The sequence below is a fragment of the Oncorhynchus clarkii genome, chromosome 22, assembly GCF_045791955.1.
Source record: "Oncorhynchus clarkii lewisi isolate Uvic-CL-2024 chromosome 22, UVic_Ocla_1.0, whole genome shotgun sequence".
Lineage (NCBI taxonomy): Eukaryota > Metazoa > Chordata > Actinopteri > Salmoniformes > Salmonidae > Oncorhynchus > Oncorhynchus clarkii.
Genome location: NC_092168.1, coordinates 39,667,142 through 39,796,049, shown reverse-complemented (window position 1 = coordinate 39,796,049; position 128,908 = coordinate 39,667,142). Strand labels below are relative to the sequence as shown.

Genomic DNA, 128,908 nt, shown 5'->3' with positions numbered 1-128,908 from the left:
ACTGATAAATGTTAGCTTTTACGTAAAATATAGCCTAACTTAGAATGACACATGATTCACCTCAGGTTTAGATTCACAGGCAATGATCAACTGCAGTACTATCCATGGTGCTGAATCGCCACAACAGCTTATCTGTATGATTAGCAGAGAATCAGATATGTTCAGATATGTTCTCTCTGACAGAATCACCACAATAAGCGGGTTAAAAACCACCACAACATTCTGAAATTCTCCCGATAGCCATGTGCAAGGGGAGAGAAAAGGACCAAGCTGCATCTTTCAGTCAAAGGTAGGCTAAAACTAAAGTCATTTTCACTAGACTGCAATAACCTCATAATATTTTGAGTCGGCCAACAGGCCAATAAGGCTACGTCAACAAAATAGTTTGGTGACTTTGAGAGAACTTTCAGTTGAGTAAATTGCAACAAATACAGCAAGAAACTGTTAAGATTCATGTGCATATTGTGGCAGATGGCAGGGAGTGGTGATTGAAGGAAGATATCTTGCAGCCTGCTGGCTCCATCCCCAAGCCTTATATGGACTTCCTGACCCAATGAGGCAAGGCGGTGGATCATTAAGCCATTGAGTGCTTGGGGATAAAAGAGGAAGCGGACTGCACAGAGGGGGAAAGGACCAAGAGGGAAACGCGCGTTATGGAGTGAGTGCGGAAAAGGAGAATGATCTGTATGATTACCTGTTGTGAACTGGTTGCTGGAATCCCCCCCTTTCCCACCGTGTGCAAATATCCCTAATAAATTCCCCATTTGCATTCTAGTTGTGCTCCCTGTGCGTGATTGGTTGTTGAACTTGGTGATGTGGAAACCCCACACCCTTGAGCCTGCTACATATGGTGGAGAATGCGGGCACCCCAAACCAAGCTCAATAACTAAACAGAAACGGAGCACAATGGAAGCATTTGTGAAACAGCTGGTGGAGGCGAACATAGCGCAGCAGGCTATGCATCTGGAGCCACTGGAGGAACAGCGTCAGCAGCTGCGAGCTCAACTCAACCAGGCGCAGCAGTTTCTCGTCCCTAACTCAGTATGTTTATACGGAAACTGACAGAGGCTGACGACATCGAGGATTACCTCCAAGCCTTCGGGAGGACGGCAGCTAGGGAGAAATGGCCCCATGACCAGTTAGCCAGCCTGCTAGCACCCTTCCTGCCAGGCATAGAAGACCTATCAGAATCTGACGGATGACCAGGCGATGCATCCTGCGCCGGGATGGTTACACCCTGATTAGCAGAGCGCAAAGATTCCATTATTGGGCGTATGACACCACAGCGTCCCCCAGATCGCAAATGCATGATCTGATTAGGCTGGCTAACTGCTGAACCGCTGACGATCACGGCCATCGAGAAAGTGGTCATAGATACATTTCTACGCTCTCTCCAGTTCGAAGCTAAAAAAGTTAGCAAACCAAGCAAACACGCAGAGCGCGGATCAGCTGGTGGAACTGGTGGAAGGTCAACAGGGGGTTTTGGAGGTCCTGCGCAGGGGACAACCACGGAAGGCTGAACCCTCCACTTGCCCAAAAGAGCAAAAAAGGACGGAGGACCCCGGACAAGGATGGGGGGACACAAACAGCCAGCTCCCCTGAACCCGGACAGCAGGAAGTGCAACGAGTGTGGCGAGCCGGGACACATTGCCTGGAACTGTCCAAACCGTGATGTCCCAATGCCTTCGGCTTCAGCCAGTGAGGTAGCCACTGGGCGTCCCTGCGGCTTGCTGATGACAGGCTGGGCTAAGAAGAGTGGTCCTTCCCGTTACCCCAGTAAGAGCCAATGGAAAGGACACCACAACAGCTTTCGCCCAATCCCAGAAACTGACTGACACCGTGGCCATCACGTGCATACACGGTGAGATCAAGGACTACCCTACCACACTCCTCCACCTACAGACCACAAAGAGACAACACAAGTAGCTAGTGGGAGTCATTCCGAACCTGCCAGTGCCGGTCCTTATCGGGAGGGATTTCCCAATGTTCCGCCAACTGTGGACCTGTATTTTCGGAGACAAGGGAACCAGAAGGGAGGAGGAGGCCGGAGAGGCGGGCGGGACCCCAGAAGGAGGGATTCTCGGATGTGTGGATTCCAGGAAGTGGACCCACAGGCATCAACAGAACCCCTCTCTGAGGGTGACTCAGTTGAAGCAAGACTGGAGGAAGGTGAGGCGAGTCTGGGCGACATGTTCCCGATGGACCATGAGGTGGAGCCAGAGCCCGCCTCTCTTGCGGGCCGGTCCAGCACGGCCCAATTGAAGGATCTCAACCTGGCCAGCGCTCTCCAGCAGGTGACCGTGGTAGATGGAAAGCCCATGGAGGGGGTAAGTCAGATCTCCTACCCCCATTTTTTATATAGAAGAAATTGATGTATCAGGTCGTGAAGAAGAATGACGAATGTATGGATTTGTTGTTGGTGCCCCGTCCCGTTGTACAATCTGTCCTGCAGTTGGTGTGCTCCCACCTTCTTGGGGCTCACCTAGGGTTGGAGAAGACCTTTAACAGGATCAAGGCTATTAACTGACCAAGGAACCCCATTCATGTTGCGAATAATGAATGATCTCTGCAAACTAATGAAAATAACCCAGTTGCGCACCTCAGTGTATCACACACACACCGATGGATTGGTGGAAAGATTCAATAGAAACCTGAAGCAGATGCTAAAGAAGGTGATGGAGGTGGACTGAGAAGTACCAAAAGCTTCAACAGGGTTCTCTCCCTTTGAATTCCTGTATGGGAGACGACCCCGAGGACTTCTGGATGTGGCTAAAGAAGCCTGGGAACAGCAGCCGTTGCCCCATCGAACAATGGTGGAACACATGAGAGACCGGATGGCAACCCTGTGGCCCCTGGTACGGGAACACATGTTGGAGCCCAGGATGCCCAAGCGCAGGTGTACAACAGAGGGGCCCAACAAAGAAACTTCTAGCCAGGAGACAAAGTGTTGGTGTTTTTATAAACAAGTTTTTTATTTTATTTCACTTCACTAATTTAGTGAAGTGTATGTCCATTACATGAAATCCAAATCTAAATAAATTTAAATTACAGGCTGTAATGCAAAATAATAGGAAAAACAGCAACGAGGATGAAACATTTTGGAAGGCACTGTAAGTAGGAGCAGGGAGACAGAAGGAAGAGTAATATAATGTTAGACATGGAAAGTCAGAGGAGTTTTCTCGAGACCACAGCGGAATCAACCTTTATAACTAATCTTGATCCTTTAGGCCAGAAGCGTCCATCAACCTCTGTTCTCTGTCAGTACAAAGCATACATAAACTCAGCTAAAAAAAATAAACGTCCTCTCACTGTCAACTGCATGTATTTTCAGCAAACTTAACATGTATAAATATTTGTATGAACATAACAAGATTCAACAACTTAGACAAACTAACATGTGACTAACAGAAATTAAATAATGTGTTCCTGAACAAAGGGGGTAACAAAAGTAACAGTCAGTATCTGATGTGGCCACCAGCTGCATTAAGTACTGCAGTGCATCTACTTCTCATGGACTGCACCAGATTTGCCAGTTCTTGCTGTGAGATATTACCCCACTCTTCCACCAAGGCACCTGCAAGTTCCCGGACATTTCTGGGGGGAATGGCCCTAGCCCTCACCCTCCGATCCAACAGGTCCCAGACGTGCTCAATGGGATTGAGATCCGGGCTCTTCCTGTCTTGCAGGAAACCATGCACAGAATGAGAAGTATAGCTGGTGGCATTGTCATGCTGCAGGGTCATGTCAGGATGAGCTTGCAGGAATGGTACCACATGAGGGAGGAGGATGTCTTCCCTGTAACGCACAGTGTTGAGATTGCCTGCAATGATAACAAGCTCAGACGATGACGGACCCTCCACCTCCAAATCGATCCCGCTCCAGAGTACAGGCCGCGGTGTAACGCTCATTCCTTCGACGATAAACGCAAATCCGACCATCACCCCTGGTGAGACAACCGCGACTCGTCAGTGAAGAGCACTTTTTGCCAGTCCTGTCTGGTCTAGCGAGGATGGGTTTGTGCCCATAGGCGATGTTGTTGCTGGTGATTTCTGGTGAGGACCTTCCTTACAACAGGCCTACAAGTCCTCAGTCCAGCCTCTCTCAGCCTATTGCGGACAGTCTGAGCACTGATGGAGAGATTGTGCGTTCCTGGTGTAACCCGGCAGTTGATGTTGCCATCCTGTACCTGTCCCGCAGGTGTGATGTTTGGATGTACTGATCCTGTGCAGGTGTTGTTACACGTGGTCTACCACTGAGAGGACGATCAGCTGTCCGTCCTGTCTCCCTCTAGTGCTGTCTTAGGCGTCTCATAATACGGACATTGCGATTTATTGCCCTGGCCACATCTGCAGTCCTCATACCTCCTTGTAGCGTGCCTAAGGCACGTTCACGCAGATGAGCAGGGACCCTGGGCATCTTTCTTTTGGTGTTTTTCAGAGTTAGTAGAAAGGCCTCTTTAGTGTCCTAAGTTTTCATAACTGTGACCTTAATTGCCTACCTTCTGTAAGCTGTTAGTGTCTTAACGACAGTTCCACAGGTGCATGTTCATTAATTGTTTTTTTACCAAGTAGGGCTATCTTCTGTATACCCCCCACCTTGTCCCAACACAACTGATTGGCTCAAACGCAAATGAACTTTTAACAAGGCATTCCAGGTGACTACCTCATGAATCTGGTTGAAAGAATGTGAAGAGTGCAAAGCTGTTTTCATGATAAAGGGTGGGTATTTGATGAATCTCAAATACAAAATATATTTTGATTTGTTTTACACTTTTTTGGTTACTACACGATTTCATATGTGTTATTTCATCATTTTGATGTCTTCACTATTATTCTACAATGTAGAAAATAGTACAAATAAAGAAAAACCCTTGAATGAGTAGCTGTTCTAAAACTTTTGACTGGTAGTGTAGTTCTAGTGACACATTCAAAATGCTCTTGTAGACTGTGGTATCCACACTTCAACACCTCCTCTCACAATGATAAATTCAAACTGTGTTGGGTCAGGCAGGGCTTTCTCCTATAGAGCTCAATTTTTATGGAATGGTCTGCCTACCCATGTAAGAGACGCAAACTCGGTCTCAACCTTTAGGTCTTTACTGAAGACTCATCTCTTCAGTGGGTCATATGATTGAGTGTAGTCTGGCCCAGGAGTGGGAAGGTGAACGGAAAGGCTCTGGAGAAACGAACCGCCCTTGCTGTCTCTGCCTGGCCGGTTCCTCTCTTTCCACTGGGATTCTCTGCCTCTAACCCTATTACAGGGGCTGAGTCACTGGCTTACTGGGGCTCTTTCATACCGTCCCTAGGAGGGGTGCGTCACTTGAGTGGGTTGAGTCACTGATGTGATCTTCCTGTCTGGGTTGGCGCCCCCCCTTGGGTTGTGCCGTGGCGGAGATTTTTGTGGGCTATACTCGGCCTTGTCTCAGGATGGTAAGTTGGTGGTTGAAGATATCCCTCTAGTGGTGTGGGGGCTGTGCTTTGGCAAAGTGGGTGGGGTTATATCCTTCCTGTTTGGCCCTGTCCGGGGGTGTCCTCGGATGGGGCCACAGTGTCTCCTGACCCCTCCTGTCTCAGCCTCCAGTATTTATGCTGCAGTAGTTTATGTGTTGGGGGGCTAGGGTCAGTTTGTTATATCTGGAGTACTTCTCCTGTCCTATTCGGTGTCCTGTGTGAATTTAAGTGTTCTCTCTCTAATTCTCTCTTTCTCTCTTTCTTTCTCTGTCTCGGAGGACCTGAGCCCTAGGACCATGCCTCAGGACTACCTGACATGATGACTCCTTGCTGTCCCCAGTCCACCTGGCCGTACTGCTGCTCCTGTTTCAACTGTTCTGCTTTATTATTATTGGACCATGCTGGTCATTTATGAACATTTGAACATCTTGGCCATGTTCGTTATAATCTCCACCCGGCACAGCCAGAAGAGGACTGGCCACCCCACATAGCCTGGTTCCTCTCTAGCTTTCTTCCTAGGTTCTGGCCTTTCTAGGGAGTTTTTCCTAGCCACCGTGCTTCTACACCTGCATTGCTTGCTGTTTGGGGTTTTAGGCTGGGTTTCTGTACAGCACTTTGAGATATCAGCTGATGTACAAAGGGCTATATAAATAAATTGGATTTGATTTGAAACTCAAAGTCTCTTTTCTTATCTCACTGGTATCCATGCAGCTAGCGTCATTGGTAGCTAACCTTGGGGCCTAGCCAGTGGTGGAAAAGTACCCAGTCTTCATACTTGAGTAAAAGTAAAAGACACCTTAATAGAAAATGACTCAAGTGAAAGTGAGTCACCCAGTAAAATACTACTTGAGAAAAAGTCTAAAAGTACTCGAATTTTAAATATACTTAAGTATCAAAAGTATCTCCTGGTCGAGGATCCAAGGCCTCAGATCAGCCTGGCAAATGGCTGACGATAGCCAGACCCCCCTCTCTCCCATAGAAGCGAGGGGGGGCTGGGCCAGTTTAATGAAACCTCGCGGCAATCGTACATCATATGCAGCCCTCTTATACTCTTCAGAACCCTCTTCTGCTCTTCAGTATCAACCAAAGGAATGCCTTTGTCTCCAGAAGACTGTTGCCAGCCAAAAAACTCTAACATCCAAAAAGTGGATAATGGAACAATAATTCTAACATAAAGAATTTGGGAAATGGTCAGTGGGGATCTAAAGAATAATAATGTCATATTGCTTTTCATTTTGTGATGTTATTAAAACTGTACGAACCAAATACTGTAACTTAGGAAGGAAACGCCCTTCGGCTGTTAAGTATGACAATATGACGTTAATTCAGTATGAAAAATAACGAACCTATTTTGTTAAGATAGGAATGTGATTTTAGTTCTCTAACGAGATCATTGTTTTCATGTCCTTTGCAAATTAACCATGCCACGCCCCGAATGAGTTCAGAAGAGCGTGTCAGTGTGATGTAACCGCCCTTTCGACCAGAGTGCTTAAAAGGACTCGCCATGAATGAACATACCAGACCAGCAGACGTGAAGCGTGAGCTAAACTTTACAAATGGTTGAAACTCCCAGAAAGCGTGCAGCTGTGGCTACACGTTGAAATGGTTGGAGACTCTGAAACTCATCATGAGGTGAAGAAGATAAACACACTAGACCAGAACATTTGACAGTCTGCAGCTGTGCATGTAGAGAGATCTAGAACTTTGACTAGCTACCTGAAAAAGAGGCAAGAAGCTCACCTCAAACAATCACGGGTGCATCTATGTAGCTGCGCTGGAGAAACACGCCACTCCAAGCCAGGGCAACCAGAGTCTTACACCCAACGAGCCCTTCCCATAGAAGGATTGTTTGGTTTCAACAGAGAGACGATGAACAAAGACATCTACACGTAAATACATGACATTTCTTACCAAACGGGTGGTGGTCCGTGAGCAAAGTATTATTATTACTTTGAGGGTAGTTTCCAAATGTACGATTGTCTCTCCCCCTCTTTATCTACCTCTCCCTCTCCATATGTGTAACAAGCCGTCATATCGTGTCAGTCCACTAGGGACTTTTGTCTCATGTAAGTGTGTATGTGTATTCTGTGTTATTATTTAGTTAGTAAATAAATAAATAAAATACATTTGTGTAGTACTGAATAATCAGAAAAGGCTGGGGTTCTTGCGGATTCATGAAGTCTGCGACATTCAGAATTGAGACTGAAATGACGTAATGATTAATAAGTGACTTTTATCGATATATAACATATATGCATGTATATCTTTTAGAGTTGAATTCGGGAGATGATAACTCTATAAAAAACTTATGTTGTGCCTCAAATTCCTAATGAGTTAATTGTTACATGATTCATTTAAATCAGGTAACAATTAAACATAGTTAGTTGATTAGATAAATAACAGTCATCAGATTAATGAAAGTCCCGACAGTATCAAGCAAGCCAGATGGCACAATTTAGTTTTTTTAAAATTTACTAACAGCCAGCAGCACACTCCGACATAGTTTACAAACAAATAATTTGTGTTTAGTGAGTCTGCCAGGCAGTAGGGATGACCAGGGATGTTATGTTGATAAGTGCAAGAATTAGACCATTTTACTGTCCTTCAAAATGTAACAAGTACTTTTGGGTGTCAGGGGAAATGTAGTAAAAAATACATTATGTTCAAAAATATAAATAGTAAAGTACCCCCAAAAACTACTTAAGTACTACTTTAAATAATTTTTACTTGAGTGCTTTAAACCACATGGCCATTGTAACCCACAGCTCTACTTTACTTCCTTGCTACAGGGAGAAAGATTCCATTCAAGTGTCTCGGTGCCCATTTAACCTCCACATTGTTTCCTCTACCCAAATCCCCACTATATTTCCTCTGTTTAAATTGACTTCGCCAATAGCTGTTTGTTTGAAGGAAGTCTAATCTCTCCACAATGCCTCCCACATGTGGAATAAATGTGTGGGTTTATTTTCCCTCACTGTCTCATTACATGTGGGTGACTTTGATGAGATGAAGAGAAAGAACCCGAGTAACTGGAGATTGGGTGAAGGGAAGCGTCCAGGTTGGTCGCTGCATGAGCTGACAAATCACAAAGACAACTTTCTCCATGAGGAACATAACCCCTGCATCATTGGTCATCTATTAGCCATATTGCCCAGTCAATACTTATACTTTCATGCACAGATTAACCATGAAATTAAAAAAAAATAACATTCACTGCTTCAGTGACCCTTTTCCAAAGACATTTAAGCATTGATGTCGAAGGGTAACGTAGCAGGAACTCATAGAGTTGGACCCAGTCCCAACAGCTCAGTATAAACTAGTAAAGTGGTTATTTTATCCTGGGGAGGCTGAAACGGCAGTCAGAACACAAATGGAAATAGCTAACCTTTTCTCGCTAATGCATTTCACGCATGCACACACCTCACTACATAATCCCCCAGTGATTTCTGGGCTGTTTCCTGACTGCTGTCGAACCGCTGGGGGCCAGGGGAGGTCACGGAGGGGCGTATCGATCTCTGCCCGGCTCATATTACACCTGCTCAGCACTTCCCATTGGTGGCGACCCCTAACCCTATCATATTACACCTGCTCAGCTCTTCCCTGTGGTGGCGAACCCGACGGTGGTGTGAGGAATACAGTGTCCCCTTTCCCTTGTGCTTAACTTTAAAGCAGAAAAGGCAAGCTTTAACATTTTTAAAGGCATGCCATATATTGGTGTTTCTTGGGATGGATACATGTGAGTGCTGTGGCAAAGGAGTCCCTTTAAATGGGGAATTTACCACTCAACCAACCACTGGACAGAAGACAAGAGAGGACAAAACCTTACACTCAGGTATGGTCACTGTGCATGCTGCTGGGGCTCCTGATCAACCTGTGACACTGGGAAGGAGAACCCTTACCTCCATTTGGTTCGGAAGGACGTCGACACTCAGGTGTGAAGTCCAACCCCTGGCCTGGGCCTTATTGCTACAGCATGTCTGTCAATGGCTATAAGAGGCTTTGATGAACATTAGGTGACATAAGGGTAGATGGATTACGGAAGCCTCTTGTTTGCCCTGGTATTGTCTCAGGCAGACAGCTTATAGCAAGATTTATAATGCATTATAAGTACACTGTATCACTAGGCCTTATAAATGCATTTATAAAAGGCATTTTATGTGTGACTTATTTTCCCTTTCCAAGGTATGGCACACGGTCTCCTCTCCTGACCTGAGTGCTCTCAGTAAGAAGAGTTTACACAGCTCGCTCCTGAAAGTCTGTGTCCTCTGTAAAAGCAGCTACTGCGTGACTAGGAATAATTCAGTGTTGTTTTTTTTACAGAGGCATAATGACCATGTCTTTAAATACATCAAGTTTTATTGGGGTATTTTCTGTCTGAAAGGTTAACCTGTGAATCAAGGACCACAGAGACGATGCTGCAGAAATGTAGTACAATAAAAAACACTGCCAACTTTAGGACTTGAACATTACCAGTGTCAATACCTTAAATGGGTAAATAGTTTGGTTCTAAAGCAATGCAGTTTAAACTTCAAACAGAACAGATTCATGATTGATGCAGACACCAGTGTTAAATGCAACATGTAAAGGGTTGAGCTTATGTTTCCTTAGTCTAAATAAAATATCCCAGAAATGTTCCATACACACAAAAAGCTTATTTCGCTCAAATTTGTTAGTGAGCATTTCTCCTTTGCCAAAATAATCTATCCACCTTACAGATTTGGCATATCAAGAAGCTGATTAAACAACATGATCATTACACAGGTGCACCTTGTGCTGGGTACAATAAAAGGCCACTAAATAAGTTTTGTCACACAACACAATGTCACAGATGCCTCAAGTTGAGGGAGTGTGTAATTTGCATGCTGACTTCAGAAATGTCCACCAGGGCTGTTGCCAGAAAATTGAGTGTGCACTTCTCCACCATAAACTGTGTCCAATGTTGTTTTAGAGAATTTGTCAGTACAGCCAACCGGCCTCACAACCATAGACCACGTGTAACCACGCCAGCCCAGGACCTCCACATCCATCTTCTCCACCTGCGGGATTGTCTGAGACCAGCCACCTGGACAGCTGATGAAACTGTGGGTTTGCACAAACAAAGAATTTCTGCACAAACTGTCAGAAAGCATCACATGGAAGCTGATCTGCGTGGTCGTCATCCTCACCAGGGTCTTGACCTGACTGCAGTTCGGCGTTGTAACCGACTTCAGTGGGCAAATGTTCACCTTCGATGGTCACTGGCACGCTGGAGAAGCGTGCTCTTCATGGATAAATCCCGGTTTCAACTGTACCGGGGAGATGGCAGACAGCGTGTATGGCGTTGTGTGGGCAAGCGGTTTGCTGATGTCAACATTGTGAACAGAGTGCCGCATGGTGGCTGTGGGGTTATGGTATGAGCAGGCATAAGCTACGGACAAAGAGCACAATTGCATTTTATCGATGGCAATTTGAATGGACAGAGATACTGTGATGAGATCCTGAGGCCCATTGTCGTGCCATTCATTCACTGCCATCATCTCGTGTTTCAGCATAATGAATGGTCCCATGTCTCAAGGATCTGTTCACAATTCCTGGAAGCTGAAAATGTTCCTTCCTGGCCTGCATTTATCACCAGACATGTCACACATTGAGCATGTTTGGGTTGTTCTGGATCAACATGTACAACAGCGTGTTCCAGTTCCCGCCAGTGTCCAGCAACTTCACACAACCAATGAAGAGGAGTGGGACAATATTACACAGGCCACAGTCAACAGCCTGATCAACTCCATGCGAAGGAGATGTGTCGCACTCCGCAAGGAAAATGATGTTCACACCAGATACGGACTGCTTTTCTGATCCACGCCCCTACTTTTTTTAAAGTACGTTATCTGTGACCAACAGATTCATATCTGTATTCCCAGTCATGTGAAATCCATAGATTGGAGCCTAATGAATGTATTTCAATTCACTGATTTCCTTAAACTGTAACTCAGTAAAATCTGTTAAATTATTGCATATTGTATTTATATATTTGTTCAGCGTACCATCACATCTGTACTAGAAAAGAGGAGGGAATCATTGTTCTGCTCCTGCTGTGAAAAAATGGCTACATCTGACATTCCTTTTTCTGGGTTAGTGTGTGTGGGTAGATTATCATCAAAGACGATTCTCCTATTTTTCTTGTGAAATGAGTGTACATGTCATGTTGAAAGCAGATAATGATGTAACAACACGCTGTGCACTACAGACAGGCTGTGGTTGGTCATTAGTGCTGGGTTTGGATGTGGTTGATGAGGATGATGGCTACCTACAGATTTGACTAATGACTCATCCTACCACAATCGTCATTGTACTGTTTTTAGAAAGGAGAGAGTGGGTGAGTGAGTGAGGGAGGGAGATGGGTTTGTACGGGTGTGGGCACAATGAAAAACACTTTCCGACAGGCTGACTGATGTAATCTGAGAAGTTTATTCCATTGCGCCAGATGTTATTCATTTCATTGGGGACCGTCCACAAAAGTGGCATCGCAGCGCGCCCTTGCTGTTGAAGGTTCCATCGGGAAACAGATACAGCATCATTTCAAATTTCAAGTGCAGCCAGATTCCGTCAACAGAACAGCAAGTTACCAAACCACAGAATAAGATGAAAATGTGTTTTTCGGCAGAATGGGATAGCTAGCAAGTAATATTTTATATAAATGTCAATACACATTGGCTGTTAAGCCAATTATATATGACTGTTGCTTTCCATTTTTATTTATTTTGATGGTAATGACGTTTGTAACGATAATGGCTCTCCTCCATCTTGTCTTGCGTTGTGAAACCCTCCCTATGCTCTCAATCCAGTAGCGGAAGGAGATGCATGACGTATGGTGTAGAAAAATACTTTGAGATGTAAACGAGGCATGACTGATCAGAGCCCATGATCTGCTATTTTAACACAACGTGGAGAATTGTCCTGCTTTGTTCGCGTAAGACCTTCACTTCTCATTATCAAAACTCTCACTGGAGCGAAGTGACAATCAAAAAACAACAACATAATGGTATTCATTGAGTACATGAGCACCTCTTTAATGCTAAGAGCCTGGATTTGAATCACAAGCGAAAATGGAAACTACACCGAGTGTACAAAATATTAAGATCACCTGCTCTTTCAATGACACTGACCAGGTGAATCCAGGTGAAAGCTATGATCCCTTATTGATGTGTTAATAACTTATTTGAGATAGGGGGCAGAATTTTCACTTTTGGATGAATAGCGTGCCCAGAGTGAACTGCCTCCTACTCAGTCCCAGATGCTAATATATGCATATTATTATTAGTATTGGATAGAAAACACTCTGAAGTTTCTAAAACTGTTTAAATGATGTCTGAGTATAACATAACTCATATGGCAGGCAAAAACCTGAGAAGAAAATCCAGGTTTGTAGTTTTTGAACTCCCCCCTATTGATTGGTTATGTTGCACTTCCTAAGACTTTCACTAGATGTCAACCGTCTTTAGAACGTTGTTTCAGGCTGCTACTGGGATGTGGGACCGGATGAGAGCTCTTTGAGTCACTGGTCTGCCAACAGCCTCGTTCTCAGCTTTCACTTGAGAGGTAGCTCTCGTTCCATTGCTTTTCTACAGACAATGGAATTCTCTGGTTGGAACATTGTTGAACTTTTATGATAAAAACATCCTAAAGATTGATTCTATACTTAGTTTGACAAGTTTCTTCGACCTGTAATATAACTTTTTGAACGTGTCGTCCGAATGGACCAGATCTGCCCATTTGGATTGGTTACAAAACACCCTAACAAAAGAAGCTATTGGACATAAATAGCCTCATCTACATTTATAATGAGCATTTCTGTGAATTCATGTGGCTCTCTGCAATATCACTGCATGTTTTGGAACTACTGAACGTAACACGCCAACGTAAAATAAGATTTTTGGATATAAATAGGAACTTTACCGAACAAAACATACATGTATTGTGTAACATGAAGTTCTATGAGTGTCATCGGATGAAGATCATCAAAGGTTAGTGATTAATTTTATATCTATTTGTGTTTTTTGTGACTCCTCTCTTTGGCTGGAAAAATGGCTGGGTTTTTCTGTGAGTTGGTGGTGACCTAACATAATAGTTTGTGGAGCTTTCGCTGTAAAGCATTTTTGAAATCAGACACTGTGGCTGGATTAACGAGAATTGTATCTTTAAAATGGTGCCTAATACTTGTATGTTTGAGAATTTTGATTTATGAGATTTCTGTTGATTTGTATTTGGCGCCCTGCAATTTCATTGGCTGTTGGCGAGGGGTTCCGCTAGCGGAACGGGGTTCAGGTTATTAGAAGGATTTTTAAGCCTTGAGGCATGGATTTTGTATGTGTGCCATTCAGAGGGTGAATGGGCCAGACAACATGTTTAAGTGCTTTTGGGGTATGGTAGTAGTTGCCAGGCGCACCGGTTTGTGTCCAGAACTGCAACGCTGCTGAGTTTTTCACACTCCACAATTTCCTGTCTATCAAGAATGGTCCACCACCCAAAGGACATCCAGTGAACTTGACACAACATTGGGAAGCATTGGAGTCAACATGGGCCAGTATCCCTGTGGAACACTTGACACCTTGTAGAGTGATGAATGAAGTGAGGCTGTTCGGAGGGTAAAAGGGGAGGGGTGCAACTCAATATTAGGAAGGTGTTCTTAATGTTTTGTGAACATTGTATTTATTATGTTTATTCTGATTCCCCTGATGAATACAATCTCTCCACTCTGCTTTGTTATGCTCCACTAGTGCTGATTCATACTATGGAAATCAACTAAATACTACATTTAGTTCATATCAGGGCTTTGCAAGGATCCAAATAGTCATATTTTGAATAAGGAGGATTACAGTTAGTGGGTTGATACATCTTCGAGAGACATCTTCCCGACTCTGGTCTCTTTAAGGACACTCTCTGTGTGCGAGTACCTAATCTACCGACCGTCTGATTACCCACTGTCAGCGGTCCAGAGGAACCTTCATTCAGCCACTCTACACATGGCAGGTAGGGAGACGCGCTGCCACTGTCATTGTGTGGACAGATAGTCAGCCAGCCAGCCAGTCAATAAATCAGCCAGAAAGCGTGGAAAGAGATTAGTACAACACTTAACAGATAAATAGGTACCATCTCCTTCAGATGGCCGTGGACAAAGGGGCCACAAAAGGTTGGGGGAATCAGCTCTTTTGGTCAATAAAAACCTTGTCCCCGAGGTTGCAGTGTTGTAAAGAAGTTAAGGTCTACGTGCAGAGGAAGAGAAGGTGTCTGGGTTTATAGTTCTGGGTGTACACCCCTAGTTAAGGAGGCAGTAGCAATGAGAGGAATCTTTCATGGGGAAAGGAAGAAGCTTTGACCCAATGATGGTAAAGTGGGTGTCTCAGGCTCAAGCAAGATGGCCGTAGTCCAACTGCTCCATCTGCCTGCCTCAGTACAGCAGTCTCCCCCTCGTTAGAAGAGAGCGTGGGGCGGTACAGCAGTCTCCCCCTCGTTAGAAGAGAGCATGGGGCGGTACAGCAGTCTCCCCCTCGTTAGAAGAGAGCGTGGGGCGGTACAGCAGTCTCCCCCTCGTTAGAAGAGAGCGTGGGGCGGTACAGCAGTCTCCCCCTCGTTAGAAGAGAGCGTGGGGCGGTACAGCGGTCTCCCCCTCGTTAGAAGAGAGCGTGGGGCGGTACAGCAGTCTCCCCCTCGTTAGAAGAGAGCGTGGGGCGGTACAGCGGTCTCCCCCTCGTTAGAAGAGAGCGTGGGGCGGTACAGCAGTCTCCCCCTCGTTAGAAGAGATCGTGGGGCGGTACAGCAGTCTCCCCCTCGTTAGAAGAGAGCGTGGGGCGGTACAGCAGTCTCCCCCACGTTAGAAGAGAGCGTGGGGCGGTACAGCAGTCTCCCCCTCGTTAGAAGAGAGCGTTGGGCGGTACAGCAGTCTCCCCCTCGTTAGAAGAGAGCGTGGGGCGGTACAGCAGTCTCCCCCTCGTTAAGAAGAGAGCGTGGGGCGGTACAGCAGTCTCCCCCTCGTTAGAAGAGAGCGTTGGGCGGTACAGCAGTCTCCCCCTCGTTAGAAGAGAGCGTGGGGCGGTACAGCAGTCTCCCCCTCGTTAGAAGAGAGCGTGGGGCGGTACAGCAGTCTCCCCCTCGTTAGAAGAGAGCGTGGGGCGGTACAGCAGTCTCCCCCTCGTTAGAAGAGAGCGTGGGGCGGTACAGCGGTCTCCCCCTCGTTAGAAGAGAGCTTGGGGCGGTACAGCAGTCTCCCCCTCGTTAGAAGAGAGCGTGGGGCGGTACAGCGGTCTCCCCCTCGTTAGAAGAGAGCGTGGGGCGGTACAGCAGTCTCCCCCTCGTTAGAAGAGAGCGTGGGGCGGTACAGCGGTCTCCCCCTCGTTAGAAGAGAGCGTGGGGCGGTACAGCAGTCTCCCCCTCGTTAGAAGAGATCGTGGGGCGGTACAGCAGTCTCCCCCTCGTTAGAAGAGAGCGTGGGGCGGTACAGCAGTCTCCCCCTCGTTAGAAGAGAGCGTTGGGCGGTACAGCAGTCTCCCCCTCGTTAGAAGAGAGCGTGGGGCGGTACAGCAGTCTCCCCCTCGTTAAGAAGAGAGCGTGGGGCGGTACAGCAGTCTCCCCCTCGTTAGAAGAGATCGTGGGGCGGTACAGCAGTCTCCCCCACGTTAGAAGAGAGCGTGGGGCGGTACAGCAGTCTCCCCCTCGTTAGAAGAGAGCGTGGGGCGGTACAGCAGTCTCCCCCACGTTAGAAGAGAGCGTGGGGCGGTACAGCAGTCTCCCCCTCGTTAGAAGAGAGCGTTGGGCGGTACAGCAGTCTCCCCCTCGTTAGAAGAGAGCGTGGGGCGGTACAGCAGTCTCCCCCTCGTTAAGAAGAGAGCGTGGGGCGGTACAGCAGTCTCCCCCTCGTTAGAAGAGAGCGTTGGGCGGTACAGCAGTCTCCCCCTCGTTAGAAGAGAGCGTGGGGCGGTACAGCAGTCTCCCCCTCGTTAGAAGAGAGCGTGGGGCGGTACAGCAGTCTCCCCCTCGTTAGAAGAGAGCGTGGGGCGGTACAGCAGTCTCCCCCTCGTTAGAAGAGAGCGTGGGGCGGTACAGCAGTCTCCCCCTCGTTAGAAGAGAGCGTGGGGCGGTACAGCGGTCTCCCCCTCGTTAGAAGAGAGCGTGGGGCGGTACAGCAGTCTCCCCCTCGTTAGAAGAGAGCGTGGGGCGGTACAGCAGTCTCCCCCTCGTTAGAAGAGAGCGTGGGGCGGTACAGCGGTCTCCCCCTCGTTAGAAGAGAGCGTGGGGCGGTACAGCAGTCTCCCCCTCGTTAGAAGAGAGCGTGGGGCGGTACAGCGGTCTCCCCCTCGTTAGAAGAGAGCGTGGGGCGGTACAGCAGTCTCCCCCTCGTTAGAAGAGATCGTGGGGCGGTACAGCAGTCTCCCCCTCGTTAGAAGAGAGCGTGGGGCGGTACAGCAGTCTCCCCCACGTTAGAAGAGAGCGTGGGGCGGTACAGCAGTCTCCCCCTCGTTAGAAGAGAGCGTTGGGCGGTACAGCAGTCTCCCCCTCGTTAGAAGAGAGCGTGGGGCGGTACAGCAGTCTCCCCCTCGTTAAGAAGAGAGCGTGGGGCGGTACAGCAGTCTCCCCCTCGTTAGAAGAGAGCGTTGGGCGGTACAGCAGTCTCCCCCTCGTTAGAAGAGAGCGTGGGGCGGTACAGCAGTCTCCCCCTCGTTAGAAGAGAGCGTGGGGCGGTACAGCAGTCTCCCCCTCGTTAGAAGAGAGCGTGGGGCGGTACAGCAGTCTCCCCCTCGTTAGAAGAGAGCGTGGGGCAGTACAGCAGTCTCCCCCTCGTTAGAAGAGAGCGTGGGGCGGTACAGCAGTCTCCCCCTTGTTAGAAGAGAGCGTGGGGCGGTACAGCAGTGAAGCGAGCGTGGGGCGGTACAGCAGTCTCCCCCTCGTTAGAAGAGAGCGTGGGGCGGTACAGCAGTCTACAGCGTCTCTGCCAGCCAGGCCAGCTCTCACAACAAGGCAGAGGTGTGTGTGTTTATGCTCCAGCCCAAGCCCAGAGACCCAGGAGAAGATGTGTGTGAGTGATTGAAGAAGTCGGCTGAAGAAGTGCGTGAGAGAGGGGAGGGGAGTTCTGACTGCCCTGTCTCTCAGGACACTGACTATCTGACAGCCTGTGTTAACATTCTGCTATGGTCGTCACTTTCTATAGCACAGACCTAGTGGACACTAACCAGAGCTAGTGGACACTAACCAGAGCTAGTGGACACTAACCAGAGCTAGTGGACACTAACCAGAGCTAGTGGACAATAACCAGAGCTAGTGGACACTAACCAGAGCTAGTGGACACTAACCAGTACTGTGTGAGACCTGAGGACTAGTGTACCATGATGAGTAATTAACTTAAAATGTCACATTGTTGTAAATACAGTAATAACATTGTAGTTGAATCAACATTGATGGCAGCAATCACAACCCATGAATATGACAGGGACACTGACTATAGAATAAAATACAGGTTCATTTTTCTTATTACATCCTCTTTAATATATCTTTAAAAAACGATATACAATCAGAAAGCAAAGGAGGATTTGAACTGAGGGACAGACCCTCCTGAGCCTCACAGGAAACTAGGCTAGCTGGGCCAGTAAAACAAGGAGTGTGGGGCTAGGAACCAGAGCATGCTAACAAGTCAAATCTGAACTTGTTCATTTGAAAGCACGCGCACACGCGCTCACACACACTAAAATACACCACCTCCTGATCACATACACTTTGCCTCATGGAAACGTAAATACAATGTTTAATACAGTGAATGTTATGTTCCAATGTGCACACAGGCACAAAGCCAGCCCAGGCAAAGCCACACACACACACACACACACACACACACACACACACACACACACACACACACACACACACACACACACACACACACACACACACACACACACACACACACACACACACACACACACACACACACACACACACACACACACGGAGGGACAGACACACAAGGACATAGAAGAGAGCGAGACCACAGGCCCTCCCTTCAGAAAACTAATCAGAGGACTCATACACAACCTAGGAGAGGGAGAGCGCCCTGGTATTCCCCTACCTTGGGGGCAGAGGAGAACACATGAGGTGGGTGGGGCCTAAGAGGTGTGGAGGGAAAAGCAGCAGGATAGAGAGATTAAAAACAGCAGGCTTCGGCCCACGTAGGGTCCGAGTTGAATAACTCTGCCCTATATAATGCACTCACTACTTTTGACCAGGGCCTATAGGGTTGGGATTATTGGGATTATTAGGGTGCCTTTTCAGACATATCCAGAGTGAAATGGAGAATATGGGGACTGACTGGAATGGGGACTGACTGGGTAAAACGGGGACTAACTTGAATGGGGACTGGGTTGAATGGGGACTGGGTTGAATGGGGACTGGGTTGGTGGCACTTGTCATTCACATGCTGTCTGGTGAGTTGGGGGTGGGCAGGAACGAGTGACATAACAGATATGTCCTTTTTCCAGCTGTGTGTTTGCATGCACAGCCAAGTGCTGTGTGTTGAGAGAAGCTAGTTGAGTATGTTCGTTTCTCAATGCGCATGAAGGGATTGTGTGCGTGTGCGTGTGAGCTCGCGTGCATTTTCTTTGCAACACAAACATGGCAGGCACTAGAACTGAGAAAAACTAACAGATCATCTTTCTCTTTGATTCGCCAATTCTTAAATAACAGATAACTGGATTGATTAAATCCCGGGTCCTCACTGCCACCGGCGCCCACTCTGATTGGCTCAGACACAACGAGAAGCCCAGTCATTGGACGATCCCTGTTGTGACGGATGATTACTCTGGTCCAATAAACAAGTCCCTCCTCAAACTTTAAAAAAACGTGTTTAATCTTTCATTCTTCCAGCGACGTCTTATTGCAGTCGGGGCGTGTCAGCGGTGCGCAGCGGTTAGTTGGTTGATGAGACATTAGGGACGGGGTTCAGATGCAGTCATCACCTGGCGTAGTGCTTGATGTAATCCTGAACCTTATTCCGGAAATCCTCCTAGAGCAAGACACACAAACAAAATCAGTGATCTTTTCTCTATCAATATCCTTGTTTCATTCATTTTTTACAAACATCTAACCCCCAATTGAACTGCTCTGAAAATCTTTAGGCCAATATACAGTGTGTTCATCAGTTGTACTACGTTTATGGAGATATTCAATTAAAAAAAATGCAGTAAGCACCATCAGAGGGTTGATGCCAGTGATACAGTGGGATGAAAACATTACCCATAAACCACGCACACTTCATGACAGCAAAACATGACATCCACTGCTCTGGCATCAGCCAGAACTATGAAAGAAATGGACCGCAGAGCGTCAGTCCAGCCGGCTAGGGAATACAGTCACCTAGACTGTGGAGATGGAGGTAGATATGGAGGCCACAAGAGCAGCTCTGGCTCCCTCCGAGTAAACAGCCTCCAGCAACAAGATGTCAGAGCCTGAATGGAACCCAGGAGGGCTCGGGATTCTTCACACAGCTCTGCTGGCCCGTTGCTCCATAACAAGTACCAGGCTGTAAATAACCCCAGTCTACATGGAGTCCTGAGGCACACAGTGAATGGCCCGCCTTTGCTCTGATCTGTCTGTGACCACCTCTTTTCCCCCAGCTGGCGCATCGGTCTGAATGGTGTCGGACACTTCAGTGAAGTACCTCCATTACAGGTCACGAATGGAGAGCTGAATGGAGAGCTGAATGGAGAGCTGGGGAGTTATAGCCTGGGTCCCAGTGAGTGTGTGTGCATGATATAGAGAGAATGTGTGTACTCTGTGTGTGTGCAGGGTTTAAATAAAATGAAGTCAAATCAATTCCCATGACCCCTCTGGGGACAGTGTTCCATGGCGCAGCTTGATGATGGATGGAGAGCAAAGGTGGAGCCAAGTTGGCATGGCAGTTTGATGATGGATGAAAGGGAGAGAGAGAAGTGGAGACAGGTTGGCATGGCAGTTTGATGATGGATGAAAGGGAGAGAGAGAAGTGGAGACAGGTTGGCATGGCAGTTTGATGATGGATGAAAGGGAGAGAGAGAAGTGGAGACAGGTTGGCATGGCAGTTTGATGATGGATGAAAGGCAGAGAGAGAAGTGGAGACAGGTTGGCATGGCAGTTTGATGATGGATGAAAGGCAGAGAGAGAAGTGGAGACAGGTTGGCATGGCAGTTTGATGATGGATGAAAGGGAGAGAGAGAAGTGGAGACAGGTTGGCATGGCAGTTTGATGATGGATGAAAGGGAGGGAGAGAAGTGGAGACAGGTTGGCATGGCAGTGTGATGATGGATGAAAGGGAGAGAGAGAGAAGTGGAGACAGGTTGGCATGGCAGTTTGATGATGGATGAAAGGGAGAGAGAGAAGTGGAGACAGGTTGGCATGGCAGTTTGATGATGGATGAAAGGGAGAGAGAGAAGTGGAGACAGGTTGGCATGGCAGTTTGATGATGGATGAAAGGGAGAGAGAGAGAAGTGGAGACAGGTTGGCATGGCAGTTTGATGATGGATGAAATGGAGAGAGAGAAGTGGAGACAGGTTGGCATGGCAGTTTGATGATGGATGGAAGGGCGAGAGAGAAGTGGAGACAGGTTGGCATGGCAGTTTGATGATGGATGAAAGGCAGAGAGAGAAGTGGAGACAGGTTGGCATGTCAGTTTGATGATGGATGAAAGGCAGAGAGAGAAGTGGAGACAGGTTGGCATGGCAGTTTGATGATGGATGAAAGGGAGAGAGAGAAGTGGAGACAGGTTGGCATGGCAACGTATGTAGCGGATGGCGGCGGGCAGTAACTCAAAGCGGTTGACATGTTGGTCCCTCCTGCGTCAGCTTGCCCCCTGCCACCTGCCCTTTCCCTTTACCATGGCCAGCTATACTAAACCACACCAGCACAGCAAAGCTCAGCACAGCAACAAACACATAAAACAAAAGCCTACTTCTTTTCTCACTGGTGGTCCAGGCTTTGAGTTCGATTGGACAGGGGTAGGAAGGGGGTGGAGCCCGTTAAAAGACTACACAGCCCTGGTATCAGGAGCCAAGGGAAGTGAAGGGAGCAGCAACAGTAAACCCTCCTCCAATCTGCACAGAAACCTCCTATTGACATCAATGCATTATTTACCCATTAAGCTTCAGTTTCACAGATGCATGTTTCCCAAGATGGGATTCAGTTCTTAAGAGAATATGCTCAGAAGGAGGCTTGGCCAGGGCTGGAAAAGGTCAGGTGACTCTCAGCCAAGAACAACAAAGATGCCAACCATGACGACAACTTGATGTAAAAAGGGCTTTATAAATACATTTGATAGATGTGATTTAACTTAAGGAGATAAGACCAAGACATACTGCTTTGAAATGGAGACTACTTTAGGACAAATGTGTGTGGCTGACTTAGTTCCTCGCATACCATATAAAGAGCCTGGGCCTGCTACTCTACAGCTTACTTTACCCTCATGGAAAGTCGATTAGCACTGCAGATCTCTTCTCTCTCTGTCCAACATGTTTTTTTTAAACTTTATTTAAATAGCAAGTTAGTTAAGAACAAATTCCTATTTACAATGACGGCCTACACCGGCCAAACTATCCTATGGGACTCCCAATTACGGCCAGTTGTGATACAGCCTGGAATCGAACCATGGTGTCTGTAGTGACGCCTCTAGCACTGCGATGTAGGGCCTTAGACCGCCCCTCCAAAGGGGAGCTATTGCACAAAAGCTAATACAGTGCCTACAGAAAGTATTCAAACCCCTTGACTTTATCCACATTTTGTTGTTACGGACTGATTTTAAATTTAGATTTTTGGTCACTGCCTACACACAATACCCCATGATGTCAAAGTGGAATTATGATTTTCGATTTTTTTGTAATACAAATTAATATAAAATTAAAAGCTGAAATATCTTGAGTCAATAAGTATACAACCCCTTTGTTATGGTAAGCCTAAATAAGTTCAGGAGTAAAAGGATAGTGTTAAACATGATTTTTGAATGACTACCTTATTCCTGTACCCCACACATACAATTATCTGAAAGGTCCCCTAGTCGAGCAGTGAATTTCAGACACAGATTCAACCACAAAGACCAGGGACAATTTCCAATGCTCGCAAAGGGCACCTATTGGTATATCGAAAATTAAAAATGACATTGAACATCCCGTTGAGCATGGTGAAGTTATTAATTACACTTTGGATGGTGTATCAATACACCCAGTCACTACAAAGATACAGGCGTCCTTCCTAACTCAGATGCCATAGAGCAGTGGTTCCCAAACTTTTTATAGTCCTGTACCCCTTCAAATATTCAACCTCCAGCTGCATACCCCCTCTAGCACAAAGGTCAGCGCACTCGCAAACATAAGAATGAGTGTGAGTTTTGGTCACAACCTGGCTCGTGGGAAGTGACAAAGAGCTCTTATAGGACCAGGGCACAATTAATAATCAATAATATTGCTCTTTATTTAGCCATCTTACATATAAAACCTTATTTGTTCATCAAAAATTGTGAATAACTCACCACAGGTTAATGAGAAGGGTGTGCTTGAAAGGACATCCATAACTGCAGTGTTGGGTTGTATTGGAAAGAGTCTCAGTCTTACATCGTTTTCCACACAGCCTGTGCCTGTATTTAGTTTTCATGCTAGTGAGGGCCGAGAATCCCCTCTCACAAAGGTAGGTGGTTGATAAGGGCACCAGTGTCTTAACAGTGCGATTTGTCAAGGCAAGAAACTCTGAGCGCAGCCCAATCCAGAAATCAGGCAGTGGCTTCTGATTAAATTACATTTTCACAGAACCGTTTGTTGCAATTTCGATGAGGATCTCTTGTTCAGATATCGGTAAGTGGACTGGAGGCAGGACATGAAAGGGATAACAAATCCAGTTGTTTGTGTCATCCGTTTCGGGAAAGTACCTGCGTAATTGCTCACCAACTCACTCAGCTTCGCTACATCACATTTGACATTGTCCGTTAGCTTGAGTTCATTTGAACACAAAAAATCCTACAATGATGGAAAGACCTGTGTGTTGTCCTTGTTAATGCAGACAGAGAAGAGCTCCAACTTCTTAATCATAGCCTCAATTATGTCCCACACATTATATATAGTTGGAGAGTCCCTGTAATCCTAGATTCAGATCATTCAGGCGAGAAAAAACCTCAGGCCCTGAAGCCAGGATATGCATATAATTAGTACCATTGGAAAGAAAACACTGAAGTTTGTAGAAATGTTAAAATAATGTAGGATAATATAACACAATAGATATGGTAGGAGAAAATCCAAAGACATTTTTTTCCTTATCTTTTTTGAGAGAGACTATCCTCTTAGAATGGCAAGTAAAGGTCATTTTGAGAATTTGCTCCCTGGATGCTATTCCTATGGCTTCCACAGGGTGTCAGCCGTCTATGTTCAAGGTTTCAGGCTTGTAACTTCAAAAACGAATAAGAAATATCAGTTTTAGTACAGGGACACAACAGTCTTGGATAATAGTGTTTGTGCGCGCCATGAAGACAGGATGCACATGCTAAAATCAGTTTCCTATTGAACATCCTTCTTTCTGTAAGAAATATTATAGTTTGATTACATTTTATGGTATGTGAGGAGTAAATAAACATATTTTGACTTGTTGAAACAAAGTTTAGGGGTAGATTTTCCGGATTCCTTTCTCTACATGTTGAATGAGTGGATTACTCAAATCGATGGAGCTAACTAAAACAGGGAAAGATTTCTACTAACAAAATGACACTACATGTTATAGCTGGGACCCAAAATTTTCCAAAAGTGAATATTTAAAATCGGTATTATGAAACCTGTGCCGGTGGAAAAATATTTTGATGTGGGGCTCCGTCCTCAAACAATCACATGGCATGTTTTAGCTGTAATAGCTACTGTAAATGGGACAGTGCAGTTAGATTAACAAGAATTTAAGCTTTCAGCCGATATAAGACACTTATATGTACCGACGTTTGTTGTTTCTCTAAAATCGAAATGTTTAATATACATAATTTTAATGATTATTTATTTGAATTGCGCGCCCTCCACTTTCACCGGAAGTTGCGGGACGCCTAGCCCTTTAACAAAGTTAACCATTTTCACTGTAGTGTCCAAAACATCTCACAAGCTGTCAGGTATTCCCTTGGCAGCAAGAGCCTCTCGCTGGATGCTGTAGTGTACCCAAGTGGCGTCGGGAGCAACTGCAAGCACTCCACTGTCTCCCTGTCATGGCTTTTGCGCTATCAGTACAGATACCAACACATTTTTTTTTTACATTCATTTTTTTTATTTAACCAGGCAAGTCAGTTAAGAACAAATTCTTATTTTCAATGACGGCCTAGGAACAGGGGGTTAACTGCCGTTCTGCCTGTTCAGGGGCAGAACGACAGATTTGTACCTTGTCAGCTCGGGGGTTTGAACTTGCAACCTTCCAGTTACTAGTCCAACGCTCTAACCACTAGGCTACCCTGCCGCCCCTTGACCACCAAAGTCCATTTGACGTCACCAAGCTGTCCAGTACTTAAAAAATATAATCTCATGTTGTTCTGGCTTCCAGTGGATTGCAGAAGAGGTCTTCCTTAATTGACCTCCCATAAACATAAATGGACATACACCAGGAGCTGTGCCAGGCCCGCCACATCTGTTGACTCATCCAGCTGTAACGCATAGCTTGTATGCAAAGCTGGAATTGTTTCAAAACATCTCATGCCAAGTCACTGATGCGTCGTGAAACAGTGTTGTTTGATGAAGTAACTGTCTAACTTTTTTTGGCCTTTTCCCCCAGCATTGTCCCAGCTATATCGGCGGCAGCAGGAATAATTAAGTCCTCCACAATAGTATGGGGCTTGCCTGTCCTGGACACCCGGGAGCTCACCATACTTATTTTTCTAATTGTTATGTTTAGTTTCTAAATGTCTGCGCAAGAGTGAAGGTTTCCTGCGAGAGAGTAACGGTTAATGTGATTGGATGTTAATTATTTGACAAGACTACCTGTATTTGACATTGTGTTGTTACTTCGCTGAACATTAGATGGTTAAAATGTATTTTTGGCAGTGAAACGAGGCTACTCAGGTGAGAAAAAAACCTCACCCAAATGTATCGCCCCGTTGGAAAATATAAATGTACTGCATGAATATTTTTATGTGAATCACATTTTTATTTGGCGTACCCCTGACGGCATTGCGCGTACCTGCCGTAGAGCAAGGAAACCGCTCAGGGATTTCACCATGAGGCCAACGGTGACTTTAAAACAGTTACAGAGTTTAATGGCTGTGATAGGAGAGAACTGAGGATGGATCAACAGCATTGTAGTTACTCCACAATTCTAACCTCATTGACAGAGTGAAAAGGAAGCCTGTACAGAATAATACTATTCCAAAACATGCATCCTGTTTGCAACAAGGCAATAAAGTAATACTGCAAAGAAATGTGGCAAAGCAGTTCACTTTTTGTCCTGAATACAAATTACATTTTATTGATCACATTCACATGGCTAGTAGATGTTAATGCGAGTGTAGCGAAATGCTTGTGCTTCTAGTTCTGACAATAATATCTAACAAGTAATCTAACAATTTCACAACAACTACCTAATACACACAAGTGTAAAGGGATGAATAAGAACATGTACATATAAATATAGGGATGAGCGATGGCTGTGCGGCACAGGCAAGATGCAGTAGATGGTATAGAGTACAGTATATACATATGAGATGAGTGATGAATGACATGTAACCATTATTAAAGTGCCGTTATTAAAGTGACTAATGATAAGCACAGGCAAGATGCAGTAGATGGTATAGAGTACAGTATATACATATCAGATGAGTAATGTAGGATATGTAAACATTATTAAAGCGGCATTGTTTAAAGTGGCTAGTGATACCTTTATTAAGTCTATTTATTAAAGTGGCCAGAGATTTGAGTCTGTATGTTGACAGCAGCCTCTCCATGTTAGTGATGGCTGTTTAACATTCTGATGGCCTTGAGATAGAAGCTGTTTTTCAGTCTCTCGGTCCCAGCTTTGATGCACCTGTACTGACCTCGCCTTCTGGATGATAGCGGGGTGAACAGGCAGTGGCTCTGGTGGTTGTTGTCCTTGATGATCTTTTTGGCCTTCCTGTGACATCGGGTGCTGAAGGTGTGCTGGAGGGCAGGTAGTTTGCACCCGGTGATGCTTTGTGCAGACTGCACTGCCCTCTGGAGAGTCTTGCGGTTGAGGGCAGTGCAGTTGCCGTACCAGGCGGTGATACAGCCCGACAGGATGCTCTCGATTGTGCATCTGTAAAAGTTTGTGATTGTTTTAGGTGACAAGCCAAATTTCTTCAGCCTCCTGAGGTTGAAGAGGCGCTGTTGCGCCTTCTTCACCACGCTGTCTGTGTGGGTGGACCATTTCAGTTTGTCCGTGATGTGTACGCCGAGGAACTTAAAACTTTCCACCTTCTCCACTACTGTCCTGTCGATGTGGATGGATGGGGGGGGGGGTGCTGCATCTGCTGTTTCCTGAAGTCCACGATCATCTCCTTTGTTTTGTTGAGTGAGAGGTTGTTTTCCTGACACCACACTCTGAGGGCCTTCACCTCCTCCCTGTAGGCCGTCTTGTCATTGTTGGTAATCAAGCCTACCACTGTAGTGTCGTCTGCAATCTTGATGATTGAGTTGGAAGCGTGCATGGCCACGTAGTCATGGGTGAACAGGGAGTACAGGAGAGGGCTAAGAACGCACCCTTGTGGGACCCCAATGTTGAGGATCAGCGGGGTGGAGATGTTGTTTCCGCCCTTCACCACCTGGGGACAGCCTGTCAGAAGGTCCAGGACCCATATGCACAGGGCGGGGTCAAGACCCAGGGTCTCAAGCTTAATGACAGGTTTGGAGGGTACAATGGTATTAAATGTTGAACTGTAGTCAATGAACAGCATTCAAACATAGGTATTCCTCTTGTCCAGGTGGGATAGGGCAGTGTGATGGTGATTGCATCTTCAGTGGACCTATTGGTGCGGTAAGCAAATTGGAGTGGGTCTAGGGTATCAGCAGGTCCTTGACTAGTCTCTCAAAGCACTTCATGATGACAGAAGTGAGTGCAACGGGGGCGATAGTCAGTTCAGTTACCTTAGCTTTCTTGGGAACAGGAACAATGGTGACCATCTTGAGGCATGTGGGGACAACAGACTGGGCTGGGGATTGACTGAATATGTGCGTAAACACACCAGCCAGCTGGTCTGCGCATGCTCTGAGGACGCGGCTCGGGATGCCGTCTAGGCCGGCAGCCTTGCGAGGGTTAACACGTTTACATGTTTTACTCACATTGGCCACGGAGAAGGCGATCCCACAGGCTTTGGTAGCGGGCTGTGTCAGTGGCACTGTATTGTCCTCAAAGCGAGCAAAGGAGTTGTTTAATTTGTCTAGGAGCAAGACTTTGATGTCCGCGACGGGGCTGGTTTTCTTTTTGTAATCCGTGATTGACTGTAGACTCTGCCACATACGTCTCGTGTTTGAGCCGTTGAATTGCAACTCTACTTTGTCTCCATACTGACGCTTTGCTTGTTTGCTTGCCTTGCGGAGGGAATAGCTGCACTGTTTGTATTCGGGCATGTTTCCAGTCGCCTTGCCATGATTAAAAGCGGTGTTTTGCGCTTTCAGTTTTGCACGAATGCTGCCATCAATCCACGGTTTCTGGTTAGGAAATGTTTTAATAGTCACAGTGGGTATGAAATCACCGATGCACTTGCTAATAAACTCGCTCACTGAGTCAGCGTATACATCAATGTTGTTGTCTGAGGCTATCCAGAACATATCCCAGCTGTGACAATAATCGAAGAGAATTCTCTTGGAAGATAATGCGGTTGCATTTGATTGTAAGAATTTCTAGGTCAGCTGAACAAAAGGACTTAAGTTCCTGTATGTTATTGTGATAAGGCATACACCCCTGCCCTTCTTCTTACCAGAGAGATGTTTGTATCTGTCGGCGCGATGCATGAAGAAACCGTATGGCTGTACCGACTCTGACAACATATCCCAAGTGAGCCATTTTTTCTGTGAAACAGAGAATGTTACAATCTCTGATGTCTCTCTGGAAGGCAACTTGTGCCCTAATTTCGTCCACCTTGTTATCTAGAGATTGGACATCGGCGAGTAATATGCTCGGGAGTGGTGGATGGTGTGCTCGCCGCCTGAGTCTGACCAGTAGGCCGCTCCGTCTGCCTCTCCTACGGCGACCTCATTGTTTTGGGTTGGCCTCTGGGATAAGATCCCATGTCCAAGGTGGAGGCCCGAACGGGAAAGACGTATCCCTGGTCGTAATGTTGGTAAGTTGTCATCACTTTTATATCCAATAGTTCTTCCCGGCTATATGTAATAACACTTGAGATTTCCTGGGCTAACAATGTAAGAAATAATACATAAAATAATACATTAAAAAATACAAATAATTGGACCTGAAGCGAGGCGACCATCTCTGTCGGCGCCAAAACAAGTGTTATGTTTAAGGGAAAACCAATACAACGCATTACTGAGTACCACTCTCCATATTTTCCAGCATAGTGGTGGCTAAATCATGTTATGGGTATGGTTGTAATGGTTAAGGACTGGGGAATTTTCAGAATAAATAAATAAATGGAATGGAGCTAAGCACAGGCAAAATCCTAGAGGATAAACTGGTTCAGCCTGCTTTTCACCAGACACTGGGAGATTAATTCACCTTTCAGCAAGACAATAACCTAAAACACAAGGCCAAATCTACACTAGTTGCTTACCAAGTGAATGCTCCTAAGTGGCTGAGTTACAGTTTTGACTTAAATCTAGGGTTGCACATTTTGGGGAATATTCAAAGGTGTAAACTTTCAGTGGGAATTAACGGGAATATATGAAAATTAATATTAACACAATTTAAATGTAGATGTTTTTTTGCATTGGATATATTTACCATATCATATGGAGACAGAAACAAATATTTAATCATAAGTAGACATAATTGCAAATGACTAAATCCTTCCAATATAAATAAAAAAACAATTTAGTTATTAATTGAACTTTAATTAAATGAGTTGACTCTTCACATGGGATGATTTCACTGAACAAAAAGGGAATATTAAATGATCCCCAATGATCCATCACATCTCCCAAAAAATGTTTTCAACATACATCTGTAAAATGATAGTCTAGAAACTAAAGCTTTGCTTGTCTTCCTCTCAGGCTTCCATGTCTTCTCCCTTGACCTCCTCAATGTCCACCTCTTGAACATCAGATTCTGAGGCCTCATCTTCACTGTCACTTACCAACTTTGTTGAGGATGGCTCGTTGTCAGGCTCAAAAAGCCTAAAATTTGCCCAGATGGCCACACATTTTTCAACCCTTGTATTGGTCAGCCTGTTGCGTACTTTGGTGTGTGTGTTCCCAAACAAGGACCAGTTGCGCTCTGAGGTGGCTGCTGAGGGTGGGATTTGGAGGATGATGATGGAGGCAACAGGGGAAAGAGCCCCAGGTCCACAAAGTCCCTTCAACCAGGTGTCGGATGAGATATGTTGGCACGACTGCCATATTGCATCTCCATCCCAAAGCCCTTGCTTGGAAGTGTACTTCGCCAGACTGCCAAGAACCTTGCCCTCATCCAGGCCAAGGTGGCGAGACACGGTAGTGATAACACCATAGGACTTGTTGATCTCTGCACCAGACAGGATGCTCTTGCCAGCATACTTGAGGTCCAACATGTACGCTGTAGCGTGTATGGGCTTTAGGAAGAAGGCTTCACGCTTTTTCATGTATTTCAGAACTGCAGTTTTCTCTGCTTGGAGCAACAATGAAGTGGGCAGGGCAGTATGGATTTCTTCTCTTACATCTACAAGCAGAGACTGAACATCAGACAGGTTGGCATTGTCTCCCTCAATCCGTGCAGTGGCTACTGCTATAGGTTTCAGGAGTTTCAGGCTGCTTACCACTCTCTCCCAAAATACGTAATCCAGGAGGATCCTCTTGATGGGGCTGGCCATATCGGCAGACTGTGATATGGCCATTTCTTGGAGAGACTCCTTTCCCTCCAGGAGACTGTCAAAGCATTGTCTGTCACCAGTGCAAATACCTTCCGTAGTTCAAGGTCATTGATGACTGCCTTCAGCTCATCTACAATGTAGAGACTGGTGTGTTTGTTGTCCCTTGTGTCTGTGCTCTTGTAGAATACTGGTTGAGGGGTGGAGATGATGTAGTTAATTATTCCTAGCCCACAAACATTCAACCACCCATCAGAGATGATTGCAATACAGTCTGCTTTCTCTATGATTTGCTTGACCTTCACTTGAGCTCTGTTGAACTCTACATCCAGCAAATTAGTAGATTAAGCATGTCTGGTTGGAGGGGTGTATGCTGGGCGAAGAACATTCAGAAATCTCTTCCATTACGCATTGCCTATGAGCATCAGAGGTGAAACAGTTGCATACACAGCTCTAGCAAGACATTCATCAGCATTTCTGACTACTTTCCTCCACGGAGTCAAAAAAACATCTGATTCCAGGAGGACCATGAGCTGTTGAACTCTATTGAACTCTGCATCCAGCAAATGAGTAGATCAAGCATGTCTGGTTGGGGGGCTGTCTGGTTGGAGGGCTGGACCATGAGCTGTTGCTATCGATAAGATGTCTGATTCATCATTTTCACCTCAAATAGAAGTAGAGGGACTTTTGTCAGAGGTTGCTTGTTGTGAGCGAGGAGGGAACTTTATGCACTTGGCCAGATGATTCTGCAGCTTTGTTGCATTCTTCACATATGATTTGGCACAGTATTTGCATATGTACACAGCTTTTCCTTCTACATTAGCTGGAGTGAAACGTCTCCACAGATCAGATAGTGTCCGTGGCATTTTCCTGTAAAGATTAGAAGAAAAAATGTTTAAAAAAAAACCCTAATACAATTCCATGTACAGATAAATAGTTAAGCAGTTATCTTACAAAGGAGTTGTTTAATCTAAATGTTTTAAAATGAAACATGTATGAAACAGGCGAATTAACACTCCTCAGTTAGCAGGCTCAAGCAAGCTAAAACCCACTTGGTAGCAAAAAATTAACTAGCAGAAATTGCTAAGTTAGAAATGATTTAAAACACACTTTGCTGCAGGCTACTATTTACTAGTTAACAAGAAATTACGTCATAAAATATATTCACCCCACCCAGTGCTGTAATCAAAACTTACCAGAAAGCATGTAGTCCTTGGCTCAGACAGTGTAGTAGTGTGGGTTCAATAGCATCTCATTAGTGTGCAAGATCTTGAGAATCAGCTGTACATGTGATGGAAGAATACACTGTGAATGCAGAGGGTTGCAATTCCATTGAACTGGGAATAGTTTAACCAAAATATGCTACAAGACCTAGAATTGCCTTGTGTATCCCACAAAAAAGGTTCACTGTTATAAACTACCCTTTTTTTAAAATTATTTAAGCAAAATTTCCGGCCTTAAAAATGACGTAAATTTACTGGAACGTTTCAGACTCTTTGCAACCCTACTTACAAATCTATGGCAATACCTTAAAATGGTTGTCTAGCAATGATCAACAACAACAACCAATTTAACAGAGCTTGAAGAATTTTGAAAATAATCATGGGCAAATGTTGTACAATCCAGATGTGAAAAGCTCTTAGAGACTTACCCAGACAGACTCACAGCTGGAATCACCCTTAGAGACTTACCCAAAAAGACTCACAGCTGGAATCACCCTTAGAGACTTGCCCAAAAAGACTCACAGCTGGAATCACCCTTAGAGACTTACCCAAAAAGACTCACAGCTGGAATCACCCTTAGAGACTCACCCAAAAAGACTCACAGCTGGAATCACCCTTAGAGACTTACCCAAAAAGACTCACAGCTGGAATCACCCTTAGAGACTTACCCAAAAAGACTCACAGTTGGAATTGCTGCCAAAGGTGCTTCTACAAAGTTGGGCTGTGAATGCTTACGGAAATTAGATATTTCTGCATTTAATTTTTAAGAAATGAACAAATATTTCTAAAAAAACATGTTTCCACTTGGTCATTATTGGGTAGTGTGTGCATATGGGTGAGAGAAAAAAAATGTTTTAATCAATTTTGAATTCAGATTGTAACACAACATGTGGAATAAGTCAAGAGGTATGAATACTTCCTGAAGGCTCTACTCCCTGTAAATCCACTCTAAACTGTGGATGAAAATCACTGTCAGGCGGCTGGTTGGAAACCTGCTATTTGAGTCATAATCTACTGCATCTCATCAGTCCTTAGTGAAAGCCATATAAATTCCCCTTTAAACAGTAATACCTCAAACAATGACTGGGGATCAGTTTTACAGAAGGGACTGTTTTACTGAGAGATTATGACGTCTGTCTGTTACGTGGTCATTCCTTAGTGAACTGAACCATGTCACCAATCCTACCCAATTAGCTCATCCTGCCAGCAGGCAGGTACACCAGTGTTCAAAACACCTCTTCAAGAGGTAAATTAATGAATGCAAATGGTTGTACTTCCCCTTGGGTGGAACGTGCTACAGCTTTCTAGTCCGACTAGAGCAGCAGAGCAAAGCAAACAGCATTAAGTTAAAGAGCCCTCAGCACAGCTAAGCAGACAGAACAGACTTAGAACTAACAGAACTGGAACCTCGGAACACACTGAGCTCTCCAAGCTGAGACCCCCGGGGATTCCTGTGCTGCACCCCCATCCTACCCCTGCCCCCTCCAACCCCCCTCTCCCCCTCTTGCATAACACTGCAGCCCGCAAATATTTTGGCAGTAACTCAGTGAGCCAAGTGCAGCACAGAGTATTAAATAGCCCCATGTAATTATGCTTAATAATATGACCCATTATAAATGTGAGGGGTGTCTGGTGGATTGTGGAGCTTTGGCTAAGCTGATTGGGCCATGCCTTTCTTCCCTGGCCAATTGCCTTTTGATACACCTCCATATGCAGTGTTATAAAGTGTTATAGTATTAGGCTTTACTACGACTGATCATCATCATCATCATCATCATCATGGAGATGAATGATGACATTCAGAACAGCTCAGATGTACACTCAGCAGACAGTTTATTAGGTACACCACTCCATTCACTAAAATGGTTCGCTCCTACAGACAGTGAAAGACTCTGCATGGTCAATCCGATGTCTGCAGTGTTCGTACAGGATTCACTGTGAAACGGCCTCTGTAAAAGTCAGGGCATTCATACTTCTTGCGCTTCGCAGAGCTGTTGTGAAGGAAGTTGTCAAGAAAGTGAGTGTGTGTTTATACAGGACCTCCTGCCCCCACCTACCGTCAACCAATCATGTCAGTGCGGAGCTACACAGAGCCCTCCGCATTGCTACAAAAATTGGGAGGCGCATGGCAGAAAAGGGCTCGATTTGGCCTCTGCAAGCCTCCAGAGGCTCCACAATTGCATCACATCCTCCATGCTGCGCCTCCGGACAACATTACCGGATGAAGCATAAATCAGCTGTGAGTCACGTCAGGCATTGAGGCATTCAGTTAGATTGAACGTAAGAATGGGCAACACAAGTGACCTACGTGACTTTGAACGTGGTTCTGTATGATAGTACCTCAGAAACAGCTGACCTCCTGGGCTTTTCACACACGACAGTGTCTAGGGTTTACAGAGAATGGTGCGGCAGACAAAAAACATCCAGTCATCGGCAGTCCTGTAGGCGAAAACAGCTCGCAGAATGAGAGGTCGAAGGAGAATGGCAAGAATCGTGCAAGCTAACAGGCGGGCCACAAACATATATAACGGCGCAGTACAACAGTGGTGTGCAGAACGGCATCTCAGAACGCACAAGTCGTCGGTCCTTGTCACATTAGGCTATTGCAGCAGATGACCACACCGGGTTCCACTCCGATCAGCTAAAAACAAGAAGAAGCAGCACTGGACAATTGAGGCGTGGAAAAACATTGCCTGGTTCGATGAATCAAGCTGATGGCAGTCAGGATTTGGCGTAAGAGGCCATGGACCCAACCTGCCTGGTGTCAACGGTACAGGCTGGTGGAGGTGGTGTACTGGTGTGGGGAATGTTTTCTTGGCACACGTTAGGTCATTTGATAACAATTTCCATACCATACTACTAGATTGGTGTACCTAATAAACTGTCCATTGAGAGTACAATGCAATGTCCTCAAACGACTTCAAAAGTAAAACTGGAGTGACTCAACATAATCATGCAGACCTGTAAACCATTCTCCTCAGGGAATAAGTAAAAATGACATACTGTCCCTCCCCTGGTAGAGAATACAGGGAAAAAGAGACAAGCAGAATTTCCTGTCAGATCTCATCAATGTCAGTGTCCAGACTCCCAGGCGATGATTGACTGAGCTGTCATTGATACGGCACGTTTGTTTATTAGACTCAGATGGGAGAGATGACATTATTTGGTTTGGCCATATAGAAGTTTTCAGACACAAAAATGACCAATCAATGGCATTCAGTGACCCTGTGACATAATTTCTTACACCAAACAAGGTAACGTCAGGACACAGGCCTGCATGGCTCCTCTTCTCTCCTCCCTAACCAGGCAGAGATAACAGGTGACTTGACCATTTTACTTAGTGAGGAGAACGTCGTTCAGAGATGTTCTATACTCCTCTCTATTTTGGGACAGTTTGAACCATCTGCAGAGTGAGAGACCCTCAAACACTCACTCCCCCTCCAGTCTAAATAGTCTGATAGCCCAAACTGGATGTGTACTGTCCAGATGGGACCAGACTGCCCAGCATTAATATGATTCTGCTGTAAACTGCTCGTCTCTCCTGACGCCACTGTGTGCACCACAGGCAGGAAGCAACATATATCATATCAGTGTTGCAACAGGGCTTCCTGGGTAGTGGAACACTACCGTGTCTGGTACACCCTATCAACTCAGAGGCCCAGGCATGCTGTACATGCTATTGCTGCAGGCAGGAGCAGCAGTATGGTTATGTAACGGTAATCACCTCACCTGAACACCATCTCAGTAGAGGCTGTCATGATAGGCAGCGGAAGGAATGGAGGGATGGATGGAGAGGTGGATGGGATGATGAAAAGGAGGGGGTGGCCGATAGAGAGATAGATCTGTGGTGAGAAAGGAGACCTCACAGCACTCATCTCTCACTTTTATCACTGTTAATCCCCTCTACCGCCACAGCATGGCTAGTGAGAAAACATTCTGGAGGCCAATGGCTCAGCTGGTAGATGGGATCGATTCAGGTCAGATTTGGTCAGGGTTGAAGGTGGCCTACAGCCACCAAGTTAAACACTAGACAGACAGTATGACATCACACAGGTCAGATAGTGATTTCACAGAATGAACGAAAATAACTACTTCTGCACCATCCAGATTTTCACTTCATGAAACAGACATACATGGCGTAAATGACCACTGTGTAGAACCATGTAGAACCAATACAATGCAGAACCATGTAATGTAGAACCATGAAGAACCAGATCGGACATGCAAACAAACAGTTGGCTAATTGGCTATTAATCCACAGTGAGACAAACTGGTCCTGTGTTGGATGGAGATCCATAGACTTGCATTAGGATGCAGTCAGAAGACCACAGGGTTCCTCATGGTTCCTCAGAAGAACCTTGTGGAAAGGCTTCTCTAAGCCATCGGACCGGGGCTCATTAATGGTGCAGAATGGCTGACCATGCTAGAGTGACTTATCACTGGAAATGTTGCTGTTAGTTTGCTGTGGCCAACTTTAAAATCAACCGTTTTCTGTGGCATTGCTACAGCTAGGTGAATACCACATTGACATGTCAACATATAGGTCCAATATTATTTTGTGTTTGTTAAAAAACATACAGTATGAAGGTCAAGACAGACATCTCGCCTGGCTAATCAACGGTTTCATTAGGCGCTATAGTTTTAAGGTCAACGATCAAATAGCAGTCTATTCCGTTATGGTATGTTCCATCTCTCACACAGAACTACTGTATGACCCCCATGGAGGGAGGGAGAGAGATGAGGGGAGAAAGGAAAGAGAGAGTGTGAAAGAGACAGAGAAAGTGAAAGAGCGCAAGAGAGAGCGAGAGAGTTTGAGTCCCAGCTGCCTGTGAAGAGACACCACAGGGGAGTCAGTAAGCAGGGTAACTGATGCATCAGTATGGTCGTTACATGGTCATTTAGCATTCGTGAGGCAGACGTGCTATGTGGCGGACGTGTGAGTTGTGGTTCCCCAGTTCCCTCCTGCACAGTGACTTGGTGTTGTCGGCATGCCACAGCTACAGAGTCAGGGGAGACCCAGAGATTGGACACTCCTCACGCCGAGAACCACAGACTGTGGACATCACACTCGGCAGGGGGTGGGAGAGGCAGCTGGGACAACTACTACAGAGCTGTGGTAGTGTGAGGAAGCGTGTACAATGTTCCCTCTAAGCTGCACGCGCACCCCGAGACTGTCACGCAGAACAAATACTCTATCAGCCCACAGAGAGAAGCATGATATTGAACTTCACACAACCTTCTAGAGTTTTCCCTGTTAGTTAACACTATCAATGTTTCCCTTTACTGTGGTAATTGTGATCGAATCCACACAATATTATCCACTTTGAATGCAACATACCGAAACAAAACAAGCTACGCAATAGATATTCCAGAACGCATCGGAGTAGGATTATATTGCATTAACACACATGACTCAGCCCGTACTCTACACAGACTGGTGTGGCATAACCAATCAGAGCTGCAGTAGGCCTATATGAAAATAGACCATTGCCAAATATGGATCTGTGCCATTTACTTTGAACTGGACTGTGTTTACAGCTGTGGTCCTGAGTAGATGTGCTTGTTTTGAGATCAAAGCCAGAGCTGCATGCAGCAACGTGTGCAAGTTTTGTTCATATCCTTTACTAGTTAGTGAGTTATCAGCACAGTTATAGATCATTTGTAGTCAGCAATAGGGGAGGGATTTCTTCCTACAAGAGCACAAACCATGTACATTTCTAGACATCTTTGAATAGTGAGTCAGGTAAATAACTTTTTTTGTCTTAAAGTAGCAGTGTTGTATTTCGAGACAGGTTTGAATAAGCTAAGTAGCCAATAGGGTAGCATAATGTGTCTGATTATCTGTAATAATGGTATGTGAATAGTAATGCATTTTATTTTGTAAAGTGGTTTCTTGCATCAAACAACATTTTCAGTCACCTCCTTGTCTAAAGGACAAGTGGATAAACAGGTTAATGTCAAGCTCTGCATGTTTCCCCCCCAAAGTCTCATGGAATGTAGGTCTACATTGAACACCACACATTGGCTGCTACTGTAGGCTGAATGATAGAACAGCTATTTCCATGTAAAAATATTATGGGATGCATTTTCTCCATTGTTTTTGATGGTAGGCCACTCTGGTGGGCCACTCTGGTGGGCCTTAGTTATGATCAAATTGCCACAATAGCCTACTCAGTCACTGTTAAAACTAACAGAGCGGGTACAGCCTCAGTGTTCACAGTAAAAGCACACTGGAAGTTGCACAGAATTTTCACAATGTTCAAGTCTTCGCTCAGCAGACCTGAAATGTACTGAGTGCTGAGAAACATTTGAGGGAATATTGCATGGGCCACTGTTCCTTTACTTAGCTTTGATTGTGGACCTGACTCACACCAACACCCGACCTGGCTTCACCAGCTGTTACTAGCGCCACTCAGCCATTTTCAACGCCACAGGGGAGCTGGCTTGAGAATCATTCTGACACAGCAGAAAACGTTTAGTTCAGTCAGTTTCGATAAACATTCCTGCTCATTTTCATTTTCCCATTTCCTGCAGAGTGGTGTAAATCAAATTGACCTTCAAATTCTGTCCCGAATCTCGCCGAAGATGGTGCCTCTTCCTGTTCGGGTGGCGCTCGGCGGTCGTCGTCGCCGGCCTATCAGCTGCCATCGATTCCCTTTCCGTTTGTTTCTGTTTATTGGGTTTAATTGGGTACACCTGTTTTGAGTTACTGTTTGTTTGTAGGCTATTTAAGGGCACTAGGCCCGCTGGGTATTTGTGCGGGCTTGTTTCCTGTTATCTGGTGTATGAGTGTAAAGAGTATCTTTTCCGGACAGTTTTAGTCCGTTGTATTTTGGGACGGGTTGTTTCATGCGCCCCTGTGTTTTGCATGTCGTGACTCCACAGTCTATGGAATAAAATATCCACGAACTGAATTACCTGCTCTCTGCGCTTGACTCCTCCACTCACCATTGTAGAAGCTGTAACAAATTCAGTAAATAGGGATGATGAGACTTCAGGCAAGTGAGTTTTTCCTGATATGAAAAACAAATAGGTGCAACGGTACTGTCCAGGGGAACCTGTCACAGTAGTGATCACCGGTACTGTCCAGGGGAACTCGTCACAGTAGTGATCACCGGTACTGTCCAGGGGAACTCGTCACAGTAGTGATCACCGGTACTGTCCAGGGGAACTCGTCACAGTAGTGATCAACGGTACTGTCCAGGGGAACTCGTCACAGTAGTGATCACCGGTACTGTCCAGAGGAACTCGTCACAGTAGTGATCACCGGTACTGTCCAGACGAACTCGTCACAGTAGTGATCACCGGTACTGTCCAGACGAACTCGTCACAGTAGTGATCACCGGTACTGTCCAGGGGAACTCGTCACAGTAGTGATCACCGGTACTGTCCAGACGAACTCGTCACAGTAGTGATCACCGGTACTGTCCAGGGGAACTCGTCACAGTAGTGATCAACGGTACTGTCCAGGGGAACTCGTCACAGTAGTGATCACCGGTACTGTCCAGAGGAACTCGTCACAGTAGTGATCACCGGTACTGTCCAGAGGAACTCGTCACAGTAGTGATCACCGGTACTGTCCAGGGGAACTCGTCACAGTAGTGATCACCGGTACTGTCCAGAGGAACTCGTCACAGTAGTGATCACCGGTACTGTCCAGAGGAACTCGTCACAGTAGTGATCACCGGTACTGTCCAGGGGAACTCATCACAGTAGTGATCACCGGTACTGTCCAGGGGAACTCGTCACAGTAGTGATCACCGGTACTGTCCAGGGGAACTCGTCACAGTAGTGATCACCGGTACTGTCCAGGGGAACTCGTCACAGTAGTGATCACCGGTACTGTCCAGGGGAACTCGTCACAGTAGTGATCACCGGTACTGTCCAGGGGAACTCGTCACAGTAGTGATCACCGGTACTGTCCAGGGGAACTCGTCACAGTAGTGATCACCGGTACTGTCCAGGGGAACTCGTCACAGTAGTGATCACCGGTACTGTCCAGGGGAACTCGTCACAGTAGTGATCACCGGTACTGTCCAGGGGAACTTGTCACAGTAGTGATCACCGGTACTGTCCAGGGGAACTCGTTACAGTAGTGATCACCGGTACTGTCCAGGGGAACTCGTCACAGTAGTGATCACCGGTATTGTCCAGGGGAACTCGTCACAGTAGTGATCACCGGTCCTATCCAGGGGAACCTGTCACAGTAGTGATCTCTGGTACTGTCCAGGGGAACCTGTCACAGTAGTGATCACCGGTACTGTCCAGGGGAACCTGTCACAGTAGTGATCTCTGGTACTGTCCAGGGGAACCTGTCACAGTAGTGATCACCGGTGCTGTTCTGACACAAGGGGGTTTCTCAGTTCACAGCATAGTTCACAGCGTAGTTCACAGCGTAGTTCACAGTGTAGTTCACAGCGTAGTTCACAGCGTATTCACAGCGTAGTTCACAGTGTAGTTCACAGCGTAGTTCACAGTGCAGTTCACAGTGTAGTTCACAGCGTAGTTCACAGTGCAGTTCACAGCGTAGTTCACAGCGTAGTTCACAGCGTAGTTCACAGCGTAGCACCTTGTTACCTGAGTGTTTTGGGGCCCACTGTGTAGGAAGCCCAATATGGCCTGTGGACACTAGTCTCTTTGTAACTCTCTGTAATTGGTCTGAATGGCTGCTCTGAACAACAACCTTACAGTTACAGTGGTGTGTGAGAGATGAGTCGTCTCCCCAACAGAGCCTTCTGCCTGCCCGGCCAGTTGAGCAGCATCATTCAGACAGACAGGATGGACAGACCATCACACAGAAGGATCCATACTCCTAATGTGACCAAATGGCTGCCACAGCAACACAGTTGGCCCCCAGCTCCAGCCCCCAGCTCCAGTCCCCAGCTCCAGCCCCCGGCTCCAGCCCCAGCCCCCAGCCCCAGCTCCAGCCCCCATCCCCAGCCCACATCCCCAGCTCCAGCCCACATCCCCAGCTCCAGCCCACATCCCCAGCTCCAGCTCCAGCCCCCAGCCCCAGCCCCCAGCCCCCAGCTCCAGCCCACATCCCCAGCTCCAGCCCAAATCCCCAGCTCCAGCTCCAGCCCCCAGCTCCAGCCCACATCCCCAGCCCCAAGCCCCAGCCCCAGCCCCCAGCCCGTTTGGTAGAAAGGCTGAAGTTCACAAAGCTGAGAAATATGAGGTCTGCAGAAGACAGTGTTTTTAAGTGAATATAACTAATTGTATGTAAATAATATGCAAATACATGTCTGAATGCACAGCTCCAGGCATTGTACTATAGAGACCATGCTAGAGGCTAACTGGAAAACACATAAGGAAATGTATGGATAAGTCATATGCAAATGATGTTGCATTCATTGAAGATATAAATAATTCTAAGAGCTTTAGGAGTTATTTGAATTAAACATTTTAATACTTAGTTGGCAACTCATCTAAGGATGTTAATAGCGAGGATGTTCATATTAAAGAATATATACTTTAAAGTGGATTAATAGCTTTCAAACAAACATCCGGCACATGTGCACATACTGCACTGGTTAATAACTACATGTCAACCACTACTCCTACTGTAAAAGGTGGAAGTTTTAGGTGTGTAATGTTGCAGAACACAGATTCACTGCACAGGCCTTGCGACGGTTAAACAGACAGAACTTTAGAGACGAAAGACAACACCGTATCCCTCAGGACTGTAGAGACCAGAGGACACCATCCATTGAAATAAATACTTCCTGTAGGTCCTGCCTCCTCTCCTGTCTCCTGCCTCCTCTCCTGTCTCCTGCCTCCTCTCCTGTCTCCCGCCTCCTCTCCTGTCTCCCGCCTCCTCTGCTGTCTCCCGCCTCCTCTGCCCTCTCCCGCCTCCTCTCCTGTCTCCCGCACTCCTCTGCCCTCTCCCGCCTCCTCTCCCGCCTCCTCTCCCGCCTCCTCTCATGTCTCCCGCCTCCTCTCCTGTCTCCCGCCACCTCTCTCGCCTCCTCTCCCGCCTCCTCTCCCGCCCCCTCTCCCGCCCCCTCTCCCGCCTCCTCTCCCGCCTCCTCTCCCGCCTCCTCTCAGAAATCAGTTTAGCATGTTCCTTCCTTCCCTCACATACTATCTCCGGTCTCTTTTCCTCTAGTTCGTGTTCCTCAAGCCCAATCTGACTTTTGAACAGGGCTTGAGGTGTTGGTGTGCGAAACCAACCGGTATGAACCGATCACCAAGCCAGGCAGTCAAAGCCTCCATTCTACACAGGAGGAGGCGGTGCCGATATTGACCTGCTGCAAGTGGCCAACAGACTGAAGGCCTGACCTTTCCTGTATTTTATTTTTATTTCACCTTTATTTAACCAGGTAGGCCAGTTGAGAACACCTTTATTTAACCAGGTAGGCTAGTTGAGAACACCTTTATTTAACCAGGTAGGCCAGTTGAGAACACCTTTATTTAACCAGGTAGGCCAGTTGAGAACACCTTTATTTAACCAGGTAGGCCAGTTGAGAACACCTTTATTTAACCAGGTAGGCCAGTTGAGAACACCTTTATTTAACCAGGTAGGCCAGTTGAGAACAAGTTCTCATTTACAACTGCAAGCTGGCCAAGATAAAGCAAAGCAGTGCGACAAAATCAAACAACACAGAGACAAACTCACAGCCAATAACACAATAAAAAAATATATGTACAGTGTGTGCAAATGTAGAAGAGTAGGAAGGTAGGCACTAAATATGTCTCCCTATGTTTCTAGGGAGTTTTTCCTAGCCACCGTGCTTCTACACCTGCATTGCTTGCTGTTTGGGGTTTTAGGCTGGGTTTCTGTACAGCACTTTGAGATATCAGCTGATGTACGAAGGGCTATATAAATCAATTTGATTTGATTTGATTTAAATAGGCCATAGAGGCAAAATAATTACAATTTAGCATTAACACTGGAGTGATAGATGTGCAGATGATGATGTGCAAGTAGAGATACCGGGGTGCAAAAGAGCAAGAGGGTAAGTAATAATATGGGGATGAGGTAGTTGGGTGTGCTGTTTACAGATTGGCTGTGTACAGGTACAGTAATCGGTAAGCTGCTCTGACAGCTGATACTTAACGTTAGAGGGAGATATAAAACTCCAGCTACTGTGATTTTTGCCAGTCGTTCCAGTCATTGGCAGCAGATAACTGGAAGGAAAGGCGGCCAAAGTAAGTTTTGGCTTTGGGGATGACCAGTGAGATATACCTGCTGGAGCACGTGCTACGGGTGGATGTTGCTATGGTGACCAGTGAGCTGAGATAAGGTGGGGCAATACCTAGCATAGACTTTCAGATGACCTGGAGCCAGTGGGTTTGGCGACGAACATGTAGTGAGGGCCAGCCAACGAGAGCGTACAAGTCACAGTGGTGGGTAGTATATGGGGCTTTAGTAACAAAACGGATGGCACTGTGATAGACTACATCCAGTTTGCTGAGTAGAGTGTTGGAAGCTATTTTGTAATGACATTGCTGAAGTCAAGGATCGGTAGGATAGTCAGTTTTACGAGGGTGTGTTTGGCAACATGAGTGGCTTTGTTGCGAAATAGGAAGCCGATTCTAGATTTAATTTTGGATTGGAGATGCTTAATGTGAGTCTGGAAGGAGAGTTTACAGTCTAACCAGACACATAGGTATTTGTAGTTGTCCACATATTCTAAGTCAGAACCGTCCAGAGAAGTGATGCTAGACGGGCGGGCGGGTGCGGGCAGCAATCGGTTGAAGAGCATGCACTTAGTTTACTTGTATTTAAAAGCAGTTGGAGGCCTCGGAAGGAGTGTTGTATGGCATTGAAGCTCGTTTGGAGGTTTGTTAGCACAGTGTCCAAAGAATGGCCAGATGTACACAGAATGGTGTCGGATCAGAGACTCACCAGCAACAAGAGCAACATCATTGATATATACAGATAACAAAGTCGGCCGAGAATTGAACCCTGTGGCACCCCCATAGAGACTGCCAGAGGTCCGGACAACAGGCCCTCTGATTTGACACACTGAACTATATCTGAGAAGTAGTTGGTGAACAAGGTGAGGCAGTCATTTGAGAAGCCAAGGCTATTGAGTCTGCTGATAAGAGTGTGGTGATTGACCGAGTCGAAAGCCTTGGCCAGGTCGATGAAGACGGGTGCACAGTACTGTCTTTTATCAATGGTGGTTATGATACCGTTTAGGACATTGAACGTGGCTGAGGTGCACCCATGACCAGCACGGAAACCAGATTGCATAGCGGAGAAGGTACGGTGGGATTCGAAATGGTCGGTGATCTGTTTGTTAATTTGACTTTTGAAGATTTTAGAAAGGCAGGGTAGGATGGATATAGGTCTGTAACAGTTTGGGTCTAGAGTGTCTCCCCTTTTGAAGAGGGGGATGACCGCGGCAGCTTTCAAATCTTTGGGGATCTCAGACGATACGAAAGAGAGATTGAACAGGCTAGTAATAGGGGTTGCATCAATTTCGGCAGATCATTTTAGAAAGAGACGGTCAAGATTGTCTAGCCCGGCTGATTTGTAGGGGTCCAGATTTTGCAGCTCTTTCAGAGTATCTGAATATGTCTGGATTTGGGTGAAGGAGAAGCGGGGGGGGGGGGGGGGGGGGATGGGCAAGTTGCTACAGGGGGTGCTGAGATGTTGGCCGGGGTAGGGGTAGCCAGGTGGAAAGCATGGCCAGCCGTAGAAAAATGCTTATTGAAATGATCAATTATCGTAGATTTAGCGGTGGTGACAATGTTTTCTATCCTCAGTGCAGTGGGCAGCTGGGAGGAGGTGCTTATTCTCCATGGACTTTACAGTGTCCTTTTTGGAATTAGTGCTACAGGATGCAAATTTCTCTTTGAAAAAGCTAGCCTTAGCTTTACCTATTGACTGAGTATATTGGTTCCTGACTTCCCTGAAAAGTTGCATATCGTGGGGGCTATTTGATGCGAATGCAGAACGCCACAGGATGTTTTTGTGTTGGTCAAGGGCAGTCAAGTCTGGGGTGAACCAAGGGCTATATCTGTTCTTAGTTCTACATTTTTTGAACGAGGCATGCTTATTTAAGATGGAGAGGAAAGCACTTTTAAAGGGCAACCAGGCATCCTCTACTGGCGGGATGAGGTCACTATCCTTCCAGGTCGATTTGAAAGGCCTGCTCACTGAAGTGTTTTAGGGAGCGTAGGCTGTAAACCACCTGTAATAAAGCATGAGTCCATGGAGACAGTACAGTAGTCTTGCCCTGCTGTTGAGATATTAAGCTGCTCTTTCCGTCTCTCTGCAGTGAAGCACATGCCTGGCTGGGGACTGGGGAGCACCTGGGGAGTACTGCAAACCCCAGCCGAGCACTATTTGGGAGCGAGTGCGAGTGGTCCCACCACAGTTTAATTATAGAGCGGTTGGAACAGCTGCTAGCTCTGTCTCTCTGCAATGGTGCTACTAGGCTAGGCCTGCAGTATGGTAGGAGATGCATCACAGTGAATCCAATCACTCATGTCAACAACAGTCTGATCCCAGACCAGCTCTTGGGGGAGCTGGCTGTTCCGGTAGTCAGTGTGTCAGGATGTAAGTTCCTCTGGGATCTGAGGTTCCCAGATCACCTCTTGGGGGGCTGACTTAGGGGCTCGCTGTTCCGGTAGTTAATGTGTCAGGATGTAAGTTCCTCTGGGAACATCTGATCCCAGACCAGCTCTTGGCAGCCTGGTTGGCTGGATGTTTCAGCAGCAGTGTGTACAACAGGATGTAAGTTAATCCACGTCGACACACTGGTCTGTCTCCTGCAGGGAGAATGAGACATAGGGTGCATCCCAAATGGCTCCCTATTTACTATATAGTGCCCTGCTTAGACACACAGAGAGAGACATACACTACAGCCTAGTCCCTAGTGGTTCTGAAACGTCCATTTGACCCACTCACAGTCCAGTGGTGGTGAGAGAGAGTTCTACAGAACTACTTCACATTCTACCTGTAGAGCTTTCTGACAACAATTCCAACTTCATGCTGTTCATGTAAGGCCATGTACAGGATAGAGGGAAGATGACCTCCCTCCAGGTGGACTGGTTGGTTTCGTTACCTTATCACGCAGATGATGCTCGGCCGCGTCAATGTTCAACGGGTCATCAAAGTTAAGTAGATCCTGAGGGAAATGAGAGAGAGACAGCGGAAGTTTACAAAAAAACGGTTTAAATAAACAACAACAACCTGCTAACCAAGATTAAAACAAAACAACCACTTGCCAGACTATTAGGTTTGTTGTTGTCTGATACTAACTGACAAAGTAGTGTAATAATCCTGTTGCCATAGAGACTGTGTGCGTGGCGAGCGAGGCGCATTGTGTTATTAGGGAGATAAAATGGCGGCTAGGCCTGTGTGGCGAGCTCCTCACTTCCTGATTAAAAGCTAAGCATCAGGCCATGACTGAGCATCAGGCTGCAGCACCACCAGAGTCCGTCCGATATATCGGTTCACCGATATTAGTGGCTGAAATTGGCCTTTTACCGATATATTGGTATCGGACGAAAATGTCACAGATAACAGATTTTCAATAAAAAGGATGAAAAAAGGAAATTTCAGGCTTATCTGATCATGTGCGACCATTCTCGTGATGTGTTATTATTTTACAATATAAGAAACACATTTTAAGCATATTTCTTGAACAATCTCTCTTTTAGATGGCAATTTGAGAACACGTGTGAAGATATTACACTTTTTCATTTTTGTGCTGTTAAATAAGAGATTTTAACATCCTCAGTCTACCTGTTCCTCATACATGGGCCTATGCAGAGCCTTCAGAAGGTATTCACACCCGTTGAGACTTTTTCCACATTTTGTTGTGTTACAGCCTGAACTTAAAATGCATTTAATTCAGTTTCTTTGTCACTAGACTACACACAAAGTGGAATTATGTTTTTAGTCATTTATAAAAATGTATAAACAAATGAAATGTCTTGAGTCAATAAGTACTCAACCACTTGGTAATTGCAAGCCTAAATAAGTTGATGAGTAAAAATGTACTTAACAAGTCACATAATAAGTTGCATGGACTCACTTTGGGTGCAATAACAGCGTTAACATGATTTCTGAATGACTACCTCATCTCTGCAACCAACACATATAATTATCTGTAAGGTCCCTCAGCCCTGCAGTGAATTTTAAACACAGATTCAATCACAAAGACAAGAGGTTTTCTAATGCCTAGCAAAGAAGGGCACCTATTGGTAGATGTATAAAAAAAACGAATTTGAATATCCCTTTGAGCATGGTGAAGTTATTAATTACACTTTGGATGGTGTATCACCCAGTCACTACAAAGATACAGGCGTCCTTCCTCAGTTGCTGGAGAGGAAGCAAACCGCTCAGCGATTTAATCATGAGGCCGATGTTGACTTTCAAACAGTTTTTACCTAAATCGGCCTGAAAAGCTATGTCAAGACTTTAAAATGTCTGTCTCGCGATGATCAACAACAAACTTGCCATTGCTTGAAGAATTTAAAAAAGAATAATGTGTACAAGCCCGGTTTGCAAAGCTCTTAGAGACACACCCAGAAAGATTCACAGCTGTACTCACTGCCAAAGGTGATTCTAACATGTATTGACTCAGGGGTGTGAATACTTACTGTATGCAAACTAGATATTTCTGTATTTCATTTCAAATACATTTGAAAAAAATGTCTAAAAACATGTTTTCACTTTGACATTATGTGGTATTGAGAGCAGCTGGGCAAGAAAAAAGTCAAATGAATCCATTTTGAATTCAGGATGTAACAACAAAATGTGGAATAAGTCCAGGGGTATACAGTGGGGCAAAAAAGTATTTAGTCAGCCACCAATTGTGCATGTTCTCCCACTTAAAAAGATGAGGCCTGTAATTTTCATCGTAGGTACACTTCAACTATGACAGACAAAATGAGAAAAAAAAAATCCAGAAAATCACATTGTGATTCATCTGACCATATGACATTCTCCCAATCTTCTTCTGGATCATCCAAATGCTCTCTAGCAAACTTCAGACGGGCCTGGACATGTACTGGCTTAAGCAGGGGGACACGTCTGGCACTGCAGGATTTGAGTCCCTGGCAGCGTAGTGTGTTACTGATGGTAGGCTTTGTTACTTTGGTCCCAGCTCTCTGCAGGTCATTCACTAGGTCCGTGTGGTTCTGGGATTTTTGCTCACCGTTCTTGTGATCATTTTGACCCCACGGGGTGAGATCTTGCGTGGAGCCCCAGATCGAGGGAGATTATCAGTGGTCTTGTATGTCTTCCATTTCCTAATAATTGCTCCCACAGTTGATTTCTTCAAACCAAGCTGCTTACCTATTGCAGATTCAGTCTTCCCAGCCTGGTGCAGGTCTACAATTTTGTTTCTGGTGTCCTTTGACAGCTCTTTGGTCTTGGCCATAGTGGAGTTTGGAGTGTGACTATTTGAGGTTGTGGACAGGTGTCTTTTATACTGATAGCAAGTTCAAACAGGTGCCATTAATACAGGTAAGGAGTGGAGAACAGAGGAGCCTCTTAAAGAAGAAGTTACAGGTCTGTGAGAGCCAGAAATCTTGCTTGTTTGTAGGTGACCAAATACTTATTTTCCACCATAATTTGCTAATAAATTCATAAAAAATCCTAATGTGATCAGCTCGATACAGGCCTCTCTCATCTTTTTAAGTGGGATAACTTGCACAATTGGTGGCTGACTAAATACTTTTTTGCCCCACTGTAAATACTTTCTGAAGGCACTGTATACCCTATGTGTTATGGTACCCTCTGTGTGTTGCTGGTGATAGATCACCCATTACAGAAGGCACTGTACACCAAGAACGAACACATTTTAAGATAATTTTCAAATCAGTTTATTGATTAAAAGGTACTTACGGTAAACAAGGAGTTCAATCCCCAGACTACATCCTGAAAGACACAGAAACAGACAAGAACATAAATAAACATTTATAGACCATCCATAGACCATCCATAGACCATCCATAGACCATTTATAGACCATCCATAGACCATTTATAGACCATCCATAGACCATCCATAGACCATCCATAGACCATCCATAGACCATCCATAGACCATTTATAGACCATCCATAGACCATCCATAGACCATCCATAGACCATTTATAGACCATCCATGGACCATCCATAGACCATTTATAGACCATCCATAGACCATCCATAGACCATCCATAGACCATCCATAGACCATCCATAGACCATTCATAGACTATTCATCACATTTTATGTACCATTAAAAGTGAAACTAAACTAGTCATTAATAACCAGGTCATCATTGAGCATTTTCATTCCAACAAATTAACAAACAAAATTGTTGAATTCCCCAAATAGATTATAAAGCGGGGCCCTCTATCGTCTCTACAGGCACCATTGTATCCAACGAAGACAGGAACCTTCTGTGAATACGCAAGTGGATTGTCTCTCAGCGCGTATTAGGCTAATTTCCTTGATGTTCAAACACTGTGAAGAAGTGATTATGATGGTTATTAATTAGCATATCTATTTTGAGGACATTATAAAAGGATACTGGCATTTGTAATTGAGCATCTCAGAGGGGTGTGAATTCATGAATGATAAAGAGATTTGTTAAATTAATTAAACATCGTGTAAACAATTACCCTTAATACAGGTAACTGACAAAATAAAGGAAACACCAATAGGTTGTTGGGCCACCATGAACAAGAACAGCTCAATGCAGCTTGACATATATTCTACAAGTGGAGGGATGCCACACCATTCATCAACGAGAATTCCATCATTTGGTGTTTGGTTGATGGTGGTGGAAAACACTGTCTCAGGCACAGCTCCAGAATCTCCCATGTATTTAATTGGGTTTAGATCTGGTGACAGATGGCCATGGCATATCATTTTTTATTTTACCAGGTAAGTTGACTGAGAACACATTCTCATCTACAGCAACGACCTGGGGAATAGTTACAGGGGAGAGGAGGGATGAATGAGCCAATTGGAAGCTGGGGATGATGGCCATGATGGTATGAAGGCCAGATTGGGAATTTAGCCAGGACACTGGGGTTAACACTCCTACTCTTACGATAAGTGCCATGGGATCTTTAGTGACCACAGAGTGTCAGTACGCCCGTTTAATGTCCCATCCAAAAGATGGCACCCTACACAGGGCAATGTCCCCAATCACTGCCCTGGGGTATTGGGATAAAAAAATTTAGACCAGAGGAAAGAGTGCCTCCTAGTGGGCCTCCAACACCACTTCCAGCAGCATCTGGTCTCCCATCCAGGGACCAACCCTGGTTGGTTACATCGTTTTCATGCATATCAAACCATTCAGTGACCACTAATATGTTGATGGGGTCATTGCCATCTTATAGGGGCATAGCCATGGTAGCCAAAATAATGGCCCGCCCAGCATTTCTATACATGCATGATGGGATGTTAATTGCTTAATTAACTCAGGAACCAAGCCTGTGTGCCTGATTTCAATATACTTTGTATCCATCATTTACTCAAGTGTTTCCTTTATTTTGACAGTTACCTGTAGATCTTAACGTATTCATGTATGCTAGCTTCACCTTCAGGATGCCAGCACAGACAGAACAAGAAGCCAGATGTTTCACCGGATGTAGAAATCTCAAGCATCTGGTTGTTATTTCCCCTCCCCATCAAATATGGTGAGGAGAGGAAGCCCAGTGGCCAGCAGTGGGAGAGTATGGAGCGAGATGGAACTGGGCCAACATTCTGCTGATTTTTTTGTCAAATAAAAGCCCGATGGCAATACAGTTTTCTGTTCTCAAAGCTAGAATCTGTTACGAACATAGTGCACTAAGTTTTGTATATTTTCCAAAGTAAAAAAAAAAGGCTAATTAAGTTATTGCACACATGCGGTTCACAGAGAAGAATATTCCCCAAAGGAAATATGTAAATATACATGCTAGAATGCGCCACTAGGATCTCACTAGCGTGTGCTTGTTCTGCCCACTATGCTACATTTGCTCCCATTGAAAACAACACGAATGTACCATCTTGGGTTAGTTATAAATATCTTTAACGTCAGTGTGGACATTCAAATCTGTTCCCCTGCCAACTGATAATGTCATAGACTTGTCACACATGCAGGGCAGGATGAGAGTAAGAACAAGAAAACATGACTGTTAATGGATACTATCCCTAATGGGGTTTTCTAATGGTAATAGATACACAATTAAAACAGATATAAGCCTCGCAGAAAACAAAGGCAATGAGCCCAATTTACTCTTATCACTTTGCTATTTCATTATAGAACAAAGTGTGGTCCCATCAAAGAGCAGGACACAGTGAAGATGGGCCTATAAAACAGACATGGAATAAAACAACAACGAATGTTTTCCAGGGTTGTGATGCAAACTGCTGTCAGACGCAGTGATTGAAAGTTGGTGGTATTGCATTTAAATGAAATAGTCAATACCTTTCTCTACAGGACCTGCCCTCTATCTTATTTCTCTAACGAGAACCATTTCTTGACCTTGAAAACACCATTGTGCATAATAAACCTGCAGTTTACTTTCCTTACCAAGATATGTGGTTTGATTCTAATTTGTATTTTTATTTATTATGGATCAGTACTCTACCTGGGGTCCAGCGAAATTAAGGCAGTTTATACAATTTTAAAAACATTTTGGGCGCCGATTTTTAATTTTTAAATTATTTTTTTTACACCTTTATTTAATCTTTATTTAACTAGGCAAGTCAGTTAAGAACACATTCTTATTTTCAATGACGGCCTAGGAACGGTGGGTTAACTGCTTCGTTCAGGGGCAGAAAGACAGATTTTCACCATGTCAGCTCGGGGGATCCAAACTTGCAACCTTACAGTTAACTAGCCCAACGCAATAACGACCTACCTCTCTCTCGTTGCACTCCACAAGGAGACTGCCTGTTACGCGAATGCAGTAAGCCAAGGTAAGTTGCTAGCTAGCATTAAACTTATCTTATAAAAAACAATCAATCATAATCACTAGTTAACTACACATGGTTGATGATATTACTAGATATTATCTAGCTTGTCCTGTGTTGCATATATCTGACTGAGCATACAAGCATAGTATCTAAGTATCTGACTGAGCGGTGGTAGGCAGAAGCAGGAGCGTAAACATTCATTCAAACAGCACTTTCGTGCGTTTTGCCAGCAGCTCTTCGTTGTGCATCAAGCATTGCGCTGTTTATGACTTCAAACCTATCAACTCCCGAGATTAGGCTGGTGTGATAGAAGTGAAATGGCTGGCTAGTTAGCGCGCGCTAATAGCGTTTCAAACTTCACTCGCTCTGAGCCTTGTGGGGTGGTTGTTTCCCTTGCTCTGCATGGGTAACGCTTCTATGTGGTGGCTGTTGTCATTGTGTTGCTGGTTCGAGCCCAGGGAGGAGCGAGGAGAGGGACGGAAGCTATACTGTTACACTGGAATACTAAAGTGCCTATAAGAACATCCAATAGTCAAAGGTTAATGAAATACAAATGGTATAGAGGGAAATAGTCTTATAATAACTACAACCTAAAACTTCTTACCTGGGAATATTGAAGACTCATGTTAAAAGGAACCACCAGCTTTCATATGTTCTCATGTTCTGAGCAAGGAACTTAAACGTTAGTTTTCTTATATGGCACATATTGCACTTTTACTTTCTTCTCCAACACTTTGTTTTTGCATTATTTAAACCAAATTGAACATGTTTCATTATCTACTTGAGGCTAAATTGATTTTATTGATGTATTATATTAAGTTAAAATAAGTGTTAATTAAGTATTGTTGTAATTATTGTAATTGTCATTATTACAAATAAAAATAAAATAAAAAAATTGGCCGATTAATCGGTATCGGCTTTTTTGGTCCTCCAATAATCGGTATCGGCGTTGAAAAATCAGAATCGGTCAACCTCTAACGTGTGTAATGCGTATGATATTGTGTGTGTGTGTGTGTGTGTGTGTGTTGGTGTTTCTTCACAGTCACTCGCTGTTCCATAAGGTGTATTTTAATACTTTTTTAAAATAACACTTTACTGCTTGCATCAGTTACTTGATGTAGAATAGTGTTCCATGTAGTCATGGCTCTATGTCGTACTGTGCACCTCCCATAGTCTGTTCTGGACTTGGGGACTGTGAAAGAGACCTCTGGTGGCATGTCTTGTGGGGTATGCATGGGTGTCTGAGCTGTGTGCTAGTAGTTCAAAACAGACAGCTCGATGCATTCAACATGTCAATACTGCTCATCAATCCAATTAGTGATGAAGTCAATCTCTCCTCCACGTTGAGCCAGGAGAGATATTAGTTATCTGTGTACATTCAAGGGACAGCCATGCTGCCCTGTTCTGAGTCAATTGCAATTTTCCTAAGTTCGTTTTTAGTCCAGGTGTGACAAAACTAGGGCCTGTAGGACCTGCCTTGTTGATAGTGCTGCTAAGAAGGTAAAGCAGCACTTTATTATGGACAGACTTCTCCCCACCTTAGGTACTGAATGATGAATAAGAGAACCAACAACACATGAATAGATAGGAAGACAGACAGTCACCTGTCCTTGCTCTCTATCCTTGACATTACTAAGGTGATATCTCACAGGAAAACTAACCCACAAAAGGCTCCATAACGCCACACAGCTGAGGGCTATGGGACTTATCCACCAACTAAACTAGATGTTTCAAGCCTTCTCTTGCTTGTGATTGCACTTAGCCTTCCTATACCACTCAGTTTGTTAAACAGGACTCTCCACTTGTTCAAAGAGGACTGAATCTATGGATACAGTATGTAACTATTGATCAGATCTGACTGCAACTACCAAAGAGCATCCCTCCCCACAAAGCGATAGCAGTCTATTTTTAAGTGAGTAGTACGCTTTGTGAGATTGAGGGGGAGAACGTGTGGGGGAGGAAGAATGAAGACTATTAAAGAGAAATAAGGACATGTTCTGTTGGTAGAAGTTCATTTTGGGCAAGTCACTGGAGGTGAGTAGGATGGATAGACAAATTAAAAACTCCTCTTTTGTCAGGCTGCCAATTCAAAATGAGTCAAGCACTGAGTGAGTGAGTGTGTAAATAGCTAAATATGTAGGTGTGTGCCTATGTTTATCTATTGACACATGTTTTTGTGCCTGAGTGAATGTGTGTTTGGGCTGCTTAGTGGAAGAGGAGAGAGATGAGAGGTGACAGTAGCTGTGTGGGTTGGAGCTGTGCTGCACAGTAGAGGTGACAGTAGAGGTGACAGGAGCTGACAGGGAAGATACAGGACATCGTCACACTCTCGAACACACACACGCAATGCACTAATCTACACACCCACTCATTTGACATACACTTATCATAGAGAATGCCCCGGGCCAGGTTCTACCATACAAAAAAAGCTTCACATTTTTTTACCTGATCTTTTCTAGATCTTGTTTGTTCTTCATTAAAAAAAAAAAAAAAACATTTTTTAAACCTTTATTTAACTAGGCCAATACTAAAAGTCATTTAAGAACAAATTCTTATTTTTAATGACGACCTGGGAACAGGCCGTCTGCCCCTGAACTGCCTGGCAGAATGACAGATTTGTCAGCTCGGGGATTCGAACTTGCAACCTTTCGGTTACTAGTCCAACGCTCTAACCACTAGGCTACACTGCCGTCCCAAAGCAGCCTGTTAAGTATTAACAATATAGGTTGCTTCTGTCTATTGCAACTCACTGCTGAAAGGCACAGTACATTAGGAAATAAAAATGCAGAAAGCTGCATCTGTGGTTGATGCCAGTGATACAATTACCCACAAACCACGCACACTTCATGACAACCACAAATGGACCGCAGAGCGTCCGGCCGGCTAGGGAACACAGTCTCCATTGTCAGACTTTGGAGATGGAGGTACAGTGCATTCGGAAATTATTCAGACCCCTCGACTTTTTCCACAATTTGTTAAGTTACAGCCTTATTTTAAAATGGATTAAATAATAAATGAAAAATCCTCATCGATTTACACACAATACTCCATTATGACAAAGCGAAAACAGGTTTTTAGATTTTTATGTAAATAATAAAAAAACGTATTCACATAAGTATTCAGACCCTTTGCCTTGAGACTCGAAATTGAGCTCGGGTGCATCCTTGAGATGTTTCTTCAAATTGATTAGAGTCCACCTGTGATAAAGTCAATTGATTGGACATGATTTGGAAAGGCACGCACCTGTCTATATAAAGGTCCCACCGTTGACAATATATGTCAGAGCAAAAAACTGAGCCATGAGGAATTGTCTACAGAGCACCGAGACAGGATTGTGTTGAGGCACAGATCTGGGGAAGGGTACCCAACAATGTCTGCAGCATTGAAGGTCCCCAAGAACACAGCAACCTCCATCATTCTCTCTCTAAAGTGTGTAGGCTGGATCAATCGCTCGCAGGGGGGAAAACAAAAGCTTGGTAGCCAGAGAGCGTTTGACATTTGGAGCGATAGTCACTAGATGTTCTTGAATCTTAGGTTCAGAGAGAAGAGCGAGTGCCAGTGATGCATACTGTATTGATTGGTGGGAGCAGGGTTGCAAAGGGAGGGTATACAACTGTAAACTTTTGAAGTTTACCAGAACTTCGGTAACTTTCAAGGAATATTTGCAATTTTATCAGATGGCATCTAGTGGCCTTTTTGAATACTTCAGATTATCACATTTGCCTAATTATCTCTGGCCCTCTGTGAGGCCTTATCACATGTAAAATCTATATTTTAAAATTTAATATGATATATAAAAAAAAAAGCTTGAGGGTTTCAGCATGAAAAACCCTTTATGTATTTTTTTACACACTTATTTTTATCACTATGTCAATACGTCTTTGTTGTAAATGTTAATTTACAGAGTTAATTGCATTGTTGAATGCATGTTTTTTTCATTCATTAGGCCATTCTCTTGAACCATATGGTCTATCCACTAGAAAGTAATGGACAATATGGACACAGATATAAAAAATGAATACTATATATCAGGGATTGGCAACTAGATTCAGCCGTGGGCCGATTATTGTCCGAGAGCCGGAACGTAATTACAATAATTTGTACACTGCAAATTGACCACAACTAAGCCCAAAAAGAGATTGCTGAAAGTAAGCTGAGTTTACAAACTTAACATGTGTAAATATTTGTATGAACATAACAAGATTCAACAACTGAGACATAAACTGAACAAGTTCCACAGACATGTGACTAACAGAAATGGAATAATGTGTTCCTGAACAAAAGGAGGGGGGGGTCAAAATCAAAAGTAACAGTCAGTATCTGGTGTGGCCACCAGCTGCATTAAGTACTGCAGTGCAACTCCTCCTCATGGACTGCACCAGATTTGCCAGTTCTTGCTGTGAGATGTTACCTCACTCTTCCATCAAGGCACCTGCAAGTTCCAGGACATTTCTGGGGGGGAATGGCCCTAGCCCTCACCCTCCGATCCAACAGCTTGCAGCATGCCTAAGGCACGTTCACGCAGATGAGCAGGGACACTGGGCATCTTTCTTTTGGTGTTTTTCAGAGTCAGTAGAAAGGCCTCTTTACTAAGTTTTCATAACTGTAATCTTAATTGCCTTCCGTCTGTAAGCTGTTAGTGTCTTAACGACCGTTCCACAGGTGCATGTTCATTAATTGTCTATGGTTCATTGAACAAGCATGGGAAACAGTGTTTAAACCCTTTACAATGAAGATCAGTGAAGTTATTTGGATTTTTACTAATTATCTTTGAAAGACTGAGTCCTGAAAAAGGGATGTTTCTTTTTTTGCAGAGTTCATTTGAAAATAACAATAATTTCATACCTTGATTACACTGAGACAGTCACGTCTATTTTTATATTTATGTGTGGAATACTTGGTGAACAGATTTCCTAAATGAAACAATTATTTTTGCAGATTTCATGGCGATTTTAGTATTTTTGAAAGAAAAAAAATATATATATTTTTTGTGCCAAAAACCACAATGTACCTAACAAGACAATGTTGTTAGTGTATGCGTGTCATCCAACACCTCCCCACCCACACAGTAGTTAATAGTCAGGTGCTCACTCTTAGCACTCATCGACCAGGGGACCAGGGACGGGGGATATCAATATCCTGATTGATTAGGCAGGAGGCTGAGGGGCCAGGAGATCCTGGGGCCCATCGAAGGACAGAAACATTGGTATCAATTACACCTGCAGATAGAACGAAGGGCTATTTGTCTGTCTGTTATTGTGCAAGGGTAGAAACTGGAGTGTGCAGAGCACAGCCGATAGTCTGGGAACAGGTTTAAGAAATATTTGAGCAGTGCCTTAAGACACTACCTTAAAGAGAAAGGGGGGATACCTAGTCAGTTGTACAACTGAATGAGTTCAACTGAAATGTGTCTTCCCGCATTTAACCCAACCCCTCTGAATCAGAGAGGTGCGGGGAAGCTAGCTCAAAAAAAAATGTACTTTTATGTGATGTTGTTCATTTGATAATAAAAGGTAATACAGGTGCCCATTCACATTCCTCTAATGAGACATTTAAGGGAAAAACTTATGAAACTAGCATAGAACTAAAATTACTTCCTGTTTTGGCAAGTACTGTTTGTCATAGGAGGAAGACAGGACAGAGAGAAAAGGAGAGAAGAGGACAGGAGAGAAGAGGAGGACACGAGAGGAGGAGATCCAGACATCTTTATCTATCCAGGCTACAGAAAACGATAACTCTTTTTATAGGCTTGTGTTTGAGAGAAGGCTTTAAGAGGCTGATTGGCCATTGGTCAACGTTTGAGGATTGGATGATCGAGTCGCTTTTGTTTCGCTAAACTCCACCTCAAGGTTGATGATAATGAAATCCATAATCCTTCCCCAGCACCAGACTCACATGATGTTCTAGAGGAATTTGGGAAAAGAAGGACTGGTACAGTCACTTCTCGACTCTGTTTAATGTGTATCCTGTGAGAAAGACGAGCGAGACCGAGCGAGAGAAAGAAAGGCTGTGTCTAGACTTCAGAAAATGTCATGCATCTACAGCTACATGTAACTGTGTCTACCGTGTCCAGTGTGTCCTGATTCCCTTTTCCCGCGCTATATTCAAATGCCAATATGCAGTCTATAAATGGTGGAATAGGCTAAATATGATAATAACACAACAACTGATGGCAGTAGCTAACTACTGGCGCTAACTATAGGTAGCATGCAACGCTAAAAGGGATTGCAAACGGGTCAGCATAACTCTAGCCAAGCAAAAAAAAAATTAGCTAGCATTTATGAGACAAGCAAACACGTTCCTCACATGCTAGTTGCTTATTTCCTCCAATGCTTTAATGAAAAAGTGCCTCTCAGTCCCAAACCACACGAGGAGACTTGTGGGAGGAGTGCTGATGACGTAGCAGATGACGTAGCCCACTGTATGTGCTTTTGGTAGCCTGATTGTGTCCAGACTGAGGAGAAATCCACACACAATGCATCCCTGACCACCTGCTGGCCAGACAGATCTGAACACAATCAGACCACAAAGCAACTTTTGAGCATCTAGACGTGTCTTTTTTCAGTGCGATCTTCGTATTCTGATAGCAGAAGCAGCATGTAGGTATCAAGTGTAGACACAACCACAGAGACAGATGGAGAGAGAGAGACAGAGCTACACTTCCGAACCTCCTGCCAAATGTATGAACACATTGGGGACACATATTTCTTACAGATCACACAGATCCACAAATAATTTGAAAACAAATCAAACATTGATAAACTCCCATATCTGTTAGGTGAACTACAGTGTGCAGTCACAGCAGACAGGTGTGTGACCCGTTGCCATGGGAAAAGGGCAACCAGTGGAGCACAAACAACATTGTAAATACAACCAATCAGTTTATTTATTTTCCCTTTCATACTTCAACTATTTGCACATTGTTACAACACTGTGCATAGCCCATAATATAACATTTGAAATGTCTATATTATTTTAAAACTTGTGAGTGTAATGTTTACTTTTGGCAATGCAATGCAATGTTTCCTATGCCAATTAAGCCCTTTGAATTTAATGAGAGGGATAGAGAGAGACACACACACACACACCTGGTAGTCCCATCTACCAAACTCCCAAGTGTGAAACAGAGAATAGACTGTATGCTGATTTGGTATAGAGAAGACCTAACCCACTATATTAAATTAGTCAAACAGGAGCATTTTACCTCTGGCTTGAAATTAAAAAGGAAATTATCTCTACAGAGAAATATGTCCTCCTGTGTGCTACCTATATCCCCCAAAAGAATCCCCATACTTGATGACAGCTTCTCCATCCTAGATGGGGAGATCATTCACTTCCAGGCCCAGAGACATGTACCAGTCTGTGGCGACCTAAATGCCAGAACTGGACAAGAACTTGACACTCTCAGCACACAGGGGACACACACACCTACCTGGAGGTGATAGCATTCCCTCTCCAATATACCCCACTAGACACTACTACGACAAACCAACCAACAAAAACTCCTGCAGCTTTGTCGCACACTTGGTCAAACGTAGGCTTCGAGGGGACTCCTTTGGTAGCTACACCTGCAGCTCATCCCTTTGCAGAAGTAATGTAGATTACTTTATCACTGACCTCAACCCAGAGTCTCCCAGAGGGTTCACAGTCAGCCCACGGACACCTCTATCAGATCACAGCAAAATCACAGTCTACTTGAAGAGAGCAATACTCAATCTTGAGGCATCAAAGCCAGAGGAACTGCATAATATTAAGGAATACTATAGATGGAAGGAAAGTAGTGTAGAAACCTTCCCAAAAACTATTAGGCAACAACAAATTCAATCCGTTTTAGAAAACTTCCTGGACAAAACATTTGACTGTAATAGTGAAGGTGTAAACTTAGCAGTAGAAAACTTCAACAGTATATTTAACCTGTCAGCTGCCCAATCAAAAACAAATTCAAGCAGACAACCAAAGAAAATGAACATCGATGACGAATGGTTTGTTGAAGGCAATAAACTAACATAGAAATTGAAAAATCTATCCAACCAAAAACAGAGACCCAGAAAACTTGGCCTACAACTAAACTATTGTAAAACACAAAAACATCACAGAAATACACTAAGAAAAAAGAAGGAACAGTACATCAGAAACCAGCTCAATATAATTGAAGAAGCCACAGAATTCATAGAAAATCAGAATACACTAAACCAGTGATTCCCAACCTTTTTATAGTCCCGTACCTCTTCAAACATTCAACCTCCAGCTGCGTATCCCCTCTAGCACCAGGGTCAGTGCACTCTCAAATGTTGTTTTCATTGAAAGCCTGCCACACACACACACACACACATACACACACTATACATGTATTAAAGATAAGAATGTATAAGAGTTTTGGTCACAACCCGGCTCGTGGGAAGTGACAAAGAGCTCTTATGGGACCAGGGCACAATTAATAATCAATAATATTGCTCTTTATTTAACAATCTTACATATAAAACCTTATTTGTTCATCAAAAATTGTGAATAACTCACCACAGGTTAATGAGAAGGGTGTGCTTGAAACATCCATAACTGCAGTGTTGGGTTGTATTGGAGAGTCTCAGTCTTACATCATTTTCCACACAGTCTGTGCCTGTATTTAGTTTTCATGCTAGTGAGGGCCGAGAATCCACTCTCAGATAGGTACGTGGTGGCAAAGGGCATCAGTGTCTTAACTGCGTGATTTGCCAAGGCAGGAAACTCTGAGCGCAGCCCTATCCAGAAATCTGGCAGTGGCTTCTGATTAAATTAAATTTTCACAGAACCGCTTGTTGCAATTTCGATGAGGCTCTCTTGTTCAGATATTGGTAAGTGGACTGGAGGCAGGGCATGAAAGTGTCGTGACGTTGTATTAGTTAATGTGACGACTGTCGCTCATCGAATGATTAAAGGTTTCTAATTGCGTGATTAAATGAATCAAGCAATTATTAAACTCATTAACCTGGGGCACCATGGGAATTTTTTTTTTATTGAGGTTCTATTTCCCAAATGAACTCAAAGAATATCAGAATATCCATTCTACAATCTCATTCTGAACGTCGCATAATCTGGGAATCTGCAAGGACCCGGGTCTCACCAATGAGTTCGTACCACACCAATCTTAGTTGATTATTCATTTACTAGAAAGCTAAAATGATAAAAGATACACAAAAACACAGTCTAGGCTATTGATTAGAACTTAGTATAACGGGCCAACACACTATGGCACCCCCAAAATGGGGTTTTAAAAGAGAGAGAAAAAGAGAAAGTACACGAGAAAAATATACATTTGGGTGCATTTGTCAGCTATGCTTATTTTAACCCTAGCCTTGCCCCGAACTGCCGCTCTTATGGGTCAGAATATAATGATGTAATTACGTGTTGGAGGTCTCAGAGGGGAAGCTCCGCGTGGGTCATTTAGGCTTCTCAATGACGCACTTCTCCGACGCAACTCTCTGGTTGTCCTCATGAGGTCAGTGTCCTTTTGGCTTAGTGGTCTGATTCCTCGCCCTTGCTCTGGAAGGGTTTTCTGAGGACAGACAGCTCTGTAGCTCAGAGCTCACAGCATAAGAATGAAACAATGTAGATACCACGATTCGATGGAGAGTGGAGGCTAGGTGGTCCGGCTTGAATTCACCCGCTTAGACACAGCTACTCATCATGGGCATGGGTAGGAAAAAAGATCATCTTCAACCTTGTGTTGCGTTTTGAGTTCGTTGACTTTTTAGACCTTGGCTGCAGCTTGGGCCACTTATATGTCAATTCTTAACTCACAGGTCTTATACCCTCGGGTCAGAAGTGGGCGTAACCGCCTTTAGGGCAATTCTCTGGGCGTACCAAGTTAAGACGCAAGGTCTAGATTTGACTCAAATCCAATTTTAGACAACTAACTTCACATTTCATCTTTACCAAAACATTCTCTTTGATTTGGACATTTTCCACACAAGTACAATGTATAACATCAAGCATTTACTGGGAAAGCTCTTAAAGTTACAATGTTTTCGTAACAACGTCATCTAATAACCTTTTAATAACAAAACAAAAATGACAAATGTTCATATTCCATCTATTCCATCATCAGCAACTGCTGAATAGCATAGCGCCCCAGTCAAATAATAATAATAGCAATCCAAGCGTTTGTGTAAGTTTATCAATCACATGACAAAACATTAAGTACACTTAGCATCAGGTAGCTTGGTCACGAAAATCAGAAAAGCAACCAAATTAATCGTTTACCTTTGATGATCTTCGGATGTTTTCACTCACGAGACTCCCAGTTACACAACAAATGTTCCTTTTGTTCCATAAAGATTATTTTTATATCTAAAATACCTCAGTTTGTTTGTCGCGTTATGTTCAGAAATCCACAGGAAAGAGCGGTCACGACAACGCAGACGGAAATTCCAAATAATATCTGTAATGTCCACAGAAACATGTCAAACGTTTTATATAATCAATCCTCAGGTTGTTTTTAAAATATATAATCGATAATATATCAACCGCAACGGTCTTGTTCAGTAGGAGAGGGAAAGGAAATGGCTGTCCGAACTCTGTTGCGCGAGCAAAGCTCATGTGACCACCTGACGCAATGTTATCTTTCTGGCTAATTTTTCAAAATAAAAGCCTGAAACTATGTCAGTTGTGCGCCGCCCTATGGGACTCCCAACCATAGCCGGTTGTGATACAGCCTGGATTTGAACCAGGATGTCTGTAGTGAGGCCTGTGGTGTTGATGGTACCCTAAATTAAATAATAAAATATACAGACCACAAATTCCAATTGGTTATACTCTTTAACATCATCCCCAGCTCTGGCATCTTTGCCAATATTTGGAACCAAGGACTGATCACCCCAATCCACAAAAGTGATTGACTAACAAACCTAAATAAAAGCAAAGTCCTCTCATGCTTTGTTGATTTCTTTCCACATGGCCATGGGGTGAGACAGGGATGCAGCTTGAGCCCCACCCTCTTCAAGATATATATCAACAAATTGGCGAAGGCACTAGAAGACTGCAGCACCCGGCCTCACCCTACTAGAATCTGAAGTCAAATGTCTACGGTTTGCTGATGATCTGGTTCTTCTGCCCCCAACCAATGAGGGCCGACAGCAGCACCTAGCTCTTCTGCACAGATTCTGTCAGACCTGGGCCCTGACAGTAAATCTCAGTAAGATAAAAATAATGGTGTTCCAATTTTTTTTTTTTACAGTTACCAGGACCACAAATACAAATCTAGACACCGTTGCCTTAGAGCACACAAAATACTATACCTACCTTGGCCTAAACATCAGCACCACAGGTAACTTCCACAAATCTGCAAATGATCTGAGAGACAAGGCAAGAAGGGCGTTCTATGCCATCAAAAGAGTAAAACTAACAATGACTTGATAATCCACGCATTCTGGGAACGCTATGAAGTCCAAAAGTTATGGGAGGAGTTAGAAAGTTGGCAGAAGTATTACAATATCAATTTAATTTTAATCTGTCTGCATATTTCAAGACATGACATTTGAGTGTGCAGTGAGATACCCGATGGTTTGGACAAAACTTTTCTTGTCAATCATCTTGAAAAAACATACTCTTTAAAACTGTAAGTCAACCAATACTCCATCATTAACACAATGGAAAGGTCAAACACTTTATTATCTAATTGTTAAAAGTGTGTGGGCGGTGGAAAGAAACTAAATAGTGCAGTTTGAGGCCATGTGGCAGAGTGATACAGGCACTGGAGATGGGGGTGTGAACAGGTGGGTCTGGGCAGCGGTGATGTTGTGGGCCAGCTACTGGTAGCTAACAGAGAGCTTGTTCCTACGGGCCAGCTAACACTAGGCTACCCTGGGGCGGCAGTTTGTTATATCTGGAGTACTTCTCATGTCCTATTCGGTGTCTTGTGTGAATTTAAGTGTGCTTTCTCAAATTCTGTCTTTCTTTCTCTCTCTCGGAGGACCTGAGCCCTAGGACCATGCCCCAGGACTACCTGACATGATGACTCCTTGCTGTCCCCAGTCCACCTGGCCGTGCTGCTGCTCCAGTTTCAACTGTTCTGCCTTATTATTATTCGACCATGCTGGTCATTTATGAACATTTGAACATCTTGGCCATGTTCTGTTATAATCTCCACCCGGCACAGCCAGAAGAGGACTGGCCATCCCACATAGCCTGGTTCCTCTCTAGGTTTCTTCCTAGGTTTTGGCCTTTCTAGGGAGTTTTTCCTAGCCACCGTGCTTCTACACCTGCATTGCTTGCTGTTTGGGGTTTTAGGCTGGGTTTCTGTACAGCACTTTGAGATATCAGCTGATGTACGAAGGGCTATATAAATAAATTTGATTTGATTTGATTACACCTCCCTCGAGGAGACTGCTGGAGGAAGGCAGAATAAGACTCTCCTAACTACCTTTGTGGATTATCCACAGGGCATGCTCAGCGTAATACTAGCAAGTAATGACTCTGATGAATAACAAGCTCCCTCATATATGGCTACTGACTAGTGTGTGCAAAAAGAGACAATGGCTATGTCTGAAATCTGTCTTGCATACTATTTACTAAAACATGCTGTGTAATAACTGTACTACATAATATTTAGAAAAGCACTGTTTAGTAAAAACGAAAGCAGAAATAAATAACATACTAGGCTCATCCATACTGAGAATGCCTCATTAATGCACAATTGTGTGGATTCCTTCAATCCGTAAATCCTGGCATATAAAGCTAGCTCAATTTAAACAATTTCACATACTTTAAAAGTCATACCCAAAATCCCTACTATTTAGAACGCAAGTACGAGTATTTGGACACAGCCACGCTTTCTTCACGTTGCCGTCTCACTATGGCCAATATTAAGTAGGCTAGACCTAGTCTGTGTCCCAAATGGCACCCTATTGGGCCCTGGTAAACAGTAGTGGTCTAAAGGAATAGGCCGTCGTTTGGAAAGCAGACCTTGTGCAGCAGCAGATTGCCTCAATTACTAGGCTGGCTACACGCAAAATCACAGCTGTCCAGTAGAACGAGCCTGAACAGGCCAGGCAGCCAACCATCACCTCAGGTACTGACGGACATAAATCATTTCCTCCCTCTGCCTGATAGCAGCAGTACAGGAGCCTAATGCCTAATGATTACAATCTTCTCCTCAGAACTGATATTAGTATTACTCCTCCTGTCAATCCCTGCCCCCCCTCTCAAGGATGGGGGGAAACACAGGCTGGGGGCACCCTGGAGGTCAACCCCCTCTCCCTCCCCACACGAACAGGTCATAACCCTTGGCAAAATAATATTGAATTACAGGAAATAAGCTGTAAAAATGCCAAATTCTCTCAGCCTCACTGCAAAATGTGTAGAACAGCATGATTAGATTGAAAACTGCAAATATTTCTCTCTACCGCATGGCAGTGTGTGTAGAATAGCTGGAAATGAGCTTTAAACATGTACTATTCTAAATGTTTTGAATATTAATAGATTAGCTATAAAACTGCACATTTCTGTTTAGCCCAATTGCAAAATGTGTAGAATAGAAGGAAGTTAGCAGTTTCTCCCCCATAAACAAATCCCTTGCTCAGACAGTGCCTCCTGTCCACCTTATTCTCTTTTCTTATTCTTATTCTTATTTCTTATTATTATAGCTACTGTACTTCTCAACAATTTCTACAACTGCACCAGTGAGAGCATCTTGACTCGCTGCATCACTGCTTGGTATGGCAACGGCTTGGTGTCCGACAAGCAAGGCACTACAGAGCGTAGTGCGTAAGAGCTCCCTGCCACCCAGGACCTCTATACCAGGCGGTGTCAGAGGAAGCCCCTACAAATTGATAAAGACTCCAGCCACCCAAGTCAAAGACTGTTCTCTCTGCTATTCACGGAAAGCGGTACCTATGCATGAAATCTGGAACCAACAGGATCCTGAACAGCTTCCACCCCCAAGCCATTTGAGTGTCAAATAGCTACCCAGACTATCTGCATTGACCATTTTTACTTCACTGCCTAAAGTCCGATGCTATCCTTCTTACACACCTTAGCTAGGCTATAGGAGTATACTGCCAGCTATCCAACTGCACTCCATAGTCCAACTACTATTTTACACCAGTATGGGTGAAACCCTTTCCCACAGCTTTGAGACTGCAGAAATAAGCTTAAGCTGGCATCCTTCATTTTCTAAGGGGTACTGGTACTCTGAATTACAAGTTCAAGTTGCAAAGCAAAATATTTAGGCACATATGCAAGTAAAATGGTGGCACTGTGGAGCCCTGTAATGTCACCACTAGATGTCAGCATTTTGTATTAGTAGATTCACAACGGTGCTTTTACAACAGTCAAAGGTCATGTAAAGAAACACTTTATGGCAACATCGCAATGAGAGCCTGTTATGACCATTCTAATTATACCTCAGGTGGTTGTGACCATAATGTAAGAACCACACGCAAGCTGCTCATTCTGACAATGTTTTCTTACTGAAACCATAATGTCAATTACAGTGTTATCCAATACAAAATGTACTGGCTATATATTTCAACTGCAAAATGGCATGCGCTGATGACTGAAAATGTTAATGCAGCAAAAATAGAATGTGACGAGGACAGGGCTGCTTGCTTGGTGAGGTGTCCTTTTGATTATTCACCTATTGAAATACGCTGTGGCAAGCTACGCACAGTCGAACCATCATGCTAGGCCGATAATATTGGACGATTATACTGGTTGATCGATTTATCTAGTCGTCGTTCTCTAAGTAAGACATCGGTTAGCTGAGGGCGTCACGGGGATATCAGAACTGTTCATTACACAAGGAAGCCCTCTCACAGGAACAGAAGACGAGAGCGAGTCAGGGAGCATGATGTAGTTAGTTGTCGTGAGCGCGTGCCTGTGTATGTGTGTGTGGACCTGGCAGTTGGCTGTATGTAGTGTGGAGATGAGCATGGTGTTGCGTAGCAGGCAAGACGTCCTGGCTAACAAGCTCCTTATTGGGGTCAGTACAGGGGGCTAGACGTTTTGGCTAACAAGCTCCTTATTGGGGTCAGGGACAGGGGGCTAGACGTCCTGGCTAACAGGCTCCTTATTGGGGTCAGTACAGGGGGCTAGACGTCCTGGCTAACAAGCTCCTTATTGGGGTCAGTACAGGGGGCTAGACGTCCTGGCTAACAAGCTCCTTATTGGGGTCAGTACAGGGGGCTAGACATCCTGACTAACAAGCTCCTTATTGGGGTCAGGGACAGGGGGCTAGACGTCCTGATTAACAAGCTTCTTATTGGGGTCAGGGACAGGGGGCAAGACGTCCTGACTAACAAGCTCCTTATTGGGGTCAGTACAGGGGGCTAGATGTCCTGGCAAACAAGCTCCTTATTGGGGTCAGTACAGGGGGCTAGACATCCTGGCTAACAAGCTCCTTATTGGGGTCAGTACAGGGGGCTAGACGTCCTGACTAACAAGCTCCTTATTGGGGTCAGTACAGGGGGCTGGTGGTACGGCCTAACTAACAAGCTCCTTATTGGGGTCAGTACAGGGGGCTAGAGGTTCTACCCAACAAGCTCCTTATTGGGGTCAGTACAGGGGGCTGGTAGTACGTCCTAACTAACTGTGGAAGGAAAGAAGCTTCTAGCGAGAGGAGCTGGTATGACGTCACAGCAACTCCTCTGTAATGTGATTAACATAGCATCTTGTGATGGACGTGGTGTGTGTGTGTGTGTGTGTGTGTGTGTGTGTGTGTGTGTGTGTGTGTGTGTGTGTGTTTGTGTGTATGTGTGTGTGTGTGTGTGTGTGTTTGTGTGTATGTGTGTGTGTGTATGTATTGTATAGCAGCAGCACAACAATAACAACTGCTTATTTCAGTGTCACGTCTTTTATCTCCAACACCATCTATTTAATCAACAAAGTTTTGAGCTGAGGGCCTTTAAATATGCAGTGGCTGTGGCACTACAAACGGAATCCATTTGAATGGGATCTCAGCGTGACAGAGGGGTTTAGAGGAGATCGAGGAGATATACACCCCATCTTCTGGACGGTTAACTGGACTTGTTCTTCTTTTGATTTGGGCTGCCGAGTAGCGCAGCGGTCTAAGGTACTGCATCGCAGTGCAAGAGGTGTCACTACAGTCCCTGGTTCGAATCCAGGCTGTATCACATCCGGCTGTGATTGGTAGTCCCATAGTGCGGCGCACAATTGGCCCAGTGTCGGCCAGGTTAGGCCGTCATTATAAATAAGAATGTGATCTTAACTCACTTGCCTAGTTAAATAAAGGTTAAATGTAACAAATATATATTTATATATATATATATATATTTTATTTTACAAATTTTTTTTTTTTTTTTTTTTTTTTTTTGCAAAACACATAATCAACTGTTGGAGGTAGTAACATAAGCATTACACTGCACCTGCTGTAACACACCAGCAAATCTGTGTGCGCGACCAATAAACTTTGATTTGGTATGACGTAGACAGGGAGATAGATGGAAGGTAGTTCGTTAGAGAAGGAACAATGGTAGGGGGCTGTTGGTCGGGTTGTGGCTTCTGAGAAGGGTAACACAGCAGTGAGACACAATCAACACAATCAAGGCCTCAGGAGAGCCAGCAGATCCGAACAGCTTGCTTACAATTGCACTATGGCTGATGCTATTTAGCATGAGGAGGAAAAGGACCGTTTTCTTCTCTGTGTAACAGTTGGGATAATGGGACAATTCAGAGTACAATGTATTTCTCATCTCTGGATTGAGGTACATATTCAGAGCCATATCTCACGCTAGCATCTTAATCGACACAGAAAGTCTGTCTGACCCTAGTGTAGCTGTAAGCAAGTGGTCGGACCAGCTGGCTATGCCTCAGGGTTGAGTTTTACCATTAAGATACAGTCTGAGTTTGAACATCAAAAACATTAGTGGTGTGTATTGGTCATAAGTCATACGGACACATCTAATAGATTTAGGCCTAGGATTGGAGTTTGAAACCCCAAATGACCCTTTAAAGCAAGTCCAATGCATAGTACATGTTTAACCCCATGTCTCTGGGATCAAACGTGTGCCATTTATCAAAAGGTCAACTTTTGGGGTTTTCAGGCATGGAGCCCTGCTTCATAGTGAGCCAATTCCCAGAGGATCAATACATGACAGCAGACCACCACCAATGAGAGTAGTATAGTGCCTCGTCCTAAGAAATCAGTTTCTTTGGTTCAAAAACACACACCCCTCAGCAGAGAACGGTTTAGCAAAGTACCCCAGGTCTACCTGCAGTTCAGTCCCCTTAAGGCAGTGAGATTTATCCTACATTCTCAGTCCGGACATCTACCAAACGCAATGTAAGGCTGATGGCATTAACCTCTCACACAATTTAAAAGTGCCCTCCTTTTTAGAGAAGACTGGGATCTTTCAATTGTAGAGATGAGAAAGGCTGGTAGAAGACAGTCATGGTTCATGCTAGTTTAAAGAACACACTTAAGTGCTCGTTTAGATTTCAGAACGAACCTTGAGAAGCAGGCAAGGTATTAAGAAAACCAACAGGTGAGCGCTTCGCAATGACGCACGCAGCACTTTTTAGACTAGTGCTACCATGTTTCCCTCCCCTGTAGCAGTATCTATCTACCATGTTTCCCTCCCCTGTAGCAGCATCTATCTACCATGTTTCCCTCCCCTGCAGCAGCATCTATCTACCATGTTCCCCTCCCCTGCAGCAGCATCTATCTACCATGTTTCCCTCCCCTGTAGCAGTATCTATCTACCATGTTTCCCTCCCCTGCAGCAGTATCTATCTACCATGTTTCACTCCCTTGCAGCAGTATCTATCTACCATGTTTCCCTCCCCTGTAGCAGCATCTATCTACCATGTTTCCCTCCCCTGCAGCAGCATCTATCTACCATGTTCCCCTCCCCTGCAGCAGCATCTATCTACCATGTTTCCCATCCCTGTAGCAGTATCTATCTACCATGTTTCCCTCCCCTGCAGCAGTATCTATCTGCCATGTTTCACTCCCTTGCAGCAGTATCTATCTACCATGTTTCCCTCCCCTGCAGCAGTATCTATCTACCATGTTTCCCTCCCCTGCAGCAGTATCTATCTACCATGTCCCCCCCCCCCCCTGCAGCAGTATCTATCTACCATGTTTCCCTCCCCTGCAGCAGTATCTATCTACCATGTTTCCCTCCCCTGTAGCAGTATCTATCTACCATGTTTCCCTCCCCTGCAGCAGTATATATCTACCATATCTACCTGTAGCAGTATCTATCTACCATGTTTCCCTCCCCTGTAGCAGTATCTATCTACCATGTTTCCCTCCCCTGTAGCAGTATCTATCTACCATGTTTCCCTCCCCTGTAGCAATATCTATCTACCATGTTTCCCTCCCCTGTAGCAGTATCTATCTACCATGTTTCCCTCCCTGTAGCAGTATCTATCTACCATGTTTCCCTCCCCTGTAGCAGTATATATCTACCATCTTTCTCTCCCCTGTAGCAGCATCTATCTACCATGTTTCCCTCCCCTGTAGCAGTATCTATCTACCATGTTTCCCTCCCCTGTAGCAATATCTATCTACCATGTTTCCCTCCCCTGTAGCAGTATCTATCTACCATGTTTCCCTCCCTGTAGCAGTATCTATCTACCATGTTTCCCTCCCCTGTAGCAGTATATATCTACCATCTTTCTCTCCCCTGTAGCAGCATCTATCTACCATGTTTCCCTCCCCTGTAGCAGTATCTATCTACCATGTTTCCCTCCCCTGCAGCAGTATCTATCTACCATGTTTCCCTCCCCTGTAGCAGTATATATCTACCATCTTTCTCTCCCCTGTAGCAGTATCTATCTACCATGTTTCCCTCCCTGTAGCAGTATCTATCTACCATATCTACCTGTAGCAGTATATATCTACCATCTTTCTCTCCCCTGTAGCAGTATCTATCTACCATGTTTCCCTCCCCTGTAGCAGTATCTATCTACCATGTTTCCCTCCCCTGTAGCAGTATATATCTACCATCTTTCTCTCCCCTGTAGCAGTATCTATCTACCATGTTTCCCCCCCCCCTGCAGCAGTATCTATCTACCATGTTTCCCTCCCCTGCAGCAGTATCTATCTACCATGTTTCCCTCCCCTGTAGCAGTATCTATCTACCATGTTTCCCTCCCCTGTAGCAGTATCTATCTACCATGTTTCCCTCCCCTGTAGCAGTATCTATCTACCATGTTTCCCTCCCCTGTAGCAGTATATATCTACCATGTTTCCCTCCCCTGTAGCAGTATATATCTACCATGTTTCTCTCCCCTGTAGCAATATCTATCTACCATGTTTCCCTCCCCTGTAGCAGTATCTATCTACCATGTTTCCCTCCCCTGTAGCAGTATATATCTACCATGTTTCCCTCCCCTGTAGCAGTATATATCTACCATGTTTCCCTCCCCTGTAGCAGTATCTATCTACCATGTTTCCCTCCCCTGTAGCAGTATATATCTACCATGTTTCTCTCCCCTGTAGCAATATCTATCTACCATGTTTCCCTCCCCTGTAGCAGTATCTATCTACCATGTTTCCCTCCCCTGTAGCAGTATATATCTACCATGTTTCTCTCCCCCGTAGCAGTATCTATCTACCATGTTTCTCTCCCCTGTAGCAGTATCTATTAGAGGTCGACCGATTAATCGGAATGGCCGATTAATTAGGGCCGATTTCAAGTTTTCATAACAATCGGTAATCGGCATTTTTGGACACCAATCATGGCCGATTACATTGCACTCCACGAGGAGATTGAGTGGCAGACTGAGTACCTGTTATGCGAGTGCAGCAAGGAGCCAAGGTAAGGTGCTAGCCAGCATTAAACGTATCCTATAAAGAACAATCAATCTTAACATAATCAACAGTTAAACTAGTAATATCATCAACCATGTGTAGTTATCTAGCTTGTCCTGCGTTGCATATAATCGATGCGGTGCCTGTTAATTTATCATTGAATCATAGCCTACTTCGCCAAACGGATGATATAACAAGCGCATTCGCGAAAAAAGCACTGTAGTTGCACCAATGTGTACCTAACCATAAACATCAACACCTTTCTTAAAATCAATACACAAGTATATATTTTTAAACCTGCATATTTAGTTAATATTGCCTGCTAACATGAATTTATTTTAACTAGGGAAATTGTGTCACTTCTCTTGCGTTCTGTGCAACAGAGTCAGGGTATATGCAGCAGTTTGGGCTGCCTGGCTCGTTGTGAACTGTGTGAAGACCATTTCTTCCTAACAAAGACAGCCAACTTCGCCAAACGGGGGATAATTTAACAAAATCGCATTTGCGAAAAAAGCACAATCGTTGCACGAATGTACCTAACCATAAACATCAATGCCTTTAAATAAAAAAAAAAAAAATGCATATTTAGTTTAAATTAATTCATGTTAGCTGGCAATATTAAACTAGGGAAATTGTGTCACTTTTCTTGCGTTCATTGCACGCAGAGTCCGGGTATATGCAACAGTTTGGGCCGCCTGGCTATTCTATGTAATTATGACATAACATTGAAGGTTGTACAACGTAACAGCAATATTTAGATTTAGGGTTGCCGCCCGTTAGATAAAATATGGAACTGTTCCGTATTTCACTGAAAGAATAAACGTTTTGTTTTCGAAATGATAGGTCATTAATATGGTCAAATCCGGAAACTAAGGCTCGTATTTCTGTGTGTTTATTATATTATAATTAAGTCTATGATTTGATATAGCAGTCTGACTGAGCGGTGGTAGGCAGCAGCTGGCTCGTATTTCTGTGTGTTATTATATTACATTTAAGTCTATGATTTGATATAGCAGTCTGACTGAGCGGTGGTAGGCAGCAGCTGGCTCGTATTTCTGTGTGTTATTATATTACATTTAAGTCTATGATTTGATAGAGCAGTCTGACTGAGCGGTGGTAGGCAGCAGCTGGCTCGTAAGCATTCATTCAAACAGCACTTTCCTGCGTTTGCCAGAAGCTCTTCACAATGCTGTTTATGACTTCAAGCCTATCAACTCCTGAGATTAGGCTGGCAATACTAAAGTACCTATTAGAACATCCAATAGTCAAAGGTTAATGAAATACAAATGGTAGAGAGAAATACTCCTATAATAACTACAGCCTAAAACTTCTTACCTGGGAATATTGAAGACTCATGTTAAAAGGAACCACCAGCTTTCATATGTTCTCATGTTCTGAGCAAGGAACTTAAACGTTAGCTTTTTTTACATGGCACATATTGCACTTTTACTTTCTTCTCCAACACTTTGTTTTTGCATTATTTAAACCAAATTGAACATGTTTCATTATTTATTTGAGACTAAATTGATTTTAATTTATGTATTATATTAAGTTAAAATAAAAAAGTGTTCATTGTTCATTCAGTATTGTTGCAATTGTCCTTATTACAAATATATAAAAATCAACCGATTTAATCGCTATCGGCCTTCTTTGGTCCTCCAATAATTGGTATCTTGGTTGAAAAATCCTAAATCGGTCGACCTCTAGTATCTATCTCCCTCTCAGAGCGGGGGGGGAGAGGGTGAATGGTGCTTCAAAAGGTACATTACTAGTATGAGAGTGGGCCGTTTTGGGACTAGAGAGATTCAATCAGATGGGCACTGATGCCAGAGAGATTAGAGACTTACCTTCAACGTTCTGGTAGGGGCCCAGCCCGTGCCGTCGATAGAGTGCTCCCGCAACAAACTGGGGAAACAGAAACAAGTAGAACAAATCTCCATCATCATATTGGAAATCACGGTGGGGGAAAAAAAATATACATTTAAATAGTCTAGTACTACTGCCAGACCTTTTCTTCCATGACACCCTCATTTGTGATAGGTTGCTCTATAAATATGAATACTACTGTGGTCCAAGCACGCAAATTGGAGCACGGGAGGGTCAGAGCGTGAGTCCAAATCAAAGTACGTGAAATGGAGCATAGAGGGCGATTCTCAGATGCGTACTCAGTTTGTACATATTTCAAAGAAGTACGCCAAGAAATATGACCTAGCCACATAAAAAAACCTTGCAAAATGTATTGAACACAATGGCAGCTATTTTTTGAGCTGAAGTGAATTAAATGAAGTGTCAATGAGTGTGTGGCGATGTGAGAAGTGAATTACCTCAAACAGATCTCCCCCGTCTCAGCAATGTTGGGGTGCCATATTCTGGTCTGGCATTTCACTTTGGGAGGCTGGAGAGAAACATGGGACAACCACCCGTTAGCATAGGATTATGTCGTCCACCAGTTTGCTTTCTCTTGAGGCTGAGGAAGAGTTGAGGACCAATTGTATCGCAAGGTTTGACTAGAATGGAACACATACACTAACCGACAGTTTATCAGGTACACCACCCCGCTCACGAAAATGGATCGCTCCTACAAACAGTGAGTCACGTGGTTGTGGCTTGCTAGATAAAGCAGACAGACAGGCATCCAGTTACTGTTTGATTGAACGTTAGAGTGGGCAAAACGACCTACGTGACTTTAAGCGTAGTATGATCGTCAGTGCCAGACTTGCCAGTTCCAGTATCTCAGAAACAGCCGACCTCCTGGGCTTTTCACGCACGACAGGGCCAAGAGTGGTGCGACAAACAAAAAACATGCAGTCAGTGGCAGTCCTCAGGGTGAAAACAGCTCGTTCATAAGAGAGGTTGAAAAAGAATGGCAGTAATCATGCAAGCTTACAGTCGGGCCAAAAACAGAAATAACGGCTCAGTACAACAGTGGTGTGCAGAACGCCATCTCGGAACGCACAACTTGTCAATCGTTGTCACCCAATAGAGAATCTTTGGTCCAATCTGCAGAAACTGCATGATGCCATCATGTCAGCATGGCAACGTTACTGACACCTTGTAGAATACCCCAAATAATTCCAGTTGTTCTGGAGGCGAAGGGGGGTCCGACCGGTACTAGATGGGTGTACCTAATAAAATGGAGAGTGAGTGTAGGTTCCCCTGAGGCAAACTATCCCCCACAAAGAAAACACAGCATAGCTGAGGAGAGTAGTACTGAAACTCTTAAAAAAAGAACCCCTGTATATTTTCTCCCCAAGACAAACAAAAAACAAACAAGAAAAACACACCCAAAAAAGTAGTCTTCTGATTCTTTAACTTTGTTTATTTATATATATCATATGTCAGCCTTAGACCTGATTAGTGTTCCTCAGAACTGTGAGATGAGAACGGCGAGGTGGCAGAGAAACAAAGCTGTATAATAAACAGTACAGCGAGAGAACTAGACGTGTCAGTCTACCATAGTTGATCAAAGAGGCCTTGTAGCAACTGATCATGTAATAGCTGCTAATAATGTTCACTTTTGCATTTATAATGTAATAAATTGCCGATAATGTAATACATATGCTAAACACTTAGCACAATAACGTTTTTGCGCATAATGTAATTATTTACTTTTAAAATACAGAAATACAACCAGGAATACTGCAAAATGCAGCATCATATGATGCAAAATGCATCATTTGGCTGTATTTCTGTATTTTGAAAGTTATATATCTTGAAAACTTGATTGCTGACATGCAAAACAATGGACTGATGAAAAGAACACCAAAAGATAGAATTTCCTTAAATGGTTCACATTGGACTTTTCCAAAAACACCACTCTCTCCTCCCGTCAATTTCCCAAATGAAGCCCTTTTTTAGAAACATGCACTATCTGAAACATTACACGAAAGAGACATTTCAAAAGACATATCGGCCTAGCAGTCCCTACTGGCATGTAATGAAAAACTTGCTGAATCCCAACTCAAGACTAGAGTGCTCTGCATGAAACTTCTGCTCTCTCTTAATATTGTTTATGCTGGGCTGTCAAGCTTTAAGGAGATCTTTTTCTCTAAAGCACACAGTTAAAAATATTCACTAACTAAGCTGAACTGGAGAGAGAAAAAGGAGTGAATTTTTAACTCAGTGACTAGAGTCACCGACTCAAAACCAGAAGACGGTAGAACACATTTCAAACGTTGCTTGTTAGGGGGAGGTAGTTTCAGAAACGTTGGAATGGTTTAGTCGGCTTCCTCGCTGGTTGGTCCAGATTCGTTTTTCTTCTTCTCTTCTATAGTCCCAAAATGGATTTGAGATAACCTTATATTTTGTAGTCTGTAACTATGCTCTTTCATTCCCCAGTATTGAGTGCTAATGAGGCCCAGTCCTGGCTAAGAACGTCTATAAATTATAGATTTATACAGTAGAGTATACTGTTCTTTCCATTGCCACCCATACTGTCATCTTATACCATTATCAAACGCTTCAGTTTACTTACTGCCTTACCACTTGCTTAGAAGAAAATAAAAAACATACTTTACTATTCAAGGCTGGGATCAAGACATTACACCATTTAGAAAAACTCTCAAATAATCTCATAATGTTTTAACCTCTTTGTACAATATTGCGGTCCAGTTTTCTATAATCAAATAAAATGTTATTCATCACATGCTTGGTGAACAAGAGGTGTGGACTAACAGTGAAATGCTTACTGACTGGCCATTCCCAACAACACACAGAGGGAAAGACAATAGATCAATAACACAACAGTAAATCACGTAACAATAAAATCTATAATAAAACACACACAGAGTAACGATAACTCGGCTATATATGTAAGGGGTACCAGTACTGAGTATGTGCAGGAGTACGAGGTAATTGAGGTAGTTATGTACATATAACTAGGAATAAAGTGACAGACAGCAGCAGCATGTGATCTAAATAATGCAAAAAGGGTCCATGCAGATAGTTAACCGAGAAGCTACCGGACTAACTATTTAGCAGTCTTATGACCTGGGGGTAGAAGCTGTTCAGGGTCCTGTTGGTTCCAGACTTTGCGCATCAGTATCACTTGCTGTGCGGTAGCAAAGAGAACAGTCTATGACTTGGGTGGATGGAGCCTTTGACAATATTTAGGGCCTTCCTCTGACAACGACTGGTATAGAGGTCCTGGCGGGCAGGAAGCTTGGCACCAGTGATGTACTGGGCTGTACACACTTCCCTCTGTAGCGCTTTGCGGTCGGATGTCAAGCAGTTGTCATACCGGTGATGCAGCCAGTCAAGATGCTCTCAATGGTGCAGCTGGAGATCTGAGGGCCCGTGCCAAATCTTTTCAGCCTCCTGAGGGGGGAAGAGGCGTTGTCGTGCCCTCTTCACGACTGTGTTGGTGTGTTTGATGTATAACAATATAATGGTTAAATGTTCTAATAAACGTAATGTGTTGGGTATGTAGGGCCTAGGCAACAAAAAAAAAAGCTGTCAGGGTCTTTATGGGTCTCTTTCAGGCAGTTTACTATCTCTCATAAAAGCCTGATAAATCCATACAGGCAGGTGGTAAACACAGCCTTTACTGCCTGTCTAATTAACCTCCATTAAGATAAAGCACAGAGCATAAGGTTTTGATATGAAGCAGGTTGTAAATTCTAATGAAGCCACAAGAGAATGTGTGTGTGTGTGTACTTGGGAGTGTGTGTGGACGTGTGTGTGTGTGTGTGTGTGTGTGTGTGTGTGTGTGTGTAGTAAGGCCACCAGTGTGAGGTGAGATAAAACTGCATCCAGGATGGATGGGTGGCAGATAAAGCAGAATGGAGGGATGGAGAAAAGGAAAGGCTGAGACTCTGTGTGGGGCTGTAACTCACCCTGCTAACTCCACCTAAACCTCCACGCTAGCCTGTTCAGGGAGAGGACTTTAACTCACTTTCGCCTGACAGGGCCTAGGACAGCAGGCAAACTGGGACAGCGTAAATTACCCATGCTGCTGCTGTTCACGGGGTGCTTATCGCCACGAAACTACTGGTGTGCGTCCAAAATGGAGCCCTATTCCGTAAAGTGCACTACTTTTGACAAGAGCTTCAGACATTGTATGTTTTGGCCACGAGGACATTCAAATGGAAGGCAGGACCTGACATGTTTCATAGATCACAGAACTCTATCAGAGTGACCATCGGGTTCTTGGCCACCTCCCTGACGAAGACACTACTTCCCGATTACTCAGTTTGGCCAGGCGGCCAGCTCTAGTAAGAGTCTTGGTGGTTCCAAACTTCTTCCATTTCAGAATGATGGAGGCCACTGTGTTCTTGGACCTTCAATGCTGCAGAATGTTTTTGGCTTGCTCAGATCTGTGCCTCGACACAATCCTGTCTCGGAGCTCTACGGACAATTCCTTAGACCTCATGGCTTGGTTATTGCTCTGACATGCACTGTCAACTGTGGAACCTTTTATATAGACAGGTGTGTGCCTTTCCAAATCATGTCCAATCAACTGAATTGACCAAAGGTGGCCTCCAATCAAGTTGTAGAAACATCGGAAAGATAGGTTGCAGGTGTAAATGAAAACTTGTTCTCAACTAGCCTACCTGGTTAAATAAAATGAATGAATGGAAACAGGATGCACCTGAGCTCAATTTCGAGTATCATAGCAAAGGGTCTGAATATTTACGTAAATAAGGTATTTCAGTTTATTTTTTTTTACATTTGCCAACATTTCTAAAAACCTGTTTTTGCTTTGTCATTATGGGGTTTTATGTGTAGATTGATGAGGAATAAGGCTGTAATGTTATAAAAAGTGTAAAAAGTCAAGGTGTCGGAATACTTTCCCAATGCACTGTATTACTGTAGGTCCAAGATGGAGGAATATTCTATAAAATGACAATTGAATTTACCACAGGGTGGACTCCAATCAAGTTGTAGAAACATCTCAAGGATGATCAATGGAAACAGAATGCAACCAAGTTCAATTGAGTCTCTTAGCAATAAGTTACTTCAGTTTTTTATTTTTAATTAATTTGCTAATATTTCTAAAAAACATGTTTTGGCTTTGTCATTATGGGTATTGTGTGCAGATTTGAGGAAATAAATGTATTTAATCCATTTTTGAATAAGGCTGTAACGTAACAAAAAGTCATGGGGTCTGAATACTTTCTGAATGCACGGTATATTAGCCAATCTATATATCACTGTATAACAGACCACATAACCAGACCACATGCCAACACGCTGACCAGACCGCACGCCAACACGCTGACCAGACTGCACGCCAATGCGCTGACCAGACCGCATGCCAACACGCTGACCAGACCGCACATCAACACACTGACCAGAACGCACGATAACATGCTGACCAGACCGCACGCCAACACGCTGACCAGGCCGCACGCCAACACGCTGACCAGGCTGCACACCAACACGCTGACCAGACCGCACGCCAACACGCTGACCAGACCGCACGCCAACACGCTGACCAGACCGCACGTCAACGCGCTGACCAGACCGCACGCCAACACGCTGACCAGAACGCACGCCAACACGCTGACCAGACCGCACGCCAACACGCTGACCAGACCGCACGCCAACACGCTGACCAGACCGCACGCCAACACGCTGACCAGACCGCACGCTAACAGAATTAGACGTGGAAATGTATACCACTTAAGGACCAGGCCTCCTCTGCATCCCTCATCGCCTGTTTTCATTAGCACCTCTATCTGACCCCCACACACTAATGAGACATGACAGGACCACTTACCACCATGTTGTAGGCTTCAGGGACGTCTATTTCAAAATGGAACGTTCCACTCTGGTAGTAGCCTTCATCTGCAGATGAAGAGAGAGAAAGATACAGTGAGCAGCAGTGAGGTTTAGCTGGTGGAATTGCCAGCGGTTTCCCGGGGGGGCTGTGTTGTTAGTCTGCAGAAGGATTGATGGCGGGGTCAGGCTCCCAGCGACAGGGACAGGGTTTCAATGAGAAAGTGGTGGAAACATGAAATATGACACTTTGGATCCCCTTGGCTCTCTATGGCCTCTTCCCACCTCTCCATACTGCTGAGGATTGAAAGCAAAAATCTCAGGCTACAGCCAACTAGCAGGGATACAACAACCTCTCCTCCTAGCGGTTTCCCAAATGGCACCCTATAGGGCCCTGGTCAAACATACTGCACTATTAAGGGAATAGGGTCCCATTTGGCATGCAACCGCTCTCTCCCTGTAGCCTGTAGGGGGAGAGGCTCACACCGGGTCACCTGCATGCTCTCTCTGTCAGTCAATGAAGGTGACCTTTCTGATACTTGGGAAAAATCTTCTCGTCTAATGCACTGGTTGAGCAACCATGGCCCAGTAATGAGCTGCTCTCTAGGAACTGTCTACAGCGGATATGACTGTCTTAATTGGGATGACGGCCAATAAAATCCTGTGTGATTCCAAGCCTTTATGGGTCTGTTATTGAGAGACGTCTATAAAACCAGAGCTGTTCCCTCCCTCTGGGGAAGGATGTCTCTTAACCCTGAACAGACCTGAGCAGAGGGAAACAGACTGGTCTAATTAGCAGCAGCTTGACACCAGACACACACACATTATGAATCAGCCTTGGAACCCCTCTGAGAAAACACTGCTTCTGCTCTGATTAGCACGGAGCAATCAACCAACGTTTTTTTGGATTTTTAAAAATGTGTTATTAAAACAACGAATTGACTAAGGTCGGTTCAATTACCTGCATTCCATTTAGTTTCTTCTTTTTTTTGGCCCAAATGACTTCAGTCACTGAAATCAGCAGATCTGATCCCTTCACTCTCTGCACCAAAGCATGGACACATGCTGAGGAGTCAGAGCAAGCAGGGGTGGAAAGCAGAGGCACCATGTCCTGATTCCAAGGTGGCTAAGTAGCATGCTATTTGCTTGATGTCTACAGAGTGATCGCTGCAGTCAGAAAGAGCTGCGCTAGCCTGGCACATGTTTGCTGGGTACAGGGGACGGTACAGTTCACAGATGGCACAGCAGAGATCACAACAGTGAATGTAGGCAAAATTAGTATTTAGTATTTATTAGGATCCCCATCAGCTGCTGACAAGGCAGCAGCTCCTCTTCCTGGGGTCCAAACAGGAAGAAAACAGTACATTAACAATACATTGTGCATTATACATATGTACTTCACTCCAAAACTACAAATGTACAATAATAAAAGATTACAATGTGTGGGTGTTTGCACATATGCGCGTGTGTCTCTTCAGTTCGCATTGCGCTGTGAGGTGTTGTTTTATCTGCTTTTTAAATCGGATTTATTGCACGCTTGAGTAACTTGATATGGAATAGAGTTCCATGTGGTCATGGCTCTATGTAGTACTGTGCCTTTCCCAGAGTCTGTTCTGGACTTGGGGACTGTGAAGAGACCCCTGGTGGCATATGTATGTGTAACAGTATAGCTTCCATCCCTCTCCTCGCCCCAACCTGGGCTCGAACCAGGGACCCTCTGCACACATCAACAACTGACACCCACGAAGCATCGTTACCCATCGCTCCACAAAAGCTGCGTATCAGAGCAAGTGACGTCACCAATTGAAACGCTATTAGCGCGCACCACCACTAACTAGCTAGCCATTTCACATCGGTTACACTCACCCCCCCTTTTTGACCTCCTCCTTTTCCGCAGCAACCAGTGATCCGGGTCAACAGCATCCGTGTAACAGTATAGCTTCCGTCCCTCTCCTCGCCCCTACCTGGGCTCGAACCAGGGACCCTCTAAACACATCGACAACAGCCACCCTCAAAGCATCGTTACCCATCGCTCAACAAAAGCTGCGGCCCTTGCAGTGCAAGGGGAACCACTACTTCAAGGTCACAAAGCGAGTGACGTCACCGATTGAAACGCTATTAGCGCGCACCACCGCTAGCTGTGCTGCTCTGTTCTGGGCTAACTGTAATTTCTTGTAAATGTAAGGGCTAGCTGTGCTGCTCTGTTCTGGGCTAACTGTAATTTCCTGTAAATTTAAGGGCTAGCTGTGCTGCTCTGTTCTGGGCTAACTGTAATTTCCTGTAAATTTAAGGGCTAGCTGTGCTGCTCTGTTCTGGGCTAACTGTAATTTCCTGTAAATTTAAGGGCTAGCTGTGATGCTCTGTTCTGGGCTAACTGTAATTTCCTGTAAATTTAAGGGCCAGCTGTGCTGCTCTGTTCTGGACTAACTGGCACTTGACACAACAGCAGAAGCCTACCAGATGCCTCCGTTTAATACGCCATACAGTCAAAGATTAGAAATGTCCTGAGATGTTTTAATGACACTAAGCATGTTGTGAGAATGAGATGCTCTAAACGTTTCACCAACAATGCAGTGGTCTGATTCCTTGCAGTATATTAACATCTCCAGAGAGAGACCGGCTTGCTTGATCTAAAATAAAACCAACCAACGCTGTTAACCAGCTGAATCATCTCTGTGAACATTGACTGTTGTAACTTTTCCATGTCCAGGTATTCCATAGACCTGATACTGTTGCCCGTGCTCATTCAAACCTATTTCACTGAGATACAGGGTGGGATGCAGCAGAACCAGAGGGATCTGATGCTCTCAGTGAGCAATCAGCCCCCTAATCCTCCCTGGCCCACTATCAGGACAATAGTCTGTGTAGGCTGTCTACTGAGCCTGTGGAGGTTGAAGGAACTTGCTCTAGTCTCAAGCCTTGCTGAAAGCTGATCTAGTGTAGCGCGCGCGCGCACACACACACACACACACACACACACACACACACACACACACACACACACACACACACACACACACACACACACACACACACACACACACACACACACACACACACACACACACACACACACACACACACACACACACACACACACACACACACGTCCCCCTAATACCTCTATCTGGCGTAATACCACTTTCTCTCCCCATTCTCCACACAGATCAAGTTTCCTCACACAACTCAGGATTCTTGGAGAGACTGAATTCCACACACCCATTTCACACCACAACAACAACTGCTAGATGTGTACAGATATGACTGGGTACAGCACCACTCTTTAGGTCTACACCAAGCTACACACTCCACTCCAGCACACTGGGCTTCCAGGTGGCGCTGCGGTCTAAGGCACTGCATCTCAGTGCTAGAGGTGTCACTACAGTCCCTGGTTCGAATCCAGGCTGTAAGATCCGGCCATGATTGGGAGTGCCAGTGGCCCAGTTAGGCCGGTCCCTGGTTCGAATCCAGGCTGTAAGATCCGGCCATGATTGGGAGTGCCAGTGGCCCAGTTAGGCCGGGGTAGGCCCTAATTGTAAATAAGAATTTGTTCCTAACAGATTTGCCTAGTTAAATAAAAGTTCAAATCAATAAAAAAATAAAAATATTGTACCAGTCATCACAGAGGTTGGAACAAGCCCATCCAATTCCTGCCTTTCCCTTGCAGATTTAGGCCAATACCCTCATCGCCAGCAGTCGATTTGAAACAGCGGGTAAATATTGAATGACAGGCTAAATGTTGCGAGAATGAGGATGGCAAAGCCGCAGGTCAGACTGGGGGATAACAACAGTATGGTGCTTCCTCTACTCTGTCAGTGACTACTGTGTACTAATCACGATGTTCCCACCAAAGGACCATTTAGGGCCGGTCTGAGAGACACCGACATGTTCCTCAGAGTAGTACTAGTCAATCAGGACACACCACCATGTTCCTCAGAGTACTAGTCAATCAGGACACTTTGGGACACATGTTCCTCAGAGTACTAGTCAATCAGGACACACCACCATGTTCCTCAGAGTATGACACTGTATCTAAGAAGGTGAATTCAAGAAGGACCAACCGGTTATTCTCTTCAAGTCACCGGTTGTCTACACGGCCCTCTTACCCAAGCTGGGAGCGTCGACACGACTGATTAGCCTCCTAAAAAGACCGCTCTCACAGAACGAGTGCAAGGAAACAGACAACTAAGAGAAAGGCCATCGCGTGGACAATCAGAGACTTATACCCGATAACGAAGTAGACGCGGCCATCGAAAGAACAGGGCGTCGGCCAAACCTATCCCACTAAGCGGAACTCGGCCCACGAAGAGATACCCAACGGAGACCTTCAACACATAAATACATGCATTATAATTCTGACCCATAAGAGGGGCAGTTCGGGGCGTTAGTTAGGGCTAAACTAAGCATAGTTTACAAATGTATCCAAGTGTTGCTTTTCTCGCACTTTCTCTTTAAATCTCCATCTTGTGTAACACGTGTCATATTGTGTTGGTCTGCTAGGGACCGTTTTCCATTGTATTAAGTTCTAACCAATAACCTGGACTGCTGCGTCTCTCAGACAAAAAAACTGTATCAAATATAAATCATGTAGAAGATGTAGCAAATGGTAGAAAGAGTATGTGGCCCTTCTCTGTAGCCTACAGGCTGGAGATACAATGTAATGAGACGGACACTTTTTCTGATCAAATAGCCTAACCCAAATGGCACTCAATCAAAAAATATAAAAATAAAAATAACAACAACATATCCTAAAAACAGGACAGGTCAAAGTAAAATGAACAATATGGACAATCACAACTGTTGTCTAGGAGTTTCATATGGGATGGACAATCACAACTGTTGTCTAGGAGTTTCATATGGGATGGACAATCACAACTGTTGTCTAGGAGTTTCATATGGAATGGACAATCACAACTGTTGTCTAGGAGTTTCATATTGAAAGGACAATCACAACTGTTGTCTAGGAGTTTCATATGGAATGGACAATCACAACTGTTGTCTAGGAGTTTCATATGGGATGGACAATCACAACTGTTGTCTAGGAGTTTCATATGGAAAGGACAATCACAACTGTTGTCTAGGAGTTTCATATGGGATGGACAATCACAACTGTTGTCTAGGAGTTTCATATGGGATGGACAATCACAACTGTTGTCTAGGAGTTTCATATTGAAAGGACAATCACAACTGTTGTCTAGGAGTTTCATATGGAAAGGACAATCACAACTGTTGTCTAGGAGTTTCATATGGGATGGACAATCACAACTGTTGTCTAGGAGTTTCATATGGAATGGACAATCACAACTGTTGTCTAGGAGTTTCATATGGAATGGACAATCACAACTGTTGTCTAGGAGTTTCATATGGAATGGACAATCACAACTGTTGTCTAGGAGTTTCATATGGAATGGACAATCACAACTGTTGTCTAGGAGTTTCATATGGAATGGACAATCACAACTGTTGTCTAGGAGTTTCATATGGGATGGACAATCACAACTGTTGTCTAGGAGTTTCATATGGAAAGGACAATCACAACTGTTGTCTAGGAGTTTCATATGGAATGGACAATCACAACTGTTGTCTAGGAGTTTCATATGGAATGGACAATCACAACTGTTGTCTATGAGTTTCATATGGAATGGACAATCACAACTGTTGTTATCACAATAACTCCTGATAAAGTTGGTCTCGCCTAAAGTAAAGTAATGTGAACAAAATGGTTAATAAGTGATATGCAGTAATACGTGGTCACTACCATCATGTGACTTAATTGATTTATTCTGTGTTACAGCGTTCAACCCACATTATGCATTTAAAATGTTTAAAAAAACAACAACAAAAAACAAACTGAAACAACCTCAAAAATCACTAATCACTCAGCACTATTATTGGTTAACCATAAAAGAGGATGAATTGGTAACGGTGAGCACCAGGCTTATCAATCTTGATCAGTGTTTTCCATTAGGTGTCAGGCCAGGGACAAGACTTTGTTAACTATCCAGGGCAATCATACAGTGGAATAAGGCTGTAACGTAACAAAATGTGGGAAAAGTCAAGGGGTCTGAATACTTTCTGAATGAACTGTATTTTGCACACCAGTATCTCTACCTGTACATGACCATCTGATCATTTATCACTGCAGTGTTAATCTGCTAAATTGTAATTATTCGCCTACCTCCTCATGCCTTTTGCACACAATGTATATACTCTTTTTTTTCTACTGTGTTATTGACTTGTTTAGTGTTTACTCCATGTGTAACTTTGTTGTTGTTTGTTCACACTGCTATGCTTTATCTTGGCCAGGTCGCAGTTGTAAATGAGAACTTGTTCTCAACTAGCCTACCTGGTTAAATAATGGTGAAATAAAAATTTCAAATAAATATACTTCCGGATTACAAACAGGCTGACACACAACAAGATATTGCATACAGCAACAGCTGTTGAGAGGAAATGACTGACAGTAAATAAGTCATTTTCTTGTGGACTACTGAATGATCATTCTGGAGGAACTATCTACACAGCCTCGGGTGATATACAATATTGTAGATATACCAAGTAGTTTAATATTATCATTACAAAGCAGATAGTCAAATCTATTGAGTAACAGGTTGTGTAGCCTAAATGTGCTTTAAAAATGTTTACTTTTTGTTGCAACTATACAGTAGCGAGTTCATTCAGCATGGAGGTGGCATCTATAGATGAACAGATGTTACTAAACAGTCAATGCAAATAATGTATCTCCTTAAACATGCCGGTTTACTTGAAAGGACATGTTGTTGTTGTTTTGGACCATGCAGAGAGTTTGTCTTGCAGCTCTTTGGCTTTGCGGTTTCTCATTACAGAAATAGATACTCAGGTCACAATGTGGACAGCAGTAGGTAGTAGAGAAAATCTGGCATGAGCTCCATGTTTGGAAATCTAATTTGTGAAACAGTTGGCTCTCGTCCTCTCTCACCTGTGGTCTTTGCTACAAGGCGAAATGCCAGTCATTAGGCCTAAATCAAATGCATCAACAACTTGTTTCCCAGCCCCCCTCCACTGAGACTGTGGATTCTGAACTGACTACAGTCCAGAAAACAGACAGCCAGCCTATCATTCCCCTCCCTGTTAAGACATCATTAAAATAACATTTGCTTATCTACAGATAACTCTTCACTCTCTACGTTCCTCAATACCTGAGCTGACCGATTCATTAGAATTCGATCCTACTCTGATACATTATGAACACCCAGAGCTCAACTTCACCATGGTCACATATCAGGAACCCAAACTGGACTGGGCCAATTTAGTCCAGGCATTCCCGGCATGTTGTTCCAATTGTTTAAAGCTACTCTCCTTTATAAACAAGCCTTGCTGTTCTCTGCTAAAGGCTCCATATCCAACCAGGGAAAGTTTCCGACTCATAATGGCCACAAATAACGCAGAACAAAAGTACCAAGTGAACCCAAGCTGTCGGTGTTCTAGTTCTATAGGGAGATCCTGAGACATGCTGTAAAACGCAGGCAAAATGGGGTGAGTGGGGCCCGAGAACAGTGTGTGGTTCCACTAAGTCATGCTGAGAGTAGGGGATAGGGGCTGACCGGTGAGTAAGGTTCATTCTGTAGAGACACAGACAGACAGGGTTGTAAGGACACAGGGGACGGAGTGAGTAGGGTTCATTCTGTAGAGACACAGACAGACATGTAAGTAGGGCCATGGTCATTGTGATGACGACAACCTTGGAAACTCTTGTGAATGGTGCCAATGTTAGCTAGCTCAAGTACTGCCTTTATTTACAGCAGGACAGGAAAGGTCTTAGGAATGGGTTGTGTGTTATGTTGTGAAGCAAATTGAGGAAGTGTACAAAAACATTTCTGCAGCATTGAAGGTCCCCAAGAACACAGGGACCTCCATCATTCTGAAATGGAAGAAGTTTGGAACCACTAAGACTCTTCCTAGAGCTGGCCGTCCGGTCAGGGAGGTGACCAAGAACCCGATGGTCACTCTGATAAAGCTCTAGAGTTCCTCTGTGGAGATGGAACAATCTATGCAGCACTCCACTAATCAGGCCTTTATGGTAGAGTGGCCAGACGGAAGACACTCCTCCGTAAATGGTACATGACAGCCGGCTTGGAGTTTGGCAAAAGGCACCTGAAGACTCACAGACCATGAGAAACAAGATTCTCTGGTCTGATGAAACCAATATTGAACTCTTTGGCCTGAATGCCAAGCGTCACGTCTGGAGGAAACCTGGCACCATCCCTATGGTGAAGCATGGTGGTGGCAGCATCATGCTGTGGGGCTGTTTTTCAGAGGGACTGGGAGACTAGTTAGGATCGAGGCAAAGATGAACGGAGCAAAGTACAGAGAGATTCTTGATGAAAACATGCTCCAGAGCACTCAGGACCTCAGACTGGGGCGAAGGTCCACTTTCCAACAGGACAACGGCCCTAAGCACACAGCCAAGGCAACGCAGGAGTGTCTTCGGTACAAGTCTCTGAATGTCCCTGTTTTGGTTTTTGTCATCCTTATTATTGTGTGTAGAATGATGAGGAAAATGTATTATTTCATCCATTTTAGAATGAAGATGTAACGTAACAAAATGTTGAAAAATTCAAGGGTCTGAAAACTTTCCGAACGCACCCTATAACACGTTAATTTCTCTGTTGGAACCACAGACGTGCTTTACGTGTGTTTTCTGTTAGGTTCAACGTAAAAAATTAGGCCCGTCTGCTTAAAAAGCTTTTCTATTTAGTTTACAGAGTTTGTATAAAGTTTGTTTCCAGTTAAAGACCCTCAGTGTGCAGGTCAACGCTGAAAATAAATGCTTGTGTGGGCTGCTAAATAAACATTCAACAAAATAATGGCAGTGTTAAGCTCTGATTTTGCACCATCTCATATTCATACCAGTGCATGTCTAAGTTCCCAAGCATTCCCCTTCCCAGTGACAGAAGGCTACATATCACTACGGCTGCTTCCCTGCAGTTTTATCACTATAAACATCCTTCAAACTGCAGTTTCCAGTCCAGCGACTACCGCCTGCCTGCGTCTTCCTGAGTGATTGACAGAAGCTCACAGAAAAGACGGGGAAGACAGCCACCCACGGCCTGAGAGAAGAGACAGCTACAGTGTTAGAGGAGGGAGGACAAGAGTGGGAAAGATCATGATCATTATTGCTTACATTAAGCTGATGAAGATGATCATTATAGCTAAGGATAGAAAAATGATTGATCAATGAATGACTCATGTTGAAATCTGGAATACAGGCCTAGTTTCTGAGAAGAGAAACACAGTAGGGACTGTGTGTGTGGGACAGCTGTACTGAGGTGAATGAGTTAACCCTCTCTCTCCCTGTGTGTCCTTTAATAATTCTGCGGCTGAGACTACCAGATGGACACTCACCTCTCTGCTCCTCAACTGGTCATTAGAGGTCGACTCCAAAGCAGAGGTGCCTTGACTTTAATGATGTAATACAATGGCAGGCTATAAGATGTTTATTTAAAAAAATATTTATTTTACCTTTATTTAACTAGGCATGTCATTCTTATTTTACAATGACGGCCTACCCCGGGCTAAACCCTCCCCTAGCCGGGGCGATGCTGGACCAAATGGGACTCCCGATCACAGCCGGTTGTGATACCGCCCGGGATCGAACCAGGGTCGGTCGTGACGCCTCTAGTACTGAGAGGCAGTGCTTTTAGACCGCTGCATCACTCAGGAAGAGAAGAGAATACACTTCATTCAGAGTTAAAGAGGGCTTAGAGCCTTGGCGATGGGCACACACACACACACACACACACACACACACACACACACACACAGCTCAGCAAATAAAAGGGTCTCCTTTTAAAAGACTAACTGGCTGACAGCAGTGCAGAAAGAGAGTGAGAAGAGGTGTCTCCTTAACTAATACACCACATCTCTAAATGCATAACGTTCCCGCTATTCTTGGAATTTCCATTCCAGCCGGGAGAACCGGAGAACCGGAGAACCGGTGGGTTTTTCCAACAACACCTGTATAGTAAATTTCTCTCCTGGGTCGTTCAGCTATAAATCGCCATTATCTCTCCCACAGTTTGTGAATTTAAAAAGATCAACTTCCCCCAAAACCCAACTAATACCTTTGCAAACAGCCGAGTAAATGAAGGTTGGGTTTACAATTATGTCAACAAATCATGCCCCCTTTTGCCAAGCTCCACGTGCAAATCACCCTTCCACCCACTTCACTGAATTGGATTCTGTTGTTTCATCGCCGCCAACGTGTTCAAAGGACCAAGGCCGTTTGAGGCTGAAGATACGGATTGACCATGCAAATGCATCCACATGCCCTGTCAAATGGACCCTAAGATGCGGGAATAGGTGGTTAGAGTTCATTGGTCCCCAGTAGCAGTGTTGCCAACTTAGCGACTTTGTATATTAAACGAGTTCAGACCCCCTCAGCGACTTTTAATAGTAAAAGATTATTGCGACCAATTCAGCTACTTTTTAGGCTGCCTTTGGGAAGTTTTGACACCAGGGCCAGAGTTGTTTCATAACAGTTGGGGCTTTGTTCTGAAGACAGGGGCTGAGAGATTTGTGGGTCCCAGAAAAAAAGGGGACTTTCTAAAATAATTTTCTGCGATTTTACATGACTGGAGAATAGAGGTCGACCAATTAGGATTTTTCAACACCGATACCGATTATTGGAGGACCAAAAAAGCAGAAACCGATTAAATAATTAATTCACGCATGCACACACACATACACTCATACATACATACATACATACATACATACATACATACATACATACATGGCCAAAAGTTGAGAATGACACAAATACACATTTTCATAAAGTCTGCTGCCTCAGTTTGTATGATGGCAATTTGCATTTACTCCATAAATGTTATGAAGAGTGGTCAGATGAATTGCAAAGTCCCTCTTTGCCATGCAAATGAACTGAATCCCCAAAAAACATTTCCATTGCATTTCAGCCCTGCCACAAAAGGACCAGCTGACATCATGTAAGTGATTCTCTCGTTAACACAGGTGTGAGTGTTGACGAGGACAAGGCTGGAGATCACTCTGTCATGCTGATTGAGTTCGAATAACAGACTGGAAGCTTCAAAAAGGAGGGTGGTGCTTGGAATCATTGTTGTTCAATTGTTGTGAAGAAGGCTTGAGGGCGTCCAAGAAAGTCCAGCAAGCGCCAGGACCGCCTCCTAAAGTTGATTTAGCTGCGGGATCGGGGCACCACCAGTACAGAGCTTGCTCAGGAATGGCAGCAGGCAGGTGTGAGTGCATCTGCACGTACAGTGAGGCAAAGACTTTTGGAGGATGGCCTGGTGTCAAGAAGGGCAAAGAAGCCACTTCTCTCCAGGAAAAACATCAGGGACAGACTGATATTCTGCAAAAGGTACAGGGATTGGACTGCTGAGGACTGGGGTAAAGACATTTTCTCTGATGAATCCCCTTTCCGATTGTTTGGGGCATCCGGAAAAAGCTTGTCCGGAGAAGACAAGGTGAGCGCTACCATCAGTCCTGTGTCATGCCAACAGTAAAACATCCTGAGACCATTCATGTGTGGGGTTGCTTCTCAGCCAAGGGAGTGGGCTCACTCACAATGTTGTCTAAGAACACAGCCATGAATAAAGAATGGTACCAACACATCCTCCGATAGCAACTTCTCCCAACCATCCAGGAACAGTTTGGTGATGAACAATGCCTTTTCCAGCATGATGGAGCACCTTGGCATGAGGACAAAGTGATAACTAAGTGGCTCGGGGAACAAAACATCAATATTTTGGGTCTATGGCCAGGAAACTCCCCAGACCTTAATCCCATTGAGAACTTGTGGTCAATCCTCAAGAGGCAGGTGGACAAACAAAACCCCACAAATTCTGACAAACTCCAAGCACTGATTATGCAAGAATGGGTTGCAATCAGTCAGTGGCCCAGAAGTTAATTGACAGCATGCCAGGACAGATTGCGGAGGTCTTGAAAAAGAAGGGTCAACAATGCAAATATTGACTCTTTGCATCAACTTCATGTAATTGTCAATAAAAGCCTTTGACCCTTATGAAATGCTTGTAATTATACTTCAGTATTCCATAGTAACATCTGACAAAAATATCTAAAGTCATCATGTTGTGGGGGTGCTTTGCTGCAGGGACTGGTGTACTTCACAAAATAGATGGCATCATGAGGGCGGAAAATGTGGATATATTGAAGCAGCATCTCAAGACATCAGTCAGGTAGTTAAAGCTTGGTCGCAAATGGGTCTTCCAAATGGACAATGACCCCAAGAATACTTCCAAAGTTGTGGAAAAATGTCTTAAGGACAACAAAGTCAAGGTATTGGAGTGGCCATCACAAAGCCCTGACTTCAATCCCATAGAACATTTGTGGGCAGAACTGAAAAAGTGTGTGCGAGCAAGGAGGTCTACAAACCTGACTCAGTTACACCAGCTCTGTCAGGAGGAATGGACCAAAATTCACCCAACTTATTGTGGGAAGCTTGTAGAAGGCTACCCGAAATATTTGACCCAAGTTAAACAATTTAACGGCAATGCTACCAAATATTAATTGAGTATATGTCATCTTCTGACCCACTGGGAATGTGATGAAAGAAATAAAAGCTGAAATAAATCATTCTCTCTACTATTATTCTGACATTTCACATTCTTAAAATAAAATGGTGATCCTAACTGACCTAAGACAGGGAATTTTTACTAGGATTAAATATCAGGAATTGTGAAAAACTGAGTTATATATATATATAATATTTTTTTAAACTGCACTGGTGGTTAGGGACTTGTAAGTCAACACATGTGACTAATAACATTTGATTTGATCTAAGTACCTACCTCTGAAGACTAAAGGGATTATAAACAGCTTCCAAACTGCCACCATATCATAACTACCACTAGCTAAATGCACGCTTTTGTTCTAGATTTGTTATTTTATGTGGGTCTCCAAACACACAGGTTGGATATTAGTGAGATGGAGGGTGGGTGGTCTTACCTGGAGAGACAGCTAGCTGAAAGTGGTGTAGCTTGTTCTCATCAGGGAAGCTGGCTTTACACGTACCTGGGATAGGGAGGAGGAAGTGGGAGAAGAGAGAGCGATAAGGGCATTTATAAACTGGGTGGTTTGAGCCCTGAATGCTGATTGGCAGAAAGCAATGGTATTTCAGACCATATACCTTGGTAACCAGTTTCTAATAGCAATAAAGCACCTCAGGGTTTGTGGTATATGGCCAAAGTACCACGACTAATGGCTGTATCGAGAACAGCCCTTAGCCGTGGTATATTGACTATATACCACAAACCCCTGAGGTGCCTTATTGACTTAATATCTCAGTTGTTACTAGCCAACGATTACAGTTGCATTTATCTTCGCTGGGAAATGTAGATGGATTCACATAGTTATCTTAATCTATGTGTGCATTATACATCTAGGTCTAGCTTATCTCATTTGCGTTATGCTAATATACACAGAGTGTACAAATCATTATGAAAAGCTGCTCTTTCCATGACATAAACAGACCAGGTTAATCCAGGTGAAAGGTATGATCTCTTATTGATGTCACTAGTTAAATCCAATTCAAATCCGTGTAGATGAAGGGAAGGAGACAGGCTAAATAAGGATTTTTAAGCCTTGAGACATGAATTGTGTGTGTGCCATTCAGAGAGTGAATGTGCAAGACAAAATATGTAAGTGCCTTTGAATAGGGTATGGTAGTAGGTGCCAGGTGCACCGGTTTTTGTCAAGAACTGCAACGCTGCTGGGGTTTTCACACTCAACAGTTTCCCATGTGTATCAAGAATGTTACACCACCGGGGAGTCAGGTAGCCTAGTGGTTAGAGCGTTGGACTAGAAACCGAAAGGTTGCAAGATTGAATCCCCGAGCTGACATGCCTAGTCATTGAAAATAAGAATTTGACCTTAACTGACTTGCCTAGTTAAAATAAGGTAAAATAAATGTAAACAATTAAATAAAAAAAGGACATCCAGCCAACTTCACACAACTGTGGGAGACATTGGAATAAACATGGGCCAGTATCCCTGTGGAACGCTTTAGACACCTGGTGGAGTCCACGCCCCTACAAAGTGAGGCTGTTCTGAGGGCAAAAGGGGGGGTGCAACTCAATGGGGTAGCAAACCACCCTGCATACCACTGCTGGCTTGCTTCTGAAGCTAAACAGGGTTGGTCCTGATCAGTTCCTGGATGGGAGACCAGATGCTGCTGGATGTGGTGTTGGGGGGCCAGTAGGAGGCACTCTTTCCTCTGGTCTAAAAAAAATATCCCAATGCTCCACACCTACACACTGCCCTGTGTAGGGTGTCGTCTTCCGGATGGGACGTTAAACGGGTGTCCTGACTCTCTGAGGTCATTAAAGATCCCATTATCACAAGGATGTTAACCCCGGTGTCCTGGCTAAATTCCCAATCTGGCCTTCAAACCACCTAATAATCCCCAGTTTACAATTGGCTCATTCATCCTCCTCCTCTCCCCTGTAACTACTCCCCAGGTTGTTGCTGCAAATGAGAACGTGTTCTCAGACAACTTACCTGGTAAAATAACAGATAAATAAATAAAAAATATTTGGCTGTGGAAGTAAGCAGTCACATCATCTGCCAATGGCTCTGAATCCCCCCCTGGTGTTCAGACTGGAGCACTACACTACAGCTGAGCCAGCCACTGCTGTCTGCACATATCTCCCTCTAGCACACAGTGAGACTAATGAGCCATCAGAACATTAAAACCACAAATCCGCTATTGTATAATGTTACACTGCATAGTGTTAAAGGGTGTATACTTACTAGGGAGGTTGGCTTCAAGTTCTGCAACTTCTGCAATGAGAGAGAAGGAGGGGGGGGGAGACAAACTAAGAACGCATCCTGCTTGCGTTGGTAGCTAGGAATGAGCAGTCAGTGGTGCGCACCAAATCCTAAAGGAACAACACTCCCTTCCCAGTCTCTCCTGTCTCCCTCAGGCCTTTGCTGTTTGGATGCTACAAACTAACTAGAGGAGATGCCCAAAATAACCCTGCAAAACAGTGACCTCATCATTCATAGGCTGAGTGTGTCACTAAAACAAATGTTATGAAACTGTAGCTACACATTGTAATTATGCATCTCATAAATCTGGGTGCAAATAACTCAATCAAAAAAAGACAATAGGACGGATAGACCAGACTTGCAGACGATTCAGCAAATCATTTGTACCTGGTAACCAAGTCAGGTTGTCTACAGACAGAATCAAGTGGAGCAGACCTAACTCAGCAGGAGGAAGGGTTTGCATTGCAAGCACACACACACACACTCTCTCTTTACAGTCCCCAAGTGCAGAACAGACTATGGGAGGTGCACAGTACTATATAGAGCCATGAAAACATGGAACTCTATTTCACATCAGCTAAATGGAGAATTAGATTAAAATACACCTTATGGAACAGCGGGGACTGTGAAGCAACACAAACAGACACATGATAACATACGCACTATACACACACATGTACTTGTGTTGTAGATATGTGGTAGTAGAGGCCTGAGGGCACACACTTTATATGTTGTGAAATCTGTTGTGAATGTATAACTGCTTAAATGTTGCTGGACCCCAGGAAGAGTAGCTGCTGCCTTGGCAGCAGCTAATGGGGATCCATAATAAACACACACGAGCTTGAGAATGCTATATTTTTACCCCCTTCCAGACAGTCCAGTGTATGACTGTATAGTAACAGTAACACTATGGAGTCCTGTCGGGAGAGAAGGGGTTACACTTTGTGTTCCTCTTTCCGTACAATCCCTGCCGGTGCTCTGGCTACAGTAAATGAGGCTTTGATACAGTGCTGTGCTAGCAATATTAAAACAATAATTCATGAGAAAATTGAGATTGGAAAGTGCAAACTTTACATGGATTATACAATGACTAGTCTGGTGTAGTTTATGCTCCACACTGCGCAGCATGTTCCCACGCTCAGATCTCAGAGAATGCCGTCAGTAGATGTTAGGGTGGATAATTAAAGTTGCAATATGCAGGAATCGTTCCACCATTTCCTGGCTGCTAAAATTATAATAGTTTGCCTAATTTCAGTATGACATAAAACAAGCAAGTATAGTGTAGAGAAACATTGTACCCTCTAAACCGCTTTAAAATATATTTTCTATAACCAACAGTATTGTATTTTCAGCAGTTTCATGCTGGTGTACAAAACCAAAAGTAAAATGACTCAAAAATTAAACACAGAAATAGTGCACATTGCACACTTCTTAGAATTGTTTTCAATGAGAATGACAGATCTTCATATTGAATTCATATTTCTATGTGAATTTTGTCAGGTCACTCAGCCAAAAAGTTACATATTTCAGCTTTAAAAGAGGATGATTGTTCTACCACATTATGGAACAGTGGTAGGACAATAAACTGTGAATATGGCAGTAATAGGGTAGTAATAGAGACTGACAAGGACAGGGGGAGGTGGTGGAAGAGAGGATCCATCTGAATCCGTAAAGGAGTCTAGAGCTGATGATGATGCTACCTCAGAACAACGTTCCGCTCTTGCTAACGTTCAAGCCCACCTCCTCAATCACTTCACTGGACAGATGAGCACCAAAAGAGATGCGACTCTAGCTAGATATTAAAGAAACACTAAAGAGGAAGTGGGAAAAATATGACCTATCCTATTGTTCCTCTGGAGGACTGACTCTGCAGGCTAAGAGACGTAACAGCAAACTCAAATGACAGAAAGAACTTAAGAACTTTATTTGACCTGAACTACCCAGGAAGTGGAGAAAAAAAATTGCCATTGGTCTAAAATAAAAAACAATACTTGGAGGAAACATGGGGCAGAGACTGGGGAGAGAACATCCAATGTGATTGTGAACAGGAAGACATCCATCTAATTTGCATAAGATAGGCTTTAGACTTTGAATCTGAATGAATATAAAAGATTTAAAAAAAATAATAAAAACGGGAACTAAAGAGCTTGAGAGAGAAAATGGGAGCATGTGAAGAAAAGGAGAAGAGAGCGAAAGGAGAGGAAAGCGGTCTAGGGAGGACGATTAAGGGGAGGGAAACACTATAAAGAGTGAGCAACAGGACAATTGTGATCAAATGTAAAGACAGACAGTATGAAAAGAGTATGAAAAAAAGAGACACGGAAAGATGGAACCTTTGAAATTCATGAGAAGAGAAATACTGCTTAAGGCCCTGGAAGCTCTCATTCAGGGGCAAGAAGATTGAGATCAGGGGATAAAGCGAGGCAGGAAGAGAGACAAAAAGAGAGAGATATGAGAGCTGGAACGCAGGAGAGGACGAGGGGGACAAAACCCACCCCGACAAACAGTTCCATGGGCCGCTGCATGAATACTAAAACCAAAGGCAGATTAGACAACCCAGACAGACAGTGAAGCCAGACTGCCTATATTCCCTCTATCCCCAATATCACCCTGCCTGTACTGTCTACAGAACAGTATACACTGACCTCCAGCATTAGTTGAGCTGCATACTACTGTAGCTCCTTTCATATGTATCTTGTGTTATTTTATGACTGGTTATGACACCCACACAAGAGTGTCAAAAACCACCACACAAGGCAAAGCATTCCATTACACAATAGCCTATATGTCAACACTATTTGTATATATTTATTTATTTATTTATTGACCATGTTAAATGATCCTTGTAATTACACACACATTGATATCAGACACGCACCCACCCCAATGCTCTGTTGCTGATGACTGGGATGATTGCAGGACCAGGGCAAGACACCCTAATTTGCCTGGTGACTGATATAAGGGCATGTCTGAAGTGAAACAGGATGGACATAATGCTTCATGACAGAGTCATAAAGTGTATTTTCTACAAGGTATTTAAAATACGAAGAGAAAAAAAACATGACTAAAGAATTCATCACAACAACTAAAGGATTTAACAAAAAAAAGCTTTCAAACTAAAAGGACATTTCTTGTCAGAGAAAAAACTAATTTGAATAAATGTGGGTTTTGCCACTCTTATTTTTGGTATTTTTTATTTTTATTAGGATTCCCATTTGCTGTTGAAAAATCAGAAGCTACTCTTGCTAGGATCCACACAAAACATGACAATGCAGAACATTAGACAATAACAACTCAAGGACAGAACTACATACATTTTAAAACGGTACACATAGCCTACATATCAAGACATACACACAAAATAAACAGTACCAGTCAAAAGTTTGGACATCTACTCATTCAAGGGTTTTTCTTTATTTTTACTATTTTCTACATTGTAGAATAATAGTGAAGACATCAAAACTATGAAATAACACACATGGGATGAGTTGGAGCGCAGAGTGGAGGAAAAGCAGCCAACAAGTGCTCAGCATTATTGGCAACTCCTTCAAGACTGTTGGAAAAGCATTCCAGGTGAAGCTGGTTGAGAGAATGCCAAGCGTGTGCAAAGCTTTCATCAAAGCAAAGGGTGGCTACTTTGAAAAATCTCATATATTAAATATATTTATTTTTTTCCCCACACTTTTTGGTTACTACATGATTTCATGTGTTATTTCATAGTTTTGATGTTTTCACTATTATTCTACAATGTAGAAAATAGTACAAATACAGAAAAACCCTGGAATGAGAAGGTGTGTCCAAACTTTTTACTGGTACTGTAGGTCAAATAGGGGAGAGGCGTTGTGCCATGTAGATGTCATAACCAGCCATAAAATATTGCAATATATGTTATCACAAGTGTGGTAAAAACTTAGATTGGTTGAAATTTTAAAACATGTATTTTTCCACATATACACGTCCTATGTGTTTTAATCAAATCAAATATATGCACTGAGCTTGTCTGATGCTTTAAGCGAACTGTGTGATGAAATAATTAGGACACAATGACTAGAGGGTTAATTGATGAGGGTAAATTGATTTGATTGATTTCATGTGTTATTTCATAGTTTGATTGTGCTGGGCCTGGCTCAGACTTGCTGTGCAGCATAAAAAAAATAAAAGACAGCTAGTGACTGTGTGACTAGCACCCATTGTCTCACTCTCCTTTATGCTGCAGCGACCACCACAGAACAACAACAGTGTTTATTGCGATGTCTGTGTTGCTGAAGCTGTAACATATTTACAGCCATTTCTGACTGAAAAGTTGTTGCCGAAATCCCTCATTTGTTGAGGAAAAACATTCCCTATTCCCTCAACCCTTGCTCTCTTTACGTGACACACGTATGCACGTGTCAATGACCTATATCATAATCACATCAATAAATTGGTAATAAACTCTGAAAAACGTGACACATGTGAAAGCAAAATGGATACAGAGGACGTGACAAATAAACTTGAAAACAGGAGAATTTTACTAGTTGCTTGGGAGGTAAAGGGGGAGTCAGATGTGTGGAATAAATGTGACTAGTTGTGGAAAACACTGGAGATCAAGAAAAAGAGGGAAGGAGGGGCTTCCAACTTTGTGGCAACTGTTTGGGGAAGGCAATTTCCTGTTGGGGAAGGCAATTTCCTGTTTCAGCATGACAAAAGCACATTTGTTATAAAATAATCTTGTTTTTTATTGCTGTTGTTCTTACATAATATAACCATATACAATTTCAGTAGCAAATGTCTTACCCCACGGCCTCCACAATGGATCAGTCCACTCAGACAGGAGCCAATCAGACAGGTGTCTTGTAAACCATGATCATCATCATTTCTTTATTTTGCTACCACTCGACTAAAGAACTCTTGGTCGACCAACAGCCTAGCGACCAAACAATTGACCAGTCAACTAAATGGGGTCAGCCCTATAATATATATGGATGTGACAGTGTTATGACAGCTGTTGTGACATGGTTATGACTGTGTCATTACACTGGGTGTCAAGTGTTAAACTTTTCTAACTAAAATAAAGAGATATTGGACATCCTTTTACTGTATAATATTCTGTTGTCTACATTAGAGGTCGACCTCTAGTCTACACATTTTGCCATTACTTATGCTGTGTTCTTATGCTATCTGAGTGACTCAAAACATTCTAACAAAATCTATACCATGACATTTAAAAAATAAAAAAAGTATTCTCCACACTGTCTAGTTTTTATTTGGGAGATTCTTAGTTCTCAAAGATTATCTTATTTAAAAAAAAAATATAGCTCCATTATTTTTTTCTACATTCTTCATATCTGGTTTTAGTTGTTCTTGTTGATATTAAAAACGTTTTACCATAGCAAAAAAAAATATATAGCTCCATTATTTATATCTGGTTTTAGTTGTTCAAGTTGATTTTGAAAACGTTTTACCATAGCAAAAAATATAAATAATGGAGATATATTTTTGTGCATGGCAGTGACGATTTAGCAGCGACCCAACTCTGCTAAATGAATAGGAAATACTGGCATTACAAAGAAGCACAGCCAGGCCCATCCGTATGCTAGTGTGAAAAGAGTTACTGGAGGAGATCCATATATACATGTAGAGAACATTGTGTGTATTGTACCTTTGATGAGCAGTCGGTCCCTGATAGAGACCCTGTGAGAGGAGTCGGAGGGGCCCCCAGGGGGACGGCCAGTCTTCACCCCCTCGTCCCTCTTCAGCTTACTGGCCAACGTCAGCATGGCTGCCCCGCGCTCTCTCCTGAAAACACACAATGACATGACAGAGCAGTTGATCAGTGACTGTGACACATGTAGTGATATTACAATACAACATGGCCAATTAATAACAGCAGTAGGCTATATAGACACACCCAACATGAAAAAAAATAAAGGAAATAACCTGGCACTCAAATCCCTGAATACACTCGTTTGCAGTTTACAAGTTCATTAGACAAAGTAAAGTTCTGCCAGAGCACGTACAGGAATACTGCCACTCAACAACCACTTTGGCCGCCAGATTGTGACTGAATGTGTTAGTGACAAGTACCCCATTAGATACCCTTTTGTCCCCTGCTGGCTCAGTGGAATTAGGACACCAGTCACCCAGCACCTCCGGGACCCGCCTCATTATCCCAAAAGTCACTGCAGCATCGAAGTTGCTGATAACAACAATGGCTCCTCAACCACATGACCTGGTAACTCCTTCATGCAACTGGAACCTTCGCTGTCAATGGGAATTACATGCGATGTGAAACATGTTTGATAGACTGGCACAGTGGCACAACTAATGGAATGAATCCAAAATCACTTATCTTGACAGTTGGCAGCAAGAATGTTTAGACGGTCATGCTTGACTACAAAATCAGACTTATTTTTCTAGTTACCTTTCTTCATTGCATAATTAGTTACCTAAATAGAGTTTTTAGACAGTTTTATAGTGTTTAAGTCAGACTTAATTAAAGCATTACTTTAAAACAAAGCCCATGTCTGACAGCTCCTCTGCGTTTTAATGGGCTGAACTTCTCTGTTCTCCTCAATCACTTGCCTAGGCTACATTCTAGTCTACCAGCACAGGGGAGAGACCAACCAAACAATTCTAGCTAGCCTATTCCCCCTGGCATTCCCTTTAGGTGTGCATAGGCTAGGTATAAGCAATGTTCCAGTGGCTTGGGCAGGGCCCAGGCTGGGGGATAGGCATAGAGGCCAGGTGGTGTTGTTTTCAGAAAAAGTCCCAACAGGAACCATTTTATAAGTCAGCCCATATAAGTCAGCCCAAAACCATGACAGGAATGTTTAAAACTGTAAGAGGGAGAGGTATTTACTTCCCAGCTGTTCACACCTTTGATCAGGATGAGTAGACTAATTACAGCCAGGCTAATTAACGGGAAATAATAAAGTAGCTGACGGTGATTAGGTGTTCTAATTCCAATTAGGCTGACAATGATTAGGTGTTCTAATTCCAATTAGGCTGACAATGATTAGGTGTTCTAATTCCAATTAGGCTGACAATGATTAGGTGTTCTAATTCCAATTAGGCTGACAATTAATAGGTGATCTAATTCCAATTAGGCTGACAATGATTAGGTGTTCTAATTCCAATTAGGCTGACATTGAGAGAGATCATGCACAACTCTGTAGGCAGTCTTTAGACAGTTTTTCCTTTAATCAGCTTGTTTACTAAGTGTTCCCAGTGGTCAACTTAGTCTGAATATGAGCAGATGGTTGGCATCATGCAGGTTTCAACTCCAGTTCTTCAGTCAACACAACGCAATCAGGGCCAGCTTGGCAGCCAAGGACAAACTGCCAGGAGAGGAGCAAAAGCACAACAGTACACAGTAGTTCAGTCAGACTAGCCTTCTATATGAGTAATTCACCCGCTGTGAGACTGGCTGTGCGAAGTGGTCATTCCGATGAGGTTATTCTCTCAGTTCAGCTGTGGCCATCATAGCAAGTGGCCATCATAGCTGGCTAGTGGCTAGGCCAGGGGTACTCAACTCCTACCCTGCGAGGTCCAGAGCCTACTGATTTTCTGTTCTACCTAATAATTAATTGCACCCACCTGGTTTCCCAGGTCTAAAGCAGTCCTTGATTAGTGGGGAACAATGAAGAAATGCAGAGGGAATTTCTGGCTTCGAAGTCCAGAGTTGAGTTTGAGGGGGCTAGGCTGTCATAGCTGGCTAGTGGCTAGAACAGCTACCTACCCAGCCAGAATAATTCAAATAGTTCAGCTTGGCTTGAAGAATCACTGACTGAGTAGTCTACTCAGTTTCATACAAAGGAATGGAATGTGTCTGCGACTCTGCATGCATTTATGCTGCAATAATAACAGTGAAGACTGCAGTCAAGCCGGCTCTTGAAGTTCACAAGTAGGCCAAATTGATACCAGACTATAATGTTGTATTGATCCATCAAATCATGTTCCTTGTTCTGAAAGTAATTGGAACAACCCCCAGGCATGGGATGACTGCACCTAAACCAGAATATCAACCCCAAAATCTTGCCGCCCTAGGCTGCCTGCGAGGGAAAATGTGGAGTGAGGGCTTGTGTTCAGAGAAGTGTGTGTGAGAGAGGGTTGCCTGGGTATCAGATATCAATGTTTCCATGAAGTGTGTGCCCAGTTTGACCCCCGCCTGTTTCAGTTGACACTGAAAGGTATTCACTTCCCAGCTGTTCACACCTTTGATCAGGATGCAAGTTGCCTGCCAGCCAGCAATACAGGGCATGCTCAGCCTGCACAGAACCGGCATGCATTCAGGCCTTACTTAGAAGAAGCCGATTGCCCTAGCCATGTTTACAGACTGACAATGTAAATAATTCAACAGCTTGGATTGGCAGGTTGTTCATTTCCCCAAATCAATGTCTGGAAACCAGACATTGAATTTTATAGAATTCTATGTTGGGCAGAAATTATCTTTTGAATCAGGAAAGTTTCCTTCCACGACATCTACATGCCAGAATGATGAATAAAAGGATTGTGAGACAATATGTCCACATTAAAGTATAATTCCATAAACTTTTAAGACATCGTTGTCATTTCCCACTTCAATTACAACAACAAAAAATTAAAAAAAAGTGAAGTTCAGTTAACAGTTAGGACGTAGCAGGCACGAAGGGGAGACTTGCAACAGATAGCAACCCCCCAAAAATCTGGTTAGCTAGTTCATATCTAGAAAATACTGATAGCTAAGAGTAACTGGGATAAAGATATGAGGTTAGCTACCTATGTGACATCAGTGTGGGAGCATTGTTTACCTAGTTAACTACACATTGTTTTTGTATAGCTAGCTAGTAAACTACAAAAGCAATGACATAGCAAGCTAACTAACATTTTAAGCTAAATAGTTAACTAGCTAAGTACCTAGACATATGAATAATTAGCTAACTAATCAGTACAGCAATCCAGTTAACCAGCTCTTAAGCGTGATATATTCTATCAAATAACAAGTTAGCTACAGCTCAACCACATATAGCAGGCTAGTTATGCCACAATCACAAATAGAACGATGAGATCTTTGGTTATGGTGTTCGCTAGCTACCGTTACCTAGCTAGGTAAGAAGAAAGTTAGCTACCAGCTAGCCGACGTTACAGACATATTCACAAACTTTTAGTTACAAGGTTAGAATGGGATGACAACTGGATACATTCATACAAATACATCAAAAGGGTAACACGTTTCTATCAGAGACATTTAAAAATAAATATCGAATTAAATGTCACTTGGCTAGCTAATGTCTGCCCCTTGTTATGCTTTACCTGCTGTCTCAGAGAAAAGGGCTCCGTCTAAACCATAATCAACGACGCTCGGAAGCAAAGGCTCTGGCTGCAACAACAGATTGAAAACTGAACTTCGGTCGCCAAATAACCTTACAAATATATAATGAAATGTAAACAAGCTGACTTTCAGCTGTAACAACTTCGCTCCCGGTATCATAAACAGAATTGCAGTGATTGTTCCGTTCGTTATTGTTGTCCGAGCAAATATGAAATGAAAACATTTGTTCCGGAGGAGAAAGCAAAGAAAATAGTCAAAGCAGTTTAGCAAAATAAGCAACACATTATTTCGTAGCAAGATGCTGAAATTACGATTAACATATTCTTGTTTTTGATTCAATGTTGGAAAGATAGAAACAGGTTTATTGCTTTGTCTCACTTGCACAGGCAAATGGACTGGATAAGAATTAGTGTCAAAACTAGTATGATTATTTTAAAAACACATCATTATGTTGTTATTTTTTGGTACAGGAACTCTCAGTAGTAGTATGGTTTCCAGTTACAGCTTGCAGTCACATTTTACAACTACATGCACGAAACAGTATCCAAAAAGTAATTCACATAAAATGTGAACTCTTGAAAATCGAGGTAAAGTGGTCCACCAGCAAACACCCCAAAACCTTGGATGATGACAGTTCTTGTTTTGTCAGGACCCAGTTACGAACTCAGGTCTCCGGTGTGAGAAACAGTCACTTAGCAAACTGAGCCACTAATAGTCGTCAGAACCCAGAAGATGAGACAGACACAGCAGTACTTGAGACGGTGTTTTAATAAAGTAAAAGGGAAAGTTCAAGCAAAAATATAAATCCACAACATCAAAAGTAATTCCAAGAGAACAAAGGTAATCCTCCAAGTCAAAAAGGTAAATCCACAAGGTGGTAGGTACAGCAGAAAAAGCCTCAAAAGATAATCAAAAAATAAATAAAACAAGAACAAAAACAGAGTACCACAAGCGAGTCCAACTGGCGCAACAAATGTTCACAGCATCACTGGGGCTGGGTGCTAACATTCAAACACAGAGCAAAGAACTGAGGGCAAACTAAGGGTTTAAATACAATCAAGGGAAACGAGGCACAGGTGCAAATAATAACTTAATAACTGGGAACAAGGGAAAACAAAAGGGTCAAAAAGCACAATGGGGGCATCTAGTGACCAAAACCGGAACAACCCTGGTTGTCCTGACATTACTGGTAATTAATCATCCCAAAGACTATTGAATCACTGTGCATCAATCTAAATGACATAATACAAAAAATCCCCATCCAAATCCGTCAGTTTAAGCTAGAGATATGCATTTCAATCCACTGCATCAGCCTATCAGCCTTCTGCATATGCGGTGGAAGGTGGCGGAGCTACAGTGTTTGTCAGACAATGAGACATCCCGAAAATAGGTTCTCTCACTAAAATGTCTGTAGTGTCTGAACGGCTGTACGACCCCCACAAATGTTACGGGACTCGTCTGACGTTGGTAGAGCTGATGTGCCAACTTCTGTCTGTAGCGTTGGAACACTATCACGAACAGGAACAGTAGAAATTACATATAGTTTAAGTGATAATAAATTCAATACTAACAGGAAATGAAAACAAAAAATAATTGGGCCTCCACCCCCAACGTCCCATCCCATTCCCTAAACCCCACCCTGCCAACATGTCTCCAACCAAGCCTCCCAGCAGTAATCGTCTCTGGTTGATTGAGAGATTCAAGGAGCTATCATCGTTAAGTAACATAATACACTGAACAAAAGTATAGACGCAATATGTAAAGTGATGGTCCCATGTTTCATGAGCAAAAACAAAAGATCTCAGAAATGTTCCATATGTACAAAAAACTTATTTCTCTCACATTTTGTGCACAAATTTGTTTACATCACTGTTAGTGGGCATTTCTCCTTTGCCAAGTTAATACATCCACCTGACAGGTGTGGCATACAAAGAAGCTGATTAAACATAATGGTCATTACACAGCTGCACCTTGTGCTGGGGACAATAAAAGGCCACTCTAAAATGTGCAGTTTTGTCACACAATACAATGCCAGAGATGTCTCAAGTTTTGAGGGAGCGTGAAATTGGAATGCTGACTGCAGTAATGTCCACCAGAGCTGTTGCCAGAGAATTTAATGTTAATTTCTCTACCATAAGCCACCTCTCCAATGTCGTTTTAAGAGAATTTGGCAGTATGTCCAACCAGCCTCTCAACTGCAGACCATGTGTATGGCGAGCGATTTGCTGATGTCAATGTTGAGAACAGAGTGCCACATGGTGGCGGTGGGGTTATACAGTAGTATGGGCAGGCATAAGCTACGGACAACAAACACATTTGCATTTTATCGATGGAAATTTGAATGCACAGAAATACCGTGACGAGATCCTGAGGCCCATTTTTTTAAAGGTATCTGTGACCAAAGGATGCATACTGTATCTGTATTCCCAGTCATGTAAAATATACAGATCTGTGAACAGACTGTATTATGGGATGACAAGGTCATATTTTTCCATATTCTGTTGCAGTTAGAGGGTTTTCCAGATTCAATTATATCTGTTCAACATACTTTTTTAATGGCTAGCTCAGAATATGAACTTTCCAAAAGTTGTTTTACAGTCCATTCGGAAAGTATTCAGACCCCTTCCCTTTTTCCACATTTTGTTATGTTACAGCCTTATTCTAAAACTGATTCAATTAATTTTCTCCCTCATAAATCGACACACAATACCCCATAATGACATCACAATACCCCATAATGACAAAGCCAAAACAGGGTTTTAGAAATGTAAATGTAGTAAAGATAAAAAACATAAATCCCTTATTTACATAAGTATTCGGACCCTTTACTATGAGACTCAAGTGAGCTCAGGTGCATCCTGTTTGTATTGATCATCCTTGAGATGTTTCTACATCTTGATTGGAGTCCACCTGTGGTAAATTCATTTGATTGGACATGATTCCGAAAGGCACACACCTGTCTATATAAGGTCCCAATGGACAACACATGTCAGTCCAAAAACCAAGCCATGAGGTCGAAGGAATTGTCCATAGAGCTCAGAGACAGGATTATGTCGAGGCCGAGATCTGGATACTTATCGAAAATTCAAATTTTTATTTGTAATAAATGTGCGAAAATGTCTAAAAACCTGTTTTTGCTTTGTCATTATGGGGTATTGTGTGTAGATTGATGAGGGTGAAAAACAATTGAATCAATTTTAGAATAAGGCAACATGTGGAAAAATGTAACAACATGTGGAAAAATTCAAGGGGTCTGATTATAAAGTTCAGTCCTTTTGGGAGGCCAGAAAATGTATTTATAAATCCCATCATTGAATGGCTCGGTAGTTGGGTTTCTCAAGGGACACCATACACCAGCATATAATGCCTTCACACAAAAACTATACTTTTTCCACATTTTGTAAAAAAAAATTGTAAAAAAATAAAGCATGAAACATTAAACACCATATCTTGATTAGATAAGTATTCAACTCCTTATTTAATTAAAAGGTTTACCTCTCTTTCCGGCTGCTATTTTTTTTAAATGAATCAGAAGCTATGCCCCTATGGAGCTTGAGTGACAACAATTTCAATGACTTCCCATTCGACAAAAAATTGTCTTGTTAATCTTGGCATAAAAATGTTGAATAATCTTCGCAACCTGTCTATCACCAACTTTGTACTTGTCCTTCGGGCAGTAACGGAAGACCTCGATAGGTGGATGGATCTGCCATTATCATGGATGTGTAGAATTTCTCTGATTAAAATGAATGTTTCACCCAGACTTTTGTATCCCCTCTAGATGGTACAATTATATATAACGAAAACTACTTTTAATGAACTCAATAAATAATAATCGTCACTTTACCTCTACCTACATGTACATATTACCTCAATTACCCCGACTTTAATTTTTTTTATTTCACCTTTATTTAACCTGGTAGGCCAGTTGAGAACAAGTTCTCATTTACAACTGCGACCTGGCCAAGATAAAGCAAAGCAGTGCGACAAAAAAAATAGAATTACACATAAAAAATAATAAACAAACGTACAGTCAATAACACAATAGAAAAATCGATTTACAGTGTGTGCAAATGAAGTAAGGAGGTAAGGCAATAAATAGGCCAATAGTGGCGAAGTAATTACAATTTAGGTGTCACGGCTTCTAGGAGTAGTGGGTGGAGGAGTCAGGCGCAGAGAGCAGAGGTAGTTCAATCGTGGTCCTTTATTCCAGAACAACAAGTAACAGTAACGCCAAACACTAAGGCGCATCACTTGAACCAGCCCAACAGCAGGACCAAACAGTCCAGGGAAAAGAGTCCACGAGAATCCACACACACATGAACAGAAAAACAAGCTCACACAAAAGCAGGCGGGCATACCTGGTTTAAACAGCCCAAATCAAAACCCAAACAAGAAACAGGTGAGACTAATCAGACAAAACTAACTGAAACAGAAAAGGGGATCGGTGGCAGCTAGTAGGCCGGCGACGACGACCGCAGAGCGCCGCCCGAACAGGAACAGGAACCACCTTGGGCGGGATTCGTGACATTAGGAACTTACACTAGAGTGATATGTGTGCAGATGAGGATGTGCAAGTAGAAATACTGGTGTGCAAAAAAGCAGAAAAACAAAAACAAATGTGGGGATGAGGTAGGTAGTTGGTTGGATGGGCTATTTACAGATGGGCTGTGTACAGCTGCAGCGATCGGTAAGCTGCTCTGACAGTCAGTTAGTGAGGGAAATATAAGTCTCAAACTTCAGTGATTTTTGCAATTCGTTCCAGTCATTGGCATCAGAGAACTGTAAGGAAAGGCGGCCAAAGGAGGTGTTGGCTTTAGGGATGACCAGTGAAATAGACGTGCTGGAGCGCGTGCTATGGGTGGGTGTTGCTATGGTGACCAGTGAGCTGAGATAAGGCGGAGCTATACCTAGCAAAGACTTATAGATGACCTGGAGCCAGTGGGTCTGGCGACGAATATGTTTCGAGGGCCAGCCGACTAGAGCATAGAGGTCACAGTGGTGGGTGGCATAAGGCGCTTTGGTAACAAAACGGATGGCACTGTGATAGACTACATCCAATTTGCTGAGTAGAGTATTGGAAGCTTTTTTGTAGATGACATTACTGAAGTCGAGGATCGGTGGATAGTAAGTTTTACGAGGGTAAGTTTGGCAGCATGAGTGAAGGAGGCTTTGTTGCGAAATAGGAAGCCGATTCTAGATTTCACTTTGGATTGAGATGCTTAATGTGAGTCTGGAAGGAGAGTTCACAGTCCAGCCAGACACCTAGGTATTTATAGTTGAGAACCGTCCAGGGTAGTGTTGCTAGTCGAGAGGGCGGGTGCAGGAAGCGATCGGTTGAAGAGCATTAATTTAATTTTACTAGCATTTAAGAGTAGTTGGAGGCCACAGAAGGAGTGTTGTATAGCGTTGAAGCTCGTTTGGAGGTTTGTTAAACACAGTGTCCAAAGAAGGGCCAGATGTATACAGAATGGTGTCATCTGCATAGAGGGGGATCAGGGAATCACCAGCAGCAAGAGTGACATCATTGATATATACAGAGAAAAGAGTCAGCCTGAGAATTGAACCCTGTGGCACCCTCATAGAGACTGCCAGAGGTCCAGACAACAGGCCCTCCGATTTGACAGACTGAACTCTGAGAAGTAGCTTAATGCCTTGTAAGTAAGCATTTGACTGTAAGGCGCATGTAACAAATAACATTTTATTTGATTTAAATACCTCTCAGACTATATGACACAGAAAAAGATCAAGGTTGAACATGAGTAAACTGCAGCTACCATATAATTTAGGAGGCCTGGCACAAATTAAATTACTATTTTATAACTGGGCATGTCATGCTCACATCATTTCAGAATTGCTCAGAGATTAACATTGCTCTAATTGGGTCAGTAACAACTCATGTTTCACATCTCTGTACTCATTAATCAGTGTTATGACTGGTGATATAAACTCAGTCAGCACAGAAGGGAAACATAACCTGACTCTTAACAGCCTCTTTAAGATCTGGAGAGATATTTTCAAACATCTTAGGAGAAAGGATTACTTTCTCCACTTATTAATAACAAGGTCGTTTTAGCAAATCCAACAAACATTTGCTGTACCACACAGAACATTTTTGGGGTATCTGCAAGTAAGACATTTAATTGAATCCAAGATGATGTTCAACCCTATACGAACCCCAGTGGACAATCTCCTGTTGAAGCTAAAAGACCTAAACACGTTATCTCTTCATTTTATGCTGCCATACACTTGAATGTTGAAAGTAAGTATGCTGATTAGGGTAATGGAAAGGGAGCTGGGGAGAGGTCCAGAAAATCGTAATTGGACAAAGGCTCGAAGCAAGGCAACTGTTCACCTGCAACACGGTGCAATAGAAGATTTTGCAAAGGATTCATAGGACTCCCATGATAGGTAATACAATTAAAGCAGAATTCTCCGATACCTGTTGTAAGTGTAAGAAGGAAAAGGGCACTCATGGCCATCTGTTTTGGACTTACTCATTCATTAACATTTTTCGGGACAATGTCCAAATGGAGCTGGAGGGCATGTTCATACTGTATGTCTTATACAGGTATTCCCAAACTGGGGTACTCGTGCGCAATGCCGTCGGGAGTACGCCAAATAAACATTTGATTTTGTTTTTCCTTCACATTTTCAAACAGTCCATTTATATTTTCCAATGGGGCGATACATTTGGGTGAGGTTTTTTTCTCACCTGACTAGCCTCGTTTCACTGCCAAAAATAAAATTCAACCCTCTAGTGTTCAGCAAAATAACAACACAATGTCAAATACAAGTAGCCTAGTCAAATAATTTATATCCAATCACATTAACCTTTACTCTCTCGCAGGAATTCCACTAATGGTTCGTATGTAGCCAAATGGGACTGCTGCTCATGTTGGTATCTGTACTGATGGCACAAAAGCCATGACAGGGAGACATAGTGGAGTGGTAACGCTCGTGTAAGCAGTTTCTCCCGACTCCACTTGGGTACACTGCAGCATCCACCGAGAGTCTCTTGCTGCCCAGGGAATGCCTGACAGCTTGCAAGACAATTTGGACACTACAGTGAAAATGGTTAACTTTGTTAAAGCAAGGCCCCTGAGCTCTCTTGTATTTTCTGCACTATGCAATGATATGGGCATCGACCATGTAACGCTTTTACAACATATAGAAGTGCGCTGGTTATCAAGCGGCAAAGGATTTACAATTTTAATTGAGAGATGAGTTTAAAGTTTTCTTCACTGACCATAACTTTCATTTATTTACTTATTTTCACTTTCACCTATCTGGGTGATCTTTTTTCTCGACTGAATGATCTGAATCTAGGATTACTGTCACGTTCTGACCTTAGTTCTTTTGTTATGGCTTTGTTTTAGTATGGTCAGGGCGTGAGTTGGGTGGGTTGTCTATGTTAGTTTTTCTATGATTTGCTATTTCTGTGTTTGGCCTGGTATGGTTCTCATTCAGAGGCAGCTGTCAATCGTTGTCCCTGATTGAGAACCATACTTAGGTAGCCTTTTTTTCACCCTTGAGTTGTGGGTGATTGTTTTCTGTTGTGTGTCTGCACTTGCCAGAACTGTTTTCGGTTGTTGGTTTATTGTTTTTGTTCAGTGTTCAAGTTCTTTATTAAAAGATATTGACACATACCACGCTGCACCTTGGTCCTCTTCTTCCACCAACAACGGCCGTTACAATTACAGGGACTCTCTGCAACTATATTCAATTTGCGGAACAAAATTGAGGCTATGATTAAGAAGTTGGAGCTCTTCTCTGTCTGCATTAACAAGGACAACACACAGGTCTTTCCATCATTGTATGATTTTTTTGTGTGCAAATGAACTCAATCTAACGAACAATGTCAAATGTGATATAGCGAAGCACCTGATTGAGCTGGGTGCGCAATTACGCAGGTACTTTCCCGAAACGTATGACACAAACAACTGCATTCGCTATCCCTTTCATGTTCTGCCTCCAGTCCTCTTACTGCTATCTTAACAACCGGTTCTGTGAAAATGTATTTTAATCAGAAGCCACTGCCAGACTTCTAGATTGGGCTGCGCTCAAGAGTATCCTGCCTTGGAAAATTGGCAGTTAAGACACTGATGCCCTTTGCAACCACATAGCTATGTGAGAGTGGATTCTCGGCCCTCACTAGCATGAAAACTAAATACAGACAAAGACTGACTCTCTCCAATAGACTCAACATTGCAGAGTTATGTGCATCCTTTCAAGCACAAACTTCTCATTAACCTGTGGTGAGTTATTCACAATTTTTGATGAACAAATAAGGTTTTATATGTAAGATGGTTAAATAAAGAGCAACATTGATTATTATTATTATATTATTAATTGTGCCCTGGTTTTATAAGAGCTCTTTGTCACTTCCCACAAAACTCTCACTCATTCTTGTGTTTAATTAAATGTATTGCATGGTGTGTGTGTGTGTGTGGCAGGCTTACAATGATGGCAAAAAACAACATTTGCGCTGACCCTGGTGCTAGAGGGGGTATGCAGCTGGAGGTTGAATGTTTGAAGGGGTACGGGACTATAAAATGTTTGGAACCACTGTCTTATAAGAATGGACCCATGGCGATTTGTACTGGCTGTCGTTGGGAACAGGCCCTGACTTACCTTAGCACAGCTCAATCTTCTTAAAAAAATACTATTTGTGGCATTCTTCTTAACTGGATAAAAGACCAGGCCCGGACAATAAATCAGTGGTATTGTGAGATCTTTAAAGTGTTACCACTGGAGAACATGAGTGCTATATTTAGTAGCAAGGAAGGGGATTTCTATACAATATGGGACACCTTTTTGCTATCTCTTCCCCCCTAATCTTGCAGATACCGTAAGAAGTGTCAATATTAAACTTCAATGAATTAATGGGTAAACTGGCCCCTGGTCACTTTCTTGTAGAAAATAAATATCTTGTTGCATAGGCCTCTATACTCTGTTAGAGGTATATTACACACTACAGACACACATTTTGCGACAGTCAAATTATTAATGGTGTGTAAGGAAAATAAAAGATGAATGAGAAAAAAAGTATATTATTGTAATGAAAAATGAAGAGCAGAGAAGTGAAAGTGAATGTACAGTATAATTCTTATTGCTTCTGTATGTTTTTGTTTCCTGTCATTGTTTTGGTGTTTGTTTGTTATTAAGATATGTTATACATGTATGTTACCTTGTTTCATTTTGAAGTTTAAATATATGTACACTTTGTTTATGTTGACCTGAAACTGATATTATACAAAGAATAGATATATCTAATAAATGTTATAATTACCATGAGACATGACATGTTAGATTCACCTTTGCCAGTGATTACAGCTGTGAGTCTTTTGGGGTAAGTTTCTAAGAGCTTTGCACACCTGGATTGTACAATATTTGCCCATTATTATTTTTTAAATTATTCAAACTGTATCAAGTTGCTTGTTGATCATTGCTAGAAAGCCATTTTCAAGTCTTGCCAAATATTTTCAAGCTGATTTAAGTCAAAACTGTAACTAAGCCACTAAGGAACATTCAATGTCGTTTTGGTAAGCAACTCCAGTATGTACTTGTCCTTGTGTTTTAGGTTATTGTCCTACTGAAAGATGAATTTGTCTCCTAGAGTTGGTTGGAAAGCAGTCTGAACCAGGTTTTTCTTTAGGGTTTTTCAGGTGCTTAGCTAGCTCTATTCTGTTTCTATTTATCATAAACTCCCTTGTTCTTGCCAATGACAAGCAAACCCATAACATGATGCAGCCACCACCATGCTTGAATATATGAAGAGTGGGAATTGCTCCCAAACATAATGCTTTGTATTCTGCATTTTTTTTTTTCTGTGTCACATTTTTTGCAGTTTTACATTAGTGCCTTATTGCAAACAGGATGCATGTTTTGGAATATTTGTATAATGTTCAGGCTTCCTTCATTCCACTCTGTCAATTAGGTTAGTATTTTGTAGTAACTACAATGTTGTTGATCCATCCTCAATCCTCATCCTCCTATCACAGCCATTAAACTCTGTAACTGTTTTAAAGTCACCTAAGCAGTTTCCTTCCTTGAAGGCAACTGAGTTAGGAAGGACACATGCATATTTGTAGTGACTGGGTGTATTGATACACCATCCAAAGTGTAATTAAAAACTTCAACATGCTCAAAGGGATATTCCATGTATTTTTTTATTTGTTTACATAAGGGGTATCCTCATTGTTTTATGCAGAGGTCAGCATCATAGGCTAGGCTGCATGATTTTGCATGGATAGCATACCTGAATAATAAGCCAGTCAAGGGGTTCCATCTGTTGGCTTGTACCCTTGTGTGTTGGGTTTGATGTTCTTCTCCAAGAAGTCTTGAGCCTCATTGGCAGTGGAAAGCGTGTGTATTGTGTTCTGGAAGGTCAAGATTAATTGTATGGACATATTTGACAGGTGAAGACATATGGCTGAACATTATGTAAATGTACTATTTTGAAAATATATGGAAGGAACATATCCATGATTTTCTTGCACATGTGAATATAAAACATGTAAATAAATATTTTGTAAAGTTATGACAGAAATATCCATGCTTTGTCACGGCACACTGAGTTGTCAATCACAATTTTAAATGTTCCCAAGCCCAGACCCCACAAATGGAATTTGCTTAGATGAAGCGGAAGTCGCGTGAGCTCCAAAAAAGTCTCATTAAGGCATTTTATTTGAGTCAATATTCATAAATAAAATATCTGGCATGTACGTATAAGCAGTAAGCCAAGGACCTCTCACAAAGCTAATACAACGTGGTGCAGTAGATCTGTCAATGAAATCTGTTCTCTCTGGAACAACATGTGTTCACCACCAGGCAGCCTCTGATTGATGGCTCTCCATTTCCACCTTATACATCCACAGAGCAGGCCAGAGGTCAGATTTATTATATCATTTGTGTGTCAGCATTATTGTATAGACTCTGAGGACCCAATAAAATAATAATTTAAAAAATAATCATTTCAATAAAAAAATCCAGCTGAGGGTGTATCTACACATTCTTTACTCCTGCAGTCTGGTCCTGGTCTGGACTCCTTGTTGTGACAGTGGCTCCAGAAGCGATGTTGTGGTACTGAGGGAAAGGGGTTTAGGGGATACGATCTATGATCCCTTTTTCCCCCCCAGCTTGGCCCCCTTGAAGTATTCACATGTGAAACCGTTGCCCTATATCACACATAAACAAACATACACATTTTCCCTGCTTAGAGCGGGTGGACATGCAGCACAGCAAGCTGCTTATTTTATCTTTTCCATTTCTGGCTTTTTTTTATACCAAACACTGTGATGGACTCAAGGGGCATGGAGAGGCATATTTTCCTAAGGCAGGGTAATTTACTGTCTCTGTGATGGTTTTTACAGATGGAGGTAATTATGTCCCCCATGGTGCCCACGCAGTCAGGACAAGCTCATGTGACGTCCGCTCTTTCTACATCTGATTACACACACAGATACACAAGTGTTGTCACACACACACACACACACACACACACACACACACACACACACACACACACTGATCTTTTGATCAGATTTTTTTATTGAACCTTTATTTTAACAGGGCAGATATATTGAGAACTAGGTCTCTTTTACAAATGTGCCCTGTATAATACAACATACAGTACCTTCAGAAAGTATTCAGACCCATTTACCTTTATCCACATTTTGTTACATTACAGCCTTTGTCAGATATGCGTAAATGGCTGCAAGGGAGTCAGGCGCAGAAGAGCAGATATTGGGTGGCAAACGGAGCCTTTTATTTAGGCGAACCAAAAGCACACGGCACAACGAACACGAAATACAATGCGGGTTGACATGTCCCAGCGCAACCAGTCTAACGTGCGCATACATGAAACAGATAAACAATACCACACAAAGACATGGGGAAAACAGAGGGTTAAATACACAACACATAATGAGGGAAATGAGAACCAGGTGTGTGTGAAAACGAGACAAAACAAATGGAAAATGAAAAATTGATTGGCGATGGCTAGAAGACCGGCGATGTCGACCGACGAACACCGCCTGAACAAGGAGAGGCATCGACTTCGGCAGAAGTCGTGACAGCCTTATTCTAAAATGTATTACATTTTTTAAAATCCTCATCAATCTACACAGACTACCCCATGACGACAAAGTCAAAACAGGTTTTTAGAAATCTTTGTAAATGTATTAAAAAACAGAAATACCTTATTTACACAAGTATTCAGACCCTTTGCTATGAGACTCGAAATTGAGCTCAGGTGAATCCTGTTTCCATTGATCATATTTGAGATGTTTCTACAACTAGATTGGAGTCCACCTGTGATAAATTCAATTAATTGGACATGATTTGGAAAGGCACACACCTGTCTATATAAAGGTCCCAGTTGCAAAACCCAACAAATGGGTGTCGACCAGCTGAAGAACGGTTGCCACTTACCGTCTGGGCAGCAACAGTACCTCTCGAAGTTCCCCCTGTTGGCACGACACCTGATACAAAAGGTTATTCTTGATTTGGTAATGGGGGTATCGCCAGTCACTCACCCTTTCAAGTTCAGATCCTACCACTGCGCAGTCCTGAACTGTCCCTTCAGTTGGCAAATGACGGTTGTCTCGGCTGGTCTCTCGAAATCGCTGAAGTGGAGAATGGGCTCCTACTCCAATTGTTCACCAGGGGGTTCCGGTTCCGGTGCCCCCTCGGACTCGGACTCCAGACCCGTAGATACGGGTTTGTCAACCGCTTGCTTCCGAGCCGCGCAGACGACGGGTCGTCCTCGCTCTTGTCTCCTGCCGGCTCGTACCTTTTTCCTCAGCCCGTGCCTCCACAGTGCTGCGAACAGCGGTCAATCTCGTCCCACATGGAGGGGTACCGGCAACTCCAGTACGCCACCCACCATCATCTGGCAGCTCCCTTGTGACCTCACGATGTTGGCCTGTACGGTTGGATACGGCTTGGTGTCACCGTGGACACAGGAAATGGACATTTCCCAGCCACGTTCGGCCCCCCTGGGCCAGCAGACTCGTGGCTACGAGCGAAACCACACTCCCGGAGTCCAATAGAGCTTTAGTGACTTTCACAGGGACCATGGGTGCCGTTGGTTCGTGGTGCGCCCAACAGGAGGTGACATAGTTCAATGAGTGGCCCACCTCGCCTCCGGGGCTTGCTGATGGTATCGACTCCTTTCGAGCCAGGCAATTCCATGCAAAGGGCCCCCGGGCCACACTCAAAACACCTCCTTTGGTCACCATCTATCTGGGGACGTCGGCGGCGGGTCGGCTCTCCCCCAGCCGTCTCTCCACGGGTCTGTGGCCCTTTGTCCTCGCCGACTGTCGATTTGGGTATACAGCGGTGGGAGTGTTCTTCCGTCCCCTCGGACGGGTCCCCGAACGGGCCCGGCACCCCTTCAGCAGGGCCTCGGTGTTCTGATGCGTCTCCACTGCTCGCAAGAGGCCCTCCAAGGTCTGGGGCGCGAGTAGACTCACTGCCCTCTTCATGTCGTGGGATAGCGCCCGTAAGAAGCGATCCATGACCACTTTGTCTATGATGGAGAGGGTGGATACATCGGTTAGGAGCCTGCCCTGGAGATGCGCATTAGGTCGCTCATCTGGGCTCGGGGGGAGGCATCGGCCACGATATATATACATATATACACAATATATACAAATTAAAATACAAAAATACAGTCATGGGAAGCACAAATAAAACATCACATATCACCCTGAAAAACAGTTACATTGCTCCACAAATAAGTCCCCAATCAATACTTTAAATTGCCTGAACGGAACCAGAACATCAAGATTAAATAACACTACCAATATAACTAAAAGTTTGGGGTAACTTAGAAATGTCCTTGTTTTTCAACAAAACTAAATTTTTTGTCTATTAAAATAACATCAAATGAATCAGAAATACAGTGTAGACATTGTCAATGTTGTAAATGACTATTGTAGCTGGAAATGGCTGATTCTTAATGGAATATCTACATAGGTGCACAGAGGCACATTATCAGCAACCATTTTGTATTTTGAAATGTGCAGTAACACGGTGCGTTAAAACTAAAAGCAGATAGACCTAGCTCTGTGTAGACCCTAGGAACCTCAAGAGTTACCCAATCTTGTGAACGGGATAGGCAACTCAGGTGTCTATACTTCAACAGCAAAGTTAGATATTAGATAAGACAGAAGTTTTTTAAGTTTATGAAGCAGGGCCACTATTTGTATAGAGACTTGGCAATAATGTCAATCTGTGAGAAACCTTCCATGATATTGTATCATTGAAATCAGAGGGAGAAAAACGTACGACATGAACTTAACAATGGACAACTCAATGCCTAAATAAAGCACTTTGTTTCTAGGTGGAAGAACACCAACACCATTTCTGCTACTGAGTATTCGCTGTGTGTTTTGGATTATGGTAACAGGCATGGCCACTTATTTCATATTGTATGAGTCCCAAACGGCACCCAATTTCTAAACAGGTCTAATTTGGGATGCTGCCATAGTCTCTGTCATCCACCAAAAACTCCTCAAGCTTTTGGCAATCAAAAACAGTGTTTTGCCTGAAACTGTTTGCCTAAGGTACTTATGCTGGTCAGTACACCATTGTAACATTTCAGCACACTGTAAGCATACTGGCAGGCTTGGGAAACCCATTTCTCAGGCTAGATTCATTATTTATACCCCAATCTGGATTTGACCCGTTATATTAGAAACAAGCCCTCCAGTGAGTCAGACTGTCAACACTGCAGCCAAAATCGTTTCCTAGAAATGAAAGCCACCAGCAGTCTCCCAAGCCGCTCTCCATCCACGCCAGGCTTCAGTTTACAGACATTTAAATAGGAGCTATAGGCCATTGTTGCTTAAGCATTGCTCAATATAAGGTCAGATCTGGGCTTAGATCAGTGGAGGCTCCTCAGAGGAGGAAGGGGGAGGACCATCCTCCTCATTGAATTTCATAAAAATGAAAATATTGAAACATTTAAAAAGTTTTAGATAAAAATATACCAAATATATGCACGTCACCAAATAATTGATTAAAACACACTGTTTTGCAGTGAAGGTCTACATACAGTAGCCTCAGCAGCACTGTAGGGTAGCACCATAGTGTAGCCAGAGGACAGCTAGCTTATGTCCTCCTCTGGGTACATTTACTTCAATACAAAACCTAGGAGGCTCTTAGTTCTCACCTCCTTCCATAGACTTACACAGTAATTATGACAACTTCCAGAGGATGTCCTTCAACCTTTCACAGCTCTTGCAGCATGAACTGACATTGTTGTCCACCCAATCAAAGGTTCAGAGAATGAATCTAGTACTGAAAGCATAAGCTACAGCTAGCTAGCACTGCAGTGTATAAAATGTGGTGAGTAGTTGACACAAAGAGATAAAAAGACAATAGTTAAACAGTTTTGAACAAATTAATTTATTCCAAACTTAAGGAGAAGCAAGAGAGAGAGAGCTATATTTGGTTGTATTTTTTCTTTAATTTAGCTAGCGGAATGCAGCTAGCTAGTTTAGCCTACTCAAACACCCTGCTCAAATTGAGAGGGATTTTATGTTAGCTAGCTGGCAATGGCTATCCAACACTGGAACTATTCCAAGTCAAGGTAAGCTTTCGATTTTATTAATTTATTGCCACCGGGGCCCACCGGTGTAACTGCTAAACTGCATTCTGACTGTACACTGTACTGCATGATTGTACCGGGTTTACCGACACGTTAGTTCTAGTAGCTATGTTGACTATGAGGTGACAATGATATAGGCTGTGCATAGCGGTTAGCAGTCATGACATGGTTTGGCTTGGAAATAAAAAATGTTGCCTGGCCACAGACAGCTGATGTGTTGTGCACTGTAGTCCACAAACAAAGGGAAAATGTGAGAGGAGGAGAGTGTGTAGATAGTTGTTAGAAGGAATGATATATAGAAGGAGCAAACTGATTATGCTGTTTGTATGTGGCTGCTATGACAGTGAACTGTTTTTGCGTGTGATCAGGGATGTATTCATTTCACCGATTTTGTTGAAAACGATTCTTAAAAAGAAGCAAACGGAACGAAATGGGGATAAACATACCTGAATTTGTCCAATGGAAAATCTAATCTGCAACTGTTGGAGTAATGATTACATCCTAGATCAGCTAAATGCAGGCAAGTGTGCAAGGCGGTATTGAATGTGTCATTGTCTGTCACCTTGATTACTCAAAATTCTTTCAACCTGTGCACCTACGTTGTAAACTTTCATTCATAGGCTAGGTTGTAGCAACTTCATGATGGGAACAGGGAAAATTAGAGTATCATACAGTAGCCTAAACCTAGCGATGTTACAATGAGCCGGGTGAATGGAATATGAATGACAGTCATCCAATATGCTGTAATAGAAATAAGGCCGTGCTCATAAAAAAATAATAATCTTTCCTTAAACGGCACCGACCGCCACTGTCGTAGACAGATCCCTACTGCGAATTTGGCTGATATGTGAGAAGTCAAAAATATGTTCCTCAATGTGTTTGCAAGAAAGCCAGTGTTTCCACTAGAATGGGACTGCCCTTTAGCAAAGTGACATCTGTCTGTCATACAAGGTCATGTTGTCAAGACCTGATGAGGACCGTATCTGCTGGTCTAGGACCAGAGTTTACTCTGCCTGTCATATCACATCATGGTTGTGAGGACCGTGTCTGCTGGTCTAGGACCAGGCTTTACGAGAGGCCTGACTGTCTCAGGGTAGCCTAGTGGTTAGAGCGTTTGACTAGCATCCATGCAAGTTCAAACCCCCGAGCTGACAAGGTACAAATCTGTAATTGTGCCCCTGAACAGGCAGTTAACCCATCGTTCCTAGGCCGTCATTGCCTAGTTAAATAAAGGTAAATATATATATATATATATATATATATTACCCAGTTGTAGAAGACCAGAGGTGGAGTGGTCTGAGTCACACTTGTTCATCTGGGGTGGGTCCACCCAAGAGCAGAGATCATGTCATACAGGATCCTTGTTGTGAAGAGGGCACGACAGTGCCTATTCCCCCTCAGGAGACTGAAAAGATTTGGCATTTGGCATGGGTCCTCAAATCCTCAAAAAGTGCTACAGCTGCACCATTGCACCACTCCGACTGCAAGGCACTACAGAGGGTAGTGCCCATTACATCACTGGAGCCAAGCTTCCTGCCATCCAGGACATGTATACCAGGCCCCAAAAATTACCTAAGACTCCAGCCACCCTAGTCCTAGAATTTTCTCTCTGCTACCGAATGGCAAGCGGTACTGGAGCGCCAAGTCTAGGTCCAAAAAGCTTCTTAACAGCTTCTACCCCCAAGCCACTCCTCAATTAACAGCTAATCAAATGGCTACCCAGACTATTTGCATTGTCCCCACCCACCCCCATTTTTACACTGTTACCACTGTCTGTTTATTATACATGCATAGTCACTTTACCTCTACCTACATGTACATATTTCCTTCAATTACCTTGACTAACCAGTGCCCCCGCACATTGCCCCTGTACCCGCAGCCCCTGTATATAGCCTCGCTAATGTTATTTTTTTGTTGCTCCTTAACGATTCTTTTTATTTAAACCATTTTAATTAATTTTAACAGTTTATTTTAGTAAATACTTTCTTAACACTTTTTTTTTTTTTAACTGCATTGTTGGTCAAGGGCTTGTAAAGTAAGTATTTCACCTGTTGCTTTTGGCGCATGTGACAAATACAATTTGATTTGATGATGATAATGATAGTAATTAGTGTTCAGCCTTGAGGTGGGCTATACAACACACAACACCTTTTGTGAAGCCATTGAGCAAGTAGCTTTGCATACTGGAGATCTATTCACGACGTGTCGGTCTGCTGTACGAATACACAATGTTATTATTCTGACTGTCAGAGTGATTGATCGCCACTCAGACAAGTCACAGAATGAAAAAGGATAAGAAAACCAGGATAAATACACAGCAAAAATGGAGGGAAATTAAGGGAAAGCTTGTTTCTTTTTTGCCCAGTGGGCTGTTATTGCAGGTCATGGATGTACAAAGAGAAACCATGATATGACCAGTTAACTCCTCTGGCATGTGGAAAGTTGACACTAGTGTCACGTGTACTCTTGCATAAAGAGCAAACAATACCTTAGAAAATCCATAAATGTAGGCTACTGGGGGCAACCGCCCCCCCCCCCCCCCCCCTGTAATTCACATTAAAACAACAAGATGTCACCAAATTATTTCCCCCAAACTTTACCTTGGCTGCCACTGTTCTTGCTAAACAAAAAGTCCTCTGTGTCAGCACAACATTGGAGATGTTTCAACAAAATTATTTTGTGGTAAGTTTATCAAATATTTTGCACATTTGAAAACGTTGTAGATATATTCCAATGAAGTTAGATCTATGAATGTTATTTAAATATACAAGTAGGAAAGCCTTAAGATAAATAATACACTTGTTTAGTGAGAAACATTTAGATAACTTTTGAGTAAAGTAGTAATTTCTTGGATGACTGTGTTGGAGGCAACTCACCCCCATTTGCTATGGGGTAACCGGCTCCTGGGGGCTAGTTCCCCCTTTATGGATATGAATGTGTTTCTACCTGTCCTTTAGACAATGTCTAGCCCAGTTAGCACTAGGTTATGCTAGGTTATGCTAACTTGCTAGCTAGCAACTTTACTTGCAGTAAATGCTAGCCAGCTAGCTAGTTAGCATAAGCTGCTAGGAGTACTAGCTAGCAACCGAACTACCATGATGTAAAATACATTTAAAAGACAACGTAACTTAATTGCAGTTCTAAATGTTTCCACTAGTGACTGATAGGTTTACAGTTTATGTTATTTTATAGCTTTTTAGCTATTTTACACAGCGTTTTATGTCATATAGCTAAATAACTAGCTACGTTTTTGAGAGAGCTTTTCATCTCTCCCTGTTTTCAGTCACAGGTGGGGACTGGATTAAGTGTGAGCAGTGCAGGTGTGCTCATGAGTTGTGCTCTAATTTGACTGTAGATAGCTTCATTTGTGACCTATGTACAAATTAGAATTGTTCAATAGCAGAGAATAAGAGAGTTGCCACATCAATGTTACACTGAATTAATGAGTTACGTTATTGTTATTAAATGTTATATTCCAATGTTATATTCCAATGAATATTACATTTAAATATAAAATAACTATTGAAATCCTTTTGCTCCTGAATGTCATTTTAAAGACTGCTGGGACTTAAAATATTACAATATTTAAATAATATTTAGTGCAATTGTACATAATTGATTGTATGGAAATAAAACAAAGAAAGAACAAAGAAAATTAATGTGCAGGTGAGGTACAAAGAGGGACATTACATCAGATCTCCTCATAGTGCGGATATTAATGGTGACATGTGCAACACCATTTACCCCATATTTTATTTAAATAATTAAAATAAGACAACTAGACCTAGCTTTTAAGTATTACTTACTAAACAATTGCTAAATAAAACAGATTTAAATGGACACTTGTGTGAAACCCTATCCCATAATCTTCCCCTGGGGGCCAGTTACCCCATGGTGGGTGTTTTCTAAAGACAACATCTCATGAAATAACAAAAAAAGGGTAAACCGTAGCCATTTATTTCCCTTTATAGTTTATTCACCTAGCATGACCTTCATCCACATACCAATTTCTTTTTCCAAATTTAGCTTTTTTATGTCAGCAATTTGACATTGTTCTTGGGGGGGGGACTAGTTACACCCAGTGCCCTATAATTCTTGTACAATTTTTAGGCTACATTGAGTTTTTCTTTCATTATTTTCTTGTAGAAAAATGATTTATTTCTTTTAGCATATTGAGAAGATTTGAATGGGCAGTTATATACTGTCTGTAGAGATGCTATCTTTATTAGCATCATAAAAGCTGATAGTATTTCAACCACATATAATATGCGTCGAAGCCGAACTGAAATCTAATCAGAAACATGTTTGGTCATTTTCACAGCTTTCTATTTCCTGACAACCTGTCAAACTGATGTCATTTGGATTTTTTTAACAGAAAATCGTTCCTGTTTATTTATTTATTTTTTTCCCCCCGAGTTGGGCTATTACATTTTCTCACAGGTGAGTACTCGATCCGGTGGAAGACGACGAGGGCTAGGTATGTTGGACTGGGACACGTTTTAATATGTCAGCCATGGTTCTGTGTAGCCTAGTTATGCTAATATATTTGCAGGTCATTTTGTCTTTGACTTAATAAGTATAATATCTTTGAATAGTTAACAGGGAAACAACAAGTCCCAGACAGTTCGTAATATAACTAGTTAAATAAAGGTTAAATAAATCAAGAATATCATACCAGAGGGGTCTTCGTTTACTAGGCTACCTAAATTATTGGGATCATCTGGTTAGCACAAGTGTTTGGAATGCATCGTTGTCGTTGACAAAATAGACAATGGAATGCCTTTTCACACGAAGGTCCGAAGTAGGCCTGTGTAAATTATGTGATTGTATTGGAGACAGGTTTATAGCAGTGAATGTCATATATTCATTTACTCTTGTAGCATTTCTAAGTAGAAGCCATATCAGCCAGCGAAACGAATTGTTCTCACTTTATGACAGAACATTCAGATTTGTGGGGCTCTAGACCATAATTATTAAGATTTTCTTGTGATCATAAAAAAACGACTTATTTTGCTCAAATAGAGATATAATTCAAATGTGTTTTCTTCAAAAAGATTGGCCTGGCTGAGAATAGAACATTCAAACAATGACCTCTAGTGACCATAGTTGGAACAGCACCTTAGTCAGCAGAGTGCAGGTAGCATCTATTCAAATGTCATGTAATCTGGTGTGAAAAATTCTGTTTTGGCAACAATAAATTATCATGACCAGATTGTGTAGCTAAAGAGACCGCCATTGGAGTTTAGGACTTAGAAACACCCACACACAGACATTCTGAAAAGTAATCTATAGGAGCTTGTATCCGTGAAGGAAAACTGGATACTGAAAGTGCTGTGCTAGGTACCAGTACTTTTAGCCATAAAGAGATCCCTCTGCTAGGAATCCTCTACTCTGCACACACACAAATCTGGTATCACTCATACCACTGGGCTATGTTCGTCTGCTTGTAAAGTAAACAAAACTGTAGCCAGAGTGACAAATATAACAAATGAGATGCCAATCACTGGAAAGTTATAATACAAATGTAATCACTTATTCGATCATTTCTCATGTTCACCATGAATCAATTTTATTTCACCTTTATTTAACCAGGAAGGCCAGTTGAGAACAAGTTCTTGTTTACAACTGCGACCAGATAAAGCAGAGCAGTGTGACAAAATCAAACAACACAGTTGAGAAGCGTACAGTCAATAACACAATCAAGACAGATAAGTAGTAGCACATCTTAGTGTCCAGTGTCAAAGGGAACACAGTGTAGTCTCAGTCAGCGATCGGTAGCTAGTCCTCTGACTTGCAGGCTAGCAGGAAGAAATACCTTACTCCAACCACAAGCTCAGTCTCTGGGGAGGTCACCCCCATCACAGCCAACAGTCTGCAGAGGAGAGAGGGAACGAGAGAGGGGGAGAGATGGATGTGAGATGTAACATGAAATGTTACCTTTACGTTTTTGACCAGCATCAACTAGGGATTGTGACAGGGACCAACCTGTGGGTGATGTCAGTTGACAGTCTGCTGGCTTCCTCTGGGTCTTTCTTTAGTAGAGCCTGGTAGCTGGAAAATGACTCTATCATACCCATGTAGTTGGACAGAGTCATGGACTTCTTCACCCACATACACTCCTGCCTAACAACACAGCATTAACATTACCTTAGAGTATACCCAACCCATCTTGTACATCAAATCAAACACTTCTTGTAAGTACATAAGTAATAGCAACGAGGGCAGTGGATGTATCCGAGCTCAGACCTCACCACTCTTTCTCTGTGTAGGGGATGGAACTGTAGCACTGTTTGTAAAGAGCAACAGAGCAAGGGCCCAGGCAGGGGTTACGATAGGGCAGGAGTGCAGCATAAAACTGATGAGATAGAATTGTAAAAAAACAAACAAATGTTGAAAAAACAAACATGTGCGTGATCGACTTATGTGTTTGTATAATACACGTGTATTCTATTTTATAAAGTTTCCAGACCTCTTTGCAGACTGTGTTGAGTTTGTGGGAGCAGTCTCCATAGTCAAGCTCCATATCCATGGTGTAGTTGAGTAGGGCCAGGCAACCTTTAGCCTTCAGGATCCTGTGGGCTTCCTGGAGGAACCGCGCCCGGTCAAACCAGTGGAAGGCAGACATGGCCGTCACCAGGTCCACTGAGCTGTCTGCAAACGGCAGCTCCTCAGCCTGGCACTGTCTAAACAGAGACACAGAGACGTGAGACATACTGACACAGGGATACATACATACAAACACAAGGTCATGTTGTAATTTAAAGATATCCGACAGAATGGTACCAGATCAGTTAGTGCTGTTTTGCCAACTCCTAAGATTATTGTCACAATAGGAGTTGACAAAAATGCACTAACAAATCTGGAACCAGACTAGAATTCACACACAATGTTGTGTTTTGGTTTGGTTCCTTGGATATGACTTCCTTCATTCAGTCCTAACTGGGAACATCTACTGTACGTGTAGATGTGTTCCAGAACAGTATTAGTAGCTGTAGCTTCTTTGTTTGCTCACTAGAGGGAGAAATGCATGAGTTTGAGCAGACAAGGGTCCCATTGTCTGTCTTGGCCCTTGGCCTAATTTCACCGTGTCCCCTTCAAACAAAGGACTCTAACCCTATCGTTCCTTCTCCCATCACACTGGTTTAGTTAAGCAATAAGGCACAAGGGGGTGTGTTATGTGCCCAAAATACCACAGCTAAGGACTGTTCTTAAGCGCGACACAACGCAGAGTGCCTGGATACAGCCCTTAGCTGTGGTATATTGGCCATATACCACAAACCCCTGAGGTGCCTTATTGCTATTATAAACTGGTTACCAACGCAATTAGAGCTGTGTTTTATCATACCCGTTGTGTACGGTCTGATATACCACGGCTGTCAGCCAATCAGCATTCATGAACCACTCAGTTTATTATCTGCATTATACTAGGACTCTTGTTAGGTCTCAGAGAAATGCCCCAGAAATAAATTAATCTGTACATAAAATCTACCCTCTACACTACCCTATAAATACTACTTATACCAAAACTCATTCTGTGACTATAATGTGTTTGAATCAGAGGGTTTGAATCAGTGTCAGTGTCACTACAACGAAATACAACCCTATCCTCCCCCTGAAGACCTCCACCTCTCTGGGGCTCTGACCTGTAGGAGATGTTAGGGGCGGTGGTGTGCTCCTGGGCCACCTCCAACTGGGCAGGGCTGATGTCGGTCCCCACCACTGAGGAGAAGTGAGGGGCCAGGAGCACGGTCCCTTGACCCGACCCACAGCCTACGTCTACTGCCAGGTCACAGGGCTGCACGCCCCTCTGTCAGGACAAGACACATGATCATCACACATAGGTATGAGACATCATTAGTATATGTGAATATTTTTTAAGGCAAGAGATTGTCCAGTTTATTAGTAAAACATTGAAAAGCAGGAATAAAACATGCAGCAATATAATTCTCTAATTTAATTCTGCACTACTATTTGTCATTGAAAATGTTTTACATCCACAGACAGTAACTATATGATTTGAACTCATACTGTACATATTGCATGAAAATAAGAACAAACAAATAGTCTTTTGTATTCTGTGAAACATGTATGTCACTCCTACCTTTTTCTTTAGGAAGGACATGACTTCTTCAATGAGTTGAGCTGAGGGAGAGACCCTGTACTTCCAGTAGGAGGTAGCATGCTCCTTACCTTCAAACAGACGATGGGCCATGCCACTGAGCTACAGCAGAAAACAACAGGAATAGAAGTGTTCTCTTCCACTCAGAAAGATTCCTGCTACTTTACGGCTTTTACTTCAACTCAGGCAAGCTCTCTTTCCAACCTGGTCTCAGACTAGACGTAACACAGTAAAAGTACTTCGTAGACATTCAAATGATAATTGATATGTAACGTTTGGTATGGTTACATAAGACAAGATTACTTAAGGCAAACCCTCTTAGCTATCCTTTTAACCTAACTCCTAACATTAACCTCTAGCCTAGCCAACATTAGCAACAACAAATTGTAATTTGTAACATATCATACGAATTGTAATTTGTAACGTATCATCTGAAATTGATGACGGACATCCACAAATTAATACAGACCATACGAAACATAACATATCATACTAAATTGGCAGCACCCCACACCTCTCTGATTCAGAGGGGTTGGGTTAAATGTGGAAGACACATTTCAGTTGAATGCATTCAGTTGTCAACTGACTAGGTATCCCCTTTCCCCTAAATGGAGTGTCCCGGATTTACGTACAAAATAATACGAAATGCTCTGAAACCAGGTTGCTCCTTCTCACTGGCGTGTGGTCGCTACATAAACAAACGTGATCACACACACAAACAAACATACAGATGCACACTCACCTCCGGAAATTCCCTTACTTCACAGGCCCAGTTCTAGGGAAAACAATATGTGTTAGGGCAGGCATGTATGAGAGAGGCCCCGGGATAGAGAAAGGAAGGGGCATGGGCAGTGGCTTCATGGGGATGTGGGTTGTTTGGTAATGAGGCCTTTTAAGAAGGGGGCCAGGGTTACATGGGTTCGCAGAAAGCTGTGTGTGGTGTCAGAACTAATAAGAAGTCCTGTGGAGATGGAATGGGGGAGGGATCGGAATCTTGTTAGCCAATGAGGTGGCTTTTCAGTGATGATTGGAGGTGGGAAAATACAAAAAAGCCAGTCTTCCTGCTTACTTAGATATTGTACAATCAGATCTCTCTCTAAATTTCAAGTTCAAGTTCTTCTCTCAGCGATGTTACATAACCCTGTTGATATATTATGATACAGTTCTTCTCTCAGCAATGTTACATAACCCTGTTGATATATTATGATACAGTTCTTCTCTCAGCGATGTTACATAACCCTGTTGATACATTATGATACATTTGATTGACCCCATACTTCCCATATTGAAAAGGAAGTAACAGAAAATCCGGACAAGTTTTTGAAGTTTGATAATATACAGCAGTTTCAAATGTGTCTATATGCATACATGATTCATTGCGCCGGAGAAGATGGCAGATGTTTCACGTGGCCCCAGCCGGTTGTGTTTTTTTGTTCACTTATTTGCATTGTTTGTAACTTATTTTTGTACTTATTTTGTACATAATGTTGCCGCTACCGTCTCTTATAACCGAAAATAACTCATAGACATCAGGACTGAGATTACTCACCACGGACTAGCAGAATCCTCTTTTTCAATTCACGACACTGGCGAGCCCCGATGCGAAGGATACGCTACTTCCTCGGGAACAGGCCCCGATCCCCGTGATCTGCTTGAAGAGGAGGCGGAGAAGTGGGGTCCGGCTGCCTTCTGAGAATTTGCAGGCGATCGAATAAACCCCCACTTCCATCCATTCTGCTTGCAAACGTGCAATCTTTGGACAATAACATCACTGACTTACGAGGAAGATTAAACTACCAACGGGACATTAAAAACTGTAACATCTTATGCTTCACGGAGTCGTGGCTGAACGACGACACCTTCAACATACAGCTGTCTGGTAATACGATGTGCCGGCAGGATAGAACAGCGGCATCGTTGATCCAAGATGGCGTAGCAGTCAGACGTATTTGTCCTTTGTCTTGTCGTGTCCCATGTATATGTATTTTATATATTTTTTTCACCTGGTTTAAATGCTATTTCTAGAGACAATATCTCTTTCATTATCACTATATGCACAGGTTTACCCCCACTGTATTCACATCCTACTATACCTTTG

At 43.4% G+C, this 128,908-nt stretch overlaps 2 protein-coding genes across 3 annotated transcripts; both read right to left on the bottom strand.

Moving 5' to 3' along the window:
• Positions 1 to 17,942: 17,942 nt before the first annotated feature.
• On the bottom strand, positions 17,943 to 104,008 carry LOC139380898 (NEDD8-conjugating enzyme UBE2F-like). 2 transcript variants are annotated; one of them, XM_071124053.1, is made up of 10 exons: positions 103,054 to 104,008; positions 99,422 to 99,558; positions 93,763 to 93,792; positions 91,960 to 92,025; positions 78,977 to 79,044; positions 73,581 to 73,651; positions 73,104 to 73,161; positions 48,451 to 48,483; positions 45,659 to 45,721; positions 17,943 to 19,476 (listed from the first exon to the last, which is right to left on the bottom strand). In XM_071124053.1, exons 2-10 carry the CDS (start codon positions 99,537 to 99,539, stop codon positions 19,426 to 19,428), a joined length of 558 nt encoding a protein of 185 aa, XP_070980154.1. In that variant the 5' UTR covers positions 99,540 to 99,558; positions 103,054 to 104,008; the 3' UTR covers positions 17,943 to 19,425. The 2 variants fall into 2 exon arrangements, with proteins under 2 accessions (XP_070980154.1, XP_070980155.1); XM_071124054.1 differs by lacking the exons at positions 91,960 to 92,025; positions 93,763 to 93,792 and having other exon boundaries at positions 103,054 to 103,256.
• Positions 104,009 to 124,231: 20,223 nt separating this feature from the next.
• LOC139380392 (putative methyltransferase DDB_G0268948) lies at positions 124,232 to 127,666 on the bottom strand. Its single transcript, XM_071123029.1, has 7 exons — positions 127,553 to 127,666; positions 126,793 to 126,912; positions 126,335 to 126,498; positions 125,161 to 125,374; positions 124,943 to 125,046; positions 124,677 to 124,814; positions 124,232 to 124,563 (listed from the first exon to the last, which is right to left on the bottom strand). Exons 2-7 carry the CDS (start codon positions 126,901 to 126,903, stop codon positions 124,470 to 124,472), a joined length of 825 nt encoding a protein of 274 aa, XP_070979130.1. The 5' UTR covers positions 126,904 to 126,912; positions 127,553 to 127,666; the 3' UTR covers positions 124,232 to 124,469.
• Positions 127,667 to 128,908: the final 1,242 nt, after the last annotated feature.

Excerpts from the sequence above, each read along its gene's own strand:
- LOC139380898 (XM_071124053.1), bottom strand. The coding sequence starts at position 99,539 with ATGCTGACGTTGGCCAGTAAGCTGAAGAGGGACGAGGGGGTGAAGACT. Across the intron at positions 73,162-73,580 it reads ACGGGGGAGATCTGTTTGAG|TTTGTTGCGGGAGCACTCTA; the intron begins GTAATTCACTTC and ends CTGTTTCCCCAG. Across the intron at positions 19,477-45,658 it reads AGCATCATCTGCGTGATAAG|GAGGATTTCCGGAATAAGGT; the intron begins GTAACGAAACCA and ends GTCTTGCTCTAG.
- LOC139380392 (XM_071123029.1), bottom strand. The coding sequence starts at position 126,903 with ATGGCCCATCGTCTGTTTGAAGGTAAGGAGCATGCTACCTCCTACTGG. Across the intron at positions 126,499-126,792 it reads TGTCCTTCCTAAAGAAAAAG|AGGGGCGTGCAGCCCTGTGA; the intron begins GTAGGAGTGACA and ends TTGTCCTGACAG. Across the intron at positions 125,375-126,334 it reads GCCCCTAACATCTCCTACAG|ACAGTGCCAGGCTGAGGAGC; the intron begins GTCAGAGCCCCA and ends GTCTCTGTTTAG.